Here is a 103,551-nt window from a genome sequence, read left to right as displayed (position 1 = left end):
TTAATGACACATCAAACCAGTCCGGGACTGGGCAACCTTCACGACCACGGGGTGATGACGACGACATTCTTATCAGAGTTCACGAGGAAGATCCTGTATACGAGCTAGTGAGAAATACAGGCATGTCTCTTCTAGAACATCCTGAGTATAACATAGCTACATGTGTTTCGCCTGATGATCAGGTGTACCGTCGCAGCATTAATGACACATCAAACCAGTCCGGGACTGGGCAACCTTCACGACCACGGGGTGATGACGACGACATTCTTATCAGAGTTCACGAGGAAGATCCTGTATACGAGTTAGTGAGAAATACAGGCATGTCTCTTCTAGAACATCCTGAGGATAACATAGCTACATGTGTTTCGCCTGATGATCAGGTGTACCGTCGCAGCATTAATGACACATCAAACCAGTCCGGGACTGGGCAACCTTCACGACCACGGGGTGATGACGACGACATTCTTATCAGAGTTCACGAGGAAGATCCTGTATACGAGCTAGTGAGAAATACAGGCATGTCTCTTCTAGAACATCCTGAGGATAATATAGCTACATGTGTTTCGCCTGATGATCAGGTATACCGTCGTAGCATTAATGACACATCAAACCAGTCCGGGACTGGGCAACCTTCACGACCACGGGGTGATGACGACGACATTCTTATCATAGTTCACGAGGAAGATCCTGTATACGAGCTAGTGAGAAATACAGGCATGTCTCTTCTAGAACATCCTGAGGATAACATAGCTACATGTGTTTCGCCTGATGATCAGGTGTACCGTCGCAGCATTAATGACACATCAAACCAGTCCGGGACTGGGCAACCTTCACGACCACGGGGTGATGACGACGACATTCTTATCAGAGTTCACGAAGAAGATCCTGTATACGAGTTAGTGAGAAATACAGGCATGTCTCTTCTAGAACATCCTGAGGATAACATAGCTACATGTGTTTCGCCTGATGATCAGGTGTACCGTCGCAGCATTAATGACACATCAAACCAGTCCGGGACTGGGCAACCTTCACGACCACGGGGTGATGACGACGACATTCTTATCAGAGTTCACGAGGAAGATCCTGTATACGAGTTAGTGAGAAATACAGGCATGTCTCTTCTAGAACATCCTGAGGATAACATAGCTACATGTGTTTCGCCTGATGATCAGGTGTACCGTCGCAGCATTAATGACACATCAAACCAGTCCGGGACTGGGCAACCTTCACGACCACGGGGTGATGACGACGACATTCTTATCAGAGTTCACGAGGAAGATCCTGTATACGAGCTAGTGAGAAATACAGGCATGTCTCTTCTAGAACATCCTGAGGATAACATAGCTACATGTGTTTCGCCTGATGATCAGGTGTACCGTCGCAGCATTAATGACACATCAAACCAGTCCGGGACTGGGCAACCTTCACGACCACGGGGTGATGACGACGACATTCTTATCAGAGTTCACGAGGAAGATCCTGTATACGAGCTAGTGAGAAATACAGGCATGTCTCTTCTAGAACATCCTGAGGATAACATAGCTACATGTGTTTCGCCTGATGATCAGGTGTACCGTCGCAGCATTAATGACACATCAAACCAGTCCGGGACTGGGCAACCTTCACGACCACGGGGTGATGACGACGACATTCTTATCAGAGTTCACGAGGAAGATCCTGTATACGAGCTAGTGAGAAATACAGGCATGTCTCTTCTAGAACATCCTGAGGATAACATAGCTACATGTGTTTCGCCTGATGATCAGGTGTACCGTCGCAGCATTAATGACACATCAAACCAGTCCGGGACTGGGCAACCTTCACGACCACGGGGTGATGACGACGACATTCTTATCATAGTTCACGAGGAAGATCCTGTATACGAGTTAGTGAGAAATACAGGCATGTCTCTTCTAGAACATCCTGAGGATAACATAGCTACATGTGTTTCGCCTGATGATCAGGTGTACCGTCGCAGCATTAATGACACATCAAACCAGTCCGGGACTGGGCAACCTTCACGACCACGGGGTGATGACGACGACATTCTTATCAGAGTTCACGAGGAAGATCCTGTATACGAGCTAGTGAGAAATACAGGCATGTCTCTTCTAGAACATCCTGAGGATAACATAGCTACATGTGTTTCGCCTGATGATCAGGTGTACCGTCGCAGCATTAATGACACATCAAACCAGTCCGGGACTGGGCAACCTTCACGACCACGGGGTGATGACGACGACATTCTTATCATAGTTCACGAGGAAGATCCTGTATACGAGTTAGTGAGAAATACAGGCATGTCTCTTCTAGAACATCCTGAGGATAACATAGCTACATGTGTTTCGCCTGATGATCAGGTGTACCGTCGCAGCATTAATGACACATCAAACCAGTCCGGGACTGGGCAACCTTCACGACCACGGGGTGATGACGACGACATTCTTATCAGAGTTCACGAGGAAGATCCTGTATACGAGCTAGTGAGAAATACAGGCATGTCTCTTCTAGAACATCCTGAGGATAACATAGCTACATGTGTTTCGCCTGATGATCAGGTGTACCGTCGCAGCATTAATGACACATCAAACCAGTCCGGGACTGGGCAACCTTCACGACCACGGGGTGATGACGACGACATTCTTATCATAGTTCACGAGGAAGATCCTGTATACGAGCTAGTGAGAAATACAGGCATGTCTCTTCTAGAACATCCTGAGGATAATATATGTACATGTGTTTCGCCTGATGATCAGGTATACCGTCGTAGCATTAATGACACATCAAACCAGTCCGGGACTGGGCAACCTTCACGACCACGGGGTGATGACGACGACATTCTTATCAGAGTTCACGAGGAAGATCCTGTATACGAGCTAGTGAGAAATACAGGCATGTCTCTTCTAGAACATCCTGAGGATAACATAGCTACATGTGTTTCGCCCGATGATCAGGTATACCGTCGCAGCATTAATGACACATCAAACCAGTCCGGGACTGGGCAACCTTCACGACGACGACATCGAGGTCATACAGGAAGAAGAGACGCCGCGGCATTCTCCCTGCAACGACGAAGGTATCGAGGAAGAAAATGATCAGCATTGGACTCTGGAAAGGAAGCACTGGACTCTTGCGCATTTCTCAACATTACGCGCCCCGTTAGGTCTGACGCTGATATGAGAACTGTTCGTGAGTAGAAATGTAATTGTGTCGTCTATGCGTATTTAAGAATAAAATTTGTTTAAATGTTGTTTACTAACCTCTGTTGTGTTTTATATTGATGTGTCGACATTGTTTACCTCGTGGGTATATATTTTGGGGCGGTTTAAACAAATGAAGAATACGGTGCTCACGCGTTCTTGTGTTGTAGAAAGCTTTACATAGACTGTCCGACAGACCTCCTTCAAAAAGTGTTATTTATTTCCCCTGCGTTGTGTTTTTTACGATACGAGGTAAAGAATGTGACAGTACTCCTCTTGCTGTTTTACCGCATTGTACCTCACTTATTACCTTTATGTACAATATCACCGTCTTACCGTCTTGTATTGTAGAGAGTTTTACACAGGTGGGGTGGTCGTGTGATTAAGAGTGCGTAGGAATGTGTCTTCCTGTCTAGTACTGTAGAGAGCTTTACATGGACTGCACGACATTTCCTAGCCTCCTTTCCAAAAATGTTAATGGCACGCTAATGGTGAATTCATTAGGTAGAAAATGCGCGTGAGAGCAATAGAGAACACTGGTAGGGTGGTCTGACGTCATGAGGAGGGTACTATTTGACACACACACACACGTAATACACGTGCGCGCGCACGCACGCAATCACACAAGACAACCATATCCCCACATAGACTATCTGTGTCATCAGATAGACTTTCTGGTCGATGACCGCCATGTCACACCATCCCGTGACGTCAATCGCTGGGTAGGTGTATAGCGACGCCATGTCGTTCTGACGTCATACGTGACTCCACATATTCGAGGTTGCGTCACAATGCGTCACCTCGGAAATGTGGGCTCACCATACTACTTTCGTGATGTTGATCAGTGGATTCTCTGGTTCAGACTCAATTATTCACAGACAACCGTCACATACGAGGGTTGGCTGAAAGGTTCTCAGCCTGAGTGGTTGTTCCCCACCAGGTAGAGACAGGTGTTTGCCACCAATAAGGACAATCATTTAGTGAATCATAGACACAAGAACTACAAACGTACTAATAGTTTTATCTCAATTACAGCTCTTTTGGTAAACCTACCCTCTGAAATCATCAGAAATGGACAAAACTGAATACAGGGCAGTTATCAAGTACTTGCAAAAGAAAGGGATGTCCCCAACACAGATACATGCTGACATGGTCTCCACTCTAGGGGATGATGCTCCTTCATTTTCCATGGTAAAGAAGTGGGCTGCAGAATTTAAGCGTGGCAGACAAAGCCTTGATGATGACCCACGCTCAGGAAGGCCTTCAACAGCAACCACTCCAGAAAACATCACGCGAGTGCTCGATATGTTGATGGATGATCGACGATTGACTACTCGACATATTGCTAGTGTAGTGGGCATCTCTCATATTATCACCAACGAATTAGGAATGACTAAAGTTTCTGCAAGATGGGTGCCAAAGCTCTTGACAGCAGAACAGAAACGTGTCAGGTTCCAGACGTCCCTTGACAATTTGCGTCGTTTTGAAGCAGATCCCGATGATTTTGTGACAAGATTTGTAACCATGGATGAGACCTGGAGACATCACTTTCAACCAGAAACAAAACTACAGTCAAAACAGTGGAAGCATCCTGATTCACCAGCTCCGAAGAAAGCCAAGTCTCTTCCTTCAGCTGGAAAGGTGATGGCATCAGTCTTTTGGGATTCCAGGGGTATTCTGATCATTGATTATCTTGAAATAGGTCAAACTATCAACGGCAGATACTATGCTGATCTACTGAACCAGTTGCGAGAAGCAATCAAAGCCAAACGACGAGGGATGATCGCTAAAGGTGTCCTCTTCCACCAAGACAATGCGCCTGTTCACAAATCGGTGGTGGTCATGTCAACAATCCGCGATTGTGGCTTTGAACTCATTGACCATCCTCCTTATTCACCTGATTTGGCTTCTGACTTCCACCTGTTCCCCAAAATGAAAAAGGAACTCACTGGTCGCCATTTGGCAAGTAATGATGACGTCATTTCCGCTGTGACTGATTTTTTTAGGGTAGCTGAAGAAGATTTCTTCCCGACCGGGATTCGGGCCTTGCAGCATCGCTGGCAAAAGTGTGTGAACTTGGAAGGGGACTATGTAGAAAAATAAATTACAAACGTGGACTTTGTAACTTTTTTTCACAAAGAGGCTTAGAACTTTTCAGCCAACCCTCGTAGCTGGAATATTGCTGAGTGTGGCGTTAACCCTCTGGATGACATATATGTCCTTCCTCTACATCCCTCACTTTGAAGTCCAATAAAATTCTAAATATATGACGCATATATAAACACTTTACAGTTTTGAATTCTGCGGAAAAGTCCTTGTTTCTTTATACCATCCACTATTATCTCAGACCAAGCTAAAGTGCTTAAAAGTGTTTTCGAAAATACACTTACGCGAACGTCGAAGTGCGCTTTCCGCCAGCCATATTGGTTAGAGTTTACAAAATCACGTTTCGAGAAGGCCGGTATTGAGACGCCTATAACATCACGTATATTTCATATTTAGATGCGACAAATGCATCATTGAATTCCCCACACAACTCTGAATCAAATTACAAATGGTCTTTGTCACTAATACCAACTGTCTAGGTAAAACGAAACGAAAGATAATTGGAATGAAGCTTCATTCTTATGTATTTCACTTCTAAATGCCCTTCAAAGACTAGAAAGATAATTGGTATGAAAACGAACGCTGTGCTCGAAAGACAGCGCTTGTTTGAAATGTAAACAAACAAAATTCCAATTTTACACTGCGTTGCATTTTCGGAAAATTTCCAATATCCAGCCGTCTAATCATTGCTTACAATGGCTCAATAGCTTAGTATATTCAGGGGAAGAGTATCGAAGCAAGAAATAGCAAATTAAAAATAGATATAATGAAATAATTTGGTAATTCATAAGAAACTGTCAAACTTTTAGCGCAGCGTGACGCCCATTCTCTTCCCACAGTGGTTACTTGTCACATCTTCCTACGTAACCTCTGTTCTAATACGACCCTTTCATGGTGCGAGTGTTCAAGACTCGTGATTGGAGGCAATCAGATTTAGTAGTGCAATCAACGATCTTGTTTCAAAAGTGATCGTTCGAAAGATCTCGGTAATTTCCGGATGCATCGTGAAAACTAGAACCTCTTCCCGAGTGCGATACTCATCTCAACATCCTACCTTGAACTATACGATTGACCCTATTTAACATTATCCATGCATGTAATTCATTTAAAATAGTTGATCCTGTCCATTTACATGAAGTAGATTTTGACTTCTCAAAGTACTCGAATAAGGTTTAACCATTTACCAGACTAGAGTCGTATTAAATAGCCGTTTAGAAGTGGAGAGAAACCGGCCAAGACAAATCAAGTCAGCGAGAGTAGTCTCCCTTTGTGACACAATTCCCTGACGTGAGCTAGTACCAGCGACGGATCCATTACGTTGTTGAGCCTGTCGAAAAAGGAGGCCGGTTTTTCAGGCACATTGATTTTTGAGTAATGGTAAACAAAGTTACCTTAGCAATGCTATCTTACTAACAGTGTCAACATTAGGCAACACAGAATTATGTGTCAACCATTTAATTCTTTCCTGATGTCATTAACTGGTGGTGCCTGGAATGAAGTTCAAGTAGACGTACTAATCTTTTGAAACTGAGATGAAAACAAACAAATATGTCAGTGCTGAATCATTTCTTCTTTTAGCAGTGAAACAAACTCTGGAAACTGGCACAGGATGGTGAGTGAGTGATTTAGCTTCGCGACGCTTTTAGCAGAATGTAGGCATCAGACATTGTATCCATGTGGAAAATAGAACCTGGGTCTCTAACCACTGGCTTTCCCAACTGCCGTTTTAATACAACAGTGGCATATTTAACTTCTTTGAGAGGCATGTTTAGAAGTTGGTGAATCAGATAAGGACAAAACTTTATGGATGAGCAGCTTCTTTAAACAGGTGAAGCAACGTTTCGATACAGCTTCTTGTATCGTTGTCACGCAAGTGAGAGGCAGATAAGACAGGATATATGGTACATATATATACAGTAAATAATTAACAAAAACAACAGGAACTAACTGGGCAGCACAGTATTAACATGTGGAAGCCATAACAATAGACTGTATACAGAAGCCAATAGGGATGTACAAGGTTGGAGAGTGTGGTCATGTTTATACAAGTTCTTAGCATAGCAGATAGGTAGTATGGAAGTACAGGAGTAATGTGATGACATGGGATTACATGTAGAGGCCAGTGACAATAGGTGGCATACTGAGGCCTGTGGATGGTACAGGGCTTTTACAAGCTTAATTGATAAATGGCATATTTGACAAAATCAGTTTGTAGAGTGGGGAAGTCTATGGCATTCATCTATAAAACAGTCCGCAGTTTATCATAGTCTGACGAATGTCGTAGCGCAACGGAGGATTTCGGAATCCAGTTTTACAGCTGAATGCCATACACAGAACTGGCTTGTGATGTACCCTTCGCTTGCGGCTGCACAACAGAGGATGTGGACCAGTCAAAACATATAGAGTATGTAGCCAAGTTTACGGAAAGCGGCGAGATGCATCGGTCGCTGACGGGTCTCCATGGACACCGTTATACACAAACAACGCCATATTGGTTGTTGCTACTGCACTTTGATTCCACGTCTGTGTTGACATTTTGCTCTTTTGTCCGCACGTATCTCGCCTTCTGCACAATGTATGCCTCTGTTGCGTTTACCCCTCATCAAGGTATCTTGTCGTGGTGTCTGAATTAAATAAATTTTGCTTTTCATGTGTGTTTCGTGGGTTTCAAGTAGTTGCCCACATGTAATCCAATGTCGAATCGTGTCCTGAAGAATCGAAAATAATAAGTTAGTGACAGACTCATTAACAGAACATTTATGTACTTCGCCAGTCCCTTGTATAGTTTCACGCACCAGTGTGTAGCATGTATCTGATTTCTTTTGTGAGAAAATAATGTAGATGGATGTGAATTCCACCCATTTTCATTCCAGCATGCAGGAAACCCCTTATTGATGTATCTCAGCGAATTGATCTTTTGCTATCATTTCTCTATATCAAACGTATGATCCTTACTAGTTATTAAGTTAAGAAGTATGCAGATGCATGTCCTCTGGCTAGTATGAGATCTAGTGTCAATGTAACTAAGTTTCAGGGAAAACTTAAACTGCAGCCTACATTATAGAACAGCATAACACAATCACCATTCTTCCAAAACTCTCAGTCTATTTTTGGTAATTTGGGGATTTTTCCCACCACAATACAAAATATACCATAAACATTGAATATGACAAGAACTTCCCACTACCTATACTTGCTTACATTGTGTAATAATTTAGTTATGTCCAATAATTTCCTCTGAAAATCCGATCCAGATTAAGGAAGAAATTTCCCCCATTCACTTGACCATTTGCTCCAGAATGATCCCTGATATGTGCATATATATTTCTATTTATTCCATTCCAGCTGTGGAAGACCACCACAGGTTTAGGACCTTCCAGGCCCCTGTCTCCCAACAGACTCTCCTAGTCCCTGATCCTGTAGGTCATCTATAGGTTGATGTTGATGGAATATGTCGTATTCTTTTTCAGAATTAACAATACAAGATATGGAGTACTTTCCATTTTATTGACGTAAATACGGAATCTTATAAATGTATCAAGAAAAAGATGATGGTTTAGTCACAATGTACTATAACAAAGTGTAACAAAGCAGGGGTTCAAAAATACCATCGTCCGAAGCCTGGGGACTAGTCAATTTTCATTTCGGACAATAAAATAATGTTATCTTACTTGGGCTACTAGAAGATTTCCCCTTGTGGTTTCAAAGTGCAAATAAACTTAAATTTGTGTTCATATCTGCTCTAAACGTAGCCATTAAACTTCACAATGAAAGTTACTTTCTTAAAGTCACTTGCCCTGTGGCAAGTGGCTTTTACAAGATGTTTTGAACCCCTGCAAAGCATCACATACTGACATATATAATAATCTTGGAATCCCTACCAAATTTCCACTTCGTCAAACTTGAAATAATAAACCTATATGTTATACATGTATATGCATGAAGACACAGCTGTTAAGGAGTTCTTGAAATTTTCGAGTGACCCCTCAACGCGTTCTTGCCACCGCAAGCTAGAAACATTCTGTTTCCTACCACAAAGAAATTCTTTGTAATGTGTTTTTAGCTAAGATCGCACCACACGTGTTTGTAAAGCAACATAAGGCATAGTGTATGAGATTTTTGTGATTTTTTAGGACGACGAATACAATGAAAATAACTAGCATTATTTTACCATTGCTTCAGAAACATAGACTCTAATATCATATAGTGATAAGAATACAATGGACAGAGGACATTTTTAGGAGTTTCATATCTATGATTGTGAGGAGGTGCTTTTGGTTTACATATCTTGATACAATGTAGTAAAGATGTCGAAATTTTCATGTGTTTTAATACGAGCTTTTTAGTATAAACTGTCGATAAGCACACTGACTGGTTTCAAAGATTGAACCAATTCTATTTCCCTCTCTGTAAGCGCCCCGGTGTCTTCACGATCACCGTCAACCCCCTCTACTCCCTGCCCGACCCCCTGACCTCCCTCCCCGTCCCTGCCACCAGAGCCCGTCCTCAAATTGTGGAGATGGATCTTGGTGAAGAATCCCAGCAGCCCCCGTCGTGCTCGGCTGTCCTTGTGTCCTGTGTGAAACACATGTTCCAGAGTTTCTTCACACAGAGATAGACTTGAATGTGTTCGACGTGTCAGTGTTGTGTGAACTATTGTTTTTGAACCTTTCGGACAAACCATTTGGACTATTTGGGCTATTTTTGTACGTCACGTTTTATGGATCATGTTATGTTTAAACTGTTCGTGACAAGCGTTGTTAGTGTGGTTATATAGTCATATTTTACTGTATGAAAAACAATTTGGTGAGTTGAGAGTAGAGGCTTGAATTTACAAAACGGATTAAGTGTCCCAGACATTTCTGGAAAAAGCGTTTTATGCTTGGGGCATATTACACTGTATACAGTCTGTTTAGACGTTTTCCACTCATTAATTGTTATCGCGAGCCGGAGGGTATACAGGGTCATGCCGATCACAGCATCGGAATCAGATCATTGCGACCTGCAAGCTTTACATTATAAATTAAGTTGCTCCCATTTGCGCAGGTTGATGCTTATGCTTTTGATCACTTTGCTTGTGTGGTCCAGACACGGTTATTTACAGACAGCCGACATATAGCTAGAATAAGGCTGAGACGTTAAACATCAAACCAAACCAAAATATGACTTTGCTCGACGATGCTCTCACATCCGTTATTTGTTTGTCTGCCAGGGATCTTTCAGAATCGATCTTGTGGATTCGCTTTCTTTCTTACTAACATCTAGCTTTGACAGCTGATGGGTGTGTGGCCTTGACATTTATTTGGGGTCATGTGACTTTCGGAATGTCTTGTTCGTATAGTTTGGGATTTATTAGGCGGCTTTAACAGTCCAGGTCTATTCATCATGGAAGAGGTACAGAGAAATACCAAAATCTGCAGCCCCGACGTGACAGACAACACTGACCGATGTATTGGACACAGTTGACAGATGGCATGGTGTCTCGCATTGTCCAGATCTTGTACAATGTACACTATTGTTCAGTTCAAAGTATAATCAATAAACTCATTTTTAACTTTAACCACATGTTGCGTGATCATTTTGCATCTCACCTGTGTGTAATGTCCTTGTGATATATTAGCACTAAACCTCGTCTCCAGGCTTTCAAACCTATTCAGGAAACTGTAGTGAACACACACATCGCATGACTGAACATGCGACCCATATATAGCTTTTTTAATATTTTGTTTGTGTAGATAAACATCCCTTTGGTGTAGGGGACTGTTTGTAATTTATGGCTAGGGAGATGATGATGAGCAGAACCTATGTTTACTTCGACTGTTAAAACACATCTTTAAAATCGACCCTATCAACAACTATCAAACATATAAGCTGTCCACTCTGATCTGCCATTATAATCACTGAAAATACAGGGATAGGGTATTGTTAATTTTAAGATTAGCATCCCGTTTAGCTGCTGTCATCTTCCGCATCAGCAGCACTGTCAACGTTATATGTATGTGCAGTACTGGGGCGCTTGAAAGATCCTCGGCGTGATATGATAGGGATCTGTAGTTAATAGAGTCTGTACCAGACAATCCAGTGATCAACAGCATGGGCATCGATCTGCGCAATCGGGAACCGATGACATGTGTCAACCAAGTCAGCGAGACTGACCATCCGATCCCGTAGTTCGCCTCTTACGACAAGCATGGTTTACTGAGTATCAGTTTTCTAATCCGGACCTTTCCGGGTATTACCTGAGTAAGAGTATCTAAGAGTACTGCGGTTTGACTCATGGTTTTAAAACACGCAACACCTTTCACTTTTCCATCTGCTTCGTCCATCGACCAAGCTGGCTGAACATCATTCTCTTCCCACAGTGGTTACTTGTCACATCTTCCTACGTAAGAAGATATCACATGTAACCTCTGTTGGAAGAGAATGCCTGACGTCATGACTGACGCAAAATCACGCAGAACGACAACGTTACTTATCTGCATTTTTGGCTTCTTCCGTCATTTACAATGTAAACGATAAAAACATATAACAATACGCAGATAGTCAGAAATATTCTGATTACTTACATCTCACATTTATGTGAGTTTGTCAAGGACGTTTTATGATTCATTATCATTATCATTTTTTTCGATAATGAAGTCAATTCAAATTCGATTAAAATACATCTGATGGCAGAACATCTAACTCACACAATATTTATACGAAAATTGTTAAAAATATATAAACCAGGTCATGTCTTAATTTGGACAAGTCTTACGTCCAATTCTAATACTTCTGCACTGAAAAGGCGATCTCTTTGTACCTTTCATTGCATACTTATGAAGTGAAATAATTTCATAATCGGAAGAAGAAAAGACTATTTCCTAAATGAATACTCAGTGAATATTCAAGTGTCGTGAAATTGTGATTTACGCTAAATTAATGTTAGACAGGTGCGCGTGTTGCTCACAATAAGATATGTAGCAAAACATTGTAATTGTTGATATATTCACGACACTATTTCAGTGGTAAAACCATTCATTTCATATTTTGGCTAAAAGTGTTGAATTCTGACACAAAAGCCGAGACCTTTTACACACTGAGTGGAAATTAGGTTAGATATATACTAATCAGCAACCAGAGTCGTTTTTGTCCGACGTCACAAAATACACAAAACATGCCGTGACGTCAACTAAAATGTCGCATTATTTTCAGTTATTTCATCACATTTGAAAACGTGGCTGTTACTCCGTTACTAATGATGCAAAATTCATCAAAATACATCTACATAATACAGGTGAATATGGGAATCTAAGAACTAAATTGTGTATCGGATAGGGACATCCAAATCGCAATTACCTGTTTTTTAATGTAGTACACTGCCATCTATTCGTACAAATTGTGAAACTACCAAAAGGTATCCTCTCACATTGGGAGAACTTTGTATTGGAATAGTTTGGTTCATTGTGAACAAAACATATCGAAAATATACTGTCTGTATCCACAGCAAATTCTCTCCTTGTTACATTGACCTAATGTAAAGCATAGCGGAGTTATGCCCCCTTATCTTTGTACGTGCATGAGCCCTCTGCCGACGTTTGACGTCATAGAAGAACCGATTTTTGACATTTATTGCAGGTCATTTTTGATTTTGTGCGTATGACGTTATGCATTAGCACATACATCCATTTCATATACACTTATGTCGTTCAGATATGAAGCTGTATTTTCTTCGCTCACACTTTCGGTAAAGATGCCAAATTTTAAAAAAAATCGTAGCAGAGTGCTTTTATTGGTGCACTATAATAAACGGAGAAATTTACTGTTTTTCAACACACACAAAAGTTTTGGACAACTTTTTAGCAGTGTCTATTTCTCAACCCCCTGAGGTAGCCTCAGTTATATTTATACCGACGGATAGGAAATTAAATATTCTACATTTCTGTGTAATTTTGTAGCCGTACGCACATCCAGTGTGTGCGCCTGAAAAAAAAACACACGGCATCCAGGGGGGTTAAACAACAAACCAACCAACCAACCAACCAGAAGTGTGAATACATAACACTGAACGTAAGTGTATATAAGTCACGATATTTCCGTTGCCATGTGGGAATGAAGGGGGCCCGTCCCCAATAAATGGTTGTCGACATAATCAAACAAAACTCAATCTGTTGTATATATGTTTATTTGACACGTGAAGATCCGGGTAGGATCTGCTCTTCAGCAACCAACGCTTGTCGTGTAAAGCAACTAACGGGATCAGCTGGTCAGAGTCTAGACCCTTAGATCGTTGCGCATAGTGTTAGTAACTGGATTATCTGGCCAAGACTCGATATATTACTTACAGATAGTCTGTCTCACATTCCCTGAACCACATTATTTTCCCTACTGCCAAGCCCTCTCTGCAATGCTCAAGCATTGCATGAGGCAAGTTTTCCTCAGGTTCTGAATCTCTGGTCTCAGTGGGAATCCTTTTTAAATTTAAATCGGTCTATTTGTTACCATCAAAATTACATATTCACAGACTAATGTTTAGTCTAGCATTAGTCTAACTAATGCAGTGTGTGGCATAAACCACAAACAAATACAACAATACAATATGTTATGCACACATACATAAATAAATAGCAGCATTCTAGTTATATGGTGGTGGTCTGTGAATGTTCGAGTCTGGACCAATATTTGACATCATAAGCAGCTGTCTGCGCCACTGGGATACCATGACCACCGATGACGTCATCGCCAGGACGAGCGAGCGCTAACACCACTACCTGGACTGTCTTCTGGAACTTCAGATGGACATTAGAGTGGACATAGCATTTGTGAAGTTCCAGCTGTAGAAATGAGATGTTGCAAATGGTATGCCTATTCTTAGGGAATTCACAAATGAATATCATAAATTGGAAGAGAATGGAAATTGCATTTAGAGGATGTTACCATTGAAACAGAGAAACTTCAGCTTGAAACCAACTTCAAAGTTCTTACTGGCTACGTGTTACATTGCTTTGAGAACAAACAAACTGTTAATAGTGTTGGTTGGATGGTTTGTAGCTCAAAGCGCAGTAAAAAAACAATATTCCAGCTATATGGTAGAAGTCTGTAGATAATCGAGTGTGGACCAGATGATCCAGTGATAAAGTTTACTCAGATCTTCACACTATTTAATGCGTTAGTAAAATATACGACTATGGAAATAATACTCTTGCATATCGAGACAGGGTAACGCATAAGATCAAATAAACATTTTTTCTGTACTGAAATTTGTCAAACAAAATAAAAAATGTTACTTGATAAAAAATATCATTCGAGTCCAAAATCAGGAGAGAAAATACTGGTAACTACTTCTATTCATCACGATTTCGGGCTTCTCAGTTTTGCAATTTGAGGTATGGAATCCTTGGAGACTATACTACGACTTTGGTTGTCTAACAGTCCCTGAGCCGCATTAATTCCCCATCTCCCGAGCCCGTTCTGCAGTATAGCCCTCAATGGGCGAGTCTAGATTTCCTCTGCTTTAGGTTCTGAATCTAACTTCTCACCTCGGCTAATTTTCCAATTTGAAAGGCATTGTTTGTTATCAAAATAATATATATTCAGAATCTAAGCGTTCGTCTAGGCCTTTGGCTCCTCATATACGAGTGGTGGCCGAAAGGCCACACCTGAGTTGATGAGATGACTCAGTTGTAGCACGGTCAAACAGATGATTATTCCAAATCAGCAGAGTTCAACATGCCATGTCGTGAATTCATGATTTGTCATCAGTACATGGGCACACTGTCACAATGTTATTTAATGAACATTCCGGTCATAAGAACATATTCTTATCAAATTAACCCGTATTTAAGACCCTCCTCTGCGAGGTATGTGACTCCATCATAAGGTTGAGGGCTGTCTGTCCACAAGCTTCACCTTGACAGGATCTTTTGGTCTGGTTACTACAAACTGGAGAAGGTCCGGAGGAGGCTGGTCGCACGGCTCCAGGTCAAATCTCTGTAACATCTGACAAGAAAGCAAGACCATGATCTCTGTGTCTCCTTAAGGTTTGGTAATTATATTTTTAAATCTCATTTTTAAAATATAAAACCATTGTCGTCAAGTTAGGTTCTACAGTGTATTGTCCTTGGTTATCCAAAGGGCAGAGGGGAAATCAGTGGAAGGAAAACGTATTTAAAGATGGTACTTGTTACCTTATAATTTAACCAACCTTAAGCTAGACAGCAACGGGAAGAACCAAGGTGAAGTGAGGTGAAATAGGGTTTAATGTCACATTTAAGAGACATCGACTCAGACTCGACTGAGTACATGATGTGGTCCCCTCTATGACTTTCCACCGAGTGTGTCATCTCGTTCTGACTAAATGACGTCATATTGGGTTCGCCTGTAATCCGATTGCTCCCAGTGTGAGTACGAATACTCAAAGTACACCATGACATGACGAAAGGTGGCAGGTAGGTTCAAATCTCATGCTAGGCACATCCTATTATGACTGGGGTATTCTGTTTACAGCTAACTTTCAAAAGCGCAAAACCACTTGATGTACACAACAATGTGTCTCTTCTAAAATGAATCAAACTACACATAATCTTTTAAGTAAAAAATATAATTAAACAACCAAACCATAATGAGTGAGTGAGTTCGCGAGTCTAGTTTTACGCCGCAATCAGCAATATTCTAGCTATATGTCGGCAGGTCTGTAAATAATCGTGTATGGACCAAACAGCCCAGTGATCAACAACAGGAGCATCGATCTGCGCAATTGGGAACTGATGAAACGCGTCAACCAAGTAAGCGAACACGACCACCCGATCCCGTTAGTCGCCTCTTACGACAGGCATAGTCGCCTTTTATTGCAAGCATGGGTTGCTGAAGGCCTGTTCTACCCCGGGACCTTCACGGGTCCCCAAACCATAATGAAAACGGAATCTAATATTAAATGGTTTTCCTTTCGACAGTCGTATACAACTGTTTTCTCGTATACCACATCAAGGGGCGTAACTCAAAAATAAACTAGGTTTCGTCTGTTGAAGTTTTGAGCGTTTGTGTGTTTTCATTCCGTACCAGTTTAGAAGCCGGGCAATACGACTGATAGGGATTTTCGGCCATAGGACTGATACGACTGACATGCATTTTCGGCCAGGATGGTCGTATGTCGACAGCCAGTAGTGTATGTGCAAAACGGTCCATATTATTTGCTGGTATATGATAATCTTCAATGCAACTCTGTACTACTTAAATTAAGAGAATGGAAGGTGAAGAGAACTGTCGTTTCGTACCATACAGTCTCCTACACATTGTCATTCCTTACCTGAGATATCAGGAGCTGCATTTCTAGTTCCGCAACACGTCGACCTAAACATGAAAATATCACAAAGAACGATAAACAATACCTTAGGCAAAAGGAACCTGAAATGGAAAAAACTATGTGAGGAATCACAGGCAAACTATAGTACAAATTGGGTTGCGCGACAGAGAGAAACATTACCAGTTTTGTTATAGCTAAGTCAAACAAACGTTGGCAACGTACTTCACTCGTACGGTTCGAGAAATTTTTTAATGTTAAAATAACGGCCATCATCAAAGGTTGACACCCATTTCGTCACAGGGTTGTGCACACAGATTTCCAACATCTTATTTAATAATATTCACGTAAAATTGATTTCATTCAATATCTTAAGTGCCTCGTGGCTCGTTCTTCGCCACCATTACCCCTGCAAGCTATGAATGTGAAGTGAAGAAATGAAGTGACGGAAGAAGAATAATCAGAAATTAAAAAGAAACATCGCATTGCCTAATTTTAAAGTTTATGCATTATTAGTTAATCTGCCGTCGTTACTGATAAAATTTTCGAAGCATTTATTCTGAAACAAAACACTTCTGATGTTGCGGGTGAATGAGAGCAACAGCGGCGAACTTTGGATATTGCGAACATGTGATTCAAGAAGTATATTGAGAGTTAGCTCCCCTCTTCCTTAACTCCGTTGAACCGGAAGCAGGCAGAAGTAATAGAGGCGAAGAACGATTAGCTTAAGCTGGTTCCCGGATCCCTTTGCGCGCATATAGCTTTGGCGAACGTTATTAGAAACATTAACGGTGATCATTCGGAAAAACTCGACAATCTTCGCTTCAGTACAAACTACCAACACTATTCGATCTCTTAAGACCGGATGTGTTGGACTAAAACAATATTCTAAAAGGTTTGGTTCATGCACATCAACAAAATGTGACTTGTATATTCTGAGAAAGTTATGCGCATATTTCACTCACTGATATGTATGACTTTTTGTGCGTATGTCTGAATTATCCATGCGTATTTTTGCGCAGATACTCTTCTTGTTCATCCTCGATATCTCCAGGGTATACGCTCCGATAAATCTGTAATATAGTCTGGATGCATCCACGGATCGGCCTGATGAATTTATTACCTCTATTGGTTGGCTTTTTATCCAATCAGCTGTCTCCGCTGGGAAGTTAAGCGTACAAATCACACCCCACTTTTGCTTCTTAAATTATCTAAACGATTACACCTGGTAACACAAATGATGCAGAGGTACTCTGAAAGAGGTAGAAGGAGTTCCTGCATATTTTGTAAAAGTTTCAGACCTGTCAATTTGTCTGTATGATTTCCCAAAATCTGAGTCGCACTGCGAACAAACCTTCGCAGCAGCAACCGCTATCTTTGCTGACGCTGGCAAGATCATTTCTAACGACGGCTTAGCTGATTGGCTTTTGTGAGAATGCGGAAGGGCAGCAAAGGGAGCCTTAGATGCATCCAGGTTATAGTGTAGATTATTCCACTAATTATTCCTCTCAGAGTGGTTATATTTTGTGTGAATAATGTTACCACACCACTACGGCATGTGGCATCTCTGTACCTCATCATACAACACCGACACTACTTCATGTACCTCCTGCCATATCCAGTCAAGTGCTACGGCTGAAAATTCCATTTCGTATACTTTGCAAAATGAATAAGAGATCAAGAATTGGCTCATGCTGTCAGTGGTAAATAACATCCTCTATTCACACTGACCAATGCACATTCTTGGTCCGAAGCCAAACGGGAGATGTGAGAATGGCGAAGGTTTCTCGCCGTCCTTTCTGCTTTCTCTCAGCCAGCGTTCAGGTCGGAAGGTCAGCGGGTCATCATACATTGACGGAAGACGTCCAGTGACGTACAGCGATACCGTTACCATTTTCTGCAACATGTAACCGACTTCCGGCTGTCAAGACATGTGTATTTGACTCCGAGTGTATACAGAGATAGATCACTGGTACGTTTATCTGTGGTACATCATTGGCAAACTATAGAAATATTAATATATTAAATATTATATACATGGAATTGTTGAACTGATCTATTGCCCTGCTTACATGTACACAATGTCAGAGGTAATTGGGTAGCCTTGAGGTTAATGCGTTCGCTTGCCACGCCAAAAAATGGGTTCAGTTTCCCACATGGTTATAATGTGTGAAGCCCATTTCTTGTGTCCCCCGCCGTGATATTGCTGGAATCATGCGACTCATTCACTAAATACCTGGATTGCCTGGTCTGACGTCACAGAGCTGGAATATTTCTCTGAACAAAGATAGAATTGGAGTATTTCTCTGTACTAGGACGTCAAACATCAAACAATTAAGAGCTTTAGTGTGTACAAATGACAATATAAACACATGCACAGTCATTCCCTCTAGTATTTGCATCAGCAGATTACTGTGATGACTATTTTTCATTCAGGATATGTGCTGCCATATAGCTGGAATATTGCCGAGTGCGGACACTCAAATCACTCACTCACTCATTCAGGATGTGTACCTACCCCTTTTGGCACCTGGTACCCCATGAGAACCACATCTTCCTGGGCAACCCGACCTACGAAGCTACCGACAGGATACAACCTACAAAACAAACAAAAACAACCGAAAAAAATAACAATTTACCCAAAGCATAAGAACTATTTTTCGTCTTTCTTTAATAATAATATGCACATATACCTTGATACACTGAATGGTATTACCTTAGCGTTTCTTTGATAACTGCCTTGAGGTAGGGCATGGTCCTGAGATGTACGGGGGTGGGGATTTCTCCGGGGGGCACCGATCTCTCCAGTTCCTCTCTCATCTTCTTCTGTACATCTTGGTTCTTGGTAATCTCATACAGGATAAACTGGAGAGTGTTCGACGTCTGTGAAAGGTAAAGCACGTTAATTATCTAGCTGTTGTTAACAGCTAGAAAAGTCAGGAAATACGAATATGAACAAGAAGAAGATGTCATCTGCACCTCTCTCCATTTGTCTGAGCGTGACGGGAATGTCATGTGCAGTGAAATGACCCTGTGGAAGAGGTTGAACACAAAACTTACTTGCAGCATCTCCAAAAGTAACATTTAGTTTCTGAACTGAACACTTTTAAAGAAAAGATAAACGGTTCCTGAATGAAAATCTTTAAATAAAATAAAAAAAGCCAGAAGACTTTTTTCATTTTCAAATGTGGTAAGTAATATTGGTTTGCCACCAATTCTAGGCTTTCATGGGTGTATTTTGCATGGACCGACATGGTACTCTAGTATGGAGGCATCTGAGATAACGAGTTATCAGAGTTCGCCACAACGGTGCTCGACTGTATCTGTTTCAGGATATGTGTGACGCGACAAACAGCGATTTAGAGATTACTTTGTCTTATCAACAAAGCAAGATCTATGAAGAGCAAACTGACCGTGTCGACAGCAGCACTATTTAACTCAGTGACGTTGGCATAAATTTCGTTTTTGGACAAAGTGTCTTTGAGAAGCAGGTACTCCAGGAACCCAACCTCCTCCCCCTCGCTCACGGTCCTAGACCTCAAATTGACCAGAGCTTCATCCACGCTCTGCCGAGCTGGAACACAAGGTGTATCGAAGTCACATACATATAGTCACCATAGTGTGCATGTTTCCAAAGTACGACATCCACATTGGTAATTACATATTTTTATCATGTGTAACGTAGGCATTATTTATACCATTTATAATTCTAACTTCACCTACCCACTCGGAAGACTGTGTCCCAGGATTGAGTGAATTCCCTGTACTTGGATGGTCGGAGAATCTTGGCCAGCCAAGGTGGAAAGACCGCAATGTCAACCGTCGTCTCGAGCATAGACCGAACTGCCTTTACAAACTGTTCATTGTCGGGGCTGCGGGTGTCGCTTACACACCCCATTCGTTTGTTGTACAATAGCGTACATATGGCTGAAAGTGATATGACACAATAGAAAAAAGATAGAAAACAGAACTGATAGAATGAGAGAATGACAATAAGCCTCATTATTAAAGCTATGCCACATAACTGCACAAAAAGACAAAATTCCTATAAAATATTTCGATCTTTAAGCAAACGACTTACATTCAAGTGACCAGTTGAAGAGTTCCACGTCCAAGTTTTGCACATCCCCATCAGGGCCCCTGATACGCGCCAACCTGTCCAGGAACTCAGCGGTTACAATGTTGAAATCGTCAGCGTAACTTTCAACTGCCTTGATCTTCATCAGCGGTTTGTCCACTACACTGCGCATGCGCTGCCATTCCGGACCATCTCTGTCAAGTTCACATCAAACCAGGATATATGTATATAATGTCGCGGTGGGAACATCATAAATGTACTTCATATATTGCACCTATGGGGAGATTCGAAAGTGGATCTTCGACGTGACGAGCTGGGCTACTGGGCTACCTCATCACCCACTTTAGTAAATCTGGTAAACCGAAAAAGTCCAGTATTTGACCGCCAAGAGGACTAATGTAGAAATTAATATGGTAGTTTGAAATGCAAGTAATATAACCAGATAAATAATGCTGCTGTCAACATGGATATATAACATATTCTGCACAAATAACCATGGCAATGAACAGAAATCGAAGATGAACTTTACCACTGACCTGGGGGAACCAGCTGCAAACCTTATTCAGATGGACTGCAGGAGGATCGTGCTTAAAATTACTCAAAAACATATGCAAACATCAGCAGTATTTAAGCATAAAGTTTTGTCGAGAATTTACCACCTTTCGCTGAAATTCATCATAGCAATAATCTTTTTAACATCACGAATTTCTTTCACAACAGACCAGTGAAGGTTCAGGGTAGAATAAGCATTCAGCAACCCATGCTTGCCATAAAAGGCGACTATGCTTGTCGACTAACGGGATCGGGTGGTCAAGCTCGCTGACTTGGTTGACACGTCTCGGTTCCCAATTGCGCAGATCGCAACTTATGTTGTTAATCACTGGACGGTTTGGTCCAGACTCGATTATTTACAGACCGCCGACATAAAGCTGGAATACTGCTGAGTGTGGCGTAGAACTAAACTCACTCACTCACTTTTACAACACATCAGTTCATGTCTAAAGAGAACATTTAGTATGGTGGGTTTTTTTTTCAAAATCTAATTTACAACAGTTGACTGAAGTAAGTGGATACATTTACATTATTGAGTCTAAACTTTTGATGGGTAGTATATAAATGTTCAACGTCCCTGCACTCGCAAGCCCCCAGAAGATAATAAATGAAATGTCTGTACCCTCAGTTTGCTAAAATCTGTTTTTCTCCAATAAATTGTTTTGAAAAAAGCACAAATTATGTGTTATTAACACATTATTATGGAGACGAATATTCTTCACAACGTTATGATGGAAAAGTAAAAACATGCCTAGTTTTATGGTGGCAGCGATACGTTTAGGCTCCTTCGATTTCTTTCATTCACAGTACTGAAGAGGCCACAGGTCTATAGTACCATACAAGTGCGAGCACTCACATATTATTCAAAACAGATTTTCTATTGTTGAACCCATGACAGATGCATGTTGATAGATTTTTACCCATTTGTGGATCCTTTGCTTTCAACAATAACTTTACTCTATATCCGCAATGATTGATACCGTAGAATGGAGGGATATATAACATTCTTCAATTATGAAAATACGGACAAACTAACATAAAATGATACTCATCTTCTACCACACCCAACTCACAAAACATGCACAGTCTATTGTCTAGTGGAGCACTATAATATCTACCTTTTTCTATACTTAATTCATGAGATGTACATTGTAATCGTGCAGTTGCTGACTGAGCAATGACCACGTAATATGTATATGGCGTGGGCTCAAAGTGACCCGTAGACTTTTCACACTTAATTGTTTAACGCCGCTCTATGCAATACTGCAACCACATGGCGACAACTTGTAAATAATCGATCCTGGACCTGCCAATCCCATGATTACCAACCTTGTGGATAGATCCATGCAATAGGGATACCATGACAAATGTCAACTAAGCTAGCCTCCCGACAGCATGGGTTACTGAAGACCAGCATCGTGAGGGGCTGAACCTTACAACAACGAGTAAATAATCGTACGTACGCAGTAAGCACACCATCTGACTCCCCTGAATCCTTCCTGTACTGATCCCAAACTTGGATCTTTGTCCGCATCGGATATTTCCCCTCTTGGCGGAGAAAGTCGCCTATAGCCTCCACATCGGTGATCATGACGGTGTCAAACACTCCAGTCTTTTCTCGAAAAATCGGCCCAAGTTGTTGATGTCGGGACCAGATAATTTCATGTCCTTTGCCTGGTCTTCGCAGAAATTCCGGCATATTATTTATTATTGGATATCCCTTCTTATAAGGGATATCCACGAAGGGCTTAGCCGAACCGAATTCATATCTGTCTGACCCTACTTCCGCGGTTGATCTGAAACGAACACATCCTGCCCAAACTTGAAGCGTTCGATATTGCGAAACTCTCCTGATTAAATGTGCCATGGTTAGTTTTCACCTTACTCCTTCGACTTCGAAGTATTCATGTAAAACCGTGTTTTGGGATGAATTATAGAAGATGTCTTTTGTCCTGGCTGAGCACAACACAGTTTACTTCACCTGACAGTACAGATGTTTGTGGCTCTAATTCTGAGCCGATAGTCCATGCACAGTTATGCCCCTTATGTGGGTATCCATGTATAAGCTCATCACAGCGATAGCCCTATCGCAGAGCTCCCTCTGTCAATGTTTTTGAGTCACGCGCTGAAGATGAGCTTTGGGGTTTGACCCACAATGACTGGGTTCATGTCCAACTCATGCAGAGCGGAAACGGGGTATACTGGAGTGTTTGCTGCATACTATATCGATGAATCATTGTTCATTGAAACCACGGATAATTGACAACTTTCTATATAGGCTCCCTGCTGAAACTTAGCAAAACTCCCTGCAAATAATTATGTCTTCCTTTAGATAGCTTCCCTTGGCCAGGAACAAGGGATTTCTTGACTGTGTTTCTGACAAAGATCTATTTCTGGCATATTAACAGACTATATCACCAGAGTGAACATTTTGTTTTCACTAACATGATCTGTTCCACACTCTGCAGAACCCGTGAAAAGTCCGCGTTAGAACTGATTTTCAGTCACCCATGCTTGTCGTATGTACAGAGGCGACTAAAGGGATCTGGTGGTGAGGCTCGATGACAGGCTCGGTTTCCCGGCATTGCACAGGTCGATGTTCATGATGCTGATCACTGGACTGTCTAGTCCAGACTCGATTACTGACAGGCCGCCGCCATTCAGCCGGAATATTGCTGATTGCGGCGTAAACCTGAGTTCACTTACACGGTACAGAGGTGCCGCTTTTCTTGTGTTAGAATCGGTACAGATTGTCCCGTTCCGTTTCTTTTAATGCCGCACATGCATTCTTTCGTCTTCAAGGCGATCCTCTCTCCCCCTCTATCTCTCGCTTAGTGCGGCGTAAAACACAACTCACTCTCTCTCTCTCAGCCACTTTACCCAACACTGACAGACGTCCACCATGACGTGCACGACCACTTATAATATACACATCCGCTTGATCGGTAACATAGGCGCAGCAACGTGTAAAGTATAGCACTGTATGGAATACGACTGTAGTCGAAATATTTACGACAACATACACTTCAGGTGGCCTTTCAAGGTAGATTCGTGTGGTGCTCCCTCATAAATATATCGTGTTATATGATGTCGAGATTTCACTATTTCACATGATTTTGTCATTGTGTTATATGATTGCTTGGTTGGTTGGTTTTTTAACGCAACATTAAATATTGCTGCCACATGGCGGCAGTCTGTGAATAATCGGGTCTAACTAGTGGTCCAGTGGTCAACAGCATGAGCATCGATGTACCTTTGTGGGTCGTGATGACATTGGAAGAGGTTGGGATCGAGGCAGAGAGAGAAGTAGGAAGGTAAAGGGAGAGGAACAGAGAGTGCAAGGGAGGCAGAGAGCGAGATAGGGAGGCAGAGAGAGAGAGAGGTGGGGATCGTGGCAGAGGTAGAGAGAGAGAAACAGAAAGGGAGGGGAAGGAGGCAGAGAGCGAGATAGGGGCACAGAGAGAGTGGAGACAGAGAGAGGGAGGAAGAGAGAGAGGAAGGCAGAGAGAGAAGGGAAACAGAAAGATGGAGGGGGAGGCGGGGGGCACAGAGACATTGAGGGCGCAGATTGAGAGAGAGAGGGAGAGAGAGAGAGAGAGAAAGAGAGAGAGAGAAAGAGAGAGAGAGAGATCAAACAACCCTATGTATGCTGGCAAACCTCGGACACGGTTTAACCGGGGCTCGAACCCACGAACAGAGGTTTCTGAATCTGAGGGGTATTCTGCCTTGATTTTCATATCCATGGTATCTAACCAGAATTGACAAGAACACGTTAAATGGTGGATTCCTGATACGTATCTTCAAACATAATCGAATGTGTACCTCGATCCTGCAAATATATGATAACAATATCAGCATAAACAAGATCTTAGATATATGAACTACACTTGGAGGTATGTGAAGTCTTACACTCGAGTACCTTGGTGGCAACCCTCACTTATGGCGTCTATTTAAGTGCAATCCAAGTATTGATAGACAAGCCCATACAACCTAAGCCTGCACTCGTCCATGCCAGATTTGTGATCTTTTACAAACGAAAAGGATTAAAGAACACTCGGCCCAAAGTCGAGAGCTCTGTGTGCGTTAGTTCCACGAGGAATTTTAATACAAACACTATCGGTAAAAAAGTCGAAATACATGCCGAATATCTTTACGATACAAACACAGATTTATTTTTAAAGGGAGTGACAGGCCCGTCAGTGAAGTGTCCATGGTAATTGTATATAAAGCGTGTATTGATCAGACTGAAGATTTAAATCTAATGCGTACGGGTAAAGTCGTTATCATTTTCAGTCAGATATAATCAATAAATCACAGTCAATAGAAATGGATATTGTCCCAGAGTGTAGGCTTAACCTTAGGCAAGAGTGATTAAGAGTTCTGGTTTTCGGACTATATTGTACAATGCATGTGAAAATGCCTGCCAAAATATAAAGGGAGTTTATTGAATACATTCTCAATATAATATTATACAATGTTCGTGGATAATGAGTGAGTGAGTTTAGTCTTACGCCGCTTTTGTCAATAGTACAGCAATATCAACAATAGAAAAGGGCTTCAAGCATCGTACCCATGTGGGGATCGATCCGTCTCTTAGGCGTGACAAGCAAACGCTTTAACCACTGGGCTACCCCACGTTCTTTCCCTCAGTTTCAACTTACTGAAACATAAATGACAGTCCACAAAACGGAATTATATAAAAAAAATTAGAACAATTTCGTAAAATTCAAAGCACTATGATAAAGATAAAGTCTTAATGTTATTGTTATTAATGTTATCGTATCGTTATTGTTATTAATGTTATCGTATCTCCTTCCCCCAAGTATCCCTGAGTTCAACAAAAACATTAACAATGCAAAAAAGCGTCTTTTTATGAAAAACTTATCATTTAGGAATATCAAGTTAATGCTCAGTGAATAATGTGTCTCTTTTTATATTTCTGTGTTTGGTATATTGGACCTCCAAAGCCGACATGAAACACAAAAATTGTCGGACCCTCTTTTCAATACGAAGCACAACGGTTATCTCCAAGTCGCCTCTGCCTACTTTACAGTACGGCAAGCCCGGGGTCAGTTCTCTCAAGATCTACTATCGCTTACACAGGTGATAATGTTAAGAATCTACAAACACAAACAATTCGCCTCCCATTCAGCCAAGATTTATTACCTCATAAGACTTTTTAAATCTTACGCTTGCGAATTCTTTCAGTTTCTTTTGAGGCCGGGCACAATAGGGAACGATCGATCTTTGTTCTTTGGAACAATTATCCTCTTTTAACACAACTAGTTAGTGTTGTAATTGTTTTCAACATGGGCTTTAGACATTAAAGCTTGTGAAAGAATGATAATGGTGAATTTTAAGATGACGGGATACGGTTCGTCAACTTTGAAACAGTTGAATGCGTTTCTGTGCTGAAGGCCGGCTAGCTGGTACCTCAGAGCGACGAAAGAAAGGAGTTTTTTCGAAGCCTTGGATATTTTTCAGTAATATATAAGGAACATCGCTAAATTACAGATTACAGATACAGTACACCTCAAGGCACAGGTAAGGTTCTGATTGACCAAGGATTATAATGGAGGATAACTGTGGAACCAAAGCGCTGAGGATTGTTCGTTGTACGGCTGAGCATTGTACCCCGAGGAGCAACGCCACTGAACAATAAGAGCACCCTGCCCCTGGGGACAGTAATGTGAACTACAGAACATAACATGTTCCTGAACAGAACTCTCAAGGAATACGACACAGAAAGCTCTTCAAGAACAAGAACCTAAACTGAAAAATAGACTGTGGTGGATTTCTAGCCTTATCTTCAAATACTAATGCAAACTGTGCACCAGTCGACTTTGTATACAGTACCGCAGTGGCACTCAACCTTGAGCACATCGACGGACAGAAACATCCAAAGGTTTAGTAATATTTATACATTTGATTTTTCGCTGGACTCAAGTGTTCAGACAGTGGGTGCGTGTAATTTGTAGTTAAGTAGCCGGTACACGTTGAGGCCTTTCACGACAGTTTTTTCAGCCATGAACATGTTACACAAATCTACAGAACCTTCTCGAGGTGGCCTACGACGTTACTTGCTTGAAGTCGGACTTCGTGGTTGTACTTAAGATTGTGAGTATTATTAAAGAAAGGTTCACTGTACAATCGATCTGTAAAAAAACAACATTACATTTAATATCCTGGAACAGTTTGTGCAAAAGAATCGAACTGAAAGTCTCGAGAAGAAAAAAAAATAAAACCCTCCCGAAATCAACAACACTGGCGGCAGTCAACCTCCATTACTTCTTTTCTTTAATTTACGCCTGGGCGTTTATGAGGCAAGAACTTAGCGGGGGAGATTTGTCCTGTATTGGTGTTTGTTCAAAGAATACAAAGATCATATCAGCACATTTGGAGTCTCCTTTCTCATACTACAGCAGTTGAAATTTGAACTGACAAAGTTTAGGAAATATTTGAACCGTGATGTTTATTGTGTAAAAGCTGTGCACACTACCTGGATATACATCTGATCTTTGAAAGAGTCCACCGACAAAAGGAAATTGATTATTTTAGCGGAAGTATTGATTGTTGCGTGGTTGAAACACTTCTGAAATTCTAATCCAGACTGTGATATGAAGAATAGTTAATCAATTGTGTACAACTGTGTTGGTGACGGATAGGTCTCGGATAATCCTTTAATACTTCTGGGACTGAGGATTGTGGATGTCGACAGCATTCGGCTTACCAGTGTTGACATGCATATAAGAAATGAACACAATGCTATTGCTGGACGTTGACGTATCCCATCCGTACAGGGTTATCTTTGATCTCCCCGAGGGGACCACACCCATCGGTCACATAGCGGAACAGCAGCTGTCTTCAACGGCTACCTGGATTTATTCATTTTAAACTACGGTTGTGACTGTGAAATCATGAGTTTGAATCCAAATCTAGGTCATCTCTACCACGACAGCAGTATTGGCGGTACGCTAACGTCGATTGACGCTCGAGAGCAACTGCGCATGCGCGAGATAAACCGACGAGAGCAGCGGTATCTCGCCCAACACACGTGCATCCTGGACCGTGCTAAGGACATCTGTGACCGATCCCGACGATGGGAGCAGGAAAATGTCAAACAACAGATCAAAAAGATAAAAGAGAAGACGTTATCACTTGAGAAGAATCTCAGACAAGAAGCCAAACGGGCCGCTGACCACCAAGTCAAATCTTCTGTGACGTCTGCGCCATGTCTGATCAGTAGAAAAAGCATATTTGCCAACACACCAAGGGAGGTTAAATCGGCTTCGGACTTATCGGTGTCACCAACTCGACATGTTGTGAAAACAAACAGTTTCCAGAAGCGCAGTAACCACGTAGTCAGGGCTCTTCTGAAGATGTACAGTCGGAGTGATGAGAGGAAGCGTCAGTCTCTGGAACAACCCAACCAGCTGGACCCGGCTCAGATCGACGTCCTCCACCGAGCCCGCGTTGTCCTCAAGGGGACCGACGCGGAGGATCAGGTGATGAAGATGCTGGGTGGTGCCTCTAGAGGACGTCGGTCTCTGCCAACAAATGTGACTTTGAAACATGCGGACTTACGGTCGGGCCGGAAAGAGCATGGCAGCTGCAGTGGAGATTCCGAGTTTGACGTTGATCTCCATCAAGCGTCATGGACACGGTACACGAAGTTACCTGAAATATGGAAACAGGCAACTGGCATCAAATCTGGGCCCGACGTCAGCAAACCTAAACTAGTGACCATCACAGCAAAATACAGGAAATCCCGAGTGTGCTAAGGGATGATTTCATGTACCCTTTACTTGATTGGGTACCATGGATGTTACTATTTCTGAATATTGAGGACACGTTGAACACATTGATTATTGACTTCTCTTTTCATGTTGTTGCCATTTACCAATTAGGACGTTGAGGCAGCTGTCATTTCATCATTGATATGCTCATCGGCTAGTGTCAAACCTTGACGAATCGACTAAAACTGAACACTAATACAATGTATTCCTTTTGACGCAACAAAATACAAGCAGAATTCGGTCTCTTCAGAAATGCCCACTTCCGGACAATGTCAAGAGGAGATTTTTACAGTCGAAAAGCACTTTTTAGTATCCATGATTCGTGTGTAATTAGGGAAATCTTATAAGGGCGATTTCATATATATGGATTACACCGTCATCGGAGTACACAACAATTCTCTTTCACGAGTACTTGGTACACTGATGTCTAAGAATTGTGTACACCTTCAGCCGCAAGTCTGTAATTTTAAATAATATACTTTCATCGTTCTGGAGCGTGTTGGAGCATTGGCAATATGCAATTTTGTATTGTACTCAACTATTATATGCTCATTAATGTCGTGGATGCGAACATTACTAGAAAGGAAAATATTTTCCACCGCTAAAATTAGGAGATGGCTGCATTGTTTTCAGTCAGTCTCCAGTTGTTTTGAAGGTAGTAGAGAAGGCGCGGTGCGGGGGTATCAAAGTCAAATGATTTTCTGTGAATCTATATGCTAAAGATGATATGTACCAGTAAGCGTTGTTTCCTGATAACATTTTTCGTCTTTATCGTGATGGTTTCATTACATTTGTAAACTATTAACAGAATACACTTCTTGTCGCCATTTCAATACATTTATAAGTCATATGTTATACTAAATTCAAAGCAAAATTTGGTTAAAATGTAAATCCGCAAATGACACGAGAAATTAATTACACACAATACATACAGAACTTATTATATCATATTAATGTATTTACAACGTGGAGGCGTATTAAAAGGTAATGCTTTTCGCAGTCACTGAATCGCTTACACAAAATAACAAAACGGTCACGAAAAAGGTCTACTAGTACAAATACCGTGAGACAGTTCTTAAACCTTATCGACGGTGTGGGTTTGCAAAATGTTTCCTATTAAGATTTATTTTTAACACAATCCATTCACGTTTAATCTGACCCGGATGAATATCAACTGACTTATAACGGCGGTCTGTAAATAATCGCGTCTAGACCTGACAATCCAGTGATCAACAACATGAGCATCGAACTGTGCAACTGTGAACCGATGACGTGTGTCAACCAAATCAGCGATCCTGACCACCCGATCCAGTTTGTCGCCTCTTACGCTAAGCATAGTGGCCTTGTATGGCAAGCACGGGTTTGTGAAGGCCTATTCGACCCTGGACCTTCACGGGTCATACTGTATAAGAGAGCTGGTCAATGACCTGTGGATGTGTCAATGTGAGAGTTGGGTTCACCCTGCTTTCCGCAATATCAGGGCAGGGAACATCAGGAAGGGGCTTCGAACACTGTCAAGGCCCTGACGGCGAGGCATGACAAGCGAACGATTTAGCGACTTAGCTCCCCTCACATCCCTCTAGGTATCATCCTCGATAATCTACAGGGTATACGTTACGATAAATTTCGTGTATTTACACTATCGTTAACGCATGTGATCAAACCGGGAATACACCAGTGGATATTTTCACACGCCCTTCGCATGCACACGGTGAGTCGAAAAATGATGTCAAACCAACGATTACCCTTGATGCACCTTCGACTCGGACCGATAATTTTATTACCTCCCTTTGTTGGCTCTGCATTCTCACAGCAGCCAATCGGCCGAACTCGCCAGTCTCAAAAAGGTTTGCGGTAGAAGGTACGTTCACACTGAGACTCTAATTTGGGTGAAACTCGTAGACATTTTGGGAGCTATATAAAAAAACTATATGGAAAACTATATAAAAGAACCCCTTCTTCCTCTTTCAGGGAACATCTGTATCATTTGTGTTGCGAAGTTCAACTGGTTAGATAACTTAGAAGTGAAAGTGAGATGTGATTGGTACGCTCAACTTCCCAGTGTAGACATCTGACTGGATAATAAGCTAGCCACGAGAGGTAATAACATAATCACGAGGAGCCATAGATGAATTCAGGGTACTGGTGATCCATACCCTAGAGTCTATCCTGCAAGTTCAAGTATTAGATTGGTGTATATATGGGCCTTCTGAGAATGACCATAAAAATGCCCCAAACGCAAAATATCTGGCTCATTGTCACCATCAGGGTCAGGAACACCAGTTCAGATTTGTTTATTACGACAGTCACCACATTAATGGTGAATTAAAAACCAGTGTCTTTTCTGACTCACTTTGACAACACCACATTCCAGTAAATACACTTCTTAAAAACGTCATGTCACGAGCATTCTATTAGTGATTGCAAATTACAAATCAAGTTCATGAAGGTGTATACAATGTAGTTTGATTCACACACCAAGAATGGAACGTAACACCGGTCGGTCATATATTTACTGAATGAAACCTAAATGTGAACCATGTTCAATATAAAAACAACAGACACCAATTATTTACATTTATTGCTGCCATGTAGGATGTTACACATTAGAATGTATACAATTGTGAGACAGCACTGACCTAGCAGGAGCCATCACATTACAGGGAATGAATGTGAATTAAGTTCTGGCAAGCCAAAGAAATGATGTGTTTCACTCGGGAATTAAGAATCTTCACATACAAAAATGAAAGTCACAATCTATGTAGGTGATGAAATGGATATAGAAATGATTGATACCCACATATGTACACTAGAATCTGTAAAAATGTCTGTTTCCGAGTTATGTTTCAAATAATTCATCTTTCCCAGAGTATGGGAACATTGGGAACTTGACAGAATCTGGTCCAGAACAGATGTTGTACACATGATAGTAAAGAAACAACGGGACGATGGCACAAACCCCAAATTCACAACTGTGAAATGAAGTTTTTGGTTTTTTTTTTAAATACTGTCCAGAATCAAGTGTGATGTCCATTCATTCCTTGAAAGAAGATCTGGAATTTAGTGAAGCAAGACATTTCTTCAACGAATCTCAAAAGTAATTCATAATTAGAGATAGGACAAGACCTGAAATATGTGTGAAAGTCTATACAGGTGGTTTCGAGGTTCCACTCAGCTAAGAGCAGCTGACATAACATCCTATACTGACAGTAATAGTTGCACATTGTGTCTCTGCACATCGCTCCACAAGCGATGTCACTCAGCACTTGTAGAATAATACAAACATTCTCCCATTCAGCAGGCACTCTTCTTTCATGTATCCATCCACTCAAAATCATGTATAAAAGGTTCAACCAGTTTCACTTGACCAATCCCAGCTTCTTGGCTTCTGTCTCATAAACTAATAATCTCCACATTTTGACCACAAACACCTCTGCCTCTTCATCCAGAACCTGAAAAATAACACCGTAATCTTTAAATTGCCAGCATAAGAGAAATTGCAAAATGAGTTAATGAGAGGCAGCAACTACTTTAAGATCACATTCTGCAATATTCAAGCAAAATCAAAGCCAGTGAAGTAACAGTCCTGGATGCATCAGGACACAAAAATTATGTGATCAGCTAATCACTAGGGACAAAGACCATGATGATACAGTAGCAGGCACATTGACAGTTAACAAAATTTGAAATTTCTTGACAGTAATCCTTGAGTTGAGTGAAGACTACTCAGTGTAGATCGGTGGTGGCCTACGACAAACCAGCCGATAACTATATTGAATTCATTCACAAGCCTCATAGCTGATTTCAGCTTAATCAAATCATTAAGGGTGTCAGGTTGTCAAGTTGTACGAAACTTTGAAAGGAGTTTTAATTACATCATGGCATGTCAACCTAATATGCAAGACTATTTTTGGGAGCATGTTGTGTTGACCGAGCTTGACCTACCATGGCTACATCATTCTGTATACTTTGTGGTGTGCTCCTGGCAACAACTTTCTGACAGATAAAGTCTGTCAGTGTAGGTTCCTCCTCTCCAATGTACTCGATGATCTTCTTGTTCACCCATGGTTTGATGCGCTTGTCCATTAGACTCTGAAAAAACACAAACAGCAAAGCCATATGAAGTCTTAGTTCCATCTGGTCACACATACATCCAAGTCAAACCTGACAACTACATCCCTGCTAAGTTATATTTAATGGAGTGTAGTTATTACTGCCAGATGAATATCTATGAGACCACAAACTCAAACCACCTTTTATCAAAATCACAATATTTCAGCACTGTCTTTAGAAAAGTATGAAAGTTTTCAAGTGACTCCTTCTTGTTTTGTGAAATCTGTCTTACCTGGTCCACAATATTCCAATCAAGTTTGTAGTTAAACAATTCATCTTTGGCTGTGGGAATGCTTTCAATAAGGTGTTTAATACGCTGTCGCTTTTCCTCTGCAGTTGATGGCTTTTTGTCCCCTTTCTCTTCATCATAATCCAGTGGGATCAACTTCCTCTTTTTAGAGTCCATACTGTCTTCATCATCTTGATTAAATACATCCCCTACTGTCAGCTTCTTCCTCTTGGTGCCACTTCCCTCGCTCGGACTTGCTGACCCTAAAAAAAGAAACGAAACTAACAGCTTTTCTTTGAAGCAATGTCCTTTGTTGTCAGTGAGTGAGTATGGTTTTGGCATTAGTATATCACAGCAGGGAACACCAGAAATGGGCTTCACACATTGTACCCATGTGGAGAATCAAGTCTAGGTCTTTGGTGTGAAGAGATGATGCTATTACCACTAGGCCAAACCATCGCCAATTTTGTTTTCAAAGTACAAGCACTAGTGACACTATATTATCAGACACATTTGGTTTCTTTACACTAGTTTATAACATAACTGAACAAAGGCAGTCCAAAAAGCATGTGATATAAGCTGGCTTGAGAGCATCAACACCACCTACTATATCTGAGTGATTTTTCCTGTTTACCGTAGTTAATGTACAATATGGTTAAGGTAATATATATAGTTAAAATATCCTCTTCCTTTAAAATATTAAGAGCAACATACCCAGCTTGAGACCACTGAAGCCCAGTTTAGTAGGTTCATCCTTCGTGGCTTGGCTTATGATGGGTTGCTGGCTGTCATCTGAGTAATTGACGCTCGGGAAACTGCCCCTCGTGTCTTCATCTGATGAACTAGCTTCATTTGATGGAGGTGATGCTTTCACTTCCACTGGTTTCAGTGTTGGTTGCATCTTAGACTTAGAATCTGAGTCAGAGTTATGGACAACTGGTGGTGGTGGGAGTTCCTCCTTCACAACCTCCTTCTCTGGTGTGGATGGTTCGGATTCTTGTAGATGTAGTCGTGGTTGCAGGTGCTCCTCACGTTCTTTCTCCAGCTACAAGCAGGGAATTCAACTGGGTAACCACAGCTTTGAAATACATTTTCAGCAAAATATGGGAAAGTCAAAACACGCATTTACAAAATCTGACATGGCAAATCTGATTTGATGAAGATCATAGCATATCTTATAATTGGACGCATGATCAATGGACACAACCAAGAAAAGCAATTCTGCCTCAGAAATCTTCAGATCCTCAGAATCACATGATAGTTAAATCCTCTAATGGATTCCTCCAAGGGTCAGTGATGGCAAGTTGTATACATGAGCTTGCAGAGTTTTAGCAATATTCAAGCCATACCAGAGCTGAAGAGAGTGAGTGCGTTTAGTTTAATGCTGCTTTAAACAACATTCCAGCAATATCATGGCGGGAGCCACCAAGAAATCTACTTCACTGATTCTACCCACGAGGATAATCTAACCTGGGTATTCGGTGCAACGAGCGAATGCTTTAATTTTTAGGCTATTTAACTGCAAGGAATGGGTATTTTCCACGAAAAGCTATGACATGTTGCTTTTCTGTTGCACAGAGCAATACCGATCATCTTACCCTTGCAAGTTCTGCATCTGGATCAGGATGACCTTCCTCCATGAGCTTCCTTCTTAGTTCTTCATATTCTTCCTTTTCCCTCTGTCTATCTCTGGAGTCTGCTTCCTTCTCTTTTTCTCTCTCCTTCAGTCTTCGAGCTAATGCACTTCCCCTGTAATCAAGCATTTTAATAATGAAACTATCCTGACAACAACATGATTTTTATTTGTGTATTTCCTATGTGCAAATATTTGCATGAGCAAGGCCAAATTGTATAACAGAGGTACTGTTTCTGGGATATTTATTTTTAATCACAAGTACATGAGGAATACATTGTAATCAATGAATTCACAGGTGTCTCAAAGCATGTCGGCAGACCACAATTACTTTTTAATTTATGAACTCAATAAATGTCTAAACATGAATTAGAGACCAAACAAGATTCCTGGTTTTGAACTTACTTGAAATACTTGGGGTCATCTCTGAGATCATCGTAATCTTCTAAGAATTCTTTCAACCTTCTTGCTTCTCTTTGCTGAAAAAGGATCATTGTGAAAGACTGACATAAAAACAGATCACTTTTCAATATTATACTTTGTTAACTTGACAGAGAAAGTAATAACAGGCCGATTTCCAAATGTAGATTTGTGAAATCATAAAAAAAAATCATTAAAAAATTAAATTAAATGTACTGTTGCTGTCAATCAGATACTGGGATCTGCTCACAACCATAATTAAGCACTGAATCCAATATGTGATTGACTTTGATGGATATTACTCTTAATCTCACCTCTTCAGCTTTTCGCTCCTCTTCCCTCTCTTTCTCTTTGTCATATTCTCGAGATTTCTTCCTTTCTCTTGCCTCCCAGTTTTTCAATCTCTGTTACACATGAACATTTGCATATATTAATAACCATATTTCTTTGTGTTGTGTACATTTTGTATGAATTGTATGAAAAATTCACGATCTGGTTTGAAGCGAAGATTACATCATTACTCTCAGATGTTTAAACACTTAAACTAACAGCATGGCAAACATTTAATGAGTGAGTTTTGTTTAGTTTAGTTTTACGCTCAGGAACATTCTTGCTATATGGCGGCGGTCTGTAAATAATCGAGTCGGAACCAGACAATACAGTGGTCAACAACGATCAGCATCGATCTTCGCAGTTAGGAACCAATGACATGTGTCCAAGTCAGCGAATCCGACCACCTGATCCCGTTAGTCGCCTCTTACGACGAGCACAGTCGCCTTTCATTGCAAGCATGGTATGCTGAAGGCCTCTTCTACCCTGCAACCTTCACGGGTCCCAAAGCATAATGATGAAAACGAAATCTGATATTAAATGAGAGTCTGACCACCTGGTCCTGTAAGTTGCCTCATGATATGCATAGTCGCCATTTAAGGAAAGCATAGGTTGCTGAAGACCCTATTCTACCCTGCATCGTCATGGTTCAGCAAACATTTGAACATATGCATTGAAATCACCTCCTGGTATGCCGCTTCTTTCTCTCTCAGCTTTTTCTCCAGCTTCCGTCTCTCATAAGCTTCTTCCTCTTCTTCCAATTCTCTTTCCTTCCTCCTGAAATGGGCATTACAAAATTGTGTGAAATTGTGCACAATACTAAAATAATCAGTAGACAAATCATGCATCTTTACCTGATCTTCTGTCTTACAAATCAAGACTAGCTCTCATGATTTGACAAATCGAAATCAAAATAAAAAATATAAACCAGTAAAAGTACGAGTCAGAATACTGGCCTTCAGTAACCATGGCTCATCGTAAGAGGTGACTAATGGGATCAGGTGGTCAGGCTCTCTGACTTGGTTGTTACACAACATCAGTTCCCACTTGCGCACATCAATGTTCATGTGGTTCATCACCAGATTGTCTGGTACAGACTCAACTATTTACAGAATGCAGCCACACAGCTGGAACATTGCCGAGTGTGGGGTAAAGCTAAACTCACTGACAAAATATATACTGAACTATGAAATATCTTTGCTTGGTTTCAGAAGTGCTCAAATTCCTTTAGCTTAGACTATTTCCCTTTCAAAGGGGAGTAATAGACTCTATTCCTTCCCTGAAATGATATCTCACCGTTCTCTTGATCTGTCTCTTGATCTGTCACGTGATCTTGATCGTCTTCTGGATCTTCTTGGTGATGGTGACCTAGACCGGGATCGTGTTTTTTCTCTTAGAGCCTTTTCCCTTTCCCTCATTCTTTCCCTCTCTTTTTCTCTCATCCTTTCTCGCTCACGACGCCTCTGTTTATCTTCAGACCGCCGTTCACGCTCTGTGGCATCTGCATCTTCTTCTTCATCCTACAAAAGCGAGCAATGTAATTCTTAGGAACAGGTTTAAGATAGAAAAAAAGCTCACATTCCCAACACTATCAGAATATTTACATAAGAACATAAATGACAGCATAAGACTTATGAGCTGATCTTAATTGTGATTCTGTCAAAATCTTCAGGGTGACTTCACAACTAAACTCATCTCAGGATGTCTGACCCATACCTTGCGAAAGACAGTGATTACTCAACCGAACTGTACATTTTCTGATGAAAGCAAAAGAACATGCACATTTACAACCGGCAAAGAAATATGAACAAGTGACATAAAAAGATGGTGAACTTATGGAGGTAGGTTTCTAGTTTATGAGGAAGACAATTGCAGTGAACACTGACATCATATGAACATGACTGATGTAACCAAGATCAGAAAAAGAAAAAATATTTTCAGCAAGTTGTGACCCACATCTGAAGAACTCGATAATACTAAATAACACTCAAATATTCATGATACAGCTTTCAAACTGCTTAATTTTGATGGATACTGTATATAATTCTTTGGATTTATTACAGGGCAACGGGATATGGTATGCAAAGTAACACAGGAAAAGGTACAAATGTAAACATATGGACTGACAAGAATGAATGCTGGTGAATTGATCAGTCAAACATTCCCATTCAATCAACTGGCCAGGCTGAATGGCCACATGTGCATATAGACATGTTAATGACAAGAGCAAAATGCATAAAACCACGCATGTCTGCTTAAAGTTAGCAAACTACACTGATGGTAAGTGTACTTCTCTGACCGCTCATCTGTCTCCTGACAGTCTCCACTTCAACTCCTGTTAACAAAGTATGGCTAGCAAATATCCTTCAATCAGGTAGCTGCTAGTAGATCAAAAAGTAAATGTGTTATCCCCAAAAACCCATCCCAGCAAAGAGAATAGAAGAAGAAAGAAAGCAATCCCAACCCATTTGTTTTTGAACAGGTGCTGTAATGTTTGTGTGACTACAAATACAACACATACACGGAAGGCTGAAACAAAAGGAAACCTGATAAAGCACAGTATTGACACAAAAAGATTTGTGTCCATCTTACTACCAACTTACCCACACACAACCATCTCCAAGGTATAACTTAACTGAGATTTCCATTCAACACTTGGCTTTACCCAAGCTTACATCTGTGAAGAGATTTACCCTTGAGCTCCTGAAAAGTGTTCAACTAATACCTGTCTAAATAAATATGCAAAGAGTAAATACAACAACAGCAGGAAAAAAAGCCACTAACCTTAACATCTATCTGCCATCTCCAAGAGTAACGACTTTCAAAAATAATTTTAGGGGCACTAACCTTATTTTAATCTTGTCAGGTGGACATCCAAGTCGCGAGAGACAGAGTTACGTGTGAAACATCCAAAGCACAGGTGCAACTATTCCAAGTTACCGAATATATTGTTCACATGTGGTGTTATGTTTTGGTTTTGGAAACGTTCCAAGGACTGAAGTTGGAACAGTCAAATGTAATTAGGCTTGCTGGAAATTACACTGAAGCTTTTCTTCAGCCCATGCAGACAAGCTGATAGAGCTAACCGAAACCAGGACAACTCTAAAAGGCAACTAGGAAGAAACTACTCGGAGCATCACTCACCCATCTTGAGGCATCGTGGGATATGCGTAACATATATCACAAACAATATTGTGGCAACACTTACCAAAAGGGGCCTTCAATATATTTTTTACAGCTATTCATGTTGCTCAGATGCTTGCCAGATAGCAGAATCTAGTGTTTTTAGGTAATGAAATACAGCCTATTAATTTCAAGTCAGATTAAAACGGATAGTAATTGCAAAGCAGTATTTAATTTCAGCTTTTTTGTCTCCGCTATTTCATGACAATATAGTTCAAGATGATCACTTATACGCAATGAGAAGCGCAAACAAGTTTGAATGACACAAAGACATTAAGTGTAACAAATCAATTAACCAATTTTCAAATCAGGAAGATTTCACGCAACAGGATACATCTGTTGAATCAACAAACGAACAAGGATCAATCATGTCATTAATTATCTGTGAAGCCGGAATTTTGGCATAATCTGATAGGGAAAATTTCTCGCCTTTCTTGAAAGTTACCACCTGAATATTCCAACTGGTCCCAATTACAAAATGCCAAGATTCCAAGTCCACACAGACCTGTATTGTTTGAGACAAATAAGAAGCATGATTAAAGACTACATGTGTTAGGGCATATAGTTACCTTGTGTAAATCACGAAAGGACTGGATTTCCCTGTTTATTATTTGAAGCTTGTCTTCTTCAAGTTCCATATCATCAAGACCCTAAAATAAACAGAAGGCAGGATTGAAACCAGACAGCCTTTCTCTTATGAAGTTCATTTTTACCACAACATACTTTAGTTACGTTGAACATTCGACAAATTTTTTACTGAGCAGTGGACATAAAAATAAAAATCACTGGGAAAGAACATTTTATGTATATTTTGTACACATCTTTCAACATGAATGATGCTTGGTTTTCAGCAAGAAATTTTAATTGCAGAACATCAGACACAGAAACACTGCCATACCGTATCTGCTATGATTCCCTTGTCTTCCTTCTTCTTTGGCCTTTCTTTAGGTTCTTTGTCTTGTTCTGTAATGGATGTTAATTTATGTAGCTTTTTGTTGCAAGCACACTAATAAAGGGCAATTTGAAAATAAAAGATTTCCAGGACCACACACTTCTGAAGACATGCAGGAAATGATATGACTGCTTACCAGAGTATGAAGGTTTTGACAATTCGAATGTATATTCTCTCATGATGGCCTCCAGACCAGCTCTGGCCACACGATCTTCTCGCTTTCCATCCTCATCGAGTTCATCATCATCTTCTAGAGGTTTAGTTTCTTCTTCCCCTTCCTTCTCTCCATTAGACTGCTTATCATCACCATTCTCTGAACTGGCATCCTTTGCTTTCTTTTTCGCTCGATATTCATCTAACAATGTTTTTGTTTTGGCATCCACTTTAACCTTTATGAAACAAAAAATTAAGCTTGGCCTTATATAAATTAGACTGCTGTAAACAGTATATTACTTAGATCATGGAGTCAGCTCAGTGAGTCCACAGAGATGCAGGTAGGCGAATATGTATAACTTTTTCAGACATTAGTCCACTCACACTCCTTCTGTCAAATATCTAGATTGTAGATGGTAAAGTTCTGTAACTTTACAGAAAACTGGCCAGTGACCATTTGCAGAGTCAATTCTGACGACAAAATTTTCAAAAATCTGAATACTGATCATTTAGTCTCAGCAAAATAAATCATTTTACTCACAACTAATTTTTTATCAGCAATATTCCATTCATTGAGCAGTCGAATACATCGCAACGTTGCCTCTGGGTCTTCGTATTCACAGAAACCAAAAGCTGAAAATATGACGAAATTATTGAAAATACATGTCTGTTGCAATTTTGATAAGTTAATAATTGAAAGTAAACACTTGTTGCCATTTTATTTATTGTAGCCAGTTATTTTATAAAGACAAGCATCCCACTTACCTTGCAATTTTCCAGAGGCTCCCTGAACTCTTTTCCAACTGAGTACATTTCCGCACCTCTGAAAATATCAATAACAAATTGCTAAATTGATCATGGTGTAGATGATTAAGCATATAATTCCTTACATTTGCCATTGGACTAAAAGAATTTGCTAATAGGCCCACACTAAAGAATTTACAAAGCACATCATGGCCACACAGCTACAGTGACAATTTGTAATTACAAACATGATGAAAAGTACTATGTTCGTCATCTCTTTCTGGCCAGTTTGACAATTTGTGAAGTAGGAAAAGGCCTTTGTGCACCTTTGCTTTTTGTTGTTGTGCACAAACAAACATATGGAAAATATTGCACACACGAGTCACTCATATAGTGGAAACTCTCAAGACTGGCATCTGTCCAATCCGGCAAGTTGTCATCACTGGCATAAAATCTCAGTCGCATCTGTGGCTTGTACATCTATCATGAGTTCTACAATCAACTGCCATCAGTAGCTGCTGCCGGTAAATTTTGTAATGCATAAAGTTGCCTTTCATCAGTAAATTTCATAAAATTGCAGTTAACGTCTTGGCACATCTAAGTATAGACTACAACACATTGCGCATATGCAGACCATGCCATGCCATGTGATTGGCTGATACAGACATTCTCACACTGCCACTGATATTATCCTCCCTGTTGTCTATTTATAGCCGTAGCACGTGGTAATCATTGCAAGCATAGTGAATGTTGAATCGAATAATATTATTGTAATGTGGGTCTAATGAATATATTCTCAAAAAAAAATTTAAAAAACAAGCAACACACAACACACTCTGCAACACATTTTTAAAAGGTGTTTCTTTATAAATACTTTCTCCCTGAATAAAAAACTAGTTCAGACAGAATTTTCAGACCCTGTCGGTATAAGCCACCAAAAACACTGACAATGCAATCAGCTTAATCATCTGCCAACATGACAGTGGTCTGTGACTGACACAACTTGCACTGACTTACACAAATGGGAAGCCATGACATGCATCTACAATGTCAGTGAGTCTGACCACCCTGTCCCACTAGTTGCCTTGTACATCAAAATCCCATAAATCCTGTAGTATAATTATGGTAATGCAACAACATAGCATACCTGTAACATCTGTTTTATCATCATGTCAGGAGCTCTGTCACTGATATTGCCTATGAATACTGTTGTGACCGGTGGCTTCTCATCTTTCTTGTCATCCTGAAACAGACACAGAAACATTAAACATCTTACATTAACCAATGGGGAGTAACACACAAACCACAAAAGCTCCTGTGCCCCAATTAAAACTTCCATATATTGTCCAAAAAAAAAATCTTTGTGTTTTGTCTAAACAAGAATAGATGGTCAAACATAAAGTAAGTTTCCTGTACTTTCATACAATTCACAACTGGCCTTCACACCACTCCTGTTTTATTCTGAAAACGTAGCACAAAATTCAGAACGGACCACTACAAGATGTATTTTTCAAACTGTGTTACACTTAACAGTGCACTATTAGCACTACACCACACATTTTTCAATTGCATAATATTTGTTGTTTAATTGTGGCTAAAAATATCAGTACTTTCATAATGGCAGAAGGGATGGTTTAAATCCACCTAAGGTCCATGCAGGTAGTCAATATATTGCAAGTCTCCATGGTCCCTAGAATGGTGATCTACCTTCAGTTGTTGGCAACCCACAGCATTTTTCAATATGTTGTATTATCATATTTTGAAATAATATTTTAGAAATATATGCTAGATTTATTTCTTATTACTGTGATATTGCTCTTACTGTTCTTTCTGGACAGGTTCTAAAAATTTGCGCATTTTAAGTCATCACACGGCTGAAGTACTGCCGCTGTGACTTTAAATCATAACACATTTAATCATTACCCATGCGTGCTGTAAAAAACATGTGCCACAGTCTGCACCGGTTTTGGAGTAGTACAAGATGCCATAATGGCTATTTAATGACATAACAGCCATGTCTTCACACCATCAGCTTATTTTTCAAAACCTTTTTCCCACTGTGTAGTTTCACTTGCATGCAACAAATAGCTCATTGCTAACCCGGCAATTGACTCTGATTGTGAAACAGTATTTGCCTGTTAAACCAACAGTCCTCTAATGATTTGTATGTTTTTTCTGTTGGTAAGAGCATGTGGAAGCTAATGACACTAACCATTTTCAATTTGTTTACAGAAAGCCACTATTTGATTCATCAATATTAATGGATGGGTCAATCAATGATGGGTTAACAAACCAAGATTGTTATTTTATCTCTTCCCTTTAGAGTTATTCAAGAATTTTTTAATTGTGATTATTTAGACGTGGAAAAGCTGAAGTCCAACTGGCTTGAATTGATTTTGATGTTTTGGTAAATATGCATTAGTTTGACAGAGCGTAAGGATAAATATTTACTGTTTTTTCATACCCTTCCATTTATTTTTCTTGAGTATTTCAACTTTTCCACAGCATATTGTATGCAAATGTGCAAATTTTCTGGAGCTCTGATGCCTCTCCTGCAATATTCATATTGTTCCGCAGCACACTGAAGTGCAATAACCTGTCGATGACAGCTTCTCAGATGAGAAACTAGGGACATGGACTGTGTTCCTCAGAAGCTGACATCCATATATTATCACATTTTATATGCATCATGTCGAATTGCTGTTCAAAGATTATATTCCACAATATTCTTGGTGTGAGATTCATCTTGTAAGCTACAATCAGCAAGATTCCTTGAGTTTTATGATAACATGTAAATTTCTTCAAGGGCTGAGACATAATGAACAATATCAAACTTACTGAGGTATCGGTATCATTATATCCAATGAACCAAATAAGCAGTGTTGGGAATCAATCTCTAAAATCGTAATTGATAATTGATGTCTTCTAGGGGGTATTTACAAATCTTGCAGGTACAGAATTCGTTTATGTTATTCCTGTAGATAATAAAGAGTGTTATTGACTAAAAAGTTTTCAAGCGATTATTGAAGTCTGATTGTCAAACAATCAATACCCCAATTATTTGATTGATCTGTGCACCACTATGAATAACCATGCCTATTCAATCCGTTCAAACCTCTTATTCTAGCAAGGCAAAGCATGTGGCAAATTCTTTCCTAAACTCCACAAAGGGATGGTTATTGTTGTTTTGTAGGAAGTTATTTTGCTAAACTGGCATACAGACCAAATTTTCGAGTGTGGATAGTTACCTTTGGTATTTCTTGAGGAACAAGTTTCTTGGAGGACTTGACGCTATTCTGATTTGATGAGCTAGATGATGCAACAATTGGTCTCATCATCTGAAGATAAATGACAAGTTTGTGACAAATGATTTGAAATGATTTACTATTCATATGATGTGTCATAATCAGTTTTACTGACACAACCCAAGACTGAATGAAATAAATACATATAAAGTTAAATACAAGCATGACAAGTACAAAGATACTTCATATCACAAAACTATAATGTCCATTATTATCAATTGCATAAAATTTCCATGACCCAACCATGATTATGATAACAGCTGAGTTTAGATTGACAGCAGTAATGAAAGTGTTTTGTCAATAACTTATTAATTACAGACAATAAGAAACATTTTATCGAAATAACTTACCGGAGGTGGTGCCATCATTCCCATGCCCATTGGCATCATGCCTGAAACAAAACAAAATTTACAAGTAAAGCAAGACTAGTTGGGTAAATGCAGGTCTAGTGGCAAGCTTTGACACAGAATTTTTGTTCTGACCTTGGTCATTCTTTATACAGGGCATTTCAGCTGACAATCTAAAAATATCTACCTAAAACAGGTTCGTTAAAGATTGAGTCTGGGTTAGGATTAATGCCACTTTTATCAATATTCCAGCAATTACACAGACATCAGACATACACTGTACCATTTGGGAAATCGAACCCAAATCTTTGGTGTGACAAGCCAACACTTGATTCACTAGACTACTCAACCATACAAGCACTGGCATGGAAAAAATAAAGTAAGGCTCTGTTCCAATTATGCATGCAAGGACCACAATTCCAAAATTCCAGGGTATGTGCTGATTATCGACTATCACATATGAGGCCTTAGTCAATCAACTACCATGACTAGAAAAATAAAATATGTTACATACCCATTGGAGCAAAGGTATAGCCTGATTGATGCATCATTCCTGGTCCCATAGGAGGCATCCCTATAGGCTGTCTTGATGGAAAGGACATAATAAAACCTGAAATAGAAATTATCCAAGGAAAATATATTACAAATGAAAAACAAAAACAAAGTGTCTCAACAAGAACACTGGATGTCTAGTGGTGGATATGTGAAAATACTCTGTTCAGAAATTCAAAACTACCAAAGGCACCAATACAGACCAGACCAATCTATGCGCCAAGTTCAGTGAAGAAATAGAGAACTGTTTTAGAATTCTGCCCTAGAAAGGAGCACCTGTCTTAGTCAAAGTCAAACATGTTTATATGGAAATGCAAAAAATACATTATTTAGAATTCCAAAACTCCTAAAAGGCATGAGAATGCCACCAGATCTATATATGTGCCAAATTTGGTGAAGAAACTGTGAACGCTCTTAAGTTCTACTCTGCACAAAAAACATAATGAAAGTCGAAGCCATGTTTCTGGACTTCCACTTTCTGTTGTAGATGCATGATATGCAGCTAAATGATATAATGTAAACATGGTTAAAACCAAACTCAAAAAAACATGTAAACACCTAAAAACAAAAACAATCACGCTACTTACATCCATCTATCATCATTCAAAACAAAGAATTAGGCCATGGATAATGCTTGTGTGTAGATTTCATTGCTCAAACCCCCTAGTTATTAGCAAAAACTGAATATGAGCCCCTTTAAAACAAACATTTGAATACAATATGGACATCTCTACCTCGATATTCACTCTTGGTAAAACGCTCATCAGCATGGTGACCACTTCCTCCACATGCTCAAAGTTGTCAAAATCATAACCAAGACGGATCTTATTATCTGTGATTTGAATCATTTATGCAATACTTAAATATGTTTCGTTGTAATCCAACTCACCGCAACAATGACAATCTCAGTCATATGTCTAAATTTAACATTTGTTCTCAAGTTGCAACGGTACCCACCAGTACAAGTAAAACCTACAGATGTTTCAGCAATAATAATTGAAGTAGATCAAGGTCCGCGAAAATTGTTATTTTTTCAAATTGTTATAATAGGGCAGTAAACTTCAAAGTTTATTCTTCATAAGTTTACACAGTTAGAAGCACAGCAGGCAGTCGTTGGTAGCTATACAAGAGCTGAACATTAAGTTTCGTACGCAAGAAAAAATCGAACGTAATAAAAAGAGGCATGGCGACGAGAGAAGACAGCCTTCTAAGACACAATACCGATCACAAAGTTACGAACACGTGTACTACAAATTCAGGCGGGAACAAATCTAGAATTAACATAAAACCTAATGGTAAAACATTTACTCGATAATTACCTCTTAGAGTAACATCAAACCGGCACGATTGTTGCAATTTTCACCAAACACAGCTAATGCAAATGGCTGCACCACTGCAGTTGTGACGTCACAAGCACATGCTCAAGGGACATAACCCCTGTTAGGGTGAATTTATAAACCCACAAGTAAGAGGAGCAATGTTCTGTTACTGCCTGTTCCTGCACTTACTCTTAGTCCCTGAATATATATCTAATGCTGATTGTAACAAATAAGCCTATTTAAATTTAAAAGGAGCCCCAGGGCCACCAGAGAATAGGAACCTGAACCTGCCGAAATCTAGACTTGCTTCCTTTAGGGCTTCGGCATTGCAGGGAAGGCAAGGCAGTGTGGAAAATAATGTGGTTGTGGAACAGGCGAGACAGTTTAATGTTCCGTGAATGGCCGTTTACGAGCGTTTTTATTGCACTTATATCTAAAGCGTAAGCATCATCTAAAACAAATACTATTATTTCATGAATGTGCAAATCCTTTATGTAGTTAGTAGTCATCAAACATTTTCTTAACATAGTTTCAGCTCAAACTTCCACTTTATTAATGATTGTGAAATACACACACACACGCACACACACACACACACACACGTATATATATATATATATATGCTGTCTTTTTTTTACATATACGCGTGATGAAACATCTATCATTCCCACCATGCACGTATTACCATATCACCATAAAGTAGTTATAAATGATATAAGGCGTTGTCCATCTAAAATCATGCCAGCTTTGAACCCTAGCACTCCCAAGGGGAGCAGTTCTGGCATCTTATTACATTACTTTAGATCGCTGGCACAAGAAGAGTTCAAGGATGAAAGTTTGAGCAATACAATGAAACAGCCACACACACGTGTAACCCATCATTGTTTTAGCCTGCATAAAGAAGTGTGTTTGTGTTTATTTCTTATTTATTTATTAGTTATAAATAGGGGGGGGGGGGGATTTGCAGTAGTGCTCAGACCAACGAAACTATTGGTTCCTACGCAGATAATATTATCCACACTAACTTGGGGTAACAACGGCAAACAAACCTTATGCAGATGGATTGCATGAGGACCATGCCTCAAACTGCTGAGCCCCCTGACTACCTCCCACTCCCCGATCCTTCTTCCCCTCTCCCATCCACCCCCTTTCTAAATTCTTGGATCTGTCCATATCAAATATCGTACATGCGAACATCTGCGTTTTGGTGTACAGTTTTGATAAGAATTCGCAATTTTTAACCGACTTTCATCATGTATTTGAACGCACGACAATATATCAGTTCATGTGAATGGGATATTTTGCAAATCTAATTTAAAACATTTGCTTGTAGTAAGTGACCATGTTCACACTATTGGGTCTAAACCTTTGATGGATATCACACAGAGGAGGACACCGTGTCACCGTGCACTACATATGCAAACACAAACTGTCAAGCTTAAATTACCCGAGTTTTTGTAAAACATATTTCAGCAAATGATGTATGAGCGTAATTATGTAGTAATAGCAACCATTACAGCATTCTCCACATGTCATACATCCACGTGTAATGGTCGCGCTTCAGCAGCACTCACTGTTTTCTGTCTAATTACATTAAACACCGTAAACCATCTTAATAAATCATAGAAATGAATGTATCTTAAACACATGCCATTGGCCGAGCATAGGACACGCCCGTTTGACTCAAAATCCATCGTCATTGCGCGGTAAGCGTTACAGCTCGGAAAAGTATATTAGGTCTGAAAACATTATTCGACAATCTACTGATGCCATCTAAAAGTGCCACAGTGGAAAACATTTATTATACTTTACGTGTTCCATACGAAATTCTCAATAATAGAAATGTTAATGAGAACAAAATAGCACCAAAAACATCATTGAGTGACATTTAATAGTTGGAGCGAGTGAGTTTAGTTTAACTCCGCTTTCAGCAATATTCTACACAGCAATGTCACGGCGGGGGACATAAAAATGGGTTAACACATTGTACTCATGTGGATAAGAACCCGGGTCATCGGCATGGCGAGCGAACGCTGTAACCTCTAGGCTACCACATCGTCCTTTCGGGCATATGGTTGAACACGTTCATTATTAAAATTGGGAATTTGGCATAGGCTCTAACGATGTGATCAAGCAAATTACTGAAGCTGTTCAGGCCCCAGTGCTCAGTGCATAACTGATATATTTACAATCGCCACCATAGCAACGCCCGTCATCTATGCAAACACGTTTTGCATCATGAGTTCATAACAATTTATTACGTAATTCACCTTAAATCGGCGGTCGTCAAAACTGACTCGCTCCACGGATTGTGACATACGCAGTATATGGCTGATGGCTGGTAATACCTGATCCATGCATCAAACGTACAACCTGTGTTTGTAGAGCTCGTTCGGCCTCTATGCAGCTGTAAGCGGCGATTAGGTACTGTAGCTCACCGCCAACAATTTCAGACGTCAACACGCACCTACAGCCACCTAATACAGATAGATATTTTGTTTGTTTGCTTTGTTTGAACGCTGCAGTCAGCAATGTTCCACCTATATGATATCGGTCTGTAAATAATCGAGTCGGGACCAGACACCCCGTGATCAACAGCATGAGCATCGATCCACGTAAATAAGATACAATGACACGTGGCAACACCTCTGTGAGAATGACCACCAGTTTCCGAATTAAAACTGATTAAAATCTACACTGAAAGGATCCCTTGTCTTAAACAGATATTAAATATACAGGCATTAAAGAGAAAATGATACCCCGTTTCCACCACTGGGACAGTGCATAGTGAGTCTCTCCGAAACAGGACAGTGGGGTAGCCTAGTAGTTAAAGCACTCGTTCGTCCACAGCGCCCGGGTTCCATTCCTGACATGGGTACTATGTGTGAAGTCAATTCCTGGTGTCCTTCTACGTCACATTGCTGGTATATTGCTCAAATGCACTCACACACCTTCTCTGAACCATATTTGTTTCTGTTCCACGGAAACCTTTCAGTCATGCAAAAGCTCGCAGGCTTTGAGGCTGAGCTTCTGCCCATTACGTGATCTATCTCGTCATTTATCATATGGAGTGGCCACTTCGTAATGAACGTGGAACAAAGCTGTACACTGAAAACTATAAGTTCCATTTTGACCGTCAGAAGGGATACGCGATCGATATGGCTCTTAAAGTCATATTTATAAATGTCATCTGTGCACAGCATTTTCTCTTTTAAACGGTCGCATGTACAATTCTTACAGATACTCGTCGGAACAATGTGTGATGCCCATTTATTTTAGTACCCCGCCGTGATATTGCTGGAATATTACCCAAAGCGGCGTAACCATACTCCCTCACTCTGTCAAATACACTTACTTTAACCTCCTCGCACAATCAAAACAGGACACATAAACTTTCATGATCAGGTTCCAACTAATGATGCCATCAGATTTATCTTCGCTACCGTAGTTGAAAAGTTCCCCGAATGCATCTTTTGTCAAAATACTGAGCTATTTCATAAATCATTCTTCATCATGAACTCGGCTGCAAAATCGATTCCCAGTCTTTTTTCAGGATCCCGGAGTTTACCTGAGGAAGTACGGTACAAACGAGACTAACTCCATGTGTCTGAATATGTAACTTTATAAACAAAGTAACAGTAAACAAATAAAGCTGAATATGTTCCAAAGTGACATGAGAGATTCGAATCCGTGGAAAATCCAGACACAATTGTTTCGATTCTTCAAAGGCATTTAGAAGTTAGCGTTGCAATACAGGACACATTTTTACGGATAGCAACTTCTTGAGTTTATTTTCACGACATTTTGGGGCTTATCCTAGCCCCCTCATCAAGTTGAGCTGAACTGAACAGTAAGGCTAACTGTTAACTCTGTCCACAATGTTATGACAACATAACAGACTTGGTAGTGAATGGTTCCAACTAACATGATTCATAGAATGAATAGATCTTATTTGGATATATAGTAGTGTTTTTGGACTAAATTAGAAATGACAGATCCTTATTATACCAAATTGTAAGTTTGGACATGTGCAGAGATTTTTTGATAAATGTATTGCATGTATAGCATGTAAAGTAATACTATTAATAGTACATAGAAGTTATTGTTCATCCATGGGTGCCCTTGTCGGTCTTTTACTACGATTGTTTTAATGATGCACCAGGCACTACGGAGGTAAACCCCTAGATCTCTGTTGATCTCCGGTACTAATCTTCTAATGAAGATTGGCTCTTCAGGGAGGACTTGGAGGAAGAAAGCCTGGATAATCTTCAGCTGATCCAGGAACCACCCTCAGCGATGAACTTCTGAAGAAAGTCCAGTCACTGACAACCGTCAGCAATACATCTCGGAACAATAAGATGAAAGGATGTCATACTAAGAAATTTAGTAACCTTCTGCAACATGCAAAAGCTCCCATCCCAGCGTTACTACTACTACCAACAGCCGTGAGAGATACTACAAGAAAACAATACTCAAAGCTCAGCTCAAAACCACTGACCACTGCTCAGACATCTCTCCTTTCAAAAGGCCTGAATTTCATCCCCACTTGCAACACCGTCAAATCGGATGAATTCCTCATCAGTATCGAAAGCGGCCTTCAACAACTGGTCCCCCCAGTGGTAATGTGGATTCTTTTCCGCCAATTATTGACGTTGGACACCAAGATTTGAGAGTGTTGCCAGTTGATAGAGTGATTTTGATATTTTACAATGTGTTCTGAGAGTACAGAGTTAAGGTCAGATTTTTCAACTGAAGTTTTGTGTTCTTTTAGTCTAATGTTAAAAGGCCGGCAAATTTCTCCAATGTAGCTGCTTCCACAAACACAAGAAATTTGGTATATACATCCTCTGGAATTGGACTCATCCTCATTCTGAGACAGAATTGGCGGGCACCGACCAAAAGCCCTTCAGGACAAAATCCCGCCGCTAATTAGAGCACCCCTGTCAAAATCCACTCGATTCATGTGCGGGGGGTGTCCCAAAAGTGGTCGGCCTCACCTGGACAGTTATAAAAGTGCTACGGTTTTCATGTTATATTTTTCTAAATATTATCTGTCAAGCTGAAGCAAATTGCTTTTGCCATGTTCCAGCCTCACGATCCCCGTTTTGTTCACTTTTTATCTTGCTGGGATGTCCTTTAAAAACATCCTCGTCGAAATATAAATCAAGCAACCCAAATCTTTGGGTGGTGATTATGACGTGAGATAATCCACACTATACTGAACATATTTTATATCACATTTTCTGAGCGCATGCCATAATCCGAGAGGTACCAAATGACAGACTGGTTTTCACTTTCTGCAATGTTCAAAGACATATTACCTCCAATGTGTTGTGACCCGTGAAGGTCCCGGGGTAGAATAGACCTTCAGCAACCCATGCTTGCCATAAAAGGCGACTATGCTTGTCGTAAGAGGCGACTAACGGGATCGGGTGGTCAGGCTCGCTGACTTGGTTGACACATGTCATCGGTTCCCAATTGCGCAGACCGATGCTCATGTTGTTGATCACTGGATTGTCTGGTCCAGACTCGATTATTTACACACCGCCGCCATATGGCTGGAATATTGCTGAGTGCAGCGTAAAACTAAACTCACTCACTCCCAATGTGTTGTGATGACAAATATCTCGTTAACCACATTAACCACGCATGAGAAATTTTGGATACACCTTTGCTAATGATTCCTTCAAAATACAAAGGAATTTTTTCTAACATTGGACATCGAATATAGTGAGGCCGACCATTTTGGGGACGCCCTCTCGTATTTCATAAAAGAATGACCATTTTCTCATGGCTCTAATATATTTAGTAAATCGCGAGTTTGGGGAAGTGGCTCGCTTGGCAAGAGGTATGACTACACAACACAACACCTGAGTAAAACAAACAAGGAATTGAGCGTACTGCAGTCACAGGATGAGTTATTACACAATCATTCGATAATTGTATGGATACAATTATTATAGTGACCAATCAGCTTTCAAAGAATACGTAGATTCGTTATACATAGTACATTAATCACGACGCACATTCAAAAGTATACAACGCTATGCCATTGTCAAATACTCTACACATTAAGTCAGAGGTCGTTTATACGATCTACATTGCACACAGTTACAGAACTGCATGTATTCATAACGTAATACAATTGATTAAATTTACTACACTGCCACCTCCTGATTTGTGACTGCCGTCCGTATTATATACCTAATCCAGTTATCGAAGATAATCGCGGTTACAGATAAAACTTGCGATAACGTTGTTATTGTGAATTTGAGATTATGTCGTTTATATGGACCAAGGCATCGATGGCCGGTCGTGAGTATGCCAAGAAGGTACACGTGGCATGCACGTGATTTGACCAGCGTGAACTACAAACATCCGTAAAGACAGAAGCATGCATTGCGCCTTGGTTCTGTTAGATTTAGAGAGACTGGTCACAGATTAAGTCCAATGCACGTAATCACTGTGACCCTTGACAGGTTTAACATTTAGGAACGTGGTCAGTTGGTCTGTAAATTTCCAGTGTTCAATAACACATACCGTTATGAAATATTGGTAAAACTTTGTCCAATTTTCCCGTGTTAATATATTTCATACAGTATTTTATGTAGGAAATGTATTTTATATTTTATGCAGTATGATTAACGTTTTTTATTGCTCGTACAAAGTGTGTTAAAAAGCCACTGGCCCGTGGCTAGTAAATCCAACCGGGACAGAAAATTTCCACTGTCACTGGCCAGACTGGTTAGTGAAATTGTATGCGGTCGTTTTCTAAATATATCACTTTCTCCGACTTGGTACGTTGTAATACAAAGGCAAGATTTTGAAACTCGTGCCATACTGACAATATATCTTATTATCGTGCGTGTTTGTTCCACATTTTAAATTCTGCATTCACACTACGGTCTAGTGAACTATTTTGTGGACTAGTAACTTTGAGGAATACCTAGCCCGACTGGCTAGCAAAGGCTGGAAACTAGTTTTGGCACACTTCCACGAGTATGTATTTTATAAAGCATTTCGAGTATTTTATCGAAGGTCCGGGATAAAATTGGCCTTCAGCCAACCCATGCTTGCCATAACAGGCGACTATGCCTATTGTAAGAGGCAACTAACGGGATCGGTTGGTCAGGCTCACTGACTTGGTGGACACGTCATCGGTTCCCAGTTGTGCAGATCGATGCTCATGCTGTTGATCACTGGATTGTCCGGTCCAGACTCGATTATGTACACACCGTCGCCTTATAGCTAGAATATTGCTGAATGTGGAGAAAACTATATTCACCCACTCAAGCATATTATGGCATAAAATGGAGAAAACGTGATATTTCTTATTCGAAAGTCTTCAAACCATAATTGAAATTGGATCAAACTAAAACTATTTTGCTAACTACATAATCAGTTAATATTAGGGTTATTACGTTATGAAGCATTTTTCATGACATTAATAATTTCTTGTTTATAGTCTTATTTTCCCTTTATTACATAAACTGACTGAGGTGCTTTTAGGTCACTTTTCGATGGGCTTTTGTACCAAGGAGCTTTTAACCTAGACACATCGGCACATTTTCACCGTGAGAATAATCGATACAGTATTTTTTCTATTAAACGCTTCACGCGATACACATTCTTCACCCTGCAAGGATATGTAATATTTCGTTTTAATGACAAGAATTACGCGTATCTGCGTTTAATCGATATAAAATTAATAATTTCCGTGGATTTGCATATTCAATTAAATAAGTAGATGATACAGATTTTTCTGTTTCTGAAAGTATATAATAAGCCATGATCACGATCATGCACTGGTGCAGTTTGTAAACGCAGTTTACGCTGTAAACAACCCTTGATAATACAGTATTCACAGTATTTTGAACACACAACAATGATATTCAAAAATATTTCATTCATAGAGAAGCTTGACAGCGCTGACGAGAGCCTAGACTGCTTCTATCTTCACAGGTAAGATTTGTTCAGCATAGAGTGCTCAAGCTGACGGAGAACTCTCTCGATCATGGCCTGTTTTTTTTTAAAGTACAAAGTTCATTCACTTCACAAGCTTACCGCTATTGGTCCAACACACTCTGACGAGAGCGTGAAGCCGGGAGCGGAATATTCTCTTGTCTTGTAGATCTACGCTTTTTCGTTTAGGTAGACATGCAGTTGAACAGGGCTCGGGGCACTGCCAGGAGTTCGAAGTGCCGTTTTGGGTTGTTCTTCACAAGCGCATCGCGCTAGCCGTAACCGTACTGTGCATGGCCTCCCGAGGATAGCTCCGACAAGGGATACTGTGAAAACAGCCCGTTCTGCAGACGTGCATCGTCATCTGCCATTGTGAGTTGTCTGATATATAAGTGACACTCCGTATATTCATTTCGTTTTGGTACCGTGCAAACAACCTCGTTTCGTATAGCTTTACACGCCGATGTCCTCAATGATTTTACTTACGTGTATTCAGGTGTTGTGCAACTAAGAGCATAGATTCATGATTTTTCTTCGTACAGTCTATAAATATCTTGATAATGTTAGATGTCCTTTTAATGTACTTATACCTCCAATTGCAATATCTTATAGACATATTTTCACTACTCACAATTTAAGTTTTGTTTGATGTATTTGTCAATGCATTTTAATGCAAATATTGTACTTATAACGCATTTCCGACATTATGATTGCATGAATGCATTATTAGAAAATACTTGGAAATTGATCCAAAAGATGGATAGTTATTAGACAGTGTATGTCATCACAGTCGTGTAGATAGATGCTCATGATGTTGATCACTGGATTATCTGGTCTGGACTCGATTCTTTTCAGGCTGCTTGGATATTGTTGAGTGCAATGTTAAACAACAACAAAAAAATGTCACTTGGCATGGAGAATGGTTTCATTCATCAGTTGTAATGCTAAGACCTGTCGCATGTAGTTATCTTATCACTAAGACCTGTTCCACACAGTTGTCTTATCACTAAGATCTCTTTCATGCAGCTAAGACAGGGTTCAAAATTAACGCTTTGAGGTAGTAAGGTTACTATTTCAAATCCTATTTTCCAGAAAGGAAAATGCAGTAGCAACAACTTGCTGCCTGGTATTTTTTTACTGAAACCACTTACTTTCATCAATTAGCTGTCATTTTCAAAGGATAGATCTCCACTTGACAGGAGACTTGACTAGACTGCAGACAGATACTCATGATGATGTAATGAAAATCAAACTTGTAGACCAACAGACCTTTATAGAGGTTTTGGTCTTATATACCCCTAGGGAACAGGTGGCAGGTGTGTGGAGAGAGAGTCGGGAGACCTAATACAGTTCTACATGGCCAAAGATAGTAATAGGACTGGGAGGCAGGGGTTAATTACAAAAGAATGGTGCAAGGAGATTTTGGTACCTGTTTTTAAACTAGGTAGCAAGTACTTTCTACCAGCTGCAAAAGTTAATTTCGAACACTGTCAGACCTCTTCCACACAGGTGTCTTAGCATTAAGGCCTTCTCCAATGTGATTTGTTTGCAACAGCTGCCTTATCGCTTAGACATGTTTGACAAAGTTGTCTTATCACTTAGACATGTTTGACAAAGTTGTCTTATTGCTTAAACATGTTTGACAAAGTTGTCTTATCACTTAGACATGTTTGACAAAGTTGTCTTATCGCTTAGACATGTTTGACAAAGTTGTCTTATCACTTAGACGTGTTTGACAAAGTTGTCTTATTGCTTAGACATGTTTGACAGAGCAGTCTTAGTGATAAGACCTGTTCCACCATGTAGTCTCAGCTCTAAATCCCATTCCACAAAGCAGTGTTAGTGCTAAGACCTGTTTCACACAGCTGTCTTAGTGCTAAGACCTGTTCCTCATAGCAGTTTTATTGCAAGCGTTTGAAATAATTGGCGCCCGGGAGGCCCAGCACTGGTTGGTGTTTGAAATAATTGGCGCCCCGGAGGCCCACCACTGGTTGTTACTGTACTGGGTTGGCACTTTCAACTACTTGCAGGCCCTTACGTCCTTCAGTAAATTATCTGTCTTTTGGGCACTGGAATTAGAGTATTGCAAACACTGCTTCTTGCTAAGGCCAGTTCCAAATAACATTCTAAGCAGTATTCCAGCTGTATGGTGGCAGTCTGTATATAGACAGTCAAGTGATCAATAGCATGAGCATCGATTAATTTGGATAAGATGACATATGACAGCCTAGTCAGCAAGCCTGACCACCCAATCAGTTGCCTCTTTCGACAAGCATCGGAAGCTGAAGCTGAATTCTGGCCTGGATCTTCTTGGGATGACATCCAGGGCCTAGATTTTCGAGGCTCTCTTAGTGCTAAGATAATCTTAAGCGTTGTACATTAACATTAACTTACAACTATCTCAATGCTAAGAGAGCTTGAAAAATCTAGGTCTGGAATGGGATCTTGCCCAATCTGCAACAGGACAGAAAATGCCCATACAATTTTTAGAAACAGTTAGACATTTACATCACATCTAAATTGTGTGAAATCCTAGAGATTCAATATGTTCTGAATTACATTTTAATATTTTTGTAATCAACATTGCCAGCTCACTTTAGAAAAGGACACAAGGGTTCAACTGAAACATGCCTCCTTAGAAATTATAATTTTTGTTAATATTCGGTTCTCGTGACCATGAATAATGAATTGAATTCATGAAGGGGAACAGTTCGATTCACCGAATGTGTTTGTGAATACTCAGATGCTATGTTGGTAACATTTACCTGATGACTTTTGTTACAGTATAAGAAATATAAATACAAATCATGATCAAATGTTTCATATCTTCAGACCAGAACAGCCAACAAGTGGTGTGAATCAAGAACTGAACTATCATGAACTATCCCAGATGCAGCCAAGCTTTGACACACAGCTGCAGAATAATATCAAGGCTGGTTCTGTGGACTCAAACCAGGACTATACTGAAGAAAACAGGAGGTGTTCTGCCAGAGCTTAAATTGGGTAAATAACAGTCACTATGGACTCCTGAACAGTTTGAACTTAGCTGCCAGATAAAAATGTAACTTCTTAAATTTTGATGGTTGGAGAGTATGTACATCTACAAATTTTCATCCTTCAGTCAGAACTGTTTTATTTTTTTTGACTTCTTGTCAAGGAATATTAGTTCAGCTGATCCTTCAAAAAATGTTTTGAGTATTTTTTCTGCATTGCACTTCATGTTTAACTAACCTTTATATCATCATTAAGCACCTGTAAGCACAGAAACTAACATGCCCTCTTCTGTAACTTTACCAATAATCTATTTAATATTCGCATAGTATGGATTCCATATTTCTGGAAATCCCACCTACCGCATGAGTTTTTAGTGAAATGAAACTTTTCTTCTTTAAATGTATTCACATACTCAGATTTCGAGTTTCTGGACCTCGTTTTCTATCCATTCCTCATTGCTTACATTGAGAGTTGACCCGTTTACCCTGATGGCAGTCTTGATGTCTTGATGTCTTTCTTTGTTAGTTACTTGTCAACTTATACACCCATGCGGTATGAGCAGTGAATACATCTAACAGATATAGATCTATAAGGAATTGTCATGATTCTATGTCAGGACTTGAGCATGGCTAGTCAACCTGCATGAAACAAACATCACTGCTCGATATTTGCCAATTTAAAGAACGTAATGCTTCAGTGAGTTCGGACCATATCAGTAAGCATTTTGAGAACTTTAGGGGACATCACTCGCTATCCAGACAATTTTACATACATAACCAAAATGTCTGTGTAATGAAGCAATACCAAAATGCAGAAAATATGTTTCTGTTATGTGCTTAATGTCACAACAGCACTGTACTTGTCTCAGTTAAGGTAAATGGGACATTGCATCACTATCTTTTATACAATACAGCATGTTCATTTATTTGTGATTCAGTGATTCAGTGATTGAAGCGGTTGTTATGAATATAGATTATGAATGGCATACAAGAACATTAAAAAATTGTCATTGTTAGTTCTGCAGTGTTGTTTTGCTTATGTGTTTATAAGATAAACCTCATACATATATTTGTGCAGTTTAGGAAAACAATATCAGGTTATGTATTTTGCGCATTTCACACAAGGTACAGTGCTCCAGATAAGGGCTGTATCAGGGTATGTATCAATATGGAATAAAAGTATATGGAAATAATTTAGAAAATGTAGCAGATATCCACTAAGGTTTAGTCTCTGAATATATATAATTTTGTAACAAACAAACCCATTTTAACTGAAAAGAGGACCCAGGGTGACCAGAGATTCAGAACCTGAGGAAATCTAGACTTGCTCCATTTAAGGCTTTAGCACTGCAGAGAATGCTTTGCATTAGGTAAAATACTGTGGTTCAGGGACTGTGAGACGGACTAACAACAATGGGGTATTGTCTTGGAATCATTTACGGACATATTTATTTGAAAAAGTGTTGTTTTATAGTTCATTGACCTGTTTACACACTGTTGTGGTGGATATATGAAGCCAAACACAAGATTCCTGATGTGCCATTAAATTCCACTCAGTACTTTACATGTACTCTTAAGGCTTATGAGTGCTCCTATATTGAAAACATAAGGAGTAAGCGTTCCTGATGGTGAAAAGTTGGAGCCAAGGGGTGTCTAGAACGCCGGTCCTCAATAATAGATATGGCATATGATGAGTTTGTCAGCGAGATGAATATTAATGTGGTGATATTTTCTCACCTAAATATTAATTAATTTTGTAAATTGGATTTCTTGTTAGAGATTACTATCCTTAAATCTGCCATGTGTCTGGCCAGGATATGACAAATGTCATCTGTACAGGATTGATGTTGAAGGTTTTTATGTGTTTGTTTTTTAAGTTAGGTTATATGTCCATGGACTACCAAGTCTGCTGAAGGGAGGGGTCAGTTTCCCCAGACAGCAAACTGTTGTGGTAGGTTTCATAATTCTCCTCATCAACACCATTGACCTCAGAAACCTTAATGACCAGGGTGGTAGTGTTTCAACTTACTACAGTAACCCATGAATATCTCGCTTAAAACTGGATTCAGCGTAGCATACTCATGGTAGGAGCCAGTTAATGAAGTTATTAGTTCAGACTTTCTGACTTGGTTGATGCATATCATCATACATCATTTGTACATTTGTATAGATAGATACTCATGATGTCAATCACGGGATTATTAGGTTTAACCTCAGTTATTTACAGATTGCTGTCATGTAGCATGAATATTGTCCAGTACTGCATCAAATAACAAACAAACTTATGACAGCAAACTCAAATTTTTCAGGGGCCAACATAGTCTAACACGATCCAGTATAGTCCAGTATATCCATTATGGTCCAGTACTGATCCAGTATTCTCCAACCAGGTCCATAGTAATGTGTATGATCCACATGTCCAACATGATCCAGCATTGTCCAGTATATCCACTGTGGTCCAGTACTGATCCAATATGCTCCAATGAGGTCCAACATGGCCTATATGATCCCATGTCAAACATTATCCAGCATTGTCCAGTATATCCATTGTGGTCCAGTACCGATCCAATATGCTCCAATGAGGTCCAACATGGCCTATATGATCCCATGTCAAACATTATCCAGCACTGTCCAGAATATCCATTGTGGTCCAGTACAGATCCAATATGCTCCAATGAGGTCCAACATGGCCTATATGATCCCATGTCAAACATGATCCAGCATTGTGCAGTATATCCATTATGGTCCAGATCCAATATGCTCCAATCAAGTCCAGTGGAACCTTTGTGATCCCATGTCATACATGGTTCAAAATTATCCCATAAGTGCCAGAATATTCCAAAGTCAATATTGTACAGTCCAACATTGTCTAACATATCTTATTTGATCTAACAGTATCTATCATATGCGATAGTCCATCAGATGTGTTTGGGTGCCATAACATTGTTAAAAGCTCATGGCTTTCATTTCTCTCTAAACCCATGCAGTTTGTGAATAATCTAGTGATTAACAGCATGAGCATCAATTCATGCAATTGGGATATCAAAATCAGTAATCCTGACCACCATAAGTCGACTCTCTCTGGTATTACTTAGCTTCACATGGGACTGGAACTTGAAACAAGCATTAAGAAAATTTAATCAGTTGCTGATCTTTCTGAAATGGAAGAACTCTGTTCTGTTTATTGTAAGAGCCAGGCGTCCAGATAGTCAGACTCCATCAGTTCCTATGCAGACTGTCATGCCGCCAACATGTGCTGCTGCTTATGACGTCAAGTACTGGTCAATCCGATCAAGACACTATTTCACAGTTTAATAAACAGATAGTTGCTGAAGTCATGTGAAACATGAATTGAGTATGGTTTTATGCTACTTTTAGCAATGTTCCAGCAGCTATATTTTTCCTTATTGTGTATTTTCAGTTGAATCCTGACAGCAGGTTCACTCATTTTGTGCAATTGATTGTTTTTCAAATTGAATCACTGTCACAATTCATTAATAAAATTTGAAAAACAATTAACATCTATTCATCTGCTTCAGTATAAAAATTCACCAGACAAGCGTTGTACAATTTCAGAGTGTTGATTTATTTCAGACATGTTGTCCTTAACTTGTTCTCTGCATCTACAGAGGCATGCAAGTTCTTGTCCCACAACACCTAGAGTAAATACCATAAACATCTCAGGGAGGAGTCTGGATGTTGAATGGTCGGATGGCTCCAAGTCAAGGTAAATGTAGCTTGGAGAATGCTTGCAAATATTATCTAGTTTTAGTTCTATATTTGTTCTAGTGTGAACACGTTTGAGTAGGATCCTAGTGATTAAAGCCAATCAGACCACACCCTTGTTTTCCTTTCCTGAGAAAGTTTTATCCAAAAATAACATTTGTCACATTTGACCACTTTGTAAATGTTATTATATATTTGTAGTGTTTGTGATGCAGGTTTCATGGAATGTGGCTGCGTCACAACTGTCATTGTCCAGACTGTAAGCAGGTGGACAGTGGTCAGAAGACTCTGGATATCGTCAACATTCCACCTGACATCTCCATAGAGTCAGTGGCCATTTCAGGTACGTGTTAAGTCACATGTTGATTGTTTTGATCAAACAGCACACATTCAGTCCAAACACTTTGAGATGTTTGTACAATCCATGTTCAAATATCAAATTTCTGTTCATGCACATGTTAAACATATCTTGTTCTCCACAAAAAGGGGTTTTAATTAAATTTATGACTGTTGTAGGCCTGTAAGGGAACTGGTCAAGGAGATCGCATGACAAAAGGATCCCCCAAATGGAAAGTCAAAAGGGCCACATCAAAGCGTCAAAAGGACAGCATCAAAAAGTCAAAAGGACCTCAGACCCCTAAACAAAAGGGCCTTATTTCAAAAAGTGTATTAATAGTACATTGTAGATTATACATCTATACAGTGTATGCTTTATACACACTAGTTCTGTTTTTGATAAATATTTTCTTTTTGCCCTTTTGACTTTTCCATCTTGGGGACCTTTTGTCTAGCGGCCTTTTGAGTGCAACCCAGCCTGTAATACATATTGGAACTACTGCAGTCTCTACTATGGTAAATTTGTGAAACAGGCCCAGAACCTTGTACATATATGTTCTTCTAGACATTTTAAATGTTGTGCCTCTGTACTCTATAAAAGTATGTTAGTGATAGTTTCTAATCTTGTAAACTGGGCTGGTTTGGTTTGGCATTTTGATGACGTAGCTGTCACCAGTTTAGATATTAGAAAGATTTGCACCCTCCTGATGAAAACTGATGAAAGATTTTGACTGCCTTAAACATAATACCTGAACTGGAATGAAATATGATGCACAACATGTTTACTCTCAAAAGATGAAACATACAACTTAATGGATGACAACTCCTTATTTATTGCATAGAGTGACATTTCAGTGTAGATTCTTACATCTTTATCAAGCTAAAAGTGAATACATCCAGATGATGACAGGTGTGTATACATGTAGATAATATTTGATAAACAGCAGATTAACATTAGCAATACCATATACTTGAATAACAACTGGAAAAAAATTAGGAGAGGCCAGTGGGTGACTAGGTACAACAAATGAGACTGGTGATGGAAGGAAATAAGCAGGGGGATTAAGTAGTAGTAACAAGCTGATTGTGTGCTTTTATAGAGTCTATTGTTTGATTAATTCTTCACAGGCCAATGGTATATAGTGTCCTTGGTCCCTGTTGATCAAAGGTTTGTGGATTTTGATGGCTGTTAAAGGTGTTCTTTTTTGTGAAGTTCTGAATTTTGGTTGATAGGATTTCGAATTTGTCAAACTTGATTTGATGGGTAGGGAATTTCTGCAGGTGATCAGAGAGAGTTGATTTGTGGTCTGCTTTTGCTGTTGAGGCTCTATTTTCTATTATGAGGACCCCAACAGGACAAGAGGTTTCACTTATGTTTACTCTCACTGACTGGTGAAGCTGATGTGTTGGATCCCTGTTATGGTGGAGATAATGAAAAACTTCAATTAACTGAATATCAGCAATGCTTTGTTACGCACGTATTGGTGTCATTTGACAGTTGAATTCACATATTTGTGATCTTGGCAGATGTATAGTGAAATTGTATAACCAAAAAACAATGTCTGCTTGCCAAAATATGTTATTGAAAAAAAACAACATAAAATGCATGTGTCTCTCGCTTGCCTGGCTGTTACCTGAACTGTCACAACTGGTGACATAGCATTGAAAACAATGATGGTTTGTTAAACAAATTTTTGTTTTCATAAAAAAATCATAAAACAATTGTGGAGAGTTGGTGTGTTTTTCCTATTTACATTGGCTTTGGTTTGAGTCATTTGAGGATATTTGTTTTTGAGTTAAAGGAGTCACTGGGGAGGTTTTGACTCATACTGACTGTAGTGACAAACATGGCTGTTATTCATATTTATGTGTGGCAGGATGACCCACACTCTGTGCGACAAGTGTTTTTACATGCACCATATGTTACGATAATAAACAGTATTGTCACAGCATGTTCTGTAGGTCTGCAAAACAATATATAATATTATTTTTGTAGTTTACGTATGAGTCGGCTTGTCCAGAAATTATACAGACATTCTGGTCAATTAACTAGAGATACAGAGACCTAAAAAGTTGTTTGACAAAATGTGAGTGGCCAGATAAGCGAACTTTGACAGTATTCCCGTACTGATGTCATGGGATGGTGTTTTTCACATTGTAGCAGGCACCTAGCATGTGTGATGTGTTGGGTGCCCAGTGACAGTAGAACAAGATGTACGTGGCAAGGATCAATTAACTATTGATAATACATTATTCCATCTGAGACTGTCATCCAGTGATCGAGGGGAAAACAAAGCACCTTGAGCAGGTCACCTGGATATTGGTGGTATATTTATATATCAATAGATAAATAAATAAAATAAATACTGTGTGTGCTTTGCATTGTGGTGTCTTTCACATTTTATGCGGTCAGGACTCCATGTCAGGAGTTTGTTTCAATTTCCTTAAAGGGGAATGTGAGAGAATTGTATTTTTATGGTGAAAGATAAAGTCATCATAAACACACACACAGATTTTCAAATAAAAAAATATATATATATATTTTAATTTCAAAAACAGTTTCTGTCATCTGAGCTTCAGCCATTATACATTTTCCGCTGGATCTCAAATGAACTTTCTGCATATGATGTCAAATATGCCTAGAGTCTGCCATATTGCCAAAGACAAGGTGGTACAGTAGTAAAATACTTACTTTCAAGTCCAGGTGGCATCGGGATGCACTCACCACAGTCACACATGAGAAATATATTAAAGTATATTGAAAACATCTAAACTGATTTGGTCCCCTGTCGTGATATTGCTGGAATATAGTTAAAAGTGCCGTAAAACTAAACTCACTCACTCTAAAGTGTTTTCGCACTTTAACAATATACCTGAACCAATAAAACTGATTATTTGACAGTTGTTTATATGCCGAACTTACCAGTCTGTGTTCCCAAGTCTTTCGATGTTTAGACTCTAACCTGCCATACTATAGCTTCCTGAGGGTTCTGGGGCCGATTTCTTGAAACAAACTTAAATTTAACTCAAATCTCAAACTGAGTTTGACAATTTGAAACAGCTGAATTTTTATCTCAACTGTATTTTTTAGACTAAAAAAGTCCAAACAACTAAAGAAATCTGTCCACCAAATTCAGATTGTCTGCTATGTTTGAGCTGGATACCAATTTCCTTTCATTCTGGAAAATGCATGTTCCTGCATTTCTCAAATTTGAGAAAAACTTGAACTTAAGTCAAACCTCAGACTTAAGTTTGTTTGGAGAAATCGGGGCTTGTTCTCATCATCACTGAAGTGTCGAAAGCATATTTTCCCCACATTTGCTTGTAACTCTTTTTGAAAGTAAAATCATGCCTGTATTGCTATATGTTTCAGAAATTTGGGGTGCTAGGTATTATGAAAACATAGAAAAGGTACAAACTACATACTTCAAATTATTTCTAAATGTTGGCAGGTGTGCATCAAATAAGGCAATTCTGAGTGAGTGTTGTAAATGTGTGTCACCTCGGATATGTGTTAAAGGGTTTTTGTTAAAATTATTAAGACTGGAATCACACCGTCTTCCACACTAGTCTTTATAATTTATTTCTCAAAGAAATTTATGAAAATGGTAAACATACAAAATGTACTTGAGTTTCAGATATACATCACTTACTTTTCACAGCTGGTTTTTCATATTTTTGAATACCACAAGATGCAGGAAATATGCAAATGTTTGCCATCACAATCAGTTGTACTTTGGACTACATGGCCAAATACCAAATAAATGAATTGAATTTGATCAAGTGGTGCTTCCATTTTGAGGCATTCTTCTTTTTCATCTTCACAGGAAACTTCTCTTGCATGATGTAAAATCTGCTTGTATCATAGAAATATGTGACTTTTAGGATGCTTTTTTTCCCATGTATCACATACATTCACATACCTGGTGTTTGTTGAAGGTGCTGATGTGGAACTGAGATGGAGCTGTGGACACGTTGGCAGAGTGCCACTCCAGTACCTGCGCTCCAACTGTTACTCACAGGAAGCTCGCCACAAACGTGCCGCTCAAGTCCGACTCACAGATGAGTGCACTGCCAAGGTATTTCCTCTAATAAGAGCCCAGACAATTATTTTTTATGTGGATTTCCAATCCTGGTGCTTATTAGAGGCCTGGCGCCTATTGGAGACCCCCACTTATTTTACTGTAATGATGGGTGTCCTGTAATCAATTGTTAGTCAACATTACATCATAGTTAGGGCTCATTCCTTAATTAATGCATTTTTATATGAAGGAAGAATACATTTATAAAGAACAAGGCGGCACATATTAGAGACTTGGAGGTTATTTCTTAAACCATTGCTTTATCTGCGGCACCATTTAGAAGTCCAGTGCTTATTAGAGATTCGGCACTGACGAGGAAATACATTAACTCACAAACAGATTTACAAATTAAGAGGTGTCAAAGAGGTTGCTGCTGTGCTGTTTATATCTAGATATCTAACTGGATGTCCGGGCCCACCTTTCATGAAGCACCAAGATGTTTGTACGTTACAAAGGTAACCTTAGTGCAATGTTAACACACTAAGCCCGAGAGACACTTCACTACTCAACACCTGGAACCCCTCGCTGATTGCCTGCGTGCCTCGTTTGGTCGAGACTAATTAGCACTGGTCACACCTGATGTCCCTGGCAGGTTTCAGGGATGACAACCAAGTGTCTAGTCGTACAAACATGTACTGATTGTTTACCCGTGTCATAAAGATATATGTTGAAAGAAAGCAGGGTTGAATGCATAGCTTGCATTGCAATGTTTTATGTAATGTTATTACAATTTTCTCTTGTAGACCTTAGGCGGCCTGTACATTTATATTTTATCAACATATGCATCTATTCTTTGTATATAAGAGATGAGACATGCATAAACAAATTCTCTCTCTCATATTGTGCGAGGTTCAAATCTGCAAAGTATCTATTATAATGACATACTGTAAAGAAGAATTTACTTACATACCATATAATCTTTTTAGGAAATTAGCATTTTGCTGATACATTTCTAGTTTATATTGATTATTTTAAGGAAAGTAGCATTACGCTAGTCTGACTAACATGGAGCGTTTTTGTAGTTTGGCATTTCATTTCATCCAGATATAATGCAGAAAACATATGTGATCATATGCTCATACACATAAAAAATGTATACTTCATATTCCTTGCATGGACATAAAACAAAGAGTCACGTGATAGGGCATCATCAAATTTCACGAATGAAATGTTTCGTATCTCAACTATTCAATATATCATGAGATACCTGTCACAGAGGAAAGGACAAATGATGGGGTGTAGGTGAAATTTCTGAAGAGCATGTTGGGTCACTCAGCGGCTTATATGGAGATTGACATCGTTTGATATTGTTGATAAGTCGATATCCTGGATTTCAGCTATATCAACTCAAGTTATTACGTAAGAAGTTGTGTACTGTAAACATAAATCCACACCATATGGTGTTATGGAACAAACATACTGGTAATGATCTATGAAATATACACATTGGACAAATAGGAATAGATTCACACTTTGGTGAGTTTATTTATCTCCGGAGATTCAAAACACATTTTAGTGTAAACAGAGCAATTGAAATCCAACCATTGATTAGAGATGGCAAATATTTTCATATTATGTACAATTTATGCACACAACTAGTACATAAAACATAATGGTTTGCTGTACATGAAAATATAATCTCTTTATGTTCTTTAATATTCTCTTTGACAAAAACTTGGATCTAGATTTTGTCAAATAATTCATGCTTGTCCCAGTTTGAGGTGTAGTGACATGAACACTCTTCACTTTGAGAGACGTATTTCAGAAAATCCAAATTGTGCATGTGGGTATCCATGGGAAGACTCTCTCCACTACTTCTTTTCTTGCCCTTAGTATGACTTAATAAGATCAGATCAATTGTTCTACACTTATGACTTAAATTCAGTTCTTCAAAGTAATCAAACTTCAAGCAACAGAATTAATCAACTTATTCTTGACTCTGTTCATAAATACATACTGCTTTCAAACAGATTCAAATTTTTCTATACTACAGTTACTATGAACCCTTTTAATGCAACTTGTGTAGACTTATTTCCAGAATGTTAATGATCTCATGCCTTTGCGGAAATAACTGTTTTTTTCTGAAATAATTCATTGCCTCTGTACTGTATAAATTTGTGATTGTTTTATATTGTAGTTATTGGAGAGGTACTTACATAAGCCTTTGGCTTGTTGTGCCAATCCATATTCATGTTATGTATATTTTCATGAATAAAAATATGTTTATAAGAAAAAAAGAAAATATAATATTGACCTTGAGAAGAATGAATATCCAAACTAAAGCGCACTAATTACAGAATTCATGAAGCGGCTCGACACTGAACTATTTATTGTATTGTATAAACTTGCACTTGAATCCCCCATAATATTTAAGATGATGGGCTTGCCTATAACATACTGAATGCTCAAAGGTTCATTTGATTACAGATGTGCATATATGCAAAAACATTACATAGAGGGTGGGACTCCATAAAGCAAGTTGTCCAATGATATAACAACACAGCTGTTTATTAATTAATACACGTGATAATTACACTGGATTTGATAATTACAGAGATCAAATTCAAATGTTTTGCACGATGCTCATGTAAATTGCAGAGAAAAATGACAATTCAAATCAACCTGAAACTTTCAACAGCTTGAACAAAAATGCTTGAAATATTGTTGTGTGGTTTACATGTAATAACATATGATATTACTTCGAGCAATGTCTATGACATTTTTAATTACCTACTTACTGTGGTTTGTAACAGACACAGCAAAATATTTAATGGTACAATGCATGAAACATGTTTCTGGTGTCCTCTGCTGGGTAATGCCTGGAATAAAACAAGATGGAGCATTAGTCCAATTGACAGATACCACTGACAGCAGTAAGAAACTCAAGCCTTGAAATGCTGTTTAGTGTCATAGGGTTGATATAGTTCACATGATATGGAAATAATACCCTTGGTATTAGAGGAGCAATTTTAAAACGAAAGGATGAGGTACTTCAGTAACCCCCAATTTATGGAAGTAAAGGGGTTTGATGTTTTTTTTGTTTGTATATGTATATATATTTTTGTGGGGAGTATGTATTTGTATATATACATGAAAAAACCTGGATTTCTGTAGTTCCAGTTATTGATGTCGTTCTGTTCCACGCATAAAAAATTAGCTATAAGATGTTTGTTTTTTAAGATTGACTCTTTAGACACTATATTGTGAGTCTCATGTTCCTGTGTATTTCAGAGCATCCCGGCCCTGTCATACAGTGATGTGATGCAGTCCCAGACCCACAGCCTGAAGTAGGTTGATTGTGCAGAGAAAGGGTTGCAGTGGGATAGCCCAGCTAATAGACTGGCTGCTGTAACAGTGGGACACAAAGTAGCTCTCAGTGTCTATTTTCAGAAAAGATAGAAATTGGAGATGTAATTATTGTAGGCAATATTGTGACAGAGTTGGAATTGTTCCATGGAATATGAGGTCTTCCATATTAAGGATAAAAAAGTATTGTGAGGTTTTTTTTTATGAAACATTACGATTTTTTCAGATTACAGTGTGTGTTGTTCAGCATAACATGCCTGGAATCTGATCACCCACTGAATGTTATATTCTTGTATGAAGTTTACCTTTTGTATCTGTGGAGTCATTAGTACAAGACCCGTGAAGGTCCAGAGTAGAATAGGCCTTCAGCAACCCATGCTTGCCATGAAAGGTGACTTATAATGCTTGTTGTAAGAGGTGACAGATGGGATAGGAGGGTCAGGCTTGCTGACGTGGTTGACCATGTCATAGGTTGCCAACTGCACAGATGGATGCTCATGCTGTTGATCACTATATTGTTATCATTATTATCATTATTGTTTTTGTTTTTTTTATTTTGTGCTGTTGTTATGATTATTATTGTTCATATCATTGATCTGTTTCATGTTGCTGTATTTGTTGTTGATATTGCTGTTATTGTTGATATGGTTGATATTACTGTTGGTTTTGTTAATATGGTTGATATTGCTGTTGTCATTGTTGATATGGTTGATATTGATGTTGCTATTGTTGATATGGTCGATATTGCTCTTACAATTGATATTGTTGTATTAATTATTATAACATTCTCATATTGACAGATGGCTGACTCTGATCAATCAATATGGTCTTTGTCTACTGACAGGGGTTCCACTAGAACAAAACATGGTGACAAAGGTGAGGGAGAGGGAGAGGGAGAGAGAGAGAGAGAGAGAGAGAGAGAGAAACTAGGTGTGTCAGGTATGCCTTTTTGTCTGTAGGTATGCACAATTTGCATTTTTGATTGAATGCGGTATTAAATGAAACACAACCTTTTTCCCTTGTTACACATTCCATATTCAAAATAGAACATGTTCAGTATGGACAGTAAATGTTAAATTTGACTGATCAACCAGTTGTGTCTTAGAGGTGATAACAATATGACTAAGAACATCAGCTCTTCCATGTTAAATTGTATGTGTAAGTACATATATAATAATGTTATTCGCAAATATTGAAACATCTTTCTGACCGTCCTTGAATTATGCACCCATCCCTGAACTTGTGTTTGAGTGTCGCTATCTTTGAGTCTACAGACCTGTAAAAATCTGGGTTGGAATTGATCTTCAGCGTCCCATGCTTGTTGTTAAGAGCAACTAACGAGATCAGGTAGTGAGGCTCACTGACTTGGTTGACACTTGTCATTGTATGCAGTTTGCATAGATCGATGGTCATGCTGTTGATCACTGGCTTGTATGACACAGACTTGATAATTTACAGACTGCAGCCATATAGCTGGACTAATGCTGAGTGCTGCATAGAACCAAACTTACTCACTTTGAATTCATGTTTTTGTTTCTAGGTTGCAGAGCTGATTGACAGGCCTCAACACACCATATATGGAGATGTAAGTTAATGTTTACATCTTTGGCCCATTCCACAGATCGGAGTATTATGATGACTATTCTGATGACAAATGTTTTATCAGTCCACACAATGCACACAGTCTGGTATTTATCCATGTGCCACTGCTAAATTATTTGTAGAATTTTGTTTTGATTCTTTGATATTTATCTATGCATAGATTTGTTCCACTTTCCATTCTTGGCATTTTTTTCAATTTCACTTTGATATCAATTGATATTTAGTAAACAGTTGTCAGTCTCTATGATCTATATTGGCATCCCTAATGCTTTTTAATTTGTATTTATTACTGTTTTAATTGCTTTAGAAACTTCGTTCTAGTGGAACCCCTGTCACTAGGCAGAGACCATATTGGTTGATCAGTGTCAGCCATGTTTGTATGTTATTTGGTGGCAAACATTTTAGTGGGGTTTAATGTTCAAGATTATTGCTCTCATTTAGTGATATATGTATATCAACCATATTTTATTGCGTTTTGATCAAACCACTGACTTCTTGGATATTGGGTGAATGCTCTATCTGCTGTACCATGTAGGTGGACATTAAAAAAATATAGAGCTCAAGACAGCTGTTGCCTGTAGTGAATTGAGCAAATTGGTTGAATTTAACTGTAAGAATTTACAGTTTCAACAGGTAAAAATCTTACCACTTGCTCAAACAGGCATAGATTAGTTCTTTTAAAGGCCAAGTCATATAATAAAGGCAAATTAGTTATTCAAGCCATCACTTTGTATGTAGTACATTTTGTTATTTTTTTGAGTGGCATTTTAGAAGCTGGGAAGTACAATATAGATAAGCCTAAAGAATAACAGCTTCTTTATTTTGCAAGTGTGATGTTTCAACATAGATTCAACACAGCACTTTTTTTCCAAACAGTAACATCTACCATTAAAATATACAGCTATTATAGTTTTTGAAACATTCTGCAGGTTATTCTATACAAAAATATTATAATTAAAGTTTAAATATTCTCAAAACTTAGTTGGCTTGACTTTGTTTTTTTAGTCGTTTGATGTAGTGAGCACCCCTCGTCCAATCAACATCGCCTACTCTAGTGTTGGCCTTGACCTTCACATGGACCTTGTGTACTATGAGTCTCCCCCTGGTCTGCAGCTTCTATTTGCTAGAAGGTGACATTTTGATTTGATTAAAATACAGGACATCATGTGAATGTTTCATCTGTAGCAGCTGCAACTATAGTAGCAAATATGCAGTGTACTCTTAAAAAAAGTAGGTGATGATGAACTTTCAATTTGGATAGGAAGTGAAAACGTTAACTGACATTTCGAGGACAGACATCTTATGAACACTCCACCATTTCCCTCTATTATCACTCCTAAATACAACGCATGATATGCATGTGCACAACGCAGTAGCCCCATACACATGCATGGGGTCCTGTTCCTGATTTTGATGTTTTTTTCAAGAAGTTCAAGAAATCGTTTAGAACATTAATTTTGACAATCATCTTACATCACACATTTGTAAGTTTCTAGTGGGTTGTTTTCAAATGAAAATCGTATACATGCAAATTACATGCCACACACCAATCATCTTTCAAAAGCAACTACATTCCAAATAACTATGGTTGTAAAGTGCAAATAGTGATGCACTCTCAAAACATTCAATAATATCATATCAACATTGATTGACTCTGATAAATCTCCAATTAAATATTTTTAATCGTAAATAAAATAAAATGAAGAACCCCTACTTTTTTTCAAGAGTATATATCAACAATATTTACAGTAGCAGAATTGTGATAGTAGTCTGAATACCAAGGATAATACAAAATGAATCTCAGCTTTAACGTTGCTACTGATGTGCACACAGTCCAGATGTGGCGTTAAAGATTGATCTCAAACGATCATTTTATGTAACTAGAGGGATCATATGATCAGGCTGATTATCATCATAACATGACACGCAGGAAGACTTTGCTCATAATATCTATCACTGGATTGTCAGGTTCAGACTTTATCATTAAAAGCATCATCATATAGCTGTAATATTTAGATAATATGGAAGTATGATGTTTGATAACATAACTGTGCAGCAGTGAACTGTAGTAGTCTTCAGTGGTTTATGTAGATCTGTTCCGAGGATAATCAACAAGAAGTCAGCAGCAAATGTCCATAAAAATTCCCAAATTCTAATAATTAATTTCCAAGTATTGACTTATTACAGGGCTTTTTACTGGTCACATGCACTTTACTGACCAATTTGAGCATCATTATGTCTTTTTCAAAATATTGTCTGCCAAGGCCACTTTGTTTATTGCAATGGATTAACCACCTGATCCTTATTCTCGAAACATTCGTAGCCATGCAAGCTCTTTATTTTGATCATAGCCAAAGTGTTTAGAATGAGTTTAAGAAGTTTGTGGAGCTACAAATGTTTTGAGAATAGCTCGAACGTGGAAACAAATGATCTGAAACCAGGGTGTCACCAAGATGATACTGTTCTGGCTTAATGAGTAGTATATGGTTTCAGTCTTTTAAGCTTACGATAATAAATTTCAGATTTGACAAGTGTGTTGAGGGTGGAGAGAGCGTATTCCTTGATGTGTTCCGAGTGGCAGAAGATTTCAGGAAACAGAACCCAGGACACTTTCAGTCCCTTGTAGAGGTTCCTGCAACATTCCAGAAGGTGCATTATGACAGGTACAATGTCCTTAAGTGTCCCAAGAATGTCTAGGGACCATGTCCTTTTCAGCAATATTCCAGCAATCTCTCATCAGGCCCATTTCTGGTGTCCACTACCATGATACTGGTGGAATTTTCCTAAAAGTGGTGTAAAATCCAGCTCACTCACTCATTCTCCCGCAGGGGACACACAAGTTGACTTCACACATTGTACCCTCATCGGTAAAGAGGGTGCTTTGGAGGTGACAAATGAAGGCTTTAATTCATTCTCTTCCCACAGAGGTTACTCGTCATATCTTCCTACGAAGCTCTGTTCTAATACGGCCATATTTCGCGGTTCTCATAAAATCCTCTTGTGGCAAAAAATGGCAGCAGATTTATCTCCCTTTTTTTCTGTCCAATCAGAACATGTGTTACATCGACTTAGATTCAACTTGACAAATGCAAGCAATGTGGAGAAACAAATATGACATGACTGAGTTCTGTCTAGAAGACACATTTGAGTATCACGCTTGAGAAGAGGTTCTAGTTTTCACAATACATCCGGAAATTACCAAGATCTTGCGAACAATCACTTTTAAAACAAGGTCGCTGATTGCACTACTAAATCTGATTACCTCCAATCAGGAGTGTTGAACACTCGCACCATGAAAGGGTTGAGTATCACGCTTGAGAAGAGGTTCTAGTTTTCACAATACATCCGGAAATTACCAAGATCTTGCGAACAATCACTTTTAAAACAAGGTGGCTGATTGCACTACTAAATCTGATTATCTCTAATCAGGAGTGTTGAACACTCGCACCATGAAAGGGTTGTTCAGTGTGGGAAATAGCCTCTGGCCGGCTAGCCCACGGCTAGTACAACTCCAGTTGGGCAAGTAAATCTCCACAGTCACTCACCCAGCTGGCTAGTGATTTTTCATGTGGTCATTTTGTAAATATATCACTCTCTCCTACTTATTAAGTTCTAATACACTTTAAAATCATTCAAGGTTATGGCCTTTTGAAATGCTCATGAAACCTGTGTCATGCCCACAACATCTTATTCGCATCTAGTTTTGATATCTTTTGCTAAGTTCCTGAATTCAAATTTCGGGCTTGTGAATGAATATTGGAATATTGCTAAAACAGGCAATACCTCACTCACTCACTCACTCACTCACTCACTCACTCACTCGCTCGCTCGCTCGCTCGCTCGCCCGCCCACCCACTCACCCACCCACTCACTCACCCACTCACTTGTGAGCCCTTTCCATTCATAAGCCTATGGTAAAGCATAGAGTTATGATGGATCGTAATGCTGTGAATGCTTTGTGGATCGGAACCTGTAGTCTGGATAGATGCTCTGTTAACTAGACTATAGTGGCAGTTTCTGTGAGTGGAGGAACTGGACACAGAGGCAATTGGATGATCTCTATGTCTGTTGAGTATGGCAGCTTTGATGGGAGGCTGCCAGCAAAGATACGTGATGTGGCCACGGTAATGCCCATTTACTTTTCATTTATTTACCTCTGTCACATTGACATTGTGGTGGCGCTAAAATCTGTTTGTGGACCCTAGAACCCATTCCAGAAGTTATCATAATACTAAGATGATTGTAATAGACACTGCCAGCATGGTTTAGTGCCAGCATTCACAGTGCTTTGACCCATCATAACTCTGAAGCAAAGCCAGCGGATCTATTGGTGTTTTTACTGGCGAGTAGGGGATTAAACATGCTTACTACAGTGTGGTATATATTGGGGTACAAGGTCTTCGATTCGGTTCTCTATATAAGATATAATCATGATGCAGAAAAGAGGGAAACCTGATCTTGTTTGATAACATGGAACACATTAATCCTAATATTTTGAATGAATGGCTGAAATGACAATACAAAAAATGAAAATACCTAATCTTTGGATTGCATTATGGTATACATAACACACCTTTTTTTATATTTTGACTGATATGTTCAGGCTTATCAGTGGGATAAAGCACATGAAGGAACAAGAGATGTAACCAAAGGGACAGGTCATATACTGAACAAAAAAAGAAACCTCCCAAACATATCCGTATATAACAAAGTGTGTTGCTAGTGAATGAATCAGGTTTATGAACATAATGAGAATTCACAAAAACGCAAAGAGGCATTCAGCTTTGTTAGGGGCAGCCTTCACAGTCAACAGAAGCGTGATGTGGTCACTTTTGTATTTGACAATGATCCACCTGTATTGGATCCACCTGTATTGCTGTAGCAACAGGACACCCAGCTCTTGAGCAATCAGGGTTGATGTCTCAAGGTACAAAGACTTGTCCCAAGAGCAATCCATACATGTTCAGTTGGACTGAGATCAGGACAGTCCCTACATTTTAACATCTGCAGGTGCAGTTGTGTCCATCATAGACATTCATTACGGTTTACCTGTGCTGGAATGGCCCAACATATGGATGGTATAAAGATGGGCAGGAAGCGGTTTTGTATGATCTAAGCAGTTACGTGAAACCTAAACAGTGATTTACTGGTGAGCGTTGTGGTCATATAATGATTACACAAAGGACAGGGGGCGGTGGGGTAGCCTAGTGGTTAAAGTGTTCGCTCGTCACAACGAACACCTGGGTTTCGATTTCCCACATGGGTACAATGTGTGAGGCCCATTTTCTGGTGTCCCCTGCCGTGATATCACTGGAATATTGCTAAAAGCGACGTAAAATCAAACACACACTCACTCACAAAGGACAGACATTGTCCTTGGCATGTGACATCACACATGACTATCCTGACCAAGGACGATCAGTTGTGATACGTGTTTGATACATGTCAGGTGGTGTATTGCCTGATTGCTGCGTCTCATGGTATGTGCACCAGCCACAGTAGACAGGCCAGCCTGGAGAATTGTAACTGCCTGTAACAATTATAAGGTGTGGCATGAGAATTATATAGTTCTCAAAAATTGTTATCATGTGATTTTTCTAATCACTAGCACATTCTGCACACTTGTTTGTGTTGAACAATTTCACATGCCACAGGGGAATGAAAACCAGGATATTATGCAATAAACCAAATCTGACCACAAGATCCTGAGTCAAGCCTAGGGTTGAACCCGAATCTGACCTTGATTTCAGGATGTGGAGTTGGAGTTAGGCAAATGGAAGTCTTAAGGCACATTAACCCGCAAACTTCCAACTTTCACAAAAGAGCGTTGTGCATGCACCTTCATGGTTCAAAGTTGAACTGGGCAGAGGTGTGATCTTGGACTTGGCCATTATGTTATTCACCTTGTACCATACATTTTCTGTACAATTCATTTCTACTATTGTGAAGTTCCTTTTTTGTTCAGTATATTATGCTGATAACATCCTAACCCCATAACATTTTACGTAACATTATGTAAACTTTTCTTCTCTTTTCTTCCATCACAGAGAGTCTCCAGTTCATATAACTTTCCAGCGACCTCACATTGTCCTCAACAATAGCAATGAGGTCAGTTATATTTTGATACTTAACATTTCTTCCATCCATCCATCCATCCAATTTATTGATTTATTCATTCACTCACTAGTGAACATTATGGTTAGAACTGGTCAAATTGGTCCCATGCTTGTACAAGACAACTAATTGATGGTCAGGCTCACTGATGTATATATATAATAGTTGACACAGGTCATTGTATCTCAGTTGAAGAGATCAGTGCTCAGATGTGTTTATTTACAGACTGCCGCCACATAACTGGAATATTCCTGAATACAGGGTAAATAACAAGCAAAAAACAAAATCATGCATTAATTCCCTCACCCATTTTCCTAAACAGGATTTTGGCATATTATCTATGACCAAGCTACATGTTAGTGTATTTCAAGGTTTAGCTGTGGAGTTAGCCAAACTGCTCCTGATTATTGTCTCCTATATTTTCTCACACAATGTATCTGCTGTTATCCTTTTCAACCTGTTTCAGATTGTGAATGTCAATTGGGCTCCAGCTTTTGAGGGACCCTTATCCATACCAGAGGTGAGAAACATGTGGATGTCTTACATTGAATGATAAGGTGTTGAAGAATTTGTATTGAAAAGTTGATGGCATATCTTATTTATATTTAAGGTTGATGTAGAGAGATACTACGATGCCTACCAGAGTTTTGCCAAGGCTATTGAGGCGTCACCTCATACAGTAAGTAGAGGCAATCAATGCTGTTGATAACTCTGCTGCAATTTTCCTGTGTATAGACTGATAAGGTGTCATGTTTTTGCTGAGAAGCTTACTGTTGTAGTAAAGATTAGTAGCAAGATCTTCCAAAATCCAAATCATTTGCTCTGGAGAAGAAAAAGGATTTTTTCTTTTGAAATGTCCAATCATGGATACACTGTCTTGAAAATATGTTTTGGAAAACCTATATTTTGAAATAGTCATTTCATAGCCATTTCAAACTACTCTATATTTAATGAAGTTTGGTATAGCTGTAGTTAAAGTACTGGAACTGAACACACAAATGTTATCTTGGAGTGTCTTTTGTTTTTGCCTTTAATTTATATATATCACATTTTACACTTTGATATTTTAACTGTGGATGTTGTCAAGGAATTGGTTAACATCTAGTCCAAAATGCTTTGCCTCTGACATTGTACATGGAAGGGATTGTGTTTCAGTTAACGTATCGACTACAGGAGGGTGATGTAGTAGTCTTTAACAACCGCAGGATGCTTCATGGCCGCCACAGTTTCACACTCAACGGAGGTTCACGACTCTTGGAGGTAGGTCATCTTGATCAATGACACTTTCGCACTCAGTGGAGGTTCTCAACTGCTGGAGGTAGATCATCTTGATCAGTGAGTGTTTCACACTCAATGGAGGTTCTCTACTCCTGGAGGTAGGTCATCTTGCGTAGTTCTCAACTACTAGAGGAGTTAGGTCATCATGATCAGTGACACTTTTACACTCAACAGAAGTTCTTGACTCCTGGCGGTAGGTCATCTTGATCAGTGACACTTTCGCACTCAGTGAAGGTTCTCTGCTACTGGAGGAGGTAGGTCATCTCGATCAGTGACACATCTTTGGTTTTCCTCAAACAGACATGCTATTCTACAGGAAATAGGGCCATCTTAATCACTGACATATCTTTGGTTGTCCTCTAACAGACACGAAGGGATATCAAAAAGTAGTCAGTCGGACCATGACAATGACAAATGTCATAAATTCAACTGTTTCTGTTTCTGTTTTATTTTTCTGCATAATATCTGTCAACCTCAAGCAAATTGTTTTGCTATGTACCAGCCTTACGATTCCCATTTTGTTTGACTTTATAAGTTGTGCACTGGTCACGAGGGGGCATGGGTTTATGCTACCTGAGCCCTACAGGTGAGGGGAACATAAACAAAGATCGAGGGTACATCAACCCTTGGGCCCCAAGGGACTTGTAAACACCATATTTATCTTACCAAACACTGCAATGTTCATTTTGAACTGTTTAAAACATGGGTATCAGATGGTACACTTAAGCCAGCCTGTGTGAACCAAACAATTCGAATCTTGCATCCAGCTGTTTTTCCCACAGGTATTATCCTAGTAAAATCGCTGCAGTGTAGTTTCCCTTCTTAATATTCACAGGGACTGTGTTTATACGTTTTGTCAAAAGTACAAAGAATAACAGATTTACAGTTATCTCCCTTAAATTGATTTTCATTTGTAAAACATCAGAAATTTCTGGGCATCATAAGTGATTCAATTTTATTTGAGATAAGGAAGTACTACTCGTGAAGTGCCAAATGAGTTGCCATTGGCAGCAGGGTAAATTGCAGTGTAGCTCACTCGTAAGTATGGTACATTGAAAATAATAGAAAAGCGCTTAGCAAATCAGAAAACAACTTTTATGTATGAGGTAAGAAAGTTTATGTTAGTACACCCCCAAAACGCAAAATCTGCAATAAATGCATCACAGACTGCCGGAAACAAAATATACAAGAAACATTTTGTTAGTTTGAGGTAGGTAGAAATGCGTTAAAATCAAACTTTTATCTTATGGTGTAAAAAAAGCAGTTTGAAACTACAATTGCTTGTTCAAGTGACTCCCCCTTCATGTGTTTTAAAAGAGTGTGTTTCAGAGACACTACCCACCCCCTTCCAAATGACTTCATCATAAGGACATAACTGATTCTAATGTTTTCACTATTCATACATGATGCCAAGGGTTTAAGCTACATACTGAATGGTCACACTAGTGTCCGCTCTCAATATATTGGAAATAGTGCAGGCTGGAATATATGGACACAATGTTTATGGAAGGTCAAAGTGTCCTTAAAAACAGCCCTATCTAAATCTAAATCAAGCAGTCCAAATCTATGGCTGTTGATTATGACTGGAATTCATCCAATACCATTCTGAACATATTTTATATGATATTTCTTCATGTACCAAATGACGTATCATTTTCATTTTCTGCAATTATTTTACAAATATTATACCCAGATTTGTTTTGATGACTCATATCTCGTGATCCACATTACCCACATATGTGAAATTTCCAATATGGCTTTGCTAATGATCCCTTCACAATAAAACGGTAACTTTACAAACACTGGGAATAGAGTTAGGATCACTACTTTTTGATATCCCCTTATGTGCTGTACTACAGGAGGTAGGGTCATCTTGATCAAGGACATATATTCAAGGTTTTCTTGATCAATGAAAATCCTGTGTTGTCCTTGAACAGCGGTTCCCTCCTTTTTATGGCAGGATCATGACTTGACAGTACATCTGTATCTTCTTGCCAACTGAAATCTTGATCAAACAAACATCTGCTGTTGCACTTTAACAGAACTGTTTGCCAGCAGCAAACTAGAGGTTCCTTCTCAATGTTTACTCATCTGTTCCTTGAAATGAACTATTTCCAGTTTGAAAGAAGTATATATGTTTATTAGTAGCAATTACATTTACCCAAACTGGCTTTTTCAGGGCTGCTATGTTCATATTGACCACTTCAAGAGCAAGCTCCAGGTTCTCTCAAACACAGTTGGTGATGGGCATCCTGCTAGAAGAGTTGGAAACCAGGATTGGTTCTGATATGAAGGAGTACCTGCACCTCCAACAACTAGGTGCTGTGCTAGAAGTACAACTGCTTTGATCTTTTGTCAACTTCTTTATTGTGAAGTTGACATCCATAAATCTGGCGTTTCTTATGCTTTCCACTTCTAAATGCCCTTCAAAGATTTGCCCTAATCTGTGTTTGGGCATCATGAAGTCAAGGATCAGCATCTTGACTTGAAGAGGCCAGACCCTTAGATATTCTAGTATTGGCTGTTCATTTGTGTGAGATCTGCCCTGGTACTCCATTTTACTCCCTAATTTTGACATATTAGTAAATATACAGGAAACTGTAACGTTTACTAAATCAGATGCCATTTCAGCCATCATACAATTATGCAAGTATTTTTTCTCATGACTCATGTACTGTTCCACTGTTTGTTTACATGACAGTTAAGGTACTGTTCCACTGTTTACATGACAGTTAAGGTACTGTTCCACTCTTTGTTTACATGACAGTTAAGGTACTGTTCGGCTGTTTGTTTACATGACAGTTAAGGTACTGTTCCATTGTTTGTTTTCATGACAGTTAATGTATTGTTCCACTGTTTGTTTTCATGACAGTTAATGTACTGTTCTGCTGTTTGTTTTCATGACAGCTAAGATACTGTTCGGCCGTTTGTTTACATGACAGTGAATGTACTGTTCTGCTGTTTGTTTTCATGACAGTTAATGTACTATTCTACTGTTTGTTTTCATGACAGTTAATGTACTGTTCTGCTGTTTGTTTTCATGACAGTTAATGTACTATTCTACTGTTTGTTTTCATGACAGTTAATGTACTGTTCTGCTGTTTGTTTTCATGACGGTTAATGCACTGTTTTCTTTACAGGAAATGACAGTTAAAATACTGTTTTGCTATTTGTTTTCATGATAGTTAAAATGCTGTTTTGCTTGTTTTTCGACTGTATATATTTTGTTCCACCAGTTGTTCCCAAGACAGTTAATATATTGTTCCACAGTTTGTTCCTATGTAATCATCAAACCAAAGTGATGTCATATGTTATGCCACAACCTACATTGTGCAGAAACTTACTGCTGATATTTTGAGAATATATTGTTCATTGTTCAGCTGTGAGTGAGTGAGTTTATTATTAGATCGCAGTTAGCAATATTGAAGCAGTATCACAGAGGGGGACACCAGAAATTGGCTTCTCACCTTGTACCCCTGTGGGGAATTGAGCGTAGGTCTTCAGTGTGACCATCAGGTTACCACACCGTCCCTCTTAACATGGTTAAATACTGGTGGTTCTATCATGGCAATATGGATATGTACAACAGCAGGTGCCATCACTGTCTTGAACCAGAGGTTGCAGTTTTGTCTCCAGATGTTGTACATAGTGACATGTAGACCAAATTGCTATTAAGGCTTTTCTAAATTGTCAAGATATATTCATTCATGAAGAAAAATCTCTTTCCGTCTTTTTGTTTTTGTTTGTTTAATGCCACACTCAGCATTATTCAAGATATACGGTGGCAGTTTGTAGATAATCAAGTGTGGACCAGACTATCCGGTGATCAACATCACGAACATCGCTTTTACACACTTGAGATATGATGACCTGTGTTCAATAAAGGAGGTTAGGAACACCTCATCTGCTTTGTAGAATGGCTCCCTGCTTAATTTTCTGATGCTGTCATGAAGGCATGTGTTTAGAGCCTTGCACATCAGTGTATTAAACATGCCATTGTGCTATTATTTTGTTTTGTTTTCCTATCAGCAAGTGAAAGTAAGAGGTTTGTCTGTGTGGTTTGCGGGACAAATTTCAATCAAAACATGTATTTCAATATTTCTTGTTTTATCCTCTATTCAGCAGTGTTTCAGCTATTTGTTGATCTGTAAGTAATTTAGCCTTGACCAGACATGCCAGTGATTGACATCATGAGCATCAAGTGACACAATTCCAGTCAACTGAATCAAAATCCAGTTGGTCGTGTCCTTTAAGCATAGACTAATTATGGTCTTCACCAGTCTAACCTAGTCTTCTTTATTGCATATTTGACATAGCTAGTGAAGATTTGACCCATCATCTTGACTGAGGGATTTAGCCCCTGGGCCTGTTGAGCATCTTTGGTCTCCCAATACTAAACATGCTTAAGCAGAGCAGTCAATGTCAGCAGTTTACTATGCCACAGTCATAGTATCCTCAATCTCTTTCTTGTTTAATGTCAGCATTTCTACTGAGGGCTATGGTGGTCCCTGAAAGGTATAAATCATATGACACACGCTTCTACATCTATCATTGGCAATAAATATCTTTTCAAAATCTGTGTTCCAGTTTCTTCATCCAAATATATGTGCTTTCCAAACTGCAAATGATGTTTAAAGATCAGTTGTGGTGTTTTTGAAGGGACTGCCTTGAAGGGACTTCTGTGTACGGTCTCACTCATAACTCTCTTTAAAAACAAAAACAAATCAAACAAAAAAATTTTTAAAAAAAATAACAAGCATTTTGCGAGTAAGTTATTAAAGAACTTTAACATCTTTTCAGGAAGTTTATGCTTTAAGGCCAATCAGAGATCTAGATGTGAAAATCCTTCAGGTACATACTGCTGACTTTTCAAAAACTAACTTTAAAAACATGTTTGATTGTTTGACATAGCAGACATGATGTAGATCGATGCTCATGCTGCTGATCACTGTCATGTCCAGTCCAGACTATCATTTACAGAAATCCTTATAGCTGGAATAGCGCTGAATGCAGCGTTAAACAACAAGCCAAGCCAAACCAAAAATCGAATAGATAAAACGGCTTAAAACCATAGTCAGCCAGCTGTTCAGTGTAATCTTTATCATTTCCAGCCTTAGCAAGATGAAAATGGTAAACTGTTGATACTGCACTATTTTATAAACCGGACTCCAGGCCACTACAGTGCGTACGGTAACTCATTCCTACAGACAGCACTGATTCCTTTCATGTGTAGAGCAACACCTGTTTATCTGCTATTATCTGAACGTTATCGTGTGCCGTATGGGTGCGAGTACAAAAGGATAACGTGACAGCGCGTTAATGTCAATGGCCGTAAAGACAGTATTTTTCTTCTTGCTTAGAATGGAATATATTTCCGAACACTCGTGGATCAATTTTCATAACACAAATGAATCAAATCCGCCTTTTATTTAACAGATTAAACCCTCGTCTGTAGGAACCAGCAGTTCGCAATATCAAGCCTGGTGAAATAGGAAAACAAACAAACAACAAACAAAAAAACTGTGGACCAAACCAATGATTACTTTGAGCAATATTCCACGCCCTTGGGATGCCATCTGACTTGCACTCGACCAAATGACCCAGTCCTAACCATTCCATCAAAACGTGCTGACACTGACAAACATTTGAATTGTCAGCACGGTAAACGGAACTAGAACGCAAATTCCCCGTGGCCCAGCCAAAGAAAAGCTTTCACGCATGAAATAATTGAGATCGTAAGATGCCGATTGAGATGAATTTACTACATTTGTCTGAAAAACTTTCAGCATATCACAGTGGGACTGTGCTGTTCAGCCTTGATTTTTTTTATTTTAGGACAAGTGCGTAGAACCTAAAACAATTTGCATATATCGTGTTACAAAACAAATCTGATCCAGCAATAAATTGTAAAGCTGGTAAACTGTAATAGCTGAACTGTGCATATCAGGTTGCCATGTGTTTTGTAGTACCTGCAAAGTTGGACTGCTATACATAACAGGCAAGTTTTAAAATAATATCTTGCATGACTTGGGCGTGCTCTTCTTGTTCCACTCCCTGTGAACACTCATGGTAAGAACATTGGTCCTTAGGAACTTACACTGGTCGTAAGAAGAAAAGGAACGTGACTAGGATGTAAGGGATGACCTTGTTATTTGCGTATCATCCTGACCTAATGGTGTGGTTCTGTTGTTTACATTATCGATCACTGGTTTATCTAGTCAGGACTAAGCTTGCAAAAGTTACCCTATGGTCGTATTTGACATGCATTTTAATGGTGAACAAACAGTAAAAGAACCCCAACAACATCCACACGTTCCATCGGAATGAACAAAGTCTATGACATTCCCGGTTTATTTGAGAAGGAAATAGAAATTGTTTATTTTGCAGAGATATTGTATCGTGACCTTACAATCAGGGCGAATTCGCAGTTAAATTCAATTTTTAATTTTCAATCCCTACGAGAAGAATGTCCGGGTACTACACTCTTCGAAAAGAAAGAACGCAAAACCCAAACCTCAATGAAAATGTGGTGCTATTCAAGGACAGACCCCTACCCCCGCAAACAACAAAACAAAACATCTAGGGCCCTGTCTTACCACACAAGTCACAAGTGTGACCCGATCTGCAAATGTTACAGAAAAGTAATCCCGTTCTTGATAAAGCAGAAATGCTGCATCCCAGTTCGCGGTGCCCTTCTAGGCTTCACCGAAATCACAGACAGCTTATATTTGCATTACTCCAATTCTTTCCGTCAGTTTCAAACAGACTCATAATGCTGTAGAAACAATGTATATCCACTCAAGTCACTCACTCTGGTTCACCAATCTTTATATCACGGAGGCATTGTCTGTGTGTAAGCAGAGACCATATAATATGGTCTCTGGTGTAAGTAGGATATAATCATAAACTACTGCAAGTAAGCTGATATTACTTGAATAAACATGAGATCAGACTCCACATAATTCATTATTATGTGCCAAAATACACGGCTGTGATTGTAAATTCGCTGTGGTTGTCGCCATCTTGGTTTAAGTCCATGCTTTCTGTAGTGGTCTATAACTGTAAACATATTCAACAATCAACATTCCCCAATTCCAGAAAACGCGAACAAAGGGAATAAGCAAGTCTAGAGAGCAGTTGGATGCCTAGAGTTAATGCCCCTACTTCTCCAACAGGTGGCAGTTTCTACATCCGTGCATTGCTACTTCCTGTATGATGAGAGCAGCTAAAGTAAACATGGAATTGTGCTGTGTGTTCGGAGTCAATTATCTGTGAACTATGTTTCTTTAGTGAATACATGGGATGCAGGTAACGTTAACTATTGATGTGTATTTTTGAATAACTGAAAATGTGAAATACATTTTAAAGGGAGGAAACCCAGCTGTAGTCCAAACATTTATTCGTGGTGTTAACTATTAAACTATTCACTTTGAACATTTCTCACTTCATGCTGACTGAATTCAGTTTCACTTTTTGTCTCAGAATTGAAATAAATATGTTAATGGTATTAAATATCCACATCGACACCAATGTAACCCATATAATTGTTACCACTGACAAACACGTTACAAGTGATTGACATTTTGATGATATATCAGAGAGATGTCAGATGTTAATCCAAAACACTGACAGATAGAAACACTTAGGTACAGTTTAATTCTACAATTCATAGAAGTTTATATTCACAAGTTTAACTGAATTTGTTCGAAACTTACTGCATGTAATAATTGAAAACAGCCATCCTGGAAATATGACCTCAGAAGGAAATATAACTGGTTTGGATATACCTTGTTTTCAGAAGGCAGATGTATTGCATATAGATTCAGCTATGTGTTAAACCAAATTTTGAATCAAACGTATTTCAATTATTACATGTGGCATGGTTAAAGGAACGGGTACATTTGAACTCCTGTGGTTGCTCACAGGTTGTATGAAATGGTATGGGTTGAGTTTGATATTTCCAATCAGTTGTTTTCTGAACTAAGGAAAGGGCCTGTTTTGATCATAATGATCTCTTTCAGTAGGTTTGTGATGTCTGTTCTGCTCAAAATGTATTGCCACTATTAATTTGAACATAACCACAAATTGTGCCTTGACCGAACACCAATTTCTAACACTTGTAACAGCTTACCTTTGAAAAAATGTATCTGAAAAAAGTGGCATGGAGTCTTAAAGCTCAAATGTTTTTGTAAATCTGTTTAATGTGTAATATCAATATTAAAAGCATTAGTGATACTGAATTTGAAACCATGGTAACTACTAGTATCAGCAGTTTGCTAAATGTTAGGTGTATTTGACATGCAAGAACCAAGCAAGTAATAATGTCAGACTTATTATGGGTCAACTATCATGATTAGAAGTGTTGGTGTGAAAGGTTAATCTAACATTATAAATTCAGTGTGACCATATGCAAATTAATTTAATTTTGGGTATGATGGACAAGCTGTGTCAGACTTATTATGGGTCAACTATCATGATTAGAAGTGTTGGTGTGAAAGGTTAATCTAACATTATAAATTCAGTGTGACCATATGCAAATTAATTTAATTTTGGGTATGATGGACAAGCTGTCTGTGCACCAGGCAAGTGATTCAGAGAGCTTGAGCTGCCAGCATCAAACCCACCCATGACCGGGTGTACATGGTGTAAAAACCTAGGTTTCAGCTTTGTGTACAGACTCTTTCAGTTTTGTCACGATGTTTTGAAAATACGATGTGCTTTTGTGATTGGCATCCAATGATCGAGGGAAAAAAATACAAGCATCTTCAACATGTAATAGTTGAGTGGATATGTGTGCTATATAAATATCCTATAATATTAAAATGATAATATTAATGTTATTTGGAATATTATGCATATTTTGAATTTAATATGTGAATTTGACACTAAATAAATCTGTTAGTTGTCATGTTGGTTATGTATAGAAGTTAAGAGATTCCTGTCCTAATGCTAAATCTTAAAGGTCGCATGCAATGTAAAATGCAACTTGTGAGATTGGTGTTCAAATGGTTCACTAATTTTCCACCAGTGCTCGAGGAAAAAGTGGTTTCAACAGCTGTGATGCTTTACTGTCATAATTCTGGTGCAGTGAATAGGTTTGCTGTGTTTGAAACAGTATGCCTGCCTGCAGTATGAGGTCGTGAGCACTAGTCTAATCTTGATTGTGTACATGAACAAGGAAATAATGTATTCATTACATGAAAAACATGTTGATAGTGACATATTGACTCTTTCACAGAGAAAACTCAATGTCTACTTTATTGACACCTATATATCTGCCTTCCTGTCTGCTGATGACAAAATGCAATGCACATCTTCAATCATTGACCACATGCAATTTGAAATTAAAATCTATCGGGCTTATAAGCACAAAACTAAAGGCCTGCTAAGTGTATTGCTGAAGGAACTAGTGGCCATTGAAAAGGTGTCGTTACACTTGTGTCCACACCCGCCAGTTGTGACTGGGTTCGGTATCGCAGCTGCTTTATTTCGAGGGAGGCAAACCCATGTACAAAATTTTGCACTTTTGATTTGCAATTACACGCTTGTAATTTTGTATATTTGTTTTTTCTTAATCAGCAATGAATTTTATAATCATGAATAAGTGATGACTGTGTTTTAATTATGTTTGATTTTTTGGTTGCATGTGACCTTTAAGTATATGTACTGGGTCCATAGATTAAAATACTGGAGCATGTGGAATGCAGGAAAGCATATGTATGGTGTGACAGCTAAGTATTTCCTGAAGTAATCTTATGTATGATAGTTTTAAGCATGCTAACTTTGACACAGGTAACCCTCAATAGCTTGGAATGATCTGGTAGCCTAGTCATTAAAGTGTTCACACATTACACCAAAGACACAGTTTTGAATCCCCGTGTGGGTACAAGTATGAAGCCCATTTCTGGTGTTCCCTGCTGTGTTATTCAGTATTGCTAGAATATTGTTTATAATGGTGTAAAACCAGAATCACTTGCTGTTGCTAGCTTTTACAATATTTTTCTGCCCTTGTACCCATGCAATAATAATAGTCCATTTAGCATGCGAATTACTCCATGCACAATGCTTGCTCAAAGTGCCCAATCAAATCTGATTATTATTACCCTGATTTAACCCAAGCAACCTGTTAGGCACTAGAAGGTTAGTGGTTATGACTTATTCCATCAGGTACCCTTTTTCTGCTGGGTGAACAGAGGCAATTTTGAACAAACTCACTTGCCTAAGGTGAGACCAGGTGTGTTATGTGCTTTGTTGGGAACACCATGCATTCTGGGTATTCTCACTAATCTTAGCGTAAACTGCATGAACAGTACTAAGTGTGCCGTGAACATGCTGTGTAATCTGTTAATGATACTTATGCGACCATGGTGAGGCATGGCAAGAATGAACATGCTGGAAAACAATTGTCAGATTGTGTGTGAAAAGTGTAATGAAGGTGCAGTACAGCATTCACAGTTCCTGAAGACTTTCCCATGAAGGTCGGGTAGAATTTGTCTTCAGTAACCCATGCTTGTCATAACCGTTGATAGACAGAATCGGGTGGTCAGGATCACTGACTTTGGTAGACACAAGTCATTGTATCCCAACTGCGTAGATTGGTGCTGATGTTGTTGATCACTGGATTGTCTTGTCCAGACTTGATTATTTACAGACTGTTGCCATATAGCTGGAATATTGCTGAGTGTGGCTTTCAACAACAAGTTTGAGTATTTTGTAGATCGATGCTCATGTTGATCATGGGATTGTCTGGTCCAGACTCTGTTATTTACAAATTGTCACCAATTTGGTGGAATATTGCTGAATGTGGTATAAAATAACAAACCAACCATTCAACCAATCCTGCTGACTTGTTTTTTGTTGCTTCTACACAGAAAAGATTTATCAGGTTATCTATATCCCATGTACACGTTCTATATTCTCCTGTTTCATGTTGCAGTCTGACAGCACTGTGGTGTAGAATGTTACCCCCCTGACTCACTGATGAGCACCATGTTCCATTCGTCTCATATCCACGTGCCTCGCAACCGGCGACCAAATGCACTACGGACATTCGTCACATCCTCATCATTTGGGCCCACTGAGACCAAGGAGCCACTGAGGCGGGGGATAATGTTCACAACCGTTGCAAGTGTTCTCCTTCTTGTGGGGAGCATCCTAACATGGCTGGGTGAGACATTAGCATGATTTTTCATCACACTGTTGAACTGGCAAACAAGGATAAGATGGACAGGTGCAGAGAATGTGTTAATGAGAAGCAGGCGGTACACAGCAGTGAGCGAACCCATTTGGTTTGTGAAAGGGAGAGTGATGTAGGCTAGTGCATGGTGTAATGAAATTTGATTCTGCTCATAGCTGCACTCCTTGCTCATAAGATTCTCTTGTGGTCGGTGTAGCAAGTCGGTAATATTTGGACAACCTAGTGCCCCTTTGCTGATAATGACAAATGCCAGTACACGACATTCATACATGCTAATATTTAGTAATAGGGATCAATTGTCAGGTTGGTGGTCAAACGAAGACGTTTGTGAATGCTGTTTATGATTCATTATCACTGGGATCAAATATTCATTTTACAAATGACATGAATTTTGATGTACCTTATCAAAGCAAGTTTTGTGAGAGAGAATATATGTAAGAATAGCAGGATAAGTATCAACACTCATATATATTTAATTTGACAGTATTTGACAATCAACGATCATTGCCATAATATATCCACACTGTCACGATGGCTAGACATGTCAAAGAATATATTTTGTTATTGTTTCACTGATAATAAATGATACTTCAGCTGTTTACTTGCTTTTGTACAGATTAGACAACATTCATATTTGTTGCCCAGTATACCCATGAAAGTCTGGGTTAGAGTATTCATCTTCTGTAACCCATGCTAGTCGAAAGAAATGACAAACAGGATTGGGTGGTCAGGCAAGCTGACTTGGTTGACACATACTGTTGATCCCTGGATTGTCTGGTCCAGACTCGATTATTTACAGAATGTTGCCATATAGCTGGAGCATTGCTGAGTTTGGCATCACCAACTCACTCACTCACTCACCCAAAATTCATGATCTGTATTGTTTTCACTTCACTGCTGATGTTGTATTGAGTTGTTACAATACAAAACTTGTCCCAACCCAGATCCACTGATGAATGCCACATTACTTGGTAAGCAGCTATTTGGTATTTGTTCTTTCAGGGTTCAATGATGTATTTGGTGGCAAGGTGTCCATGACTGGCCCACTGCTGATAGCTTTGGCTCTCCTACTTCTCCTGTTGTCTATGAGGCAGTTTGTTATAGCTCGGAAACGAAATAACTCCAACAGGAATGGACTACAGGTGTGTACATAATGTAAACAGAGTTATTATTTTCAGAATCACAGATAATATATGTGAATTATGGATGACATCATAAGACTATCTATCACTGAAGGTCATTTTGTCATTCTGTTAAGGAGGTGGTAGGGTAGCCCAGTGGGTAAATTGTCTGTTCTTCACATTGACTTCAGTTTTCCACATGGATACAGTGTGTGAAACACATTTCTAGTATCGTAAGCCGTGATATTGGTGGAATATTTGCTAAAAGCAGCGTGATACCCGACTCACTCAGTCATATCTGTTTTGTAAGATAATGAAAGGTTGCCAGTCACAAAAAGTAAGCCATATTAGAGAGGTCAGTTTATTGTAGTTTGGCATTACAGTGTACATAAAATCAATTAATCATTAAATCCTGCTTCTTTTGTGATGTGGTTTGTCAGCACCGTACCTCGCTTGTGTGCTTTATGTGAGTGCTTAATGTCTCAACACAAGACCTGCATGAAGATGATTACTTTGGGCTTTCCTCTAGCTGGTATGACATGAATGAAATACTATTCAAACCATGACGATCCACATTAGAATCGGTTTTCAGTAACCCATTATTGTCGTAAAAGACTACTAATGGGATCGACTGTTCAAGCTGGATGGCTTCTTTTTTGTCGTCTTGTGCAGATCAATGCGTATGCTGTCGATCATTGGACTGCCTCGTCCAGACTTGATCATTTACAAACCACTGCCAAATAGCTGAAATATTGCTAAGTGCGAAGTTAAACAACCAAACGTTTGTAGCTGTGGCAAATCCAGCTCACTCACTCCCTTTGCAGGGTACTTTGTATGTGAAGTCACATTTTTATCAAGAACATGCACTTACACATTACTTGGTTGCCTGTTGTTTCCACCAGCTGGGACAGATGGGGCGTGGCACAGTGACAGCAGTGGTAGTGGATCGTAACGATGGCCTGGGTGCAGTCACTGTCATCATGGATGCTCTGAATGTCACCCCCGACACACAAATGAGGTAGGAGTTGTCAGCTCATTATGAGTCATGAAAGTTCTCTAGGACCCCTTATGGTTGTAAATTTGTTTTTTTTAATCATATTATTGGGCTATGAGGAATGGGTGTTAGAAACTGTCTTGTTTTTCAGTGGGGTCTTTCCCTTGTGATGGGTTCAATTTCTTTTTAAAAGAGCCAGATGCCATAGGGCAAGTGACTTTAAAAAAGTAACTTGTCCTGACTAATTTTCCACTTGACCTTATTTTATGATATAATCATGATATAATCATGATAAGAATAAATTGACATAGTATTTGAGGTTAATGTTTACTGGACTGTTATTGAAAAGTGATAAATAGCAAAGAAAGATAACTCTGCTTTATAAGCATTTTGAAATTTAATGGCTACATTTTGAGCAGATATGAAATAAAATCCATGTTTATTTGCAGACTGAAACCATAAGTGAAAATATGATACCATTATTTGATTGCCTGAAATGAGAACTTACTTGTCCTGAGGCATCGGGTGATGGGATTTTTTAACCCCTGCTTCAGTGCTTGGGGCTGGGATAGGTTACCCTGATACCCGGGACTGATAGTTAGCAACCTTGTAATCATTAATTTTTGTATTTCTTATTATTGTATTACTTGGTCCCGGGGTAGAATAGGCCTTCGGCAACTCATGCTTGTCGTAAAAGGCGACTATGCTTGTCGTAAGAGGCGACTAATGGGATCGGATGGTCAGACTTGCTGACTTGGTTGACACATGTCATCGATTCCCAATTGCGCAGATCGATGCTCATGCTGTTGATCACTGGATTGTCTGGTCCAGACTCGATTATTTACAGACCGCCACCATATAGCTGGAACATTGCTGAGTGCGGCGTAAAACTAAACTCACTCACTCACTAATAACTTACTTAAGTTGTTATGTTAGATAGATGCCAAGTGTACATTGTCATCACTAATAGCAGCACCTGTAAAATCTTGTATTTTGGCCCTATTGCCATGATTGGGTAGCACTATCTTCTGCCAAACCGTTTTGAAAACTGGTGACATGTCTCAACTCTCACTTGACTAATGATTTCATACAAGGAAAATGTCTTACATCAGATAGATAATGGTTTTGCTTAACAATAACATGCTTAACCCAATACTTTGAGCATGATCATAATAATTGAAATCAACATTTGTGACATTAAGTAAATGACATACTTGAAATGCTGAGACCAGTCACCAGTTTGCTAGAACATAGACAGAACATCAAACATCTCATGACATCGGGCATTGATGTTAATGTCCTTGAATATGTGGAAAGATGCCTCTGTTAAACAAAACCTGATTGTAGGTGAACTTCGCATTTTTTTTGTAAGCAGACCAGAGTTATGGATATCTTTCTAAGATTAAGAATCTTAGAAAGAAAAAACTGTAATTCATGTTTTGTGAGATCAGAGTTCAAATCTCAGATTCCTGCCATTTCACTCTCCAGTAGGTAGTGAAGCGTTCGCTCACCCAACGAAGACCCATGTTTAATTATCCATATGGGTACAATGTGTGAAGCCCATTTCTGGTATCCCCAGCCATGATATTTTTGGAATACTTCTAAAACTAATACTCTAATATCACTCATGCTTGAGGTTGAACTTGAAGCATGGGCTTCTTACACCAGAGACGATGTCAGTTCTGCTAATGAGTACAATGTGTGAAACCCTTGCAGACCGAAACACTGGTGGTATGAAAGAAAACGTGTCATAATATCATCATGCTCACAATATTTCTTTCTGTTTGCAGAAGCTATGCATCATCCACAGGTGAAGACTGTGCACCTCCATCCTACAGTGAGGTGACCCAAGAAAGTACAAGCTGTGTTCCCCCGGCAGGGCATCATCATCTTGACCAGGATGAACCCCCTCCTCCATATGAGGAGGCTGTTGGCGTAGAAGTGTCTTCATCCACCCTCAATCGCTCCTCTCTTCATGCTCACACAGATGAAACTACACTGCCTGCTTATACGTCATGGGCTCCAGGTAAATATATTGTCTGCATCATGGGCTTTAGATATATATATTGTATACATCATGGGGTTTAGATAAATATATTGTATACATCATGGGCTTTAGGGAAATATATTGTATACATCATGGTCTCAAGGTAAATATATTGTCTACATCATGGGCTCAAGGTAAATATATTGTTTACATCATGGGCTCAAGGTTAATATATTGTTTACATCATGGGCTCAAGGTTAATATATTGTCTATATCATGGGCTTTAGGGAAATATATTGTATACATCATGGGCTCAAGGTAAATATATTGTCTACATCATGGGCTCAAGGTAAATATATTGTCTACATCATGGGCTCAAGGTAAATATATTGTCTACATCATGGGCTCAAGGTTAGTATATTGTCTATATCATGGGCTCAAGGTTAATATATTGTCTACATCATGGGCTCAAGGTAAATATATTGTCTATATCATGGGCTCAAGGTTAATATATTGTCTACATCATGGGCTCAAGGTTAATATATTGTCTATATCATGGGCTCAAGGTTAATATATTGTCTACATCATGGGCTCAAGGTTAATATATTGTCTATATCATGGGCTCAAGGTAAATATATTGTCTACATCATGGGCTCAAGGTAAATATATTGTCTACATCATGGGCTCAAGGTAAATATATTGTTTACATCATGGGCTCAAGGTAAATATATTGTTTACATCATGGGCTCAAGGTTAATATATTGTCTATATCATGGGCTTTAGGTAAATATATTGTATACATCATCTACTTTATGTAAATATATTGTGTACATCATAGACTTCAGGTGTGTGTCTATTGTAAACATCAGGTATATATATTTTATAGAACATTTGCACCAGTTTAGGTAATGGACCAGGTCATGCAATGATCTCAGGATCAGATTTAGCTGTGCATCAGGCACTTCTTTTATAATGAGGCTCTAATTGCTCATGTTTGCTTTTTGATTTTGAACCCTTTCATGTTCTTGGATGATTAACTGCGACATGATTTAAGACAAATACCTTTGTCTCCCCTGACAGGTTGTAATGTAGACACCTCCAGCAATACACTGACTATCCCCGGGCAGGTGCCTCAGTGTTACCGTCGCTGCACATTCCCTACACAGCCTGGAGTAGACACTAGTGGTGGAGGACACCAACTTGCATCTCTCGCCACAGGACAGACACTTACTACAGCAGAGCTCACTCAGGGCGCTAATGGACCTTGGTCTTCTTCAGGAAGGTTTTTTCTAATTCCACATTTTCTAGGAGTTTTAGCTAATAGGCGAGGAGACCCTGCAGCAAGTGTGACTGGTGAGCTGCCCCCAGCCTACCAGCCAGTGGACACTACTGGTCGCTCCCCACTCACCTACCTTCAAGCCATGAGTGTAGGCAGCCAACCCTGTCCTTCACAAGATCACCTAGGGGTTCAGAGTCCCCATGAGTCCCGTTCTCTTGCTCATCCAATGTTACCGGACCACCCTGTTGATACCTACCATCTGCCTCCTACCGAGAGTGGTCGACAGGGAGTTGTCTCAAACTCCAGCTTCCCAGATTCAAGTCTCACCACCTGCAGCTTCCCTACATCTGCAGAGACTCCGTCAAGTCAAGTCTGCTGCTCGACATCATCCATTCTGCCAGTCTCCAGTACGGCGGCTTCCAGTCTGACGGGTATTGGTGTTACAGGATCCAATGTGAAAACCTCCAGCACTCCTATGCCTAGTATTGTGGGCTGCAATTCTCCTCCCAGGGTTAACAGCCATCACAGCAACACCACCAGCCCGTCTGCTGCAGCACGCTTTCTGCAGGCTCCTCGCAATCCCAACTCTCCAATCATAGATGAACTGGAGGAGGTGGTATAGTCTTAGGGCACAGCTGTGTGTATGCTAGTGATGTTATGATACAGAGTGTTGTATTGCAGGACACAGCTGCTGATATCATACATTGATTACATGATACATAAAACATATTTTCTTTAATCAGTGTATGACATAAAGCCTGTATGAACTTCCGAGTCAGTGTAAATTTACAGCTAGCCTGCCCAATTGTTTGGTAAAAATTTTAAATGTTTTATTCATGTGGGAAAATCCACCACATCTGGTCTGGTTAAATCCTCTTGGGGCTGGTATCATTTTGAAATTACCAACTCTGATGTCAGGCAGGGTTTTTGGCTTATTTCATACACTGGTAAAATGTATAAGCCATACCAATATGATTTCTTGTTTTGTGGAGTTAATCCAAAAGTAGATGAAAAGATTGTGGGAACACATGAAAATTATTCAACCTTTTATTTCGAAATATCAACAACTGTATTTGTACCAAAATGTTTACCATATATAGTGCCTGTTATGACTACCATCATATAGAGTATTAGCCGAATATAAACGTAACTAAGAGTTTTGAATAAAAAGTTATTTCCTTTATAGGAATTTTAGGGAGTTAGGTGCAAGTTAATGCACTTTTCTTTAAAAGAAGTAATTATGGTGGTGTAACCTTCATTTGGAAAATGATACGAATATCAAATTGATATGAAAAACAGCCTGCATTTAAATTCTGTGAAAATTTGGACAGCCTTTTCTTAAAATGAGGTGATCTTGCCTTCATTTGGAAAAGGATGAAACAATTTGAAAACATATCTTACATTTACATACTTTGAAATTCGTACAGCTAGACAACATGTATGCAAATAAATTTACAGTTAGTATAAACAATAAAACTAGTGTTTTTGTAAACCCTTAATATCCAAACATTATGATATCCTGATGTATCATGAGAATTAAACAAATATCGTATGTAGCATACCGCGCCCTGTGTAGTTTCACACCTCATAAATATGCACTCAGAAAGTGGTAAATTCAAGTCTGTCAAAGCCAACTCTTGACAAGCAAACTCAAATATTAAGGGTTGGGAGTTTGGTCATGGAAATTATTTATTACTGCTCATTTATGTATTTCTTCCAGGAATACGATTGAGATTGGAAAGACAGACTGTATAGCAAGAATTGTATTTTACAAGACTCATGTTGTCTCACATTAAGTGCTATGTTCCACATATTGAGTGCGCGATATCATCCCGAACAGTGAAGATAAGACACTTTGGGATTCTATCCTGTGTATATCATAGATCTCCAGCCAGCTTTTTAGTGCTTCCACAGTAAGTCTGTGCCTAGGATTCCTTCTGAGGTAACGTCTTGAGACATACTGATTATTTTGTGTAGAGGAGATTTGGAATCAAATTAACACTCAAAGGCGGATCGAAGAGTTTGAAGAGGCTGGTGCATGTACCACCAAGTGATTTGACTAAGGATGGAGATAAGATGTACAGTATCAGAGAAAAAGGATTGGTATGCTCCCCACCCTCTGGATCCACCAGTTACACAATATTTGTCATGGCACTAATATGCACCTTTGTATAATAAGAGCACCTCGGTGCTGAGTGTTTTGACTATGAACAGTATATGTAATTGTTGCATTTAAGGTGTAGTAATATGGCGATCAGATAAGTTACTACTTAGTATTGGATTATGTGCTTATTCCTGATTTTTGCACAGTAACAACACAGGAAATGTGGAAGGGCACATAAAACTGAGCAATTATAAATTATTGTCCTTAATGAAGTTTGCTGTGATAGCACTTCTGAAAATGTGTGTAACTGGCATTTGAAACTTTTGACCATTTAAAAAAACGTCCTTGAAATTACTTTGAATGGCTTTGATCAAGATCAGGGTGAAATCAAATGACATCAGTTAATGAGAAACAATTGCAAAGTTTCATCAAGTTTACTATTGATCACATTAAAGGTGTATTCTTGAAGCCAAGAAAATTTGATTATGTTCAGTACGTTTGGACCTGTTGAAGGCTGATGTAGGAGACTTATACTATGGATATTGTTATGAGATTGAACCCGGTAATATTTTTGTAGTATTTTAGCACTTCCTTTTAGGAGACGACACATCTATAGGTGAGCTGTTTGTGCTCTGGCCAACCAGCCAAAATGTAACACCTGCTTGTTTATCAACTTAGTATTGCTGAAGTGTTACAGGAGATGTTCTTGGATAATTGGTAATTGGTAATATATGTTTTGATATTACTTCCTGCAGTCACTATTTGATCCAGTGTTAAATTGAACATTTTGAAATTTTGAATTTTTATGTTCAGCTTCTCTGAAATTTGTGTAGACTGGGTCCCAATCCACAAAGTGTGACCTATTGTCGCTATATAATATTGCAATGGCTGATGAATGACACTTAGTAGATAGGGTCCCTGAATCATTAGATGGAACTAAAAACTAGTTCAAACTAAACCCGGTTGTTGCACAGGTGGAGAGTAAGATGCCATTTTGTTGTTGCCTATGATTATGCAGCATATTGTTACCATGGTAATGCAAAATGGTGGTCACACTTACACATTTCACCATTGTGAATGATCCAAGAAGACTGATCTAAAGGTTGCACAGTGCTATTTTGTGATAATGAGTCTGCTTTTGATATTACTTGTGCATGAAAATGCAGGTTTGTCAACAATGGGTGCATGTGAGATGAATGATGTTGACTCAGTTTGTATATCTGTGTCATTAATGATGACTGTCTTACCTCAGCGTGAGTTCACAGAAACTTCCGACATGAAAAGGCGACCTCCATGTTTGTCACAATGAAAAATGGCATATTGTTCTGTGGTACTTCCATACTGATGCTCATTGACATATACTACTCAGAATAAAATAATAACTACTTGATTCTTTCATATTACAGTAGTTGATATGCCAAAATAAAGAATAGCATGTTCCTCAATACAAGTTACAGTAAGTTACAGTCAAAAATAGTTATGACATGATGCTTGGACCTTTGGGCCACAATTATGAAATTTAGTATTTATTTTAGGTATTTGCCCAAATTGTAAACTTCATTATGTGGAGTTATTTTTGATCTAATTTAACAATTCTTTGTTTTGTAGATCAATTTCCCAAGATATGACTTTTTCTGAGAACATTTTTAATAACACCTGTATTTTTGGATTTAAATATTTCGGATGAGCTTTAATCTGCAAACTGGAAAGTAAGGTTACAGAAACTCATTCTGGTTACCTGGCAACTGACTTAATGAGACTTATGGGAATCTGATCTAACTGGCGCCAGAAATCCGACATTCTTGTTTTGTTAAGAATATCCACATAAGAATATTCTGATCAGAAGTTTATGTTTTGTTTTTATTGGCTTAGTTTATATTTTAGATTACATTGATTGAAATATCCAATTCAGTTCCTATATGATCTGATGGTATTATCCAACTTCGGTTATTTTATGTAGAAAATACTCAGTAGTGTCACCTTTACTTGCTGTTTGGTTTAACTGTCAGATAGGACAACACATTATTATTGCATTTTGTGGATTCTTTCAAAATATAACACCTATGTTTTACAATGAAATCCCATGTCTCCTTGATTGCTCAATGATTTTAATATGAATTGTTTTTGTTTTGTATTTGTTTCAATGTTATTTCATGTTGTTGCACTGGCATGTTTTGTCAGTTTGTTTATGATTTGTTGTCATAAGTATCATCATTTTACAGTTAGTTTTGTCACCGTTTAGATGATCATATATTAGCTTTTTAAAGCATGTTATGTATTTCATTTTGTATTTTGTTTTATCAACCCTGTACACACATATGTATTGAGGTTTACAATAATCCAACTATATCTGTAATTCTATAGTATAATTTTGAAATGTCTCTGGGCAGAAAATTGTGCACCATGAAATTGAAAATCATTACAAATTCACAGCTGTATTCTGATTAATCACAAAGACATTTTGATCCGAAAAGACAAGACTTAAAAACTAAAATACCTATGTCTCACATATTGTTTTAAATCAGCCATGAGTACTTTTATAAAGGTTTTGAAATAATTTCATTGTTTTACATTTTGTTAGTTGTGCACTGAGTTTGTCTTATGCTGGCATTTATTATGCATATTTATAGAAATCTTGTTTGTTTATTATTTGTAGATTTATTAGAAGATGTAGGCGTGTTTTTATGTTTCTAACTTTTTACAGTACGTCCAGTAATCATTTCTACCATCATGTATTAGTTCAAACAGTAGTTGTTGATTTATATCGGTATTTTGTGTTCTTGGCCTCTTCATGTTCTGGCTTTCTGGGCCCTGTTTCACGAAACTATCTTAGCACTCAGCTGTCGTTGCTCTATGTAAAAGTGCAGGACATATGATAGTTGTGGAGCTATGATTGCTTGTGGAATACATTCTTGGTTCTTGAAGCAAGTATGTTATAGTCTGCAGTGAAAACATACTGATGAATTTCACTTTACGTTAACACTCATCTCTTGCGGCACTTGCAGGTACTTCACTGTTCCATCAACTGCACTCACTCCCTGTTAATGTTCAACTGGCAAGGTAAGACTGTGAGGATTCACAATCTAAATTTCACCTGATTTGATTTACCTTCTTGTTTAAAGTGGAATTCAAGAGTACTTTTTCACTACAAACTGACTACATTTGAGACAGGTGTAAGCAGGAAATGTATTTGGTTTATTCCTCAGTACACGGGATATATCAATAATAAGAATATCAGATGCCAAAAATTTCAACCTTTTAATGATTGCATTTCAGTGATGGAATTTAGTAACTGACATGATCAGTGTGAATGGAAATTAACAATAACTGAATGTGAATTATATGTAGTAACTATTGTATGTACGGTGAGTGTTTTGTTACGTGAAATGGGTATCTGATACAGCATGGTCAATGGCTGACAGTGGTCTCTGGTCTGCGTTGGTTTAATTAATACCATTTTTATATTATTTCATATGCATGCAGATGTTTGAAAGAACATTTCTATATATGACCATGTTGACTAGGGTACTAGGGTTGCATACAGTTTAGAAGTATTAGTTTTAAAGATATTTTTATGATCACCAGATGTTTACATAATCATAATAAAATTAAGTTGTGTAGGAATAATGGCCTTTCCTTTGTTTGGTTTAATGTGAGAACATTAACAAAATGTAAGCTTACAGGATGGTTTTATCTTTGTTATTTTTCCTTCCTGCCCTTAGGTTTTCTGTGGAAAACAAGCAATAAAATTTGTCTGGCCAGATACGAACTGATCAGTTGTTAGATTAATAGGTGAATCCATAGCAAGGGCAAGAGCAAGACACTACCATACCAAGTAGTTTATAAATTATACTGACATGTTTTGTAATGATATTAATATATATAGTCATGAGTTTCATTTGAAATGTTGATGTTTCAAATAATTATAAATGTGCTTTTGAATGATCTGTATTAATGTAATATTCCACTGTGAGTGCAAAAAATATGTGAATCTCATTGTAATATTTGGAGAGGTTTGGATGCTTTTTCTGAATAACTATGAGCCCTGTGAGAATGTTTTAATTTGATTTGACTCAATTTTGATGTCGGTATGTATGACGATGTGTGTGGAAGTGAAACAATATTTATATTCACATACATGTTTAATTTGCAGTGACTGAGGTCTTGTGCCAAAACTCTCCCCATTTTACAAATTAAATGTTTTGAGTACTGTGACAGTGTGAGATGACACATGATTTTATATGCATAAATTTTGATAAAATAACAATGTTAATGTAACTACAGAATGTAGCCTAAGGTGTTGTAGTGTTTGCTTTTGAATACTAGTCATGCATTAATAACCTCTCGTTGGAACAGGTGACAAGCACACTCTCCTCACCTTGTAGGGTTCATTGAACTTCTAAGGTAAAAACTTAGTTTTGAAAATGTCAGATTTTTTTGAGTGGCTAAACAGTTACATTCACTAGCCTTTCAGTCATTAGAACGTTGCCATTTCCACTATATAACAATGCAGGAGTTATTTACATTATATTTTTAGTAACAAGTTATACACAGTGTGACTATCATTCTCTTCCCACAGAGGTTACTCCTCTCATATCTTCCTACGTAGGGAGATATGACAGGAGTAACCTCTGTCGGAAGAGAATGTGTGACTACAGGTATGTAGGTTTATTTTAATACCCATTGTTTAATACCCATTGTTTAATAATAGTTATTTACATTATATTTTTAGTAAAAAATTTATAGACAGTGTGACTCTAGGTATGTAGGTTTATTTTCCCACATGCATCAGTAGTGACTCCAACAATGAAAGTCAATGAGATCATCCCCCTTGTCCTCTAAGATATGGAGGTTATTTCACCAAATATGCTGGAAAAACCAATAATGCATGTGTAAAAGGTATTGGCAATTGTTTCTTTCCTGCTTTCAACTATACTGAGCATGAATATCCAGAACATAAATAAAAGTTTGTCTATTTCAAGTAAAAACACTTTTTGATAGTAATGGAGAAGAAAATATCTTTTGCTTGCTCATTTGATATTGTTTACACAAATAATTTTGTGGCGTATTTAAGCCTTAATTTTCATAGAAGTGGAATGATAAAAAAATTTACGATAATAATTCCTTGATTACATTACATACATCAACCAATCTGTTTCCCACTGCTAAACTGTATCCAGCCTAGAACCCACGTTACCTTCACACAAGACACTGAGGTCTCCTTATTAGGCACAATCGCTATGAGTTTAAATAGGGTGGTGTATCTCAAGGCCACTATGGCTGTTTGTCCTTGTCACAGGTTCCATAATGAGGTCCCTTTATGCACACCATGTTCTGTGATTGGTTGATTTGTTGTTAATGTCAAGGCCAGGTCACTGACTAGAGGTCAGTGGTATGGGTCTTGAGGCAGTCTGTGTTACACATTTCGAATTGACTAATAATTGTGTTAAACCCATTGACAATTTTTTTTATTGAAATCCAATTTAATGATTGTTTCCTTTTAATTTAGTATTGTTTGTAAGTTGAAATGACTATCAAGAAGTTACCTCCCTTGTGATCATGACGAATCAGCAGTTGTTTATGTTTTTATTGGTTTGTTATTGATCATTAATTTTGAAGGAAACAATGTTAAAGAATTCTTATTCAGTCAGAACAACCTTTTGTATACCTTACTGATAAGCCAGCCTGAATTTTTACAACAGTAAAAGAATAACACATGTGGAAATGAAACATTTTTCTTCCAAAGTTACCTGAATGTTGCCATGTTCAGTTAGTCAAACAATTCTAAAAGTTAACAATTTAACGGGTAATGAGAGTAAATGAAAATAAGCTCCCTTTTGTACACAGATTTAGGAGAAAGAGTTACAGGGTTATATCACAATTATTTAATTTATTTGGGTTGGCATATCAGCAATTCAACTTTGAAAAAAGCTGCTGCCTCCTTTAAGGGACAAACATTTAAGGCCATTAGATGTTTACAGTTTGGTTGATTGGTTTGTTAGTATTGTCAGGGACTGTTTTCCATGGTGCAGCAGCCTGCAAATTTGTTCTTATTGTTTTGGTGAAGACTACAGGATAGGTATGTCAACATGCCTGTAACGTTGGTAGAGTAAAGAGTAAAGTGTCAGCCACATTTGTATTCTACACTTTTTGTCTCCTCGCAGATCTTAAGGTTGTGTGCCCCTTTTTTGGATGCCTTTGGTTTCAGATTATTATGTTTTTGAGAAAAAGGATGCACTCCCTTTTCAAAAAAAAAAATATATCCCTTCGACTAAAGGATTTTTTTCATTTCATGGTAAGAGAATTCAAATATGTAATCTGATCTTGTGTCATATTTAGTAATGACTAAATTGTATTGTTTTAGTGATGTTGTACAAAACAGGAGGCAAATCTCATAGTTTCAGAAACCCAATAAAGCCACTTTCTTGCACAGTTTAGACAAGAGATTTAGAAAAAGTGTATATTCTTGTGATCAGTTATATTTTCTAGCACAGCTGACAAGATTTCAGATGACCTGAGAGGTGCAGGATGTAGAAGGCTGATTTGTACATGTATGCAGACAAGTTGTGAAAGAGATTATATATTTCAGACACTGTCAATGTTGTGTTTTTGTGAAGTATGTGTTGAGATGGAAATATTTATTTTTAAACCCAAATTGTCTATTTATATCATGTTTGACACTTATGTTCTTGTGGTATTTGTAGCTGGATCAAGCAAGTGGGATGATACTTGCAATGCAATAAATTGATGTTTATCGTACACTGTCTTGGCCAATTGGTGTATTACTGAGTTATGTGGAGAATCAGGAGCTTGATAATTAGTTATGAGCTTGTTCTTGTTGCAAGATCACCCAAATGTTGATTGGATGGTTAAACCATGTGAGCTGACTGATGAGGTATCTGACATTCACATTGGCGTATGCTCTTGACCTTAATTTTCATGGTCCTGGACTATAAAATGCTGCTCTGAGACACTTAATTATTATCATTTTACTGATCATCAGAGTATTTAAACAAATGATACCATAACCTGGCTAGTAGCAATCAGTCTTTGTTGACTTGATTGTTAACAGGAATATAAGTTATTGACAGGTGTTAATATTATTGGAATAATACTGACTGGCATAAACCAACATTCACTCCATCTTTCTTCACAATATCCTCATGAAAGGCTCTCTGTC

General features: G+C 38.8%; 6 protein-coding genes across 6 annotated transcripts; 4 read left to right on the top strand and 2 right to left on the bottom strand.

Moving 5' to 3' along the window:
• Positions 1–7,879: 7,879 nt before the first annotated feature.
• LOC137295116 (uncharacterized) lies at positions 7,880–9,999 on the top strand. Its single transcript, XM_067826428.1, has 3 exons — positions 7,880–7,913; positions 8,652–8,725; positions 9,721–9,999. Exons 1-3 carry the CDS (start codon positions 7,880–7,882, stop codon positions 9,922–9,924), a joined length of 312 nt encoding a protein of 103 aa, XP_067682529.1. The 3' UTR covers positions 9,925–9,999.
• Positions 10,000–13,454: 3,455 nt separating this feature from the next.
• On the bottom strand, positions 13,455–23,278 carry LOC137295111 (1,25-dihydroxyvitamin D(3) 24-hydroxylase, mitochondrial-like). The gene is made up of 9 exons (XM_067826417.1): positions 22,678–23,278; positions 20,666–20,856; positions 20,308–20,511; positions 19,998–20,158; positions 19,301–19,467; positions 19,103–19,181; positions 18,316–18,481; positions 16,591–16,634; positions 13,455–15,284 (listed from the first exon to the last, which is right to left on the bottom strand). The coding sequence occupies exons 1-9, from the start codon at positions 23,079–23,081 to the stop codon at positions 15,159–15,161; spliced, it is 1,542 nt and encodes a 513-aa protein (XP_067682518.1). The 5' UTR covers positions 23,082–23,278; the 3' UTR covers positions 13,455–15,158.
• A 3,148-nt stretch (positions 23,279–26,426) lies between these two features.
• Positions 26,427–29,837, top strand: LOC137294939 (uncharacterized). Its single transcript, XM_067826152.1, has one exon. The coding sequence runs from the start codon at positions 28,132–28,134 to the stop codon at positions 28,993–28,995; it is 864 nt and encodes a 287-aa protein (XP_067682253.1). The 5' UTR covers positions 26,427–28,131; the 3' UTR covers positions 28,996–29,837.
• Positions 29,838–31,574: 1,737 nt separating this feature from the next.
• Positions 31,575–46,393, bottom strand: LOC137295059 (RNA-binding protein 25-like). Its single transcript, XM_067826329.1, has 19 exons — positions 46,291–46,393; positions 44,934–45,029; positions 44,423–44,463; positions 44,016–44,105; positions 41,915–42,010; positions 40,789–40,846; positions 40,565–40,656; positions 40,007–40,259; positions 39,817–39,881; positions 39,488–39,568; positions 37,032–37,255; positions 36,419–36,512; positions 35,720–35,809; positions 35,391–35,464; positions 34,951–35,101; positions 34,067–34,397; positions 33,356–33,615; positions 32,956–33,102; positions 31,575–32,462 (listed from the first exon to the last, which is right to left on the bottom strand). Exons 2-19 carry the CDS (start codon positions 45,019–45,021, stop codon positions 32,370–32,372), a joined length of 2,328 nt encoding a protein of 775 aa, XP_067682430.1. The 5' UTR covers positions 45,022–45,029; positions 46,291–46,393; the 3' UTR covers positions 31,575–32,369.
• A 7,953-nt stretch (positions 46,394–54,346) lies between these two features.
• LOC137295058 (probable gamma-butyrobetaine dioxygenase) lies at positions 54,347–82,264 on the top strand. The gene is made up of 16 exons (XM_067826328.1): positions 54,347–54,624; positions 57,085–57,255; positions 59,123–59,196; positions 60,875–60,972; positions 61,187–61,314; positions 65,247–65,386; positions 68,621–68,676; positions 69,496–69,571; positions 70,236–70,280; positions 71,303–71,427; positions 72,820–72,960; positions 76,345–76,405; positions 76,878–76,931; positions 77,022–77,090; positions 77,567–77,671; positions 79,869–82,264. Exons 2-16 carry the CDS (start codon positions 57,129–57,131, stop codon positions 79,974–79,976), a joined length of 1,407 nt encoding a protein of 468 aa, XP_067682429.1. The 5' UTR covers positions 54,347–54,624; positions 57,085–57,128; the 3' UTR covers positions 79,977–82,264.
• A 2,620-nt stretch (positions 82,265–84,884) lies between these two features.
• LOC137294537 (uncharacterized) lies at positions 84,885–95,821 on the top strand. Its single transcript, XM_067825572.1, has 6 exons — positions 84,885–84,997; positions 88,626–88,856; positions 89,889–90,028; positions 90,910–91,025; positions 92,792–93,027; positions 94,069–95,821. The coding sequence occupies exons 2-6, from the start codon at positions 88,670–88,672 to the stop codon at positions 94,887–94,889; spliced, it is 1,500 nt and encodes a 499-aa protein (XP_067681673.1). The 5' UTR covers positions 84,885–84,997; positions 88,626–88,669; the 3' UTR covers positions 94,890–95,821.
• Positions 95,822–103,551: the final 7,730 nt, after the last annotated feature.

The sequence above is a fragment of the Haliotis asinina genome, chromosome 8, assembly GCF_037392515.1.
Source record: "Haliotis asinina isolate JCU_RB_2024 chromosome 8, JCU_Hal_asi_v2, whole genome shotgun sequence".
NCBI classification, from domain to species: Eukaryota; Metazoa; Mollusca; class Gastropoda; order Lepetellida; family Haliotidae; genus Haliotis; species Haliotis asinina.
This window is presented reverse-complemented; position numbering and strand designations above follow the sequence as displayed.

Bases quoted from the DNA above. Each gene is read 5' to 3' on its own strand.
- LOC137295111 (XM_067826417.1), bottom strand. From the start codon at position 23,081: ATGGCACATTTAATCAGGAGAGTTTCGCAATATCGAACGCTTCAAGTT. The intron at 20,857-22,677 runs GTACGTACGATT...TGAACTTGACAG, and splicing joins TCAGATGGTGTGCTTACTGC to AGATGGTCCGGAATGGCAGC. The intron at 18,482-19,102 runs GTAGGTACACAT...TACATGTTGCAG, and splicing joins GGTACCAGGTGCCAAAAGGG to AAAATGGTAACGGTATCGCT.
- LOC137294939 (XM_067826152.1), top strand. From the start codon at position 28,132: ATGAGTTTGAATCCAAATCTAGGTCATCTCTACCACGACAGCAGTATT.
- LOC137295116 (XM_067826428.1), top strand. From the start codon at position 7,880: ATGTATGCCTCTGTTGCGTTTACCCCTCATCAAG. The intron at 7,914-8,651 runs GTATCTTGTCGT...ATTCCATTCCAG, and splicing joins TGCGTTTACCCCTCATCAAG to CTGTGGAAGACCACCACAGG. The intron at 8,726-9,720 runs GTAGGTCATCTA...CCTCTCTGTAAG, and splicing joins CTCTCCTAGTCCCTGATCCT to CGCCCCGGTGTCTTCACGAT.
- LOC137295058 (XM_067826328.1), top strand. From the start codon at position 57,129: ATGAACTATCCCAGATGCAGCCAAGCTTTGACACACAGCTGCAGAATA. The intron at 59,197-60,874 runs GTAGGTTTCATA...CTGCATCTACAG, and splicing joins CCAGACAGCAAACTGTTGTG to AGGCATGCAAGTTCTTGTCC. The intron at 69,572-70,235 runs GTGAGGGAGAGG...TTTTGTTTCTAG, and splicing joins AACAAAACATGGTGACAAAG to GTTGCAGAGCTGATTGACAG.
- LOC137294537 (XM_067825572.1), top strand. From the start codon at position 88,670: ATGAGCACCATGTTCCATTCGTCTCATATCCACGTGCCTCGCAACCGG. The intron at 88,857-89,888 runs GTGAGACATTAG...TTGTTCTTTCAG, and splicing joins GAGCATCCTAACATGGCTGG to GGTTCAATGATGTATTTGGT. The intron at 91,026-92,791 runs GTAGGAGTTGTC...TTCTGTTTGCAG, and splicing joins ACCCCCGACACACAAATGAG to AAGCTATGCATCATCCACAG.
- LOC137295059 (XM_067826329.1), bottom strand. From the start codon at position 45,021: ATGTCCTTTCCATCAAGACAGCCTATAGGGATGCCTCCTATGGGACCA. The intron at 39,569-39,816 runs GTATGGCAGTGT...TGTTTATTTTAG, and splicing joins AGGGAATCATAGCAGATACG to GGTCTTGATGATATGGAACT. The intron at 32,463-32,955 runs GTAGGTCAAGCT...GTTATTTTTCAG, and splicing joins TACAGAATGATGTAGCCATG to GTTCTGGATGAAGAGGCAGA.